The sequence below is a fragment of the Pholis gunnellus genome (assembly GCF_910591455.1).
Source record: "Pholis gunnellus genome assembly, chromosome: 16".
Classification (NCBI taxonomy): domain Eukaryota; kingdom Metazoa; phylum Chordata; class Actinopteri; order Perciformes; family Pholidae; genus Pholis; species Pholis gunnellus.
In genome coordinates this window covers 4,769,314-4,911,472 of record NC_136543.1, presented here as the reverse complement: position 1 = coordinate 4,911,472, position 142,159 = coordinate 4,769,314, and the positions used below count along the sequence as shown (strand labels likewise).

Genomic DNA, 142,159 nt, shown 5'->3' with positions numbered 1-142,159 from the left:
TTGTCTTCCTTCCAGCCTCACTGGGTTATTTTGACTCAAAACGTAACACTTCTTCTTGAGTCATAATTAAGTCTTAATATCTATAATATCTATACACTCCTGCATTGTACTGAACGCGTGACATCATTTCCACGGATCTTAATTCCACAGCAGTGTTTCAGTGCTCTCCAGTAAAAACGGGGACATTCATCCCGTCGCGTGACTGCCACCTGCTGACTCAGAAGTGCAACTCATCCAACAGAGTGCTGTTAAGAGCGAAGCTCGCATTCAGTCGGCCGGCGTCTCCTCCATCCAACTCTAACCAAGGCTACATCACAAGAAGTCCTCAGCTTGGTCCACGCGACCACTAACAAACATCAGTGTTTGGGTACGTGCCGAAGGGACAACACTATAGGAGGAGAGGGAGGAGGGGGAGGGGGGGGCGCTCAAGTATAAAGTCAAAGGGCTGCACATGTGGGGCCACACTGACAGAGAGACTCCAGACTGACGCCTCTGCGCTCCCTGCGGGAATCTCTAGAGGACGGTTCCCGACACATTTTGCGTAGGATTGATACACTGGATGGTTATTTTGTCCACTGCTGGAGGATTATTCATTTTCTTGAGCAACATTCATTGTTTTAGTTTTTTTTAGAAGAGCCTGCAGTCATGGATGTATACATTTGGATTTCCGCGTTGTCAGTGATGCACTCCTGCATTATGTGCGCAGGTAACTTTTGCATGTTTTTTTTTTTTTAACGACTTATTCTAACTATTTAAGCTGTGCATTAGCTTCAATAGCCTACATTTTAGCCACATAATATCTGTATTACTTTAATTATTTTACAGTTAAATTGTGAATCGTGTATCTGCAAAGTAGCAAAACAAACTATTGCTGCATTTATGCGGACACAATAAGCGGTGTTTTGATAACGATGATTCAATTACAGTGCTATCTGCGCCAGCTGGAGAGACACCCACAGCCTCCACCGACACCCAGCTGCGGAGACATGTGCGGACCAAACGCTGCTCCTGCGCCACTTTCATGGACAATGAGTGCGTCTACTTCTGCCACCTGGACATCATATGGGTCAACACTCCCGAGTAAGTCAACATCAACACATTCTTGAGAGTGAGACACTTCAGTTGGGGCCACAACAACAAACAGAGCGAAATATTTACTTATTAGAAATATTGGACAGAAGTTTAATAAGCAAATATTAAGATGGAGATTTTGAGGAATTGGACGGGATCTGTTAACTCAAATTAAAGTAGCGTACAGTTTGCTTTTGAGACGTTTTACTTTATAAATATGAAATAATCAGACTCCAGTCATTCATACGGTGGTTTAACCTGAATTATGTCACCCTTGCATTCCAGGCGCGTGGTCTCGTACGGACTGGGCAACGCTGCCAGAACGAAGCGCGCGGTCTCGGACTCGCGCTGCCAGTGTCTCCGCCAAAACGACATCGCGTGTAGAAACTTCTGCCGGCTGGAAACCCGCCTCAGGTAACGACGAGTCATTTGCATTCCCATCACATCTTCCCAAACATCTCGTGAGCAGACAACAACAATAATAATAGACCGCCCGTTTATCGGATACTGTCAGCGATAGGCTACTAGAATTGGCCCGAATCGGAGCTCTCGTGCTCCTTTCCGTCGCGTGTGGGAACAAGTTCCGCGACGACGCCGCGACTGTGTCGAAACCGTGGAACGCCTAAATGAAATGGGATCCCGCTTCTCACCGTGTATGTGGTTATTTGTTCTGCGCTCGCAGGTATGAAACATCCCCAGACACGGTGATCCGCTCAGCCGAGGGCGCTGGTTGTGCCGGGGCGCAGTGCAAACACAAGCTGGCAGCCGACACGGGCAGGATTAAGAGGTAAGACGACCCGTTTAGACTGAAGGAGACGGAATATCTCAGTGTATTTGAAACAATAAATGGACATGGTCATTATAAACTCACGCAGCACCCAGGCTCTCTCAGGGTATTTATATATATATATATATTGCATAGTGAGCCTGCAGAGATTAAAAACGAGCAGCACGTGGAATTTCTAAATAAACCCTCAAGCAAGGGATTCCCTACATCAGGACTGAGCGCCATAATGGCTTCTATATAACCTCTTAACAATGCCGAATAGAATTCAATGCATCACTTTCCATCACTTAGGAGTGAGAGTAATGTGGGCTCTCTGGAACATGATGGTACACGAGTGCTGCTGTGGCAAACTCAACCTCTCAAAGCTGCGGCGCCATTCGTCTGCACTTTCTGACACATTAATAAGAGGGAAAAACAAACGACAATCTGCTGAAACCACTTAAAAGTGTGTCGTGCATGACACTTGGCATGCTCGGCGGTTTGAATGCGAGCGACTGTACGGCTCAAGTCCAGCCAGCTTTAGAGTCTGGCATTTGACATAACCTGGGGAAATGGATGGTTTGGGTGACCGGTTGTTTTTCCGTCTCTCTGTACAGGATGAGGAACGGCAACAAGAAGCGGGTGTCGCCTCTGGCAATCCGGGCCGTCTTGAGAACCCGTCTGCTGCTCAAGAAGTGGAGGGCGAGGCAGCGGCACAGGGCGAGAGCGTGGGAGGGCGAGAGCACGGCCTCCTAAAGACGACAGATGACCTCCGCACCTTGTCATGCAGAAAGGGGGGAGAGAGAGAGAGAGGGTTTCATTAGCCCTTCTCTAAAAGCCAAGTGGGGAGCCCCGTGGAAAGACGACGGAGAGCCCAGAGGGAGCTCGGCCAACGCACTCCGTGTTGGCTTCTCCGAGGCGGCGGCGGCGTCAGAGCAGAGAGCTTTCACATCTTGGACTTGGTGGCGCTTCATGAGACAGACGAACGAGGTCAGAGACAACAACGGGAGTTCAGGTGGAGGGAGATATAAGCTGATCAGAGGACTCGGCCTCGGCCTGCAGAGTCGAGGACATTCATCTTGTAGGTGTTCGCCGTCGGACCCTTTGGACTCAAAAAAACCAAATAGCATTTCAAAAACGTGACATTACTGGAAGGATTTAAGATGAATCCCTCTGTTATAGAGATTAAAATCACTGCGGTATATGGATGAAGGCAGTCCTGCTTATTATATTTCAAAATGCCATTATACGGATGCAAAAGCAGGCTGAATAACAAGCTGTACTGTGTAATAGAGCGGATCACGTGCCTCACTGCTTTGTGCGAGACATTTCTCCACCGACTGAAACTATTGGCTACGTCTCCTTTATGTCTAGTCATCGTAGCTATGCTGTACAGTAGCTGCTCGGAGTTGTGTCATGCTGATGTTATCAAAGATTTCCCTGCATTTGTCATAATTTAATTATGTGTCACTATGCTATGCACGTGTTCTATGTATTTATTCTTTTTTTTTTTACACATTGTAATTTGATGGCCATATTGGTCCGTCGCATGTTTTGAGTTTGTCATTTCTATGAAATGTTTTGTCACCAAGTTGCCAAATTTTGGCCAAACTGAAATAAAATTTGTACACCCTTATTTAAAAAAAAAGACAACTGATCAACTATCATTATTGTTTCATGTGCAATGCATTGGATCTCTGCAGCTAAAACAGATCCCTGACCCGAGGAAACATGCATTTAACCGTCTGCAATTGAAGATAATCTGGAATAGAGGGAACGGATGCACCCAAATCTACTGTGAACCGTGGATTTTATAAAGCAAGGAGGTGTAACAAAAGCATTCTGGGTTCAGTGCTGAGACCATTTTAAACTGGTGAATAAAACACTAAAAGAGAAAGAAAAAAAGGAGTGAGACGTAGTGTGAGAGACGGGGATAAAGAGTGTTGATGTGGAAGACAACGAGGCAAAGAGCCATAAAGCGCCGCTAACCTCGCTGCCCTTTCATCTCTGTACACACACTGCAATTTCTAAATCAGCTGCAAGTAGATGGAAGGTTTCTCACAGCAGCTTAGATTTCAAAGACACATCCAAGCGCAGTTTGGTTTTCAGCGCTGGAATGATCTCCTTTGCTTTAAAATACGTTTAGATATCTCTCACCCTTCAACCTGAGCTTTTAAAGCTCCGATAAGTGACACGGCATAATTCAACAAAGCCTGAGTCACTCTCGTGTTATGTTCTTTACCTGTCCTGGCCTCTCGGCTCACCTCCGACGATTACTGCAGATAAGGGCCGCTGTTTACAGCTGCTGTCCCTTATTCACGCTTACTCCTCCCCCAGGGGCCTTTGCATCTGTTTTTCTCCTTAAGTCAAACCTCCTGGAGCTTCCGCAGAATATCGTTAATTTGATCTCGGCTCATAAATCAACTTTCATTGCATTTCAGTAAATCCGTCATCCGGTTAATTTAGCTGCTGTCAGAAAGCAAACCTCGCACTGTGAAAATGCCAACTTTGCAGGAACTAGGTAAAGTGCATATTTGAAGAAAAAAGTTTTAAAAAAAAGCCCAAGATGGAGAATTTTCTCCACCAATAGACAGACATGCAGTCCTTCATGTGAACAAGTTCACTTTACCACCAAACATGGAGAGCAAAGCCGTTTCTCTTAAGACTCACCCAGTAAGCATGGATTAGAAATAACCCTTAACTTAAACTCTCTGAGGACCAACGACTGAAGTAAGTATTCTTAAAAGTGTTTACCGTCACAAGCACTTTAAAAACTTTGCAAAAAGAGGAGATTAATGTGGTGTCCCCTCTCAGTTGTAAATATGAATGTTGTACAAGTTGTTCTTGGGTTGCGTTCAAACATTGGGAGCGCCTCTAGCTCGCTCCCATCACTCATCACAGAGCTGCTTGATCTGGCAGCGGTGAACAATCCAATAGTAGTCTTATCTATCCAGCCCATTTAGCAAACAAATCCACGGTGGATTCTGTGCCTCGGCTTACTGAAAGAAATCAGTCGTGTCCTCCTGCGTGCAGAGGCCAATCCTAATAATAATAATAATGATAATGATGATAATGAGGTCATGTTGTCCAGACAAGACCTACTTTTTGCTTGAGAAACAAAAGGACAGTCAGGACTGCAGAGACAGTTTGAGGACAAAAGAGAGAAAAGTCACGATGACACACAAGAACTGCTCTGGATTGAATCCCACCGTGCAGGTACAGTGTTTGCAGCCAAACAAACCGTCTGATCTGCGCTCTCTTGGGATTTGAAAGGACATCGAGTTGAGAAGAGGCCAGCCTAATGCTTAAAGTGACTGGTCCACACAGCATGTTACATCACCAGTGAAACTGAGCCACAAAAGGGATGCTTTCCATTTAAAAGAAGGCTGTATTACAACATCTCTCTACATATATTTCTGTCAGGTTTATGAACAAGATGCATGATGTTTGAGACCAAGTATTCATATTCTTCAGTAAAAGGTGACAATGCCACAGTAAATACTCCTGTGCTTGTAAAGGATCACATGGAAAAAACACTCATTCTGCAGAAGAATGATCCATGTCATCCTATTATATATTATATATTGGATTATTGTTACCAAAGCAGCATTTTAATGTTGTAGTTGATCAAAACGGTGCTAACTGGAAGTAGTCTACATACTGTTGAGTAGTTTAAATAATGAAATGTTCTATAAGCTCATCATATGCTTTTTTATTAATGTAAAATCAGAATGTGAAAAGTAATTGAATCTGTCAAATAACTGTTATTGAGTAAAAAATAAATATCTGTCTGAAATGTAGTGAAGTAGACATATAAAGTGGCATTTAATGGAAATATTAAAGTACAAGGCAGGTCACAAAAATATTGCTGGATGATATGATGGAGGGTACCAAATTGTACTTAATGTACTTGAGTACTTTCCACCACTGACATGATTATTGTACCCCGCTTGTTAAACATCTGTATCACTACAGCCCTTTTATCAGATCACCTTCATCAAAGCGACTGCTGCATGTTTGCCTCTGCGACACGGCTCCTTCACTCTTATCTTCAAACTCATCCCGTGCCCTTTACGTCATGAGCTCTCAGTTCCACAGCAGCATTGCTAAAAACACTGAAGAGTTTAACGGCACGCAGACGGGCCCGGGACCAAACACAATGGCACTTACCCTCTAAACTATGCAGCATCTACGCAAGGAACTCCCCTGAGACATTAGGTTTTGGCACAACTCATTAGTGTATTGAATAGTGCTAGCGCTAACATAATACCCCATACGCAGCGAGGAATCTCCTCGTCTCGACAGGAATTCTCGAGCTCAGGAGCCGAACAATAGGACTCCGAGAGCAACATCTGGGCGGGGCGGACTGGCCTCGACTTCTGACGTTCGATCGACGCCCGACTCTACCTCCACACGCCCTGTTATCCAACCAGCACTCCCAGCTGTGCCAAAGCATGTTACGAAACCCTTTTGCAACTCCACCAGTGAGGGATTAATTCAGGTGGCAGGCAGAGTCGAACTCACAGGAAACTTGACATGGGGGGAGGGTGGGTTTACCTGAGGAGTGGGGGGGGTTGCGTTGGTGTTGCTCTTTTAGTGTCGAGCTTTGCAAGAGAAAATCAAGACTGGCAACTTGAGAGACTCTCCTTTGTGATTGAATTTGACTTGTCATCACATCTGGGTGAGAGGGGATGACACACTTCTCAGAGGGCTGATTATGGGAATCTGCAGGTATCGCTCAGCACTTTGTCTGCCTGTAATCCCGCTCTCAGTCTAACCCAGCCCAGTAACTCCCTGCCTGCCTGCCAGCAGCACAACAAATACTGAAAAGCATTACCCGAATTATCCCCGAGATATTTAAAAAATGCTTTGCTGGCAGACATGAATGTCAGGATGAGTCGTGTTCGCGGTGCTTCAGCTCTTCCCTGGCTTTATTTAACTTCACTGTAGTTTGTTGTGTGGAGTCAAAGAGAGTGTGGGTGGGGGGGGGGGGGGGGGGGGGCGTCACACGTTGCTCATGTGCACATTTTGGAGGGAATGTTCAGAATGCAGGGAATTATACACCACAGGAACAGGTCACAGTTTGAACTCTGTGGTCCAAAATTAGCTCGGTCAAACGTATACAAGTTACACAACAACTATATACATTTGATGCACACGGATAATAAACGCATGGGGAAATATGTATTTATTTGGCACTTGACGTAATTATTTGCATTTTTGTTGAAGTGCCTAACAGGTGTTAGTCTTAGAGCATTCCAGATGGAGTAATTCCGCCTGTCGAACATCCATCAATGTCTGACAAGAGAAAGCCTGCGGGTGTGCTATGTAGGAGTACAGTTTAACCTCAGTGAAAGCTTTAAAACAGCATAATTAACTTCAAAGAGTGACAGTTTTTGTTATTTTTAGTCTTGATAGTAGCGTTTCTCTGGGGATGGCAAATTCAGTCATTCAGTCCACCATTTTGGTCACGAAACTACTACTAGATGATTGCCTCAAAGTTGTGTGCAGATTTTCATGGTCCTCAGAAGATGATTTTGATGATGCCGACTTAAAAGTGTGGCTCAGAGTGAAATACCTTGACAACTATGGACGATGGACTTTCATTAGATTTGCTAAAGATATTCAAAGTCCCCAGAGGATGAATCCTAATGACCTTGTTAACCCTCTTTTGTTTTACTTGTTAAGAAAGATATCTCAACATCTACTCCATGGATTGGCTAAGCATTTATGGTTCCCAGACGATGTATCCTAGTGACTTTGATCCTGACTTTTCCTCTAGCTACAATTTTATGGAAATATCTTGACAACAATTGCATGGATTTTCGTGAAATTTGGTACAGACATTCATGGTCCCTTCAGGAAGAATTGATGCCCTAATATTTCATCTAGCATTATCATCAGATGAAAAAAAAATTGGTTTCTGATCAAATACCTTCCAAACAAACTAGATTCCCCATCAGCCTCACGGCTCTTTGTATCTAGTGCTGATAATAAGAAGATGTTAGCATGCTAACACACCGAACTAAGATAGTGAACATGGTAAACATTACAGCTGCAAAGCATAAACATGTTGGCTATTTATTGTGATCATGCAGCTTTTAGCTCAGAGCTCCACTGTGTCTAAGTACAGCATGGCTGTCGGCTCTTTTCTCTGAAGCTTAATTTTATTTGTTTCAAGGTTATCTTAGTCCAATGATAATGTACCACTGAGAGGAATGTGCCTTTCGGCTTGATGATTTTGACCCATATTTTTCTCACTACTATAATTGTCAACAGTAAGTGCTGATATATGGAGCAAAAATAAACATTACAGTATCTGAGAGCTTATGTGACATTCCACCGAGCCAACAGACCGATATCAATCTGCAAAATACATAAGAAATGGTGTCACTCAATTAGAGCAGCATGCAAGGTAACACATGTTAATACGAATGTTTGTCCGTTTTGCTCTCCTTTATCACTGTGTTTGTTTACATTGCTAGGAGATTAAGCTCTTATTCTGTCTCTCTTTTTTTCTTGCTCGGCCTCTCTCAACACGGGATGAAAATCCTTTCTAAAGGATGCATAAGGTTGATAGACATTGATGGTGTGTATGAAGCTGTGAAGTCCTTTCTTTTGTGTGCAAACCACTTAAAAAAAAAAGGACATTTCATCAGAGATCAATGCCATTATCTCAATGCAGGTAAAATATCAAAGCAACGCACCAGAATGAGTTTGAAACAACAACGTTTTTAGGAGTTTTAAATGTTTGAGTTGTTCAGCTTATCCATCAAACCGTTTCATAAGACATCCTGACGGTCAAAGCCAACGCTCTTTTAAAATTCAATAGGTTTCTGCCCAGTTAATAGCTTCGGTTTCCAACATATTGGTAAGAAAGAAGAAAAGAAAAGCCTCGTTTATTTACTTGATTGTTATCTCATTTTTAAATTATCCAATAGGTTCAACACAGCATTTAACATGTAACTGTTAAACTAAAATCAAAACTTGAAAATGCACCAGAATCTGAGCTCACCAACACAAACAGGCCCTGAAGACCACGGAAGACATCTAAAAAGTGGATGGTTGCACATTTCTTTCCTTAGTGAAGAAAAGCCCTTCATCTACCGAAGTCAAGATACTCTGGAGGAGGTAGGCGTGTCATTGTCAAAGTCTACAATCAAGAGATGCCTTCAAGAATCTAAATACAGAGGGTCTACAACAAGGTGCAAACCACTGGTGACACTGAAGAACAGGAAGGCCCGATTAGACTTTAACAGAAAAAGCCTGACCAGTTGGGAACAAGATTCTTCGGACAGATGAAACCAAGATGAACTTGTACCAGAATGATGGAAAGAGAAAAGTGTGGAGAAGGAAAGGAACGGCTGATCCAAAGCAAACCACATCATCTGTCTAACATGGTGGAGGCAGTGCTATGACATGGGCTTGAATGGCTGCCAATGGAACTGGGTCACTGCTGTTTATTGGTGATGTCACAGCTGAAAGAAGTTGCAGGATGAATTATGAGGTGTTTAGGGCTAAACTCTCTGCTCAGATTTAGCAAAATGCTGCAAAACTGATTGGATGGAGCTTCACAGTGCAGATGGATAATAAAAAAAGAGGCAAAATGAATGTTGTATGTATGATATAACATGTTAATAAGTAAACTTGTGCATTTCTTTTTACCCTTGGACAGAGCCAACAGTTTCCCATTGTTTCTAATCTTTATGCTAAGCTAAGATAACCATCTGCTCCCTCCAGCTTCCTGCTTAAAGTAAAAATATGTGACAAGAAAGGGAATAAGTAAATTTCCCAAAATGTCAAACTACTGCTTTAAGCACAGAGTTGGAGTCAGGACATGCTTAGCTTAGCTTAGCTTAGCATAAAGACTGGGCGCAGGGGGAAACAGCTAGCATGGCTCTGTTTAAAGTGAAAGAATACACCGTTAAAGCTCACTAATTAACCCATTGTTTCTTTGCTCGTTTAATCTGTGATGTAAAACAAATGTATTAATTCGTTAATTTGTTTTTGGTGTATTTTCTTTACGAACCAGGCAAACGGTTTCCCCCTGCTTCCAGTCTTGATGCTAGGCTTGGCTAAACACAACCTGACTTAAGCTCCACACACAGCAAACAGTAAGATGAGAACATATCATTGTCAAGAAAAAAGGCACACTTGTTGTTTGAAGTGTTGTGGGTTTCTGTTTTTGGCATACTGTTTTGTTTACTTTGGACAGAGCGAGGCCGACTGTTTCCACCTGTTTCCAGTTTTAATGCTAAGCTAGGCTAAACACGTCCTGACTTCCACAATGTACCCACAGACATAAATGTTGGGAGTATTCCTTCAACAACAACCTCACACCCTAAACACACCTAACCCAGTCTGTTAAGACCTGAATGATCTGAGTGAGTATCAAGCGCCTCTCTGCCGTCTAGCTGCCAGTCAGCAGCCAACCCAGGCTGGGACACCAGCACCAAGAGTCCGGGTTGCTGTTTTGACAGGACGACTGCCAAGTAATAAACTTCTGGGTTTGACTCATTGTGTCAAGTCTTTTTATATGCTCCATCATCGTCCTCTGTAGCTCAGCCTTTCATTGTATACGGTCGTGCCAAGACAATTGTTCATGTCAAGGACTGGAATTGTACATTCCCCTCTATTGTCAACACCAAAAGAAAAAAGTGTGGCTTGATCTGACAGCAGTCGCAGTCGAAACAATAACATGCTGCTGCCCTCTATGATTCACTCCGCACTCATATCACTAATATCTCTGGAGATATTTTTATATCCCCATGAATACAGTAGCGTCTTTTCTTTGTGTTGATACAGTCTCATGGAAATCAGTTAAAATGGAAACAATCATCATTCAATCATTTTTCAAGGAGTGACTGGGCCGATCACATACTGACATTTTTGCTTGTAATTAATGTTGTTTGAAAGAGTCTGAAGTTTCTCCACGCCTTTGTTGCAACAGGTACTCACTTTGTTATACCATCACAGGTTTGCTGCAGTGTTTGAAGTAGAATTAACTGAACACATCAGCTGGTTGCTGCAGCCTTCAACATGTATCGTATTTCTTGTGTTAAATTAGATTGATGTAGTTCAGTGGAAGTTCAGAGATTTAATCCCATCCCGAGGCGGGAAATAAGGGAGTAACAACCATACGGGGCGAGCTGCAGAATGTGGTCTATAAATACGGGAGCTCACAGGAATGAGAAGACTGTTGACATGTGTGCACTGATACTACATGGATGCAACCCGGGATGTAAACATTGTGATTCTTTGAAGTGCAGAGCAGTGCAGGCCGACAGGTCTGTGCAAAGAGCCATGGCTGACACTCAGATGGGTAGTTAACGAGGTGATCTGGTGTACATGATGGATTTCTGGGCCTATTTGGAGAGTATTCCTTAAAAAAGATAAAAGTCATGTAATCATAAGGTCTCCTACACCAGTCATTCCCAACCCTTTTAGCTTGAATGCAAATAACCCATAGAGAGATTTACATAAGAAGACCCCTCTCATACCTGTCTAAATGAAAGGCAACAGTCCAGCAGCCAGTTAGCTTAGCTTAGCATAAAGACTGGAAAACAGGGAGGAAACCGCTATCCTGGATCTATCCAAGGTTACCAAAAACAGCTTACCTGCACCTCTAAATATCACTAATTAACATGTTCGAACAATGTGGTTTTAAAGGAGTTATGTGCAGGACTATTTCCTGCGAACTGACTTCCTCTGCTAGTCACCTGGCAACCTCATGGCTATCACATGTAGTACATTCACGTAGTCACTGCATCCAGACAAAACACAGTCCTGCATAGAAACACCAGTAAAAAAACAACTTGCCGTTTATTTAAACTTTAGAGGTGCTGGTAGACGCACTTCTTTCGTTTATCTTCCCCTAAGACTAAGACAGGCTTGCTGTTTCCCCATTGTTATTTAAGCTAAGCTTACATAATTCACATAATTCTCTACCACATATGAGGATTTGAAGTAGCACAAACCAGAGAATGACCTGCATTATAGACATGACCCATAACCTTGATCCCAGTTACCTGAAGTAAATTACTAAACTAAATTACCGCACATACTGATGTAAATGATATCCAGAGCTTGGCCAATATCCTTGAAAATTATCTCCAAGGCTGAGGGGTCAAACACTTACATCACTGATAAACCGGGAGATTACTGCGCTGTTACCGTAACCTTCATTTGGTTTGGTTATTAAAGTTGTGGCTCTTTTTTTTTTCTCTCTCCTTGTTGCTGTAACACATTCCAGACATATCTCCTGCAAGACTTTGTCCCATTTCCCAAAGCATCTGTCAGTCTGCACCGAGGCCCCACATGTCCCCACTCAACACTGAACACCACGCTCAGACCGCGGGCCCCCAGTGCAGCTGCACTGTCTGCACCGGTGCTCCGACAGGTCCGGAGGCCCCATCACGTGAGAGATTGTGCATCACAGACTGTGTTTGGTACAGTGTGGAGCAATTATAGCAAAGACTAACACTTATAAGGGCTTACAACTAGCTGGAAATGCATGTGTAAGAAAAACCAAGTAAGACTTAAAAAATAAATCCATTCCACAACAAAAGACAGTTCAGTCTGTTTACTTGCACTATCATGTAAAACTCTGGAGTTGGAGGTCCACTTTACAAGATTTTCACAATCAAACGTTTCAAAGCTGCAACAGTGCAGCAATCCTTTCCTGAATTACAGTAGTAACCCCTAACATTTCACATTTATGTTCGGAATTTGTTCATCAGTCTTTCAATGCATTTGCATGTTGTATTCACCAGTTAAAGCTACGGACGCTGTGGGCCGCCATTCACTTTTATTGTGAAGGAGTCACAGGAAAAACAATGTTTGATCCATTGATCAATGATTCTTTTATTGATCTAGAACTGTAATTTTGGTATCTTTTAACAACTGATTTTTTTATAATCTCACCACCTTTACTTTTCACTGTGATGCATTTAACAGGACATAACAGCTTTTTTTCATTGTAGCTTAATGTGCAAATGCAACATAATTACATTATTTCCTTCTTCAGTGCATACTTCATACTACTTTTGATTGTTTTATGTTTTAAACATTAATTAATCTTCAGAATATATCTCTATGCACTTTCCTGTTGCTAAACTGTACTTTGTTGCTCTGGAATGTCGGCTAAACCACTGGACAAAACAAAAGGACTAGTAGAGGTATTTATGTTGTGCTCTCTGCAGTTTTGTGTTCTTCTCCCTTAATTTGTGTAAACATCCCAGTTCCAGCCAGCTTATGTGACTTTCTGCATGCGTTGGCTGTGACCTGTCATCAGAGAGCATCACTCCATCCTCCTCCTTTATAACCGGGCTGCTGCCGTCCATGTGCAGCTCTGAGCACGTCGCTTTGCCCCGTTGTTGAACGTACCTTCTCCCTCACTTCTTTGGCGCTAGCTCCCTGAGGCTAAACAAAATTGGGTGCACCTGCGGCATGTTGAGGCAGCCGTTCCAAAACAAACCTCAGACTCTATCAACAACGGGTGAGCCAGCTGCCACCCAACACACACGCATCTCTAACCCAAATAACATGGATTATCTCAGCCCAGAGTGAACCTCCGCCTAAACCCATGTATCTAACAAAAGGTTTTGGTTGGTAGCCAGGCTAGCCGATTCCAACCTTTTCTAGTCTTTATGCTAAGCTAAGCTAACCAGCTGCAGCTTCATATTTGCCTTACAGACTTGACAGTGGACGACAAGCAAATAACTATTAAAATACTTGTTTTCTCAATGGAGCTCGGATTGATCAGTGCTAGGCTAGGCTAACATTGTAGCAGCTCCATCAACACTCAAAATAACGTTATCGAAGCGCAATAACGGCAGCGTTGTTTTCATTGTTTGTACCATATGGTTTATACACATACATTTATAATCCGGTCACTCCTAATGAGATATCGTAGAGCTTCTGGTGCCCACCTATGGCTACAATATCTTTTTTCCTGATTCAACAATGGCAGGATGTCAGCGATGACAGGAGGAGCATCTCAACGCTGATAGGCTATCGCGACACAGCCCAACTCAATTTTGCATTTACTCGCATCCATTCGCGTCTTTGCATGTAATCTACTGGCGCGAAAAATTTGCTCCGCGTTTGCTGTGAACACCGTATAAAGCTGAAAGTTAGCCAGGCCTGAAAAGCAGCATTTCTATCCTCAAAATGTATCACAACTTAATGAAAGAAGATAAAGAAAAAGAGATATAGCATAAATTAATCTTACATATATTTAGTCTGAAAAAATAACCCTTGCGGCACCAGTTTCCTGCTGGAGTAAAGAAAGATTTAAACATTATCAAAATTCTTGTGACTCCAGCGATCACAGTGATGTTAAGTTCTCATGTCGTCAATGCAAGAGTGGTAAACCCTTGTTTGTTTAACTGCATGTAGGGATTGCCAAAGAGATTATGATATGTTTCAAACCTATTTATTTTTCAATTTAAAACATGTCCAAGTATTAGCATTATACTTGTATCAGTCTTGTAAATCCCTACGACTGTGCTGATTAAGCAGTTCCATGTGAAGGTTTGACTCCCACATTTAACTAACATAAGGTTTCCTCATTTGCATCGGGGCCGTATTCCTTGACCGTGAACAACAGCAGGCTAGGTTTAGAATATTACATTTACATAGCAATGCCACATTAGTAATGCAACTATAAATGTACATTTCTATTGTTTAAACAAATATATTGTTTTATTCATTACTTGTGTTTAGGTTGGCGATTGTGAGGCCTTTATATTTACCACAACATCACTGCTTGGGGATAATTTGAGCAGGGGAGATTCTCTGTTCGCATAACAAAAATGCAAAATGTTAAGACAAACAGACCAGACGGGCAATTCAAAGATGTCACAATGAGTACTGCGATACTCTGTTTGGGCATGGTACTCAAAAGATAACCACATTTGGCTCGGCTTAACCTCCCGTTTCCTATCGAGTGTGACCATTGGAGGGTCAGATCTCACCCTCCTCTCCTGACAAATGTGCTGAGCCCCGCCTTGTCTGTGGGACCCCCGATGTTCTACCTGATCCCCACAGAGGTCTTGCACCCACTAAGCCTTTATGAGGGCTATTTGGGACGCCATTCAGGCCGTGATGACCCTCCCTGTGGGGATACGGCCTCGGGGGCAGAGAGGGAGTGGCAGGGGAACACTGAATGGCCTCCATTTGAGCAGGCTGCAGAAAAATACAGCGGCCACCCACTGGGAACGGCTTCTTGGTTATATATAAAAGACAAGGATAACTTCTAATGGATTCTAACAGGGCGAACTAGACTCAAGTCTCACTGTATGTTGAATTCAAACTGCTTAGCATCTTGCAGTTGGGACAGCACCTGGCAGCTGCATCATGCAGAAACTATCACTGTACCACCTGCACACCCACAGATGGACTAGTAATGGTTAGCAGGTGTGACCCCGAACGCCACCTCCGAGACTCTGTGACATGAAACTGACTATGGCTGGTTATCACTCTGGAGGTTTGTGTTTGGGTCTGGAATAAAAATCTAATATTGAAAAAGCACACTGCTTTGTAGTAACCGTCTGACATCACACGCCGTACCAAAAACACGGCTCTTTTTGATGAAATAAAGCTCATTGTCAGCTTGTAAACACAAGGCAGCGTGTTCCATAATATTTCACTCAGTACACAGTTATAAAAGTGTAAATAAGAAAAGTGAAAGACCAAGTCAAAGAAGCTCCGATAGCGGCCCCATGAGGCCACAGGGATAATTCTAACCCACAATACAAACCGTTGTCCTAATTTCAAACTACAGAGTACACAGAATATAATAATACTCCTTTTAAAAGGTTAAGGTGAAGAAAACAACAAATTAATTTACTTTTCCAGCTTGTACAATCAGGAAAATACTACATAACGCGTGGAACAAATGTCGAACTGCAACTTTGGAGCAGCTGCTCATTAAACTCCACAAGAATATATATTTTTCTTTTTTCTAAGGATGTATTTTGTTGTTGCGGTTCTTCCTTGGGCTGTCTCAACCTCATCTGCAATGTTTGTTTGTTTTTTGGAATTTCTGCAGCGATATGTAGGCTCGTCACTTCATTTGGTACGTCATGGTAATCTAGCTGCTAGATTCTGAGATGGATCATTTGAATTGAAGGTAAATGATAGAGGAAAGCTCGTAGAAAAGGATGACAAATGGAGAGGGGACGAATGGGTTTTTGAAAGCCGGGGGATTTCTGACCTGATTCTGAACATCGTGAACAACATGATGGTCAGAGGTCAACAAAATCATTTTGGTTCTTGTGGTCTTGTAAAATAGATAAGGAGAAGTAGAAACACGAGTGGCAAATTAAATTCGGTCCATTGTGTGTGGCTCAACACTGTTTTAGTTGGCTCTGTGTCGGACAGAGTTTATTTACTGATAACAGCACAGACAACTGGCACTGCTCTTTGTCTTCCTTTCAGTCTCTGTACTTTGGTGAGTGACACCAAGAGATAAGTTGTTGCTCAGCCACTGATCAACACTGATACTCACCTCTGAGTGAGACATTGAAAAACAGTCACAACAGAGTGCTTCCTCTTTTTTTTACTTCCAGATACCGACACCTGAACTTGCATGTCGGCGGACACCGAGTACCGATCCGATACCAGTGCATTAAAAACAAAAACAGGTCATTACATTCCTCTCTAATATGTATCTTATATTGCTGTGAAAACATTGCCTTCAAACAACTGTATCTATTCAAGTTCCTCGCCAAAAACGTACAAAAAAAGATTACATTTGAACACGTCATGATAATGTTATAATTTACCCAATACTCCTTTTTACTATATTTGACTAGAGCTTGAACGCATCGTAATGTAACTCAATGCAGCCTCTGCACGTTTGCCGTTAGCCCCGTTATTTAGTCAAGCAGGGCTGTGCTGCCAACCGGCTGCTAACAGCGAACCTTAACTAGCTCTCCTCCTTCCGATTTCAACACAGATTTCTTGATCACAATGGAGCATTATCAGGGAAACAATAGGATGCACAAGAGTGTTTGACCACAGGTCTGCAGTATGAGTTTAAACATGAGCAGTATCAATCTGACAGCGTGTACGGATCGGGTCGCGATAAATTACATGAAGTTGTAACAGATCGGTGCATAGACTAACGTACACGCCGATGCCCGATCCAGCATTTTAGGCCGTATCGGAGGCTTTTCCGATACAGTTATCGGAACAACTCGAACATAAGACACATTAGTCAAGGAGGATCCTTTTGCCTCACCCAACATAAAAGGTTATTAAAGTACAATGCCCACACACTTCTTATAAAAAGAGGTTACCAAACTTGTTTAGCTGGTTATAAATGATATTTAATTAGGACCATCGTGTCATATCACTGATACTGTCTACAAATTGCACATTTAACTGTGTTGCTTTGCTCTCAGACAAGTGACTCAGCAGTTTTCTCACAGTGCGACCCGCTGAGTCCCTAGTTCAACCCCTTTTCTCTCCGTTTGCTTGACTTCTCCGAGTTTCTCCCCTTGGATCCTAACTGGCTGTATAAATCCTTAAGACTTTATGGTTTCCCCTGACCCCGACATTTCAGACCGCACAGGTCATCACCAGCATCACCAGACCACCAACAACGAGGGAGTGAGAAATCAATAGAGGCCGAGTAGAGGCAGTAGTTTAAAGATTTCCCACATTTACTGGTATGTTTTTTTTCCAAACGAGGTGAGTCATATACTGTAGAAGGCTAATTAAGATCGATCACAACCTTGTGCTGTTGTATTCTTAAGTTGCCACACCTAACGCTTCAATCGGATTTGAATATAGAGAACCGCACAGGACAGGACAGGTACATGCTGTACTAGAGACATGAATGAAAATGCCTAATCCTAATTTTAGGATTATTGATCAGATGAAAAGAAGCAACCGCACACTTACCTCCATTGTTAACACCCAGTTTATTGTCACGCAAACCTTTGTACACGAAGAGCTTCTCTTCTTTGGGATTCTTTTAAATATGGCTCTGGTCTTCATTAATTGATCTTTGAACCATGCATCTGATCATTTGTCCCTCCTCTGAAGCATGCAACCACTAATGACTACCGGTTGCACCTGATAGAAACTATTGTGTTTAAACTATGTTTACGGCTGACAAAAGACACAATTGCACCAATTAAAGGCTGAATTGTAACTCAGCTCACAAGTTCCAGTCTTCCTTATGCATTACTAAATAGCCTGAAGGTGTGGTCAAAATGATTGCGAAAGCATATTTCGGAGGTGTGGTGACTGCTTACAGAGTCAAGGAAAAGACTATAGTGGACAAGAAAGGACATGTTTTCACGTCCAGATTCTTTACAACAGTGGGGCATACAGCTAAAATGATTAGACTTAAAACTAACAATTTGCACTCGTTTGTGGCACGAAAACATGGAGTCTCATCACAGACATCATCATCATGTGCCTTTTATTGACCGTAACCAGGGATGGACTGGCCATCTGGCAGATTGGGCAGTTTCCAGACAATTGTCTCTCTTTTTTGTTCCATAAAACAGGTAGTTCGGCACATGATTGTTTTCTTCTAAATTGGTGATGATGGTAGAAAATGTGCCTGTCTGTTTAAGGTGCGTTATCAATGCCACAGAACATGCATAAACAGCGGTACGGCCCTTCAATGCCTTTGTTTGGCATTCCGAGATTGTAAAAAGGGAAAAATGTTGCGTTGTCTATTAGAGTGAGCGGAAGTGATAATAGCTTTGTGACACATCTATCAATGCGCAGGTCATATTTGTTCAGCAGAGTGTATCCTGCCCGATGCTGCCCTCCAGTCCTGTTGCGTGGCTGCTGGTCCGGCTCTTTGATCTCCTCAGTAAAAGCCCCTCATATCAACGTTCTGGCCGGTGCAATGCAGACATCCGGAGAAATCTATGTAAATTTCCCTTTCATGCTCACTTGCCAAAAGCCACAGACGGGAGGATGCAAACTGGGCGAGTGTTCGTGTGTAGTGAATAAAGCAGGACAGCTTGCTTTCTACACCCTCTTAGTCTCTTGACCCTTTATCGGCTTAAAGAAAGGCACTGCGAGGATGACAGCAGTATGATGAAATGGCAGCCTTTAGAATGGCGAGTAAGAAAAACATGGCATGATTGATCTTGGCAGCTTGTTTGTTATTCCTAACAAGGCATTTAGGGACCACGGAGTAAAAAAAATAAAGAAATCCAATGTCCCTTTGTAGATGAGAGAGATTTCACTGCCAGAAATCCAAACAGCCACTTTTGAAAAGGGACTGCTGGGAGATCTGCTGCTGCACGTCAGCCTCACCTGAGTGACTTGTGTTGTTTTTGGAGAGGCGGGAAGTAAAACACTGATGTTTGGGGGGCAAAGGAGGACTGGTGGTTAAGTGGAAGAGCTCGAGCCCCTTAATGTCGCTGAAGCTTTCTAGATCTGTCTGCCTCGTGGCTGCTTCCCAGGGAGGAACTGTTTAAAAATATAAGAGGTCTGTATTAGCTTGCTAATCAGACAAACTGCTATTTTGTTACAATGGATTCATTTAGCCAGACATCTCAAGACTTTATTTCGTTACAGGAATTTCTTGTTGCAAGAGGAAGTTCTCCTATACTGTTTAACTTTTAACAATCATTAGCTAGTGACATCTTTGAACTGCAGTTGGGATTTTTACAAGGAAGCGGTGGAAGAAATATGCCAATTTAACAGCTGTTATTTCCGTTAGTTTACCTGTATAGTCACATTGATCTCATCCACATTTCTTGACATTTTTATGTTACTATTTTTGCTAGATGTAAGGAACCTATTCTTAATCTCACTTTTAAAACTGTAATTGTTTTTCCAACCGTTGAAAGTGCTTCAATGAGCACAACACCAGAGCGATATGAATCTCGTCACGAAACAAAGATTTGCCCGGTGCTTTGGACGTTTGGAACCGGGCAGGTCTATAGAGCGCTGCAAGAATGAGTCCTAAAACTGAAGAATAAGTCTGCATTGTTGCACTTCCGGTTACTTCGCTTTGAAGTCAGGTTTTCTTATTGTCTCTTTAGTGAGATGACTGACATAAGGTCTGTGGCTAAGACAAGCTTCAGACATAAAATACTTATTGGATGTAAAGAGTGTAGCAAGCCTGCAAAAGTAGAGCTTTGAATGGGTTGATTGGGTCTGGAGGTGTGGTTGGTGTGGCCTGTGGTGGTGGGGCCCAATATGATACCTTTTCATGGGGCCCAAAGTCTGCAACTCACGTTAAAATTTTTCAATATTGCGTTGAAAATATAACTTGCAATAATTCAACAACATGCACGTGTGCATATTAGCTATACATTTCCTTTTGAATTCAGAACCGGATTAGAATAAATATTGAATTATAGCGAGCCAAAATGTTGTTTCTAGAGCAGCAATAGTAACATTTAAAGCAAAGTCACTGTATAAACTCTAAATACATGTCACTGAAAACAAATCTAAAATGTCAATAAAATAAACAAAGGGTTAGAAATGAAATGAAGTTGATTTAGCCGGGCTGGCCGCGCTTGCTTGCTTTTAGGGCGTGTTAGGTCACGTGAACGTGCCCCATTAGCTAGCTCACGGTCGCTGCTCTCCACAGCTCTCCACGGCTCTGATACAGCAGTTACAGCTGATAATGCCGTCCCGCCCAGGCGACAAACTCCGGATTTGGAAAAGTGAAGCAAAGGCAAATAAACGTGCATTCTCTCTAATGGCCATCGGGGGACGACTCTTCTGGTTGTAAAAATAGGTCAGATTATATGGATTATATGAGAAAATGACTACTTCTCACTTGATTTATTACCTCAGTAAACATTGTAAACGTGAGTTTATGGTCTCAATCGTCAGTTTCAAGTCTTCTTCAACACACATTTAGTAAATGATGGTCCCATTTAGTGAACAATAGACAATAAGGCAGGGCATGCTTTAGGGCGTAGCTACATTGTGTTCACAATTATATATTTTATACTCACTTAGTTCTAAAAGGCTAAGTAATTGTCTAAAACATCTTGGCACTATAGTTTTTAGCAAACTTTAGTCAAACCGGATTCAACAGAGTATTTGTTGGGGACTATTTTCAGACACGGATTAGTGAGTATTTCCAGCAGCAGGGCGGTGTATGTGGGATTGACTCAAAATAAACGACTTTGGTGATTGTTCATTGTATTGAAGGAACATGTCACCCAGTGCAACGGTGTGGCTCATTCATGTGTTTTTGGACAACAATGGAGCCCTATGGCACAGATAAATAAGCTGTACAGGCGATACTTGTTAGGTGGAACAAATCATTGTAGGCTTTGGACTCTTCATGGGATTTATTGACAATAAGAACAACGCAGGATAACACCAGACTTATCCCTTAATAATTGGATTGCCACCCCAATGACATTATACAACGCTGTTAAGAAAACAATGTCTATTTTCTGTTATTTACAAACTGGAAAGAACTGGATTGCTCTGCACAAGAGCCAAGTTGAACCCGATTTCTCAGACTCAAAACTGTTGTGTTAAATGCTTGTTGGTCACTGAACCTGAAAGGAGCACGCTCTCCTGAAAGGCCAGAGGAAGACAAGAGTCAGGGACAAAAGGCTGAAAGGAAGAGATGAATGAAGAGTAGAAGGAAAAAAACAAACTTGTCCAGGAAGGACAGAGCACAAAGTGGCGACATGGGGTAAAGACTCAAGTGGACTCAAAGCAGAACTACAGCGTCTTGGCGTTACACCTACATATTGCTAATTACGAGTGGATTTACAGTGAGCATGCTGTGGTGCGAGTTTAACACCTGACATGCTTCACTTTCTAAATACTTGTGTGTGGTGAGATCACACCAGTGTCCTGTTGTTTTTTCTAGCACATTTCACCGTGTTGATGTTATCGCTATTGCTTACGATAAACCAGAGTGAGGTCCCACCTGATCTTGAGATACTCGAAGGCCTCAGCATTCACTGTAATCGTAGCAAAAGACAAATAGGGGCGATAGAGACGAGAAGATACAGATAGTATCAGATGAGGCAGATACCTTGAATTCTTTCTTTATCCTAACACGCCTACAGAAAACACATTTAAAATAAACATGACTAACAGTCCTTCCATTCACGCCCCACTCATCGCATTAACGGGCATGTCCACCGAATACATGAATATACCGTAAACTAATCCAACTTAATTGAGTCACTGAGCCTCACTTCTTCCAGCTCATTTGATTTGGTGAATAGAAGCTGATGCAGTGTTTGTTCAATACAGTTCACCTGTGGAAGAAGTTCTGTTGCTAACGCCACTGCTGACAAGTTTTGTTTATTAGATACCGGGTAGTTTTTTTACTGAACAGATGTTAAAAAAAAACATTCTTCAAACGTTATTCCTTAACTAATTGAGTACTTCACAATTTTGGGAATTATTTTCATTCACTTTCTTGCTGAGATTGATACCACTTTCATGTCTGTTCACTAAACATGAAGCTACAGCCAGTAGTTGATTAGCTTAGCATAGTACAAAGATTTGAAACAGGAGGAGACCAAAGGGGACATTTGTCCATCAGAGCATCTAAAGCTCACTAGTTAGCAACGTCACATCTAGTTTGTTAAATCTGTAAACAAATGGAAGTGTATAAACAACACATTGCCATTAATTTGGGGTTATGAGCCAGACCAATATTGGCTGGTAACAGCCTGGAGAGTGGTGCTCTGAATATCAGAACTCAAGAGTGACTATTTATGAACAAACCCATAACCATACACACTTAACTGTAGTTGAAATTGTACATCGCCTACAGAGTTATATGCAACTTACCAAGAAGAAACTTAAGCTATGAGCAACTTATGATCATGATCTTTATCCTTGTTAGTATTTTTGGAATTGTGTATATTTTGTATTTTGGATATCTTTTTATTGATATTTTGTATTTGCACTCTTTCCTACTTTGTACTGTAACTGCTGCATAACAATTTCCACAACAACAAGTTCAGTCTTATCTTAAAAGTGAATTCACTATACACTGTATCATTTGATATCAGGGTCATGAAGGAGAAGTGCTCAGAAAAACTGAGCTTTGGACAAACTTCTGCTGATGAAATCTGTGTGTTACGACTGAAAGCACTAGAACAGCTACTAAAGGGAGTTGAGATGGTTGTCAAGTAGAAAATAGCATGTTGATAAAATCAGATTCTTGTCCATATTTCCTCCTAATTTCTGCTATAACAACAATTATAAACCGAAATACATGCGCGTCTATAAAATATTGATGCCTGGAGATGGAATGTTTTCACCCGACAGCATCGTTATGTCAGCGTGTTGTTATTGTTGGCGACAGGAGGACTCAGCAAATCCCTGTTAACACCTGTCGAAAGACTTAATAACTCCTGACGACTCCATTTGGACATTCGTTATTTTAAATTCCATATGCAGGCAGATCCTCACAAACAGCGTTATCCACATTCTCCATCTTGGCCTGATGCTGGTGTCACCGGCAGCAACTCCCCCCCCCCCCCCACACACACACACACACCTCGCCTTACTTAGGTAATGAGCTTCGGGGGAAAGCCTGGCGAAGCGTGAAATATTGTGACACCGCCTGTTTGTAGAAGGATCCTAACTCTCTCCTAATTCCTGACCCGTCCCTCAGAGAGCCCGGGCAACAACACCATGGATCAAAGCTGGACCCCAGGGGTCACAGAGTTCAGGCCCCTGGTGGGCCGATTAGAGCCATCAAAAGACGCAGCGGAAACAATGGCTGCACAAACAAATGCAATAAACCTTACAGTTTCTTGCTCTCTGACCATACCCGTGAGATCATTTCTCGTGCTGCCGCGGCGAACGGGAAGGCTGATGGTATGCAGTGCGTCTTCTGCGGACAATGAGGTCACCCAGTCAACTCAAATACAAGGAAACAGGCCCTTCTCTCTTCTGTCACGCTAATCCCAGAGCCATGGGGCTGCAGCATCCAGCGTCGCCTGACAGATACACGCCTCTTAACTGCTCCATTACCTCGCCGCCACAGGCCGCAGGCGTCGACAGACAGCTTCTCACTGGGCTAATCCTGCAGTGGGTTCAGGGGGATGAGGGGCATGTGGGCCTGTGGGGGGAGGTTTAGGGTGAAAGAAGTTTTAAAGCACCAGCGTTGCCCAGAGGGAGCAGGGATGACTGATGCCTCTGAGCTTCTGACACGTTTCACCCAGTATTGTACATGACCGCTTCAATACCAATTATAAAAGAAGTCTTAATTCATTAAGCACATTTGGGAACAAGTTTTGTTAAACTTGCAAAAGAAAACAACGCCCAATATTAAGCAGAGCCTAAAGTAATGTGACTGATATGACTTGAGGCTCAACTGTCCCGTTTTGTCCATTTCTGTCCAGATAAAATCTTTTGGGGTCCTGGATGTGGTCCGATATATAATCTGACACAAAATGAGCAGGATTTTGGTCAACCCATCTCCCACATGCAATGAACTTGTTTTTATTGCACCATTAGACACCCGACACCGTGAGCTGCTCTGAGACTGGACTAAAAACATTAGCGCCTCACAGTTTTGGCGCAGTGAAATCCTTAAATAATTAAGCAATACATATGACAGCTGCCCGCACCGAGGACACTCACAAATGTAGAAAACACGGTTGATACAGCTTTAGAAGTAAATCGTTATGGTCAGCATTCAGTCTATTTTGATTGAAGCAGACTACAGACTACCTCCCAGTACTGATCCCAAAGAAAAGTTGGCGGAACAAGAGGAAGAGAAGCAGGAGGAGGAGAGAGAGGTGCCATTGAACAACAGGAACTGTGGCGGTAATGCCTCAGTCACATAAACAAGCTGAATGTGAGGACAGAAAAGAGTGGGAAACTTGTGGGGGTCTGTGCAGTGCAGGTGGCACCTGGCATCATTCATTCACCACCACCACACTGTGAGCAGCATCCCCTTCCTCAGCTCTCAGCATCATCTTAATGCTTCCCAGTTTGTTTGTTCGCTGGTCTGACTGCTGACAGACCTCCCTGTAGTTCTGCAAACTTTCCATGAACTGCCGTGAAATCAGCTGAAAACCGTGGACGGCTTTGCTCGCGTGACTCTTTCTAAAGTGTCACAACGGCTTTAGTCCCAAAAACCGGCTCCTCTGGAACATTTTCCACGTGGCAGGTCGATGCGATGGCCGAGCTGTTTTTCCATATTTCAGGACTCCCAGGTGGCGCCTGGAGAGTTGAACATAAGACAGAGTTGTACAAGTCATCCTGAGGTTTAGCGTTTTGCACGAAGGTAGAGCAGACCAAGACTGGTGTGACTAAGCAGTCGCACGGAGACCTGCGTGATGTTGGGGGCGCCACGGTTCCCTCAGGGAAGATCACATGTACAGTAAGTGTGCTTGCAGACACCTGCTAAGGATTTTGGAAAAATAAATTCCTCACATTCATGTTCTGCGTGCTCCTCAGTGACCCCCTCGGTTCAGACAACCAGCATTCCTGAGGTACTGGAGGAAGGAATGATAATTTCTTTCCAGCTTCGCTAATGCAACAAGCGCCTTTGTGCTGCACACATTCCTCTGACACATGGAGCAGATTTGGCTGAGCGACGGCCTGACAGCTGATGTTCGGAGACACGGGCGAGTGTTGCAAGTCAAGAGGCAGGTTGATACACTGTCAATGTTCTGCAGCCACGAGCGGCGCAGTTTGTGATGGAAAAAAAGATGAAATCAACTGAAGCGTCATGCAGAACTCACTTTGATCAGCTCTTTTGTCATGTACGAGACAAATGAGTTGCCGGGCGGTACGGTTACGTCACGGCAAAAAAAAGGTCCCCCGAGTATGAACCTGAGCCGGCCGGCTGCAGCTTCTACCATGAGGAGACTGTAGAGTCTGCAGGGTTTCCTGCAACTGTCCAGGATGGCTGACCAAGACGATCTGAATCGCCCAGAGATGCGAATGTCTGTCTGGGGGTTGCCTATATATGACAGTGAAGACAAATAGGAAGAATACCCTTCCACAGCCAGAAATCAAACTCTGGATGTTGCAGTAAAATGGGATCCTCGATCACAGAGGAAACCCCATGTCTATCTGCTTTTTAACTCCAGGTTGCACCCTGCCTCTCGCCCTGGGATTGGCTTCAGGACAGGATAACCTCACATAGAAAAGTTGAATGGATTGTAGAGTACTGAGGCAGTGACCATAATTTACGGTAATTCGCTGTGCTTAAGAATTTCTACAACAACATACTTGTCCTCACGCAACACATGACAGACACTGCTTTTCAAAACATTCAAGGGAAAGACTACAAATCTTTGGCAGTTCGGAGTATTTTTAAAAGCCTGCTGTGCATATTTGGCAAGATTGATTCAGAAGGGATATTATATGCAGCTCTTTTACACCGACTCAGCAATGCGTCGTAACACATATCCTTCCTGGATGCATGGTCACAGATCCTGGACATTTAAATATTGATATATTCATACGATTCATTACAGGAATGTGAATATCGTTTTTGTTTTTTTGTGACCTCTTAGGTGGAAGCAACGTACGTCAGTAGAGATTTCATGGTGCATTGTTGTAGACTAACCTTTTATCTGTGGTTCGGTGCCAGCCTGTCCAAATGAGCTGTGTGCCACCCCCAAATTCTCGAAATCAGTTATATTATAATAATGAAAACTGCATTGTTTTCCGATGTAACCCATGGGTGCTCAGATCGAAAGGGCTGAGCGGAAGCCTCCGGAGGCTGCGTTAGGCATGGGGTGACAGAGGAAATGTGCTACTTATGATACGAGTAATAGCGCTGGATTAAGGCTATAGATAAACCAATTGCTACATATTCATCTACATTAGAACATTAATGTCTTTGAGTTAAAACAGCCTCGTCCAGAGAGATCCTTTCTTATTTTGCAGGCATGTCAGTCTGTGAGTGACTGAGCTGGCATGTTCACAGAGATCACGCGACATTTCTGAGCAGTCAGATCACTGTTTGTTTAGGGTTGAAATATCTGTGTGTAGCTGCAGGAGGTCTGCGCTCGGTGTCGGGGAGAGACCAGAGAGGGCCCACCTGGAAGTACTTCTCAAAGGTCAAAAGGTCCATGCTATTGAACCTGAGTGACAACATCTGTATGTAAACAAAAAACACTGAGCGTAATGAGAGAAATGTTGGGTTCACAGGAACAAAAGGAAAATGTAGTCTTTCTTTGGCACATTACTCTTTCACTCTAGACGTGACTCAGATCTGGGTTTTGTGGGTCTTAACGGCACGAATAACATGGAATCTGCTCTATTCCATTCTGATTTGGGCCACTTTCACGTGTGAATCTAAATCAGATACAGATTAGATTTAGATCATATCAGAATTCATGTCTTTTCCGTCACAATTCCGTGCCAACAGGAGTCACCCTGTAAAGACATGGAAGACAGCTGCGATGGAGGAAGTCAGTGGAGGGAGATTGAGGTGTTACACCTCATAAGTATTTGAGTAACCCTTCGCTGAAAAATTAACTTTGAAATGAAACCAAAAACAAGACTTCATTGACCTAAATGTTTACTTCCGTGCGACAGCGTGCTGCATGTGACGTCCATAGACTGTATAGAAGAAGTGGACGTAGTCTGTGGACTGCCGTCTTGAAGCCTCCGTCATTTTGTTACTTAAAGCCAACCCTAAAGCAGCAAAATCAGGGGATGTTGGCTTTTCATCAGCAGTAACGTAACAGCACTCAGACAGCAGGTCTCAGCTGGGCTCCAGGCCCGGTTTTCCTCCCGTCTTCCCTTTGCTCTCCTCAGGAGAGGAACTCTCGTGTTGGGGGAAGATGATGGAGACCTACGTTTGATAATTTGTCTTGATTTTGCCCACATGCTGTCCAAACCTCACTGAGATCTGAGTTTAATGTGAGCCAGGCCACCCCGGCATGTGGTCTGACCGATCGGATCCCAATGCGAACCAGATCCGACCTCGTCTTGTAGCCTTGACAGTCAATGTGTCCTGGCATGATCGGATGACAAAAGTTGCATTGAAAAGACAAGTGTAACCACGGCCTTCGTTATTGATCTTCTGAGCATGCGTCTGGACCGGGACCAGTTCACACTGGAATCTGGTCATGGCCACATTTTAAAAATGATGTGAACAGACAAACGAAAAAATCAGATCTGAGCAATAATTCAGAATTGAGCACCAAGGCTTGCAGTGTGAACGTAGCCATAATGTCCACGTTTTCTTTGACATCTAGTGGCTGATTAATGTAGTCCAAAGAAAACTAATCAGGCATGAACCAGATATCAGCGCAATTCTTTCGATTCAGTTTTTTTTGCGGTGGGATTCCACTGAAAGGTTATGATTAAGTCCAACATGTCTCCCAGTAGCCAGGTGTCACGCAATGAAATAAATGATCTGTTCCCTTTACAAACAACATGAGACTTTCCATTAGGAGATTGCATCTTGTGACAGAGAAAATAGGAAGTTTGATTGATGGTTCACTTGAATTGAAACAATCGATGTATCAATCACAGGCGAACCTTTTATCTTTTTGTCTAAGCTTTGACCTTAATGTTGCCAAATTCTTTCACACAATAATAGGAAGCATTAAAGCTCTAATATCAGGAGAGGCATCTCTTCAGAGGTTGTTTATCACGAAAGAAGCTGACAGCCACAGGAAGGCATCTGCAGGAGGGGTTCGCTCGCATGAGCAGAGAAGAATAGATGTCACTTTGTTTGGTCGCTCTGTTGTCAGGGTGTGGAGGATGCCAGCTAACCTCAGCAGTAGAAAGTTCCCGATTAACACACAAAACTGCACGCTGATGCCAACTGTGCCGAAACAATGTGATGCCAGAGGGAGTGCAGGAAAACTTCCTCCGACTAGAAACAACATCAACAGCATTTCTTTCACAACAACAACGGGGCACATTGCCGCAGATCAAAACTTTCTTATTGTCTGTTGGAGGTGATAAGATCACTTCCAAGAATCCATCCTCCAAAACAAAAGGCATATAAAACTCCAGGACCTGTGTTAAGTTTATAGTATGTGAAAAAGGTCATGATGGTTTTTCTTTTAGCCAAAATCATGAAGACGCAAGCAGCACTTTGGACCACAATGAACGCGAGTCCAGATTCGGACCAAGGTCACAGAACCATCTCAGCGGGTATTTAGTCTATTCAGCGACTGCTCTTCATAACATCCATGGGAGGGGGGGGGGGTAAGTGTGTGTGGGGGGTTTCGTAGTCTTTGTGGGTCTTGCTTATTGAGGCATGCCAGACATTCCCCTCCGCTGTGTGCGATCGTGGATGTGTTTGTGTTTGCGTGTGTGCATGCTCTGACCTGAGCACGGACGTGAACACAACATGTGAATTCACCTCCGCCAAATTCCAAACACTTGTAGCGACCACGAGCCAAAACAACGGGATGGTTTCCTGTTTTGTTCTCGGCCCTTTTGAAAGGGGAGACTCCCACCTTTCCACCGCCCACCTACAGCCCCCCCCCCCTCCTCCTCAAACAGACACACAGAGTGTTCAGTTTCATAAGAAAAGGATGGAAAGTCTGTAAGTAGTTTTCCATTTGAGATGGTGTCTCTGCGGAGTGATTAAGTTCACAGCTTTTCAGTGACAAAAGGTAACATCTGTAAGCTACCTGCTCCATAAACATGCAGCTCAGCTTCCTGTTGTTCGCTCCAGACTTTCCTAAGTGGCGCTAACCCCAATGAAAGAGCTACTTTTTAAAAGGCAAAGTACACTGTGAGGTGAAGGTATCAATCTTTTCATACTGTGCACACCTGCAGTTACACTAAACACAGTTCTATATATTTTTGGAGCTTCCATCTAGAAATGAAAAAATGTTTAACCTAGCGACGTCTCTTTTTCACTACGTCTTTTGGCGCCGCAATAATGAATAATTAAGTGTTGTCTTTTTGTCAGTTCCCATAAACATTGGTCATTTCTTAACACAAAGTAAATGGCTGTAAACAGGATTGATGGTGCACTTGAATGTATTTTGAGTCAGAAGAGGCCATCTCCACTGAAGACGTTGGGTAAAGGGTGCCAGAAGTAGGGGCTCCAAGGGGCCATTCCCCCCCCCCCCCCCCCTCTTTAAACCCCTGCTCAGCCTTGAGAATGAGAGTAGATGAAGAAATCAACGTTCTATTATATACATTGAGAGCAGATCAGCTGTTTGGCGATCGATCGAAGCAGAGAGGAAATTCGCTGTAAAGTTGTCTTGCGCTATTGTTACCCTTCTGAAATGTATCCAGCACTTCTGGTCAGGATTGGGCATCTTACCGGAGACGGGTGGTGGAGTGATTATCTCTGACGATGGCTTGGCTGGGCCTCTCAGGGACAGGTTGAACGTGTGCGGCAGCATTTCTCTTGACTAAAAACACGTCAACAGTTCTCTTCATTTTGAATTACTGCAATGTTGAAAAGGTTGCGATGTCGCCCCGAGGAAGAACACAGGGCGCAGTTTCACACGTACACCAATGAAGACGGGTTATAATCTACAGTTCAGGTTGTGATTCAACTGTATGATCATTTTGTAGGCTGCGGTTTGAGACCTCCCTGTAATTTAGCCTACCCTCATTTATATAAATGATAAGAAAAAAGGTAATGTCAGTCAGACAGCTAGCTGGAGCTACATTTGCCAGCAACAGCTGTCATTTAAGACAGCAAATTAACGGCCACCGGCTACAAATTAGAAGTCTGCTTTTGTTCACTTCTTTCTGAAATCAAGGACTGCCACGAATTTGCTCGGATAATCTGCCACAGTTAACATTGGAAGCTGCATACGCGCCGTCCATGCACAACACAAAGCTTGCAAAGTGTGGCAACAGCAACAAACGGGGCGGGGCTTAGACAACTGTCATTGAAGGGAGGTTTAACAAAAAAGCAGGCACCAAATGAGGACAGTCAACTACAATAAAATTACAACAAATGTATGACGTGTTGAGAGTCCCATGACAGCCTTCCAGGACGTTCCTATTCTACACACTTGTGGTTTGATGATGCCTTTCTTCTAGGCTTACACAAGAAGCCTAAAAATCATTATATAATTAATTAATACCTACTGTTGACACCTGTCAACACAAGAGGAAAGTCCTTCTTTGAAAAGCAAGAAGAAAGGTAAAGAATAAGGACGGTGACATTTTTAGAGCAACCCGTGCTGTAAATAAACAGGGAAGGGAAAGGGGGGGTTAGAGGGGAGGGGGTGAGCTGCGCGGGGGAGGGAGGGGGGGGGAGGCTCTTTTATTGCAACAGTTGATTGTTCTCAGAGTCAAAACAACGCACGCTCCAGCCACTGTAGACTGGCATTGTGATAACAAACAATCCTCATTTTCTGCTTTTATACAATCCGAATTGTCGGGCGGTGGAAAAGGCGAGCGCTCCAGCCGCAGCCAGACTCGGGTGCAAGTATCTGCCTGCACACCGCGGGATCGCAATAACAGGAACCTCAGAGTGGCTCCTGCAGCGCTGCAGATAAGAGCCCCGCCGACGGAGGGACTGAGGCTGCTCGAGCTGCCTCGTTAGAAGAAGCACCAGCAATGAATAACGTGGACGATATGCTGCCTGGAATCTGAGAGGACGACGCCAATATGGTGACACATCAATACACCGGCCTCCACCGCCCGTCCCGAGTGCATCATGGAATCCCTGCTTGTTCTTTATAAAGACAAGGCCTTTGTCTCGCTAAGTGACAGCAATTCTCTCCCCTTTATGCCCTTCAGACTGCTCTGATGTAATGGAAAATGTAAAGCCACTTCTGGAATGCTGCTCACTTTAAATCCCACGCCCTCGCACGCTCAACAGGAAGTCGTTATGCATGTAAAAAGGTGAAAGGATGGAACGCGCTGATTTGGCAGCGAGTCCAGGACACTTTCGAAGTAATGTCAAATGTCTTGGTCTCTCCGGTTAAAAATATTATGAAAATACTAACCAGTATCTCAGAAACAAACTCTTATCGTCTTTTATCATCAGCGAACAGAAGAGGCCCGAGGAAAGAGCCTCCCACTGTGTTATGCAATTAAAATGTTTTTTAAGGTGAAACGAGGTCATTGAAGGCGTTGCATTTATTGAATATCGTGTTTACCAAATGATATGCTCTGGGCGTGCTCCTGCTCACAAACTGCAGCGCTGCATGTAGACACAACACACTGTGATTACGAGAAGCAAAATGAACCTGTTCCTTTGAAGGATATACTTCTCATAAACAAGCCTGCGGTTTGCGCCGACTTGCGCTGCAAGGCCCCGCAATCATCTGCCGCTTAAGATTAATCATTTTAAATACAGATACCGGCTCTTGCATAAAAAAAGCCTCTTCTCGCTGCATAAAAATAACATGACAGAAATAAAAAGGAGGATACAGCAGGTAGGCCTATATCTGGAAATTGCTGGAACGTAAACGTAAACATCAATTAACGCATCATCACAGCCGAATTTGAGATTTGCGGTGTAAATGCTAAAATTGTGGAGATATGGACTAAAAAGCCCCTCTCCTAGACGTTTTAATTATATGATGATTTTGTGATAAACATTTTGAAGGAAATGTAATTGCTCCCTGGATTATGCTCACCGACAACATTCCTACCAGTCTTTTGCAATGTCAGGTTGTCCCGTTCGTGGTTAAATACACTTTTATTGAGTGATTTAAATCACTCTCAACCGAGTGTCAGTCTACACTGTTTAATGCAACATAAGCCTTTTTCCAAAAATAATCCAGTCATTTCGTGCATTAGACCAAAACATAATGTGTGAAATGACCTGTTAATCCACACCTCAAACTGTGCGAGGAAACTACTGTGAGTAAATGTCCTTTTGCCTCTTTATTCCAAAAAGTAATACTTTTACATTTTTGGAAACATTCTTTTACACTTTTATATTTGCCAAGAGTGAGATGAGAGGATTGACACCACTCCCAGTGAGTGTGCATTAAAGCAGTTAGCTTAGATTTGGAAAACTTGAATGTCCCCAAAAGGGGTCATTTGTGGTACAACAGCACATAACGATGAACATAATGTAGACGCAATCAAAACACAGAACAACAAATTATCTCAATCTCCTCTGATCTTGGATAGAGTGGGTGGGAGGGGCATCACGTCTAAAATCAAAGATCTGTTCTTTGGTCTTGGATATGTTCAGATTGAGATGCGGCACCAACTCCAGAGTGTCTACTCGTCATCAGGCTTCTTCAGATCCCAGACCTGTCGCTCGGCTGATATCCACACCTCTCTCCTTGAGACAATCCACAACTTTACTGTAAATGTTAATGCACAGTGCTGTCCCCTAGTGAACGCCATAGCTGCCCAGGAAACATGTATCGGTCCTCCCCGCTTTCTCCGATTGTATTTATGAGCTTTTTGTCGAGTGTAATGTGCACAGTTTCATCAATTATTAGACCGAGACAGTCACTCCTCTTGAGTTTGTCATCTAGCTCCTCAAGTGCAGTTTTCTTCAGGGAGATTTACATGTTGTTCAGTGAAACTTTTGTCGCTTTCGAAATCAGTTTTTTTTTCGAGAAATCAATAAATCCATCACTCCAGCAAACTGACGGCATGGGATGTAGTTTTTTTCCAGCAAAGAGACAAGCTTGGTTGCGTTATCACTGTGTGGTTTCATGGGACTCAGCTCACGTGTGGTCGGAGCATTGACTGTTTTCTGTGAGTGCAGAGGATTTCAAATTTGATGGACCCTTTGGTGAAGACATTTGTCCCACCGGCCCCTCTCAGAACTGCTGCAGAACATTTTGTCTGTTCCATCCACCTTTTTTGTTTTGTTTTACATCTGAACCATTTAGAGTTTTTTTGTGGCTACTGCCCCATCCCTACTTCCTATCCCCCTACTAGCGAGGCCTTTCCTCAGACCACATCCATCTCTGAACTCAACCTCCAGAGACGGACACACACACTCCTCAGGGGAAACAACGGTGCTGCCCCCTCTTAGTCGACTCATCGGTTGTGTTGGTTGTCGAAGATATTTCATGCTGTTATTTCATGCTGAATGACTTATTTCCAAGAAACTTATGGTTGGTAAACACAAGATTTAAAGTGGTGCTTTTGTTTGAATCTTTGTAGAGAAACGCAGTTTTACAGATGTGTTGATTACATCAACTAGTCGTTTAGATGAGAAAATCGTAGGATTTTTACTCGACTAAGCATTTCTTTGGCCAAAGATGGTGCTAAAAGTGTCGCTGTCACGGTTGTTAATAGACATCTGGCAACGTACTTTTCCCATGATGACTTGCACATGGACAGTTACAATGTAAAAGCGATACCAGCGTTGCTGTTGCAGCTGGTAATTACTCCAAACAATAAAACTAATCCCCATGCACTCTGTGAAAAACAATAGGGTTAAACAGAAAGACGACAACACTTGCAAACAAACAGAGTTGCTGGGTGCCACAGAAAGAACTGGTGCTCCATTTGCTCTGGTCACAGTCGAGCATGGTGCGCTCTGTGAAGGTCACATTGCCTGTTAGCTTAGCATAAAGACAGGAAGTAAGGAGAATCGGCAAGCCTGGTTCTGTCTTAACGCCCAAAACTCGTCGCTAGCGCACAAATCTGAGAGTAGTATCAATTTCCTCATCGAATTCTTGGCAAGAAAGTTAATAAGTGTGATTTCCGAAATGTCGAATAATTGTATCAACATAACCCTAAAAACTTAAATCATGCGATTACTCCGAGCAGCATGCATGGGAATGAATGACAATAAGACAAGTGTCTGATTAAGTTAGTTGTTCCAAATGTTTTTAAGGTTCTTCCTCCACGGCATATTTTGGACATGCTGGCATTACATGCTGGTGTGTGTGTGTGTGTGTGTGTGTGTGTGTGTGTGTGTGTGTGTGTGTGTGTGTGTGTGTGTGTGTGTGTGTGTGTGTGTCGTTGAGTACCAACGTAAAACTATCACGAGACACACAGGTGTAAATGTGACCCGGGGAAAAACTGAAATATGAGACTGATCCGCTGAAAATGATTGCTTGCAGATTGATCGGTGCATCCTTCCTTAATCCAGGCAGCGTTACGTTTCCCTCAAAACATGTTTGCTGCAAATGATCTGAATACATTACAAATGTTTCTAGGAAACAGGGTTGGGACTTAACAGCAATTTTAATGTCATTTCTTCTTGAGGAGATTATTTTCTCCTGAACAATGCCAGCATGTTGCAACATGTTCATTTAATACCTCTTAATATGAGTGTTGTGGCCTATATATTATTAAGGGTTATGGAGATGTGGAATAACAGGACAATGTGACTGACAGCTGTAATTTTTTTTTCCACAGAAGCATCTATTTTAAACCTGAACAAAGCCAGTCAATCATTAAGCTGGTGAGAATCTCTCTGAACTATGGATGCCCTGAGGAGTTTGGCATTGGAGCCAGAGCCACATTCTCACGGAGGAGTTCCCAACCACGCAAAACAAGCTAATGTGCTCAGAGGGAAGAGGGCTTCAAATGAAGGGGCCTTCGAAGAATTTAGGTTTAAAAAAAAAAAAATAGTAGTAGGAACCCAATCATTGTGTGACTCAGACACACAAAAGGTCTTTCTAACACTCAAAAACAATGAGCATTTCCACCACTTTCCTGCTGCCTCGCTCTCACTCTCTGGCTTTGCTGCTGTTTTTCCGTTCGCTGGTTATTCAGGTCCGACTGGAACACTCGCACGAGTTCCTCATCGCCGATTCTGCAATAAGGAGGCCGGGTTATTGTGATCGGCAGACAGGTTCTGTTGTGTTTGCGGTTTATACGGCCTTTGATCTGACTGCTACTGTATTTCTCATTTGGATTGCGTGAAAATGTGTTGCTATGGGCGAAAAGGTTTTCACAACAAAACACTCCCTCTTAGCGCTGTCGCTGAGCAGCTATGCTCTTAGTTCAAGTTGCGTTCCAGTGTAAGTACAGGTGAGATTCAACGGTTAGATCGTCGCTGAAGATAAACCTCAAAGCGAGAATGTAGACTTAGTGGTGCATCGGTTGTCTGAATGCTTTGAACTTAAGGACTTTTTCCACAAAGGTTCAACTTTGACACAAACCAATAATTGCTAAATTTCACTGAAATACTGCTTGCATGTCATCTTGTCAGTTAGTTTTACACATACAGATACATAAGCTCCGAGTGCAATACAGGTGTGCAAATCATGCAGGTAATCATTTAGCTATATAGCAAATAAATATTTTCATGTTTCATGTTTCAAATGTTAACTGATGAAGCTTTTGGACCTTGATGATTTGTCTCTTACACGTCTTCTTATCGAATCGTCTTTTTGCATATTTTGTTGCATCTTCGACCTGAAGAATCATACAGCTCATGTAAAATCCATGAAGACGAAGCCCACAATATGTGGTGGAGCCATCTTCATCAGATAGCCTCTCGTTACTCCACGTCCACATGTAGGCCTATACAGCGATGGTGGCCAGGTGTAAACCATTACCTGAATCCAATATAAAGTATGCAGTGTGTGAGAATCTAAATACTGTATATAATAATAATAATACATCATTGTTAACCGTTAACAGTGCCTCATCAAGTGCTCCGTCCACGACAGCTACAACAACTTTATAACATGTAACAGTGTTTTGTTTACAGCTTTTTACTCTTAAGATTTGAAGAATTTTAAAAAAGACCAACGATAATAACGTATCAAGGTCATCCTTCACGAAAGCATCGCACAGATATTGTGGTGTTTGTACTCAGTTTCAGGTCAAATATATCTAGATATCACTGAAACTTGCCTTGTCATTTAGCATTTAATAAAGGCTCGTCTTATTGACCATGACTTTCTAGAAAGAATTGGAGAGCTTGTCGTCATGATTGGGAATGACGCTGGCGATGTGATGATGCAGTAATTGTTGACAATTCAACTTAACATTAGTCGACAAAAATCAAGGTCCATTTAGTCGCTGTTATTGATCTTTCAATCATATTACATGATCTTCATGAGCAGATTGAGTTTGCTTATGGAATTGCAGATGTTCAAAATTTGCACTTTAAGGACTTTTTGTCCACATTGGCTTAAAAGTAGAGATTCAAACTTCATTCTTGATTTTGGAAACAGCAGCTGACAAAATATGCTGAAAATTAAGATGAAGATTGTGTGATACGATTGAAAGCTCCAGACCAAGATACTAAAGGGACCTTGTGAGGTGCTTATTTCGTTAACTGCTGGATCCAAAGTCAAGAATTGACTCTGAATCACGGGTCGATTTTAGGTTTCGGACAATTTAAAAGCAAACTGCCCACAAACCAAAGCACAGCGGTTACATTTAAAAACTCAGTACCGACTTACAGCAACAAGAGAAGATTCCTTCATGAGTTCCTACATACGCTTCTTAATCTGCATCGATCTCGACACATCTGCACCTCTAATATAATACCTTTGGGAGCTCTCAGGCGAATCTGTTCCATGTCTGCTCCCGCACTCACACACACACACACACACAGTACACATGCACACTCACGCCGCTTCATTAACAACATCGCGTGCCGGCAGTTTTTCTTTCCCCGACTCTCACGCCATGACATCACAGGGTTTAACATATTCGCAGTGTTACAGAGCGGCTGGCTTTAAGTCCGACTGACAGCCGGTGACATTAAGCAGCATTCCTTACATGCTGCCCTGTTGGTGGAAAGCAGTTAGAAGATCATAACATATTTGCGTGAAGTTTGATGAGGGCTGAGGGGGGAAGAGGCTTAGAGGGGATTTCGGTGATCATGTTAGAGCCAATAAACAGCGTGGAGCACATTAAATAATATGCAACATCGAAAACATGCATAAATTTCATCTGTTTCAACACGTCAGCCTGGTGTTGAGTTCTTTGCCCTCCTCTGGCGTGATTCCATCTAATTTTACAGCAGCTTGACTCATGTCTAATTGCTGAAACTAAAAGGTATGTAAAGGTAATAACACTTCTGACTATAATGGATGCGTGCCAGAGATGTTTTTCATTGTGAGAACGGTCCCACACTCGCTAGTGCAATTTATATTCAGGCACTTTAATAACTTTAAACTCCATTGAAAATGTTCATATTTGTATTTTGTATTATTGTTTATTGTTCGGCACAAATGACTAAGTCATATTCCTTGTATGTGCAAACATACTTAGCATTAAACTGATCCCTTTTCTGACTCATAACTGGACTATGTCTGCTATGTCTGCTCAAAAAAACATCAAACACCGAATCAGACAACAGCGCGCCAAGATCCTGTCCCGATTCCTTTAAATCAACAGTATATATAATAATCTTCATTACACTGAAGCATGCATGAAGAAAGCTTATGAGAACATTTGTAAGTGATGCTCATCTGTTTGAGTATTTAACTATATGCTTAAATTGTGTCATTTTTTCCAAAATAGAGAGCTCGCAACCTAAAAATTAAACATTTATATCAAAAGGTTTCGTAAATCATCATTTCTATGTTTTTGTTATTTGGGACTCGAGACCCTACATCGATACATTCCTGTAGCTGCATTAAAACGTTGTTTGTGACTGTTTGGGATCGGTCGTGTAGGGGCATTTCAGATAACAACCCGATCTCAAGAATATCCGAGCGTAACTTCGCCCTCGTCGAGACGCGTGCATCCGGTATGCCCATCTGATACGGCGAATCCAAAAAGGCGTGAAAACTCGTCGGCATGACGAGATACGGGGATGAATCGAGAGGAAAAGTGTGCAGTCACGAATACCCTCATCGTCGCCTCAACGTTACGGCTTTCTCCGCCCAAACGTTCAAAATCTGCTCCACTCAAATGTCAGCAGTGTGGTGACATAAGTGAAGAATCAACTGGGTGAAATGAGGGAGCAAAGAATTCACTGCAAGAAGTAAAAGGTTCATTCCTCAATCACAGCTGCCTGCTTGATACAACAGATTCTGCACATTCCTGTGCTAATGCACTGAGAGCCGGTGTCAGCCACCATGTTTACAGGCAGCAGGCGGAGGCGTGGCCTTTGGCCTGCTGGCATACGGGCGGGTGGAGGCCTTCCTGACGCATGATGTCATGGACCGCCACCTCAGTCCGCTATCTCTGTCGTCTCTTATTCGGCGGCTCATCCTCATCCCATCAGGGTATGAGGGCTTGTAACATCCCCTCCTCTGCTTTCAAAGCGAACGTAAGGTGTCAAGATATTTGCAGGTATAGGGTTTATGTGGAGAGACGATCAAAAAAAAGAAAACAAGGCAAAGAAATCATCTAAATATGATGCAAAAGAAATCTCCGACAAGTCCTTTGACCTGCTAAACTTCCCTTCAAAAGGGCCGTAGCCAGTCTGATTTGGAGGCAGTGCAGGAAGCAGAATTGAATGCATCCCTCCAGGGTCAGTCTATACCCTGGAGAGCCTGCTCGCTTTCCTTCTTTCTCTCTCTTTCTAACAAAGCAGGATGAAAGTCTGGCCAGGACCGTCGAGCTGGAAGCTGACAAATGAACGCTGTTCTGGCAGCGAGAACGTGATTATGAAACACACCAAGCTCTCCTCCAAAAAATAAATACACAGTATGCATCTTTTACCGGCTTCATAATAGTGAGCATACGGTCAACATGCCTCTGTGTTACTGCAGGCAGGCAGTATTTCAGTCAGATTGTCCAGGTAAAGGTCTGCTATTGTATTCTTTTCCTCCTGTGAGTTCCGTGTTTCCAGCTAAGCAACATGAGAAGTTCTCATCACAACCAAACTGCAGATGTACTACGATGATTCAGACGATGACTAAGATGATTTTAACAACAGTAAACTTGTAAAGGGAATCGAACAAGAAAACTGATGTTAGGGGGTTAAAAAACAACAACTAGAACCACTATTAGTGGTCTGACTTACATTCACAAAGACTGCAATCATAATGCAAATATGTACCGTACTTTTAATTAGCCACATTACAACGAATGTGCAAACTGATGGCAACATGATCCAACTGATGCCACATCTCTTAACCCCACAATTATCCAACCATCACCTGCTAGCGTGCCAGCTCAGCATGAGCACGGTGTTTTCGAGTGGCCATGGCAACGCGGAATGACTGATTGAGCCGCATGAGCAGGAAGTGCCGCGAGGACAACAGGATGTGCCCTGGCTCCGCCGTCGACGGTCGAAGAATTCAAGGAAGTTATTGTACTTTGTGGAATGGGTTTAGGAATGCAAGATGTCTGCCGCTTTTTTTTTTCTTTTTGAGGTCTGAGCCGTATCACATGTTGGAGGCGACAGGCTTTGAAGATAACGCAAGTCTGTGTGATACATGTGTAGCACTGTGTGTAGCACTGAGCTGGCACACGGATGTTTGTGGTCACCCACCTCGACTTTCTCCTCCGGCAGCCTGAAGGTCTCATAGGCGGGAATGAAAAGACGCCGTTCAGCAGTTACTCAGGCGGAGGACTCGAGACGTTTGGTCACATCAGCAAAGGTAGACGGGAAGCTTGTCACCTGGAAAAAAAAAAAAAGAATCAGATGACAAATGTGGACCTTATAACCTCACTGGAAGGTGGTTATCAGCAAAAACAGTAATACATTCAGTGAGCCATCAAAGGCTGGTGGATGCAGAGTTCCAGATAAAATAAACAGCGATGTAAAAGCAGGAACCTTGACCACTTGAACCCCAACGTTCCCCTGAAGCAGCTTGAGCTTTGGCCTCAACGTTCTTTCCATATTATGCTCTATATGCGCAAACGAAACAATTAACATGCAATGTTTCCCCAGAACAAATCCAGGAAAAAGGCGGCACTTCAGTGAAAGGCAAAATAATCACCTCACGTCTTGAACTTGAACTAAATCTACTGCAAGCTTGAACCGAGTCAAATATTCCATCCTAGACACCATTTCTTATGACTGCACTGTTGCATTAAATGGCATGATGGTAAATGGTTTTGTGTGTGTGATTCCATGAATGTTTTCCAGTAAGCGCAGAATATTTGGCCTCTCTAGAAAGTCTGCAATATGAATAGCTTTGGGGATTTTAGTGCGCCGTTAAGCTTTAGGTAGAGAGAGTTTATGACCCACCGGCCGGAGCCATAAATGACGGATTTAACTGTTTGTGCATCGCTGCAGCTGGTTTATGAAACTTGAGTAATAAATGTGAGACACAGCTTTTCCGAAGATTGAAGAACTATATTTGTTTTATTGTATTACATTATGTATTATTGCCTTTTACGCACCTATCATTTCTTTAATTACCTGTTTTGAGGCAGATCCTAACCCATCAGCCTCGAGTGGAAAGCCCTGTGGGTCAACCCCTCTTGTTTTTAAATGTGCTACAATAATAAACTTAAGACAATTAATGCCACCGTTTACTGTTAAACATATTGCAGGTGGCATACTACAAAAATTGCAAGCTGTATTTTTTTCTACCCAGCACTTGACCCAGTGATCCTTTGTGGATGTGTACATAACTACCTTTGCTCTGCACTGCAAACTTAATCAGTCATTCAATCTGCTCACTGCACACATCACTTGCTGGGAGAAACCTTTAACAAAGCTGAGCTCTTAATCCCGACTCTGCTCTCCAGCCTGTGGCATCTTTTTACACTTTTCCTGCAGACAGATTATGTATCCGGTAGCCTGACACTCCCGGTGGTTTTGATCCTGTGTTAGCCACACCAACCCCCTAATTGTCCCTCCCTCCCCATCAGCCCTGCCCGTGCTCTGGATGTTTCCGTTATGTGACAGCCCCTCTCACAGACGCGTGGATGGAGCTGTCGTCCCATAGGTCAGAGGTCAGCGGGGTCATGGGTTAACACCACAGGCTGCGCTCCAACAACAAACAAGTAGTCCCAAAATCCCAAAACAGGGGCTGAAAGGCTTCACTTTCTGGTCCTATAAATCCCGTCGCACCCTAAACACACAGCTAATATCTCAATTTCAACACCGAAGTCACCGCCATGAATGTTTCTTCGGAAGCGGCGTTGTTGTGGCTGTGTGTGTGTGTGTGTGTGTGTGTCATCTTTCGGGAGATAAATCTCACCTCCATGTTGCCATCTACTGAATCCGCACACCGTAAAAAACAAGCAATGGAGTGAAACACGCCGAGCCAAGGGGGGTGGTGGAGGTGTGTGTGCGTGTGTGTGGGTGGGGGGGGTTTGTGTGCTGATCCGCTGTCGGATCAAATGTTTGCTCAGTGCTGAAAGCTACGTTCTGCCTGTGGGATCAGGGTGTCTGTTTGTGTGCCTGAAGGTGTAGTAGTTGTACATCGTCCCCCGCTGATGATGTGTTCTTCAATGGAGAGGTTAACAGGTTTGACCCTGCACCCCCCCCCCCCCTCCCCCTCCCAAGGCAGGATGGTCAAAGACAGACAGGTTGGCCAACACATAAACATACAAGACGCCAGGAGGGAAAACATGCAGCAACTTTAGCTGTGATACAAACAGAAAAATTCAGCTCGAGTTTAATAAAACCGTTAATTTATAGCGAAATGATAAAAAAAAAAAACGATGCAGTCAAACATTCCATCACATTAGCATGTCAGTCATTTTATCGGTTATTTCCTCCATTATTGTATTAAATGGTTGGTTGTTAAAATGTCAGAATAAGTGACAATGTTTACAAAAATAAAAATGTTTCCAGAACCAAAGGTGACATATTCAGGCAGTTTTGTCTCACTAACAGTCCAAAACCAAAAAGTATTGAGATTAATGACAAAGCTACTTGGTTTGGGCATAATTGCCAAAAAATAACTTCAATTAGTTATGAATTATCAAAAAAGTTGCAAAGTCTTTTTCATCAACCGATTAATCAACTAACTGTTTGAGCTCTAGGAAGGACCGCGCTTTGATAAAACTGTTTATCTGACTTATAGAACACGTCTCAGTATAGACGCAGTGCAGGCAAACATGACTCAAACAGGGATACATTCTTGTTATTTGTCATGTCGCTGGGGGACCTCCTGACTTCCCCCAAAGGCCCCTGAGGGCCCGGGACCCTGGTTTAGTTCCACTTGATTAACATATCAGTCACACTGGTCAATCACTTCCCGGGATTTGTGAGAATATATTTGGCGTCTATACTCCTGTTCATTTCTGATCCCAACTGTAATATGTATGAACAACCAGCTCATCCGGTGTTGACCTTTTGGTAATGACAGCCTGTGCTTAATGCGGGACATTCAGTTGAGTTTTACTGCTGCTGCCGGGTCCAGTGCTACTTTAAAAAAGCATTTAGCACCCTGCCAACACAGGTTAGGTCCCAACTACACTGTCACTCAAGGCTTTAACATCAGAGAAGCAAAGGATTGCAGCAAAGGGGAGAACAACAAAACCACGTGGATCAACTGCCCTCTGCTGGAGAGTGCTGACAAAGACACCAGGTGTTGAGCAGAGCAGCCAAATTCTCCATATTTCAGTTTTATAAAGCCTTTGAAGACAATTCTACATCTTATTTAATAATAATAACAACAATATGCTGCATTAAAGCCCTTTCCACACTGCAATTCTTCAAAGCCTCCTTTGTTTAAAAAGAAGTCAAATTGAAATAGAATGAGTCTAAAATTGAATGCATATTCATTCAAGGTGCAAACTGCACCATCAGGATCTGATCTAATGCTCATTGACACACACACACTCACATATCTGTGGCACTGCCTTCTGGAGCAATATGGAGGTTCAGCATCTTGCCCAAAGACACTTTGACAAGCCGACAGGAGGAGCTGCGGGGATCAAACTGACGATTTTCCAATTCCAGGAAGACACTGTACCTCCTGAGCCACAGCAGTCACATTATATATTAACCATCAAGTGGTGTTAGTTTACAATTGCATGATGTTGCAGAAACCACCATAGTACAGGAAAAACAGAAGGGCCAGTACTTTCATAATTCGTTAATCCGTCAAATATTATCTGGATTAATCAAGTAATTGTTTGGTCTATAAATCATCAGAAAAAAAATGTGGGAAAAGCACATCACAACTTCAAATGTGTTGTTTTGACTGACCAACGGTCCAGCAACCACAGACATCCAGTTTAATTTAATGTTATGGTGAAAGAAAGAGGCAATTGTCAAATTTGAGAAACTGGAACCATCAAATGTTTGAAACATAAATGATGTCTTTCGATTAATCGACTAATAGATGCAGCTCAACCTCAATGCTACTCTGTCTCTGATCTATCTACAGCACATTCCTGTTAGGATCGTGAGCAACAATATAACATAAATGTAGTTTCTGGTCATAGTTATACAACGTGAGGTATGATACAATACCGTAAAGATCCAATAGAGGTAGTACAACGGCTGCAGTTCACAGTTGGACTTTAAAGGGTGCAGGAGTTGCACTTAAAATGCCTCCAGCACACCAAAACCACCCATCAACAGTGTGACTTAGATTTAGTGTTTTGAGGTATATTTTACTTAAGCACATATTAAAGGTGACTACACTTTGGTTTAATAAACAAAAAGCCACAAAACTACAACCATCAATTGTCCCCAGCAGTCACTTTCAAATGGCTTCTGACGGTCAAGTGAAATACCTGGATGAGCTCTCCTCCTGCTGTGAGCGACAGGTGGCCACGAAGAGTTAATGAATTACATCTCACGAGCTCTTCCGTGTAGCTGTGGGTTGCTTTGGTTAATTGCTCTCGCAACGAAGTGGTTATAATTTTAGTCCTCCGTGTTTGTTTGAATGTCAGTGAGCACGTTGTTTTACAAAGAACGCTACCCCCACCATGCTAAACACACGGGTCTCGTGCTTACATAGTTAGCTGATAGTGCACCCCTGGCCGCGGGAGCGCGCGTGCGTTCAGTGAAGCTGGAACTACTTTACTCCGCTTCGTTTTAGTTTTGTTTCATCAACGAGGTTCTGCAACGTACAGTAGGCTATTTTTCAGTAGCCTTCGTGTTGTCAAACTTCGTATTGTTTAGTGCAATATTATACATGACCCCCCCCCTCTCCTTAAAAGGTAAATAATAATCATAATTTAATAAAGTTATGGTCATTCTTTCAGACTGCATTTTAAACCTGCCACAAAAAAATGAACGCAGTCTCTGCCAGCACAGACAACGTAGACTTTAATTGTCCACTAGAGGGCAGTATTGCCACATGTATGCAGAACAATATTAGGCCACAAAGTAGAGTAAAATGTAGTTCTAATTTATTCAAACAGATGCAACGAGTCTTAAATCATTCATAAATGTGTGCACTTGTATACTTCTTTGTTTGAACCTTGTGAACTCTGTATCGTCCATCAAATGTAATTGTCTGGACAAACAACTGATTGTCAAATGAGTCAGCATCCCTGCAACAGTGCTGATCAGTGCATCAGGGACGTCCTTCAAGTCAGCAGTGGACAATAAATCAGGTCATTATTTGATACCTGATAAAAGCCTGAATCCTCATCATGTAATCCCTCGGTGGCGTGCGTTGTCTCTCCCCTCTGTGTCGTCCCTGCAGGTCTTTAAGAGGGAGATTATGAGTCTGGGTGAGTCAGACAGACAGATGTGTCATCAGGTGAACCTGTCTGACTCCAGCGGCAGCCACAGCTGAGCTTATTGTCCCTCCCCGCCCCGTCCCGTGGCCTCGATATTGTCTCGTCCGTCTCACTCGTTCCCCTTTTCCCCACCATTTCTCTCCCCCCTGCATCTCTATTCCCCTCTCTGTCTGACTCCTCCTTTCACCAAGGCCTCTTTCTTTCCCTCTGTGAAGTCACTGCCCTGGTTTTCTCTCATCTCTGATGTCTGACATCCTGTTTCTTGCTCTTTGTTTTCTTGTCTTCTTCTTGATGCTGATCATCATTTTCGTTTTGATGCTTCAATTAACCACCCCACTGTCACTGTACCTGCTCATTTTGTTTTAAATTGCTCTTGTCTGGTTCATATTTTGTCTTTTATTGTACTGGGTACTTGTTATTTTGTTTATTTGTATTATTTGTATTTGTCTATCTTTACTTATGTCTGTCTTTGGGCTGCAGCACCTGACTCTCTCTGAGGATCAATAAAGGCTCGTCTTAGCTTATATTTAATGTGTATATAAAGCAACAATGTCCATATGCTTGTCAAGTGTTTCTGTCAATTCTAAACAAATAGTGCAAAGAAACAAATATAGAATTGATATATATACTGTATATATGAAGTAGCTCATGTACAAGTACATATACATGTCTGAACTGGATGATACGTATGTATCAAAAATGTCAAAATCACTCTGAATTATTCTAAACTGTAAATAAACAATCTATAATTTGTGGCTGTTTCAGTGTTACAGGGATAACGACACTATATGACTTCATAAACTGTCCAATTTAAGGCAAACAAAACAAGTTAAAGCTCCATTACAGCAGCTACTGCATATTCATAAAGGCATTAAAAATAGAAGCCATAATTACACCAAAGATAAACAAACATAAATCAGCTGAGGAATCAGGAGCTCCTTCTTTCATTTCAGTGCATTCATGCTGATCTGTTCAAAAAAAAAAGAAAGAAAGAAATGAAATAAGATCCGTGGGTGTGTGACAGAAAGGCAAGACGGATCCACTCTGTGTTTTGGATGTGGATGAAAGTGCCAGTGATGAGAGCAGAAAAAAAAAGAAAATGCAGCTGCCGGGCCTCATTTGTAAGCCCTGGATTAAAAAAACAACAACAAAAAACAAAGCAGGAAACAATTTGTTTTATCGACTGCACCCGTCATCTTCTCCTGCTGCTGAATGTGGGACATGACGGTACAAATCACAATTACATAATGCAACTAGGTCAAACAACAGCAAACAATACCAAAAGAAGATTTATGAGCCAACATGATGAGCTAAAAACCAGAGGTTGTGGCCAAAGAATTCAGATCCTTTACAGAAGTAAAGTGGTTATTATATGTTATACAGGATCATTAGATCATTATTATTATTATCTCCGCCGGGAGATAAGAGATTGCTCATGTGTGCGTGAGTGAGTGAGTGTGGCTCTCTGTGTCTATGCATCTGTGCAGTCATTTTGGGACACGTATGAGCAGCTTTAAATATCAGTTGACTCAGTTTATTAACAAACGCTTAGAAGTAGTTTCATTCATCCACTTTTAATCTCAGATATACAAAATAAAATGTCAAAATGGGGATTATGAAGACACCAACAGCCATCAGTGCTCCTGTTTCCTGCTTCAGGTCTGTTGCTGTAAAGTGGTGGTGTGCATGTGCATTTGTGTGTGTGTATATGTGTGTGTGTGTGTGTGTGTGTGTGGGGGGGGGGGGGGGGGGGGGGGAATACAACAGCTCTTTTGATAGGCGTCAGTGTATCCGGGTCAGCTGTGCAGGAGATGCTGGGAGTCCTGCAGCTGTTGGTAGGAAGACCAGCAGAGAGTGTGTGTGTGTTTGTGTGTGTTTGTGTGTGTGTGTGTGTGTGATGAATGAGGAGATCGCCCCTATACAGCTGGGCCGGCCAATCAGCCAGCTCACGCTGACGTAAAAAACATCTAAACAGAGGAGAGAAACAAAGATGGTTTATGCCAGAAGAAGAGTGCCTCGACTTGTTATGTCTGCATCTTCTCTGCTCAGGCTGGAACGAGTCATTCAGTGTTCTAGTCGGGTTCAAACGAGAGAGTTTAAACATGTCACTCGAGTTATCCATATAATCCATCAGTCTTTTGCTTCTTTTCTTCTTTGTTTTTTCTTCATTGATGAATTTTGATTTTAGATTTTTTTTTTTGGTGAGATTACTTTATATGGCCTTTGAGCACGTTTAATCCTTTCTACTCACGAAACGCATTACGTTAGTCGTGCAAATAAAAAAACTAAACTTAAAGAGAGTCTCTTAACTCCCTGAATTCATTTTTTTTAGCTCATACGTTCATCGGTTGAAGAATAATGTGGACACAGTGTCACACACGGTCAAACTATTATTATTGTTGGTAAATATCGTTGTAATCTTTCAGAGTTGTACTGCATAGAGAGATGGAGACAGGCATGATGAGCACATCTTCCTCCTCTTCTGTCTCAGGGGTTTTTCTGTCCTTCACATTTCTGTGGGAGGCGTATGACACAGAGACTCTGTGACAGGTGTCAATGTCTGAGTTCTTTGCTCAGCTTTCTTTCAGACGCTGCTTGTTGATCTTTCACAAACAAGGGAAACCGTTTCTGGTGTGTTTGCACAAGTTTACAATCTGTCTGCCTTTAGATGGATGACACCACGGTCTCTGCGGCTGGATTTACTGGAGTTAAGTTTATTTTTTGGACCTTCTTGGAAGAAGAACCAGATCAAGAGTCAAAGGTATTGATTGGACCTCTTGCAGCCAGAAGACTGGAATTGTATTATTCTGAATTTACTAACAATTGGCGCTGTTGAGCAAGTAATGTGCTCTGTTCCTGTTTCATTCCTTGAATAATACATACTTTGTCATGTATTTACACATTTCTTTCTGTATGTTTATGTCTTCTATTTGCCATTCTCTGCACACCACCACCCTTCTTATCTCATCCGTCTGTTCTCCTGTGTTTATTCTCTGGTTTCCCACAATTTATCGTCTTAGGGGAATTCTTGAGACGCAATCAAACAGTTTGTCCTCTTTTCCTCCAACAGTCCAAGTGAAGACCACGGAGTCTTTGTAATGATCAGTTATAAGGTTGGCTCTTTCTACTTGACAATAATTCAGTTATAAATGTTTGTATGAGGTAAATGTGTCGCAAAGTTGCTAATACTTGGTTTTTTTGTATGTCATATATGGATTTTTCATCTGGCAACCCAAAAGTTCTTCTTATAAATAGATGATCTATGAATGATGGATGAAGCATTAGTAGATCATTCATTGAGCGTTAAATAAGCCATTAGTTTAACTTATGAACTTATGAACCACAGCACAGAGACAACTTTGGTTTAACAACACTTACGCTCAATGACAGATGGAGCACATGGCTGGCAGGACACATGTATTTATGATAATATACTGTCCACATCAGTACACTGAATACCAGAATAAGTCCCACAGACAGATCTGAAGCTGTAATGAACAGATGACGGGATGGTTTCATTCATCTTCTATCGCCGCTCCAGCACAGGATGGACTTATGAAGACTGCTGTGTGATAAGACCCACGTGACGGAGGCTCACTCACTCCGACCTGCAGTGAAACCCTCCCAGGTGTGGGCCGCTCACCATCACTTCCTCATCATTACATATTTCCCTTTTCAATTGGATTTGATTCATCAAGTTTTATCAGTCCCCAAGTGGTGTTACAGACACAAAAGCTTGCTGCTTACTTGGCCATACAACAGCACAGGGGCGGCACGGCAACAGCGAGTATAATAAAGATATCAGGGAGGCGTATGGGCCGCCCACGAGTCTTACAGGACATTTAATGTGACATTTGCGTGTTAGTGTTCTTATAAATCAACCTGAAGCTTGGTTCTACCTCCCCGTGTGCTTCTGAGACAATATTGCACAGCATCTCTCAAGCCGTCATCGCCGTCATCGTGCCACATGCATTCTGCACCATGTGCAGTTTATGTTGCTGAGAGCGTTCATCAGACAAGTTTGTGCAGAGCACGGCGTAAAGATACATTTTTGCTCTCCAAACAACAGATACTGTGCTGCTGCTGCCACAGCACTTAACGTGGCTTCTCGCCGGTTTCAACTGATGACATCACGAAACCCCAATCCTGACTTCTCTCCACTGGCTCCCTGTTCGTTTTATAATAGGTTTTAAGATTGTACTGATCACTTTAAAGCACATATGGGTCTGGCCAAAATATGTAGAAGAAATGTTGACCCTTATGAGCCAGCTGGGAGCCTTAGATCCTCAGGCGGGGCCCTCCTGGCTGGTCCAAAGTCGAGGCTGAAAACTAAAGGTGACCGTGCTTTCTCCATCAGGGCCCCTCGGCTCTGGAACCACCTGCCTGAGGAGATGAAGCTCTTCTATTTTATTTTATTTATTTATTAATTTTTTATGTTTTATCCGGGTCTAACCTTAGTTGTCTTGCCTTATAGGCCTCACTGTTGAGCTTTCTGTTATTGTTATTATTGCCTCGCTTTTGCGTTTCACTTTGTAAACTCTGTTTTTAAAGGTGCTATATGAATAAAGTTATTCTGATTATTATTATTACTATTATTTTACCAGCTCTGAGATAACATAAGGTGAACGTTATCGTCCCAGTGGGAAGTTTGTCTTGATAGTCACCGTGTCTGCAGTATAAAAATCACTGCAAAACGACAACAAATGCGTTCATCCATCAACTAAACGAGCCCATGTTCATCAGGAAAAAGTGCACACATAGTACAATATATAACAGTCATTTGTGACAAGAAGACAGATAGGGCATTCACATATTTCAGCCTAGGTGTTGTTGTACCGTTCTGTTCACTCTTGGCAACACTTAATGATGGATGAGTTGACGTTGAGCTGATTCAGTGTGTTCAGTGATATGTGGGGCTGCAAGGCCTTAAATGCGGGACAGAAATGAACAAACTACAGTCTTAGTTCAGTACACTGTTGGTTGCATCGTCACTCTGTGGTGTCTGTATGCAAATTGGTGCGGGTCAAACTGTGGGCCTTCCTCAGCCCGCTCACCATAATTCTTTCCATACATTTCATCACCACAAGGGTCAAAGCAACCGCTCTGAAATCATTACATTCTGTAGAGCAGGGTTTTCTTGTGAGGTGGGGGGGGGGGGGGGGGGGGGGAGCAGGAGTGATGTCTGCATTTGAGAGAGTGAGAGTGTGCAGACCTCTGGAAGGGGCAGGTGTTCATTCTTCTTCATATCCTTGATACAAATGTTGTTAACGGGGACATGTCTGTACCTCTTTGGAGTCGATTAAGAGCCTTTCGACCCCCAACAGTGGAAGTGTTTTCTCAAACGCTGCTTTATACAAGCCATTCGGTTAGCAGTGTGCTACTGGTGCCGTCCACTGTTTTGTTAAAAGAAATGTTATTTGTTTTCTCTTATTTTCATTTTCAGCTGTTCAGCTGTTTTTTGCTCATATCGCATCATATCTTCATCGGCAGGTGAAAAGACGTTTCACATTGGAGTTCTTGAGGTGCTGAGAAATGAAAATATCAGTTCAATGACAACCGGGCTGTTGAAGATGATGTGAAGTGATCGAAAGCTCTGGAGGAGCTGGATTACCTTTGTGAGTTGTGAGATGTTTTTTCTCAACATCTCTTATGTTCTTTAAAGTCTCATTTTTATTTATCTATCAACAACTTGATTTTAATTCAATAATTAGTTATGAATTGTATTTCCATTGCTTACTATTATTACTACTATTTACTTGTTAAATTGTATTCAGTTTATTAGATTTAATTTAATTTAATTTAATAAGCTGAATTAAATGTATCAAAATATGTGTGCATGTGCGTGCGTGCGTGTGCGCGCGTGCGTGCGTGCGTGCGTGTGTGTGTGTGTGTGTGTGTGTGTGTGTGTGTGTGTGTGTGTGTGTGTGTGTGTCAGGAGGCAGCTGAGCCCCCGTTAGGAGGAGTCAGTGTCGCGGGGAGGCGGTGTGTGAGGAGCCGCTCTGTGCGCTCACTGGCTGCTCAGCCTCTAACGTGAGGAGAGCCCGTTCAGAGGTCGGACCGCCGGGACCGATCACCGGTCAGTGGGCGACTGGAGAGCTCAGCGTGCGGATACAGAGCTGAACCTAAAACCTAGACCTGGAAACAGCAGCGGGAGAGAAGTCGGAAGGAGCAGACTGAACGCTCGGATCTGAGACGATGGAATGCATTGAAAGAACTCCGACGCAGTGAAAGTTTGCACCTCGGACATGGAGACACAAACGAAAAAGCAACTAATCACAGTAATCGCCATCATTCTCGCCTGAGGGTTCGAGGTGCAGCGGAGGATGACACCTGCACCCCGCCTGGCGAGGACCGACGCGTTGTTCCTCACTTCCACATCTCTTTGAAGAAGAGTAGGTCCAAATCTTCTGCAAGAGAGGACTGTTTTTTTTTTTTTTGCCTCTGATTCTGCAAAACAGATCGCCATCCTGCTCGCAGCCACCTCTGGGTATATCGGCTGTGGTGCGTTTCTTTTGCGCTCCTTTATATCTTTGCACCACAGTGGACTGCATGCGGCAAAAAGAAAAAAAGAACCATCTCGTACCCGGGCATCTCGTACGCACAGGTGAGAATCAGAGCAGCTCCGAGGACGACAGTGATGGAGATTAAGTGTTAATATTAATGTTTATTGAGTTTTTTTTGTTTTTTTTAAATAGGGAATAATGTGCGTAAATCGCCTAAAATGTGTTGTTTACGCACTATTCACCAGCTTGGCTTCTGCATTTAGTCATTAGGCGAAATAAGATAAGAGTCCTAATAGTTTGAAATCCAGGACTCTTTACAGGTTTCAGAGAATAAGAGCTCGTAAAAACCTCTTAAAACCCGGCTTTACCTGTTTATTTCCCCTTAAATTGTCTTACACCACACTGTCTGACAGTATCACACATGTATGTATTCTGTCTCAAACACCAGACTGCATTCAAGTAAAAAATGCTTTTATACAATTTTATTTCTGCACATTTGCCCAAATATTCACTCTGATGTGTTTGGTATGTTTGGAAACTTTGTGATCTCCTCTAGAATTTAAAATGTAAAAAGTGGTTTAATAATAACGTTTGGCTGCACAGCTTGAGCCTGTAATGGCCTTTGGGCAGCAGTGAAGAGGTTAATGTGTGGCTGTATGGAATTAAAGTGAGATTAGATGTTATTATTTCACCGTGCATTTAAATGATCTCCCCCTGTGTGTTTTAACGTTGCAGGCCTCGTTGACATGTCTGCACTCATCTCTTCTTCGTGCCGTTTCCCCGTCGAGAGTTCACATCTGCTGGATATTAAGAAATAAAAAGAGAGCTTTGCTTCAACGGCGTCCCCTCTCCACACAGCAGCAGTAAGGCAGCATAATCTGCGGAGCTCCGTCTCACCATGGGCACTGTCCTATCGCTGTCCCCCGCCTCTCGGAAGTCGGGCTACTATGACAACCGGCCGGGCTCTCTCAGCCACTACCCGAGCATCAGCAGCCGCTCCCTCAACAGCCAGAAGGACCGCGGGCTGAAGAGGGGCCAGTCCATCTTCCTCCCGGGGCTCACATGGAAGCGGCTGGTGGCCTCCACGAAGAAGAAGGGCAACTCCAAGAAAGGCGGTCCTGTGGGCCTCGGGGACCCTCTCAACAACAACAACAACATCAACATCTACCAGAAGGACCCGCTGTTGCACCTCAACCACGAGAATGTGAAGAAGTCGCTGTCGTGCGCCAACCTGTCCAGCTACGAGGGCCCAGCGGGACTGGGACTGGGACTGGGCATGGGGCTGGGCTATGGCCTGGGCATGGGCATGGGCCAGGGCCACGGATGCGGCTACGGCAAGCCCCAACAGCTCTCCTCTGTGAAAAAGGTCCCCCAGGGGACGTTGACCTCGTCGTCCCCGAAGCGCGTAATCGTCCAGGCCTCCACCAGCGAGCTCCTGCGCTGCCTGGGGGAGTTCCTGTGCTGCCGCTGCTACCGCCTGAAGCACCTGTCCCCCGCCGACCCGGTGCTGTGGCTGCGGGCCGTGGACCGCTCGCTGCTGCTGCAGGGCTGGCAGGACCAGGCCTTCGTCACGCCGGCCAACGTGGTCTTCGTCTACATGCTGTGCCGCGATGTCGTGGACGGCGACCTGGTGGCGTCGGAGCACGAGCTGCAGGCCATCCTGCTCACCTGCCTCTACCTGTCCTACTCCTACATGGGCAACGAGATCTCGTACCCGCTCAAGCCCTTCCTGGTCGAGGCGGGCAAGGAGGCCTTCTGGGACCGCTGCCTCGCCATCATCGACGCCACCAGCGCCAAGATGCTGCGCATCAACGCGGACCCGCACTTTTTCACGCAAATATTTGCCGAACTGAAGAGCGAGGGCGGCTGCGGCCCTCAGGACTACAGTCGGGTGCTGGATCGGTGAGAGGAAGTTTGGCTGACCGCATGCCTTTTCGTACCCTCATGCACACGAATACTTGCGCACACATTTGTCTCATACAGATTCCTGTCCCTGTTGTCCTCCTTCTGCTGCCCTGCAGGAGCAATGAAGGCATATTTTGATGGAGTTATGTAGACATATTGAATCATTCCATCTGTGTTCATTGCCATAGTCCCGTCCATCCAGATAGAAATAAGGAGTCTACCGCCCCCCCCCCCCCCCAAGATAATTGACAAACAGAAGCTCACAGCTGTGCTTAAAAAATAATATCCACCTGAGTTTACTTGAATTGAGGAACCATTTGGTCCACCTGTCCCTTCTGTGTCTGGTCCCAGTCGTCCCAGCTGCCAGGCCTCCCAGCATCTTCACCAACCTCTCGGAATTGCGATCGATCCGTGTGCACGGGACAAGAGGGTCTTTTTTTATTATAAAATGTCCGAGCAGATTTACAGGAGAATAAAGCAGACAATATAAAAGTTACATTTTCCAGGACGACGCGAGGAGACATGTTGACATCCGCTGCTGGCTAAGCCCCCCCCCCCCCCCCCCCAACCCGATGTGCCAGCAGTGAAAAGTGACTCAGACTGACGGGGACAGCTGAGAGGTCCATGTTAGGTCCTGCTGGTCCTGCTGTGCACGGTGTAATCAGTAAAGCAAAGCGAACAGGCAGTGCTTTTTGGAGCCATTCTCAGGGTCGTCTGGCCTGAGGGGACAGTTGCTGTTTTTTTCTTTACTCACTCAAATCTGCCTCTGTGTTTCTCCATTTGATCTCAGGAGTGCTTTCTGGTGGAAGCAGAATTTCTGATTGACGTGGTTTGTGAACGCGTGTGTGTGTAGGCATTGTGCAGTGGACGGCAGCCAGGGTCATCAGCTGTTTACTCCATCCTTTGTTCCCCGCGTCTTGTTGACAGGGCACCCACAGGCTGTGGTATTAATGAGATTAGCAGATTACCGCAGCCCCTCCCCTCTCTCAACCTCTGCCCTCCCTACTTGTCCACTCGGCAGCCCTGCCGAGCTAATCCAGGTCAGGCTGGACCGTGCTGGACCGTTAAAACACACACACACACTCACACATTTAAATACCTTGTCGCGTGCGCTTTATTCTCCTTGGTGCATGAATGAAACGCAGAGCGACACACGTGTTGCAGCTCAGGGGTCCAAGTTGTTCTGGTTGAATGGGGTTTCTGTCGTTGTCGCTTCTGAGTCTCTCCCACTTTCATGCGAGGCAGCTGCGCTTCCTCATCTGCCATCAAGAGGTATGTTTTCTCTCTCATCCCTCCCTCAACTCCCACCTCTTGCTCAATTATTCCCTTGAATGAACCATTGGCATTTGTGCTCGAATGCCTTTAATGATCCATTTCCCGTGTGCTTTCAATGTGCGTTGTCAGAGGTGGTCACAGATGAGCCCGTGGTTCATCTTTATGGATTTTCCTTTTTGGAGCAAATCAGATTAAATATATTTTCAGCTGGATTATATGTGCCCAGCCGTCCAAAAATCCAGAGGTCATGGAAGTTTACAGTTCATGTTTCGAGGTTGATAGCTCAGAGAGAGTAGATAGAAAAATGCGAGGGAAACACAAATTAGTAGCTAATTATGCACCAGAGTGGCTTAAAAACAGTTAAACTGCAAAGGATATGTGGTCTTCTTTCATTGTCATTTAAATTAAATACGAATAAATGTATAGATTGTATACAAAGAAAAAGAGCCATACCTGTGTTATAGGGCAGTGTGTGCCAACCATTTTGGCTTGTGACCCCTTAGAATGATACTATGACTACCTACTACCCCTCGTTGTTGGTTGCATACGTTTACTAGAAGTTACTAGTTTAACCAAAGAGGGATTGCTTCCAATGGACAAGTTAAAATGAACCAGTAAATTAAATAGATTTTTTTTAGTTTAAGCTTTTCTCCTCGTCTAATCATTGTGAAACCCCTCAGATTATCTCCTGTGACCCCTGTTGCGTGTCCCTATGGCCAGTTTGGGAACCCCTGATTTACAGAAGGAAGCTGTTGGTTGAGGAAGCGTCTTCATGCCCACAATAGCATGTGGTCAAGCCTTAATCTCATTGTGTTGGGGCATCTAGAGGTCCCCCCCCCCTCCACGTGGCCTTCCCTCTCTCACACATTGCTACAGTATATTCTCCCCCACAAGGTCATATGATAGACAAGCGTCCCCATAACTTCGACCGTTACACACATGTGCAAACAAACGCACTCTGCTCCACATCCCCTTCCTTGGGTAATCCAGTCCTAATCCTCCCACCCAATCAAACAGAGAGAGGAAGCAAGGGATGATAACATGAGGGAATAAGTAAACGTTTCTGGATCTGATGAGATTTAAGTGTCACACTTCCACGGCAGCCCTTCAAATCCTGCTCTGACATACCGGAGGCCTTCAGAGACCCCAAAGCTCAACCCTGCGGCCCCACTGCAGCTCCCCCCGGGGCTTATTGGAGTCAGGCCTGCCTCACTGCCTGCCTGAGGGATCTGGCATGGGCTCCAGTCAGTCAAGCAGAGAGGAGTGATGGTGGTGAGTCACGCTCAGAGAGTCTCCTTTCCTGGAGCTTTGACTGGCAGCCATTTTGGGTTTGTTGTTGTGGTCAGTGCAGCGCTCTCTCTCTCTCTCTCTCTCTCTCTCTCTCTCTCTCTCTCTCTCTCTCTCTCTCTCTCCCTCTCTCTCCCTGGCCTCGGCTTTGACAAGGACACTTGTGTCTTGACTCAACCCCCCCCCCCGTCCTCCGTCCCCTTCCCACCCCTCCAACCCCGTCTCCACACACACTCAGCTGTTGTTCCCGGCCTGTTTCATTAGATTTGACACCCCAAACCCGCCAGTCATTGTCATGACGAGGAAGGGCAGAATGGGACCGTTTGTTGGCCCTGGGTTGGTTGTGTTTGTGTGAGAATGTGGGTCAAAGTTAAGGGCATCTGCCTCCACCATGCGCCTCCTGTAGACCTGGACATTAATTGAATCATAAGATACAGTACAGCGTGTTCAAGTGACCAAAACATCTGCTGCAGGTTTTCTTTCAGTAGCATGTTGTGACCCTTCTAATGACAAACAACTCTTGTGGCTCGTTCTTCATGCTAACAATGGCACAGACACCGAGGAACCATGTTAATTTAGGCCTAATTGAGCTTTAACACCATTTGTCAAATGAGATGTAATCGGCTCTTTACCAAGAAGGCGACAGTATCTCTGTCCAATCACGAAGCTGTTCCTCCAATCGTTTCACACAGATAGCGGAGCGGCTCCCAAACCAATTAACTTGTATCCCAACGTCGGACCTCTAATTCTGTTCATCCAATCAAACCCCTCGGGGTGAATCCCAAGCTCTATGTACCTGACTGACAGACACATGATGCCTGTGACATCGCTGTGGATGATATATGCCTCTTGTTGGCGGACTGACTCCAGCTATTTGAACAACATTAAACAGGAGTTTTAGTGCAAACTTCTCTGTAGATGGGACATTCATTTAGGACTTCAGCTCTGCTTTGCAGAATATTTCAGATGGGCCTTGGACCGGCTCTGTATTAAGATTTTTGGGTTTGTGTGAACAATGTGATAAAAGATTTAATGGATAAGTCTGGTGTTACTCTATTTTTCTTATTGTCAACAAGCATTAGACATTATTTTAGTATTGTCAGACTTGAATGTATAATTGTGCTTTTTTAAAGAAAAAGGTCAAGTGCTTTCCTAAAAAGCTGAGCACTGCAGATTTTAGCAAACGTTACTCAAACAGGAGTAAAAAATGCATTTGTCGGGGACTATTTTCAGCTGCGGATGAATACACATTTTGTTCCCTGAGTATTTACAGCAGTACGCTGCATGCGGGATTGTTTGAAAAAACTAAAGTGGCCAAGGAACATGTCACCCAGCGCAACAGTGTAGCTCATTGATGTGTTTTGAATACTTTTTGGACAAAAGAAATGAGCTATATAGCACAGAGAATTAAGATATATCCGGCTTTGAACACACTGATCGTGTTAAGTTCTTCTGATTTGCTCTGCTGACAATAAGAAATATAAAATATCGCAAGACTTTTCCTTTCAGTCGCCACAGCTCTATGAGTTGTGTTAAGTTATTTCAGTATGCTGCCGCTGCTGCTGGAGGTTGGTGTGAAATTGATTTCAATGGCACACCGTCAACTGATGATGTAAATACGGGGGCGTGTAACAAAAAGAGCTGTGAAGAAAGAAACATCAACAAAAAGAAATAGTCTTTCTGTGTCGTAGCATGCATGCAAACCAGGTAGTTTAGAAATGTTTTCTTTCTTTCTTTCTTTTGTACGTCTGCTTTTGTTTGATTTTTACAATGTGATGTTTTAAATGAACGATTCTTTCTTCAGTAACTTAAAACTGGATCTCCTTTGAGTGCTCCTTTATAGGAAACATTTCAACAGTATTAAAGTCTCTCTTATGACAGCAGGTGTAACTATATCAACATTATGGTGGTCTGTTCATGTTTAGAAACAATAGAGACAGAAAACTAAATAAATGGTCGACTCTTTAATTTCTCCGGCCTGGTCCTGAAATAGCAAAGCATGCGAATCCATACGAGCTACGACATGAAGTTATAACTTAACATCCTTGTATTTTAGACTCAACTGTCTCACACCAGACTTCATTCGCTGATTTGCTAATTTACATGCGGCCATGGTGTGTCATCCACCGCAACGAGAACATCACCGACCAGAGTACAGTATAGAACCGATCAAGCTAGCGGCTATCAATAGCCTTCCTCATCAATGCACCAGCTGGTGACACAGAGGCAGCCATTGTTTCTGTAGCATTTTGCCGCAGGCAGCTCCAGCTCAGCCTGCGTCCTCGCTGATTGTAGCTTCGCCTCTCGATGTGAAAAGCGTTTCAAATTTCACAACTTTGCATTCATCACAACACCTCGTCCGTGTTTGCGTCAACACCGGACAGATGTTAAGACGGAGATAAATATATAACTGTCTGGTGTCCATCACCTCCTCCTCCTCCTCCCCCCGCCCACGTTTCCATAGTTACCTTTCTCAGCCATCATTGTGACTGTCACACCAAAATGAAGCGGCACATCACCTCGAGTGACTTTTGTAAAGCCACTGAAATGTGTGTGTGCGTGTGTGAGTAGCTGCAAGTGAAATACTGTGGATGGTGAAAACTTGAAGAAAAACAAATGTGACTGTTTCATTTATTTTGTTTTTGTTTGTTTTCCTTCGTCATCATGATGATGTTTACTATGTTGATTATTTAATAAAGTATTGAGTTGAAATTGAGTTGTTTCTCTCTTTTCCTGCATGCGCAGCTTTTACATCTGCGAGGCTCGCACGCTTAACTGAAAACTGCCTTTGTTCTCCACACAGTGCACATGAAATACTCTCCGCCTGCTATCCCGCTAACTTAAGACTGGCAGTAAATCCATGTGGGACATAAAATAGCTTAATGCACAGCCACACAATAGACCGGGCGCTGCAGATGGCCTTTTGGCTTCCTGTCAGAGGGGGGGGGGGGGGGGGAGGGGGGGTTGCGCTCCATCTGAGCATGTCTCTGCAGTCAATCACCACCCTCTCTGCCCCGACCACAGGTGGAAACACTGTGATGCTGCCTTCTGCTCAGCAACAGTCCCCTCTGAGAGGAAAGCAGGCTTTATGTGCACATTTAGTGCCGTCTGCCTCAGGCTGCCCGCCACTGTCACCGAGTGTTATCTTATTGATACACATAACCGGTTGTGTATCTCAACTGTGCTCTTGGTTTTTCTCACAGCCCTTTTCCTCACAACGGTTTGTTCACTGCCAGTGGTGGAATGCAACAAAATACATTTGCTCAAGTACTGTACTTGTAGTACTGTACAAATTCAAGGTACTTGTAGTGTTGCTCCTTCATACTACTACTACTTCACTACATTTTGGATCCCAATATTGTGCTTTTTATACATTCTATTGATTTGACAACATTAGTTGCTTTGCAGATTCAGAATATGAATACAAAATATGAATCAACTAATAAATCACAATGTAATATTATGTATTAAGCTACCCAGTTGTATATCAAGTAATTCAAATGACACCCACCTTAACCAGCTGCAACATTAAAGTGATGAACACATTGATGCATCACTAATTCTAATCCAGTAATGTTATACGTAGTCATTCTGAAAGGGGCCATTCCGCATAGTGAGTACTTTTACTTACTTAAGTATATTTTACTTTAAGTACCAATACTTATGTACTTTCAGCAACAACTATGTCTTTAAGCACAGATTGATGCATTTATTTACTTTTCATACCATCTAAATATTTTAAGTATTTTGCAGAACAAATGTTGTGCTGCTCTGAATGAAATGGTGTTTGGGAAAATGTGCTAAAGCAAATGAAAAAAGCTGTAGGCAACTATCTGGGTTCACACAAACAGCTGCACATAGTCTAATATACATGTCACAAGCCTATAAAATACCGCAAACGCCCCAAAATGAAATCACACGGGGGTTTTCAGTTTCAACAGACACATTTGGCTTTTATCATATAACAGATGCCTGCCATAAAACTAAGACTCAAAAAGGACTTTTCAGTCAAAGCAGCTTATTTGGCGAGTCTGTCTGGTCTCTCTGTCGGATGGCATTGGAAAATGATTATTTAAATGCCATTTATAATCTGTTCACAATGCCGGAGTGAGAGGACAGCCGGGTAAAAACCATATGCTGCTGGTCGGAGCCGGGGTCAGTGGCGGAGGCTGGGGACTCCTCAGAGGGCCGAGAGGTGAGGGAGGTGAGGCCTCGGGACGCTTTGATTAAATGCGATGAAGAGGCATCGCTGCAGATGGCTGCCACAGCCTGACTGAGTCCTCTCCAGCTTTCTCCTGTCCTCTGAGGACACAAATCACCCAGCTCGCCGCCTCCCAGTGTCACACTTTTATACTGGTTCAGTGTGTTCCCAGTGGCTTTCTGAAAGCCTCGGCTGCTGTTCGCTGCCTTTTATCAGCCCTCTGGGAGCATCAAAAAAAAAAAACTCTGTCAATGCTTCCTGGCATCCAGAGACATTATCAATTCAAGCTAGTACCTTTCTAGTTCAATCTCACCACTGCATATGTCAGCTTTAAATTTCCAATACAGCAATATCTGGCAGCACAATCTCTAAATTTACATAGTAAAAGTGAAATTCTGAGTATATCTAAGGCTCTCAACATGGCGGCGGCTCGCAGCTAACAGTGCTAACAGTGCAAACAATGGCAACAGTGCTGTCAGAACTAACAGTGCATACCTGAGGGGGCACCAGACAAGCGAGCAGGCTATGTCAACAAGGCACAAAGAAGCTCGGATAACAACATACACACAGTGCGAGAATGACTTCCTTCTCTGCTCACGTAGACATTACTTTGCAAATAGTTGTTTGATGCTATATTAATGCTCGGAGAGTCGAGAACTTTTATATAAAAATGCAAGTGTAAGAGTATAAGTCTTAGAAAATGGCTTAAACACTGTGTTTATCTGCTCCAACTTACACAGCAATCGTTAGCATATACAGTTAACTAGCCTACTACCCACATTCATCGGCGAGCAACCAAGGTCAACGAGCCTTTTCTTGTATACCTACATTGGTTTACGGGGTTACAAGTGTATGTTTAGAGAGTTTTGTTTCTTTGAAACAAATAAAATCATTTGATATCGGGGTCAGTCTGCACTGTGTTATATGGTACAGTTTTAGGACCTTGGAGAGCAGTAGCCTGCTGTCACATCCTGGCTGAGTGGACAGATGGTTCACTCAGCCATGCACCCATAAGCACTGGGCGAAGGACACCGCCAGAGGGGACTCCAGAAGACTCTACGGGGATGACGAGTTCTGTGAAGAGCAATCAGAGGTCCCATTAAAGCCTCATAAAGTGCTAAAACTAATAGTCAATCTTATTACCGCAGTAAAAGTACTGCAGTAAGTAGTTAACTAAAATGTTGAGCCCATCGTACTTTAGTCCTTTACTCCTTTTCCACTCTAAAACTTATTCTACTACTTTCCAGAGTAGAGTAGAAGACAGCAACAACATCAAAGTACAGATAACTAAAAATGAGTACATTTTGTTGCCAGTGCTTTACTGTAAGGCATTTACTATAAAACGCGGTAGACACCTACAACACTGATACAGAGAAACCTTTGCAGGCAACTTTTTGTTGCGACTGATTTTTAGTCTGGAAATATACAGACAAATGTCAGTGAACTATGTGATGATGGTTCCTTGGCTTAGAGGAATAGGTATACATTTTGGGTTATGTTTCATTTCTTTCTAGCGTAGAGTTAGATAAGAAGTTCGACACCTGTCTAATGTCTGTGCTGAAAATAAAGCTACAGCCAGGAGACGTTAGCTTAGCACAAACGGTGGAAACAGTGGGAAACCGCTAGCCATAAAACCACAACATGTCCTTCTTACACTTCAGTTCTTGCATAAATTAAAAACGAATGTTAATCAGTGAGCTTTAGAGGTGTTACAATTGTTATGCTAAGCTAAGCTAACCAGCTGCTAGCTGTTAGCATATGACATGAGAGTGGTATCAATCTTCTCATCTAACTCAGCAAGAAGGTGAAGAAATGTACTTCCCAAAATGTTGAACTGTTGATGTTAAGTTACATTTTGAGTGCAGGACTTTTACTTGTGATAGAGTACTTTTAGAGTGTGGTATTGCTACTTTTACTCAAGTAAATGCCTGCTAACAACCCATCATTTAAAATGCCTAAAAGTGGTTTTACATGCTAAAAAGAATCAAGTGAGAGCGCTCTGGTTTCTCAGATATTTCCTGATTATAAGCATTCAGGGCTGAAGGCATGTTGATTCAGAGCGAGCCAAAGTAAAAACCAATCTCCCCCCTCATGTTACTGTAATCTCCAGCATGTGACCTCCCCACGGCCTGATGACGGAGGGATGTTGGGAAAACCTGCGGCGCTCACCAAACCAGTGGCCGGTCTGCCCTGAGAGGATTTAGAGGGGGAAAAACAACACAGCAGCTCTGGGACACATATTATATTCCCACTGGTAAATCCTCTCCAACTCATTACCAAATCCTCGCTGCAGGGCTGCTAATCTCTAAAGAGAGGCCGACCAGGTGCCAGTCCTTTTTGTAATGGAATTGCATGCCGCTTTAAGTGATTGCATCAACAGTTGCCGGTCCTGACGAATTAGATTAGATCGTACAGGAACCCTGCTTGTACAGCGCCGCGAGAAGAAACCGAGAAAAACTTCATCGCCATCCAAAACAGACGTCAGATGAAAAGAATTGATTCACATGCGTCAACGTTTTGACTACTCGACTGATTGCAATATTTACGTCTGCAAGTCAGTCGTCTTTTTCACTCGCAGGCCTCTCGCAGCGAGGAGGGGATGTGATGGGAGCTGTCAGAGGAGAAAATGATTGGGAAACATTATGTGGGAGAAAAGGCCTGGCAGCGGGGAAGCGGATGAGGATGTGACGAGGAAACAATTGGGGGAATAATTGTTGCACAAGCTGCCATCAAACTAAACCCATCAAAGAATATTAAAAAAAAAACACAGAATGATGAATACATCTCGCGGGTCTTTGAAAAAGTGTCTGCTTTGGCGAATCCAGATGTCCTCGTTTGATCCGATGATGAGCGCGCGTGTGTGTGTGTGTGTGTATCAAATGATCAGTGGTGGGAAGGATATGCTTGAATTTGCATCGATGAATTTATAAAGCACATCTTTTTACGTCAGTGATTAAAGGATTACAGACAACCTCTCCATTTCTGATTGATGTATGTTGGGCCAACACACCATAACTGGTGGAGCTGTAAGTGGGAGAAGAGCCGTGGCGTTCGGTTTATTACAGAGCAGCTGAAGGTCTCTGCAGAGCCTCCGCAGAGGACGGAGGAGAGGCCGAGGATGAGACGCTGTCCGTGGCATTTAAATAAACATGCTTGAACGCGAGTTCCCTCTGCAGCCGTGGCGAGCACTCAAGACTTCTGACTCGATCAGGGCCACAAAGCAATGGCAGCCCACCCCCTGACTTTAAATTAGATCCGCAATTCACTTTGTTTTGCCACTAAACACGACTTGTTGTCAAATTGGGGCACGAGAGCGAAAGGGGCTGAGGGCGGTTATTTCTGCCGGATGTTTACTCGCACTTCACTCTCTGACTAATGAGAGCTCAGAATAAGTGGGAAAACCAAAAAAAAAGAGTGGCTGCAGAATGAATGTGTTGCTGCACAGCTCCGAACTTCGGTCACCTAGTTACTAGAACATGAAGACAAAGGGCATTGTGGGTAATACAGAGACATTTTCATAGATCAAAAACACACTAGTATCCTGGTTATGATCAGGTTTTTGAAGTCTCCAGTGCTGAATGGAGTACTCTGATACATAAGAGGATATTTTGGCATGGAAACACTGTATGTATTTGGATTTCAGATCCTTCTTTGCCAGTTGCACAGGTGTGTCTTTAGCTCCAACCGTGCAGTTAACCAAAATCAGACCTGCATTAAAACAACACCATGGGGCTGCAACGGTGTTCCAGTGAGACATAAAATACAATCCAGGACATCCAGCTCTGGGAATTCAAAGGCTTCTCAGGCGCACATCAATTTCACACCAGAAAGCCGCACTTCCTCTTCTCGACTACAGTATGTTATTTCTATGAACTTTTGTTTCTAGTTTCCCCTGTATTGTAACTCATTGATGAAAATGCAATCAGGGTTTTAAGGGGTTGGGATTAGATTTTGCTTCCAAATGGGACAGCTGCCTCAAAGTATCTACAAGTACTATGTCTAACATCAACTGGATTAGAAGACAGGATCTGTTCACTGTTCACACAACCTGGCCCTTTGACTTCCTCCAGGTTGTTCACACGTCCATGTCACCTGTTTGGCGATCACGGTCACATTGCAGCAATGTGAGAATTGCTAAGAGTTAGAGGAATAAAAAGGTGTGAATTGGTGTCAAACCTCGTTCGGTGCCCCCAATCTGGGTGACGCTCGCACGCTAAATGGAATGCATCATTGGGCTTCGACAGTCCCACCGCCACTTCAAAGGGGAAAAGGGAAGCTGTGTTCACATTTGCATATGAATGGCTTTAGCTGGTTTTAAACGGTTCTCAATGTCGTATTCTTCAATTCTTTGCAAAATCAAATGTTTTGAGTTCCTACATTGAGCACAGATTTAAAACAGATAAACCTGAGCCAGTGTCCATTGTCCCGAAACATGATTTTAACACATGGAAGCACATGACAAAGACATAATATTTGCACATACTATACAAACAGAGAACCGGACCACAGCAAATATAGAGACGAATTTCGACATTTTCACAGATCCATATTTGCCATCCATTGAAAACATGTTTCTTTTTTTCTTTTGCAGTTACAGTTATTTTGAGTTGCAGAGTGTTGATTGAAGAGGTGCAGGGCTGTTACGAAGTGTTAAATTGACGCCTATAGGTGTGAATGCACTGTGCTTAAACACAGCACAGTGTCTCAGAGTTACACTAACAACGTTATGGTCTGTTTCCCTGTTATGGTCTGTTTCCCTATTATGCAAGTTGCACAGATCAAAAATGTCACTAAGTTGCACTAACAGGTCACTGCGGAGAGAGATGGGAGGAAAACTGGCAGCTGACGACAGAATTAAGCTCTCAGGCTGATCGAAGATACCAAGAGTTTCAGTCCTAACTGGAATATCAAGCATTTGAAAAAGATGTGTTGCTGGTGTCCAGTAACTATATAAAGTTGAATCGATACATGATAGTGGATATCGTCTGTATTTAATAAAATCAAGCGTTTGCCATGAAACAGGGGAACTCCACTGACTGTACACATCAAAGTGTGTTTACTGGTGTTGGGGAGAACTAGTCCTACTGCATATGACGTACGGAGGGATCTGTGTGAAGTCTGATGAATTGCCTCAACTGATGTCACTTGAGTCAGCAACAATTAAAGACTACAAGTTTGAAAGTTAAATTACAAATCTGGGGTTGTGGAGTTGGAAAAAATCAATTTTACCAGACCTCTGTAGCCCGCTAGCGGCTGGAGGCTACATTAGGTGCTACTAGCATTGCACACCTATCTCGAAAGTGACCCTTAATTTACGAAATGTTTCGCAGTAAGGCTGAGGTTAGGGATTGACCTTAATGGCATAAGGTTACGATAGATCATCGGGCAGCGAGTCTCGCAAATCAAAGAAAGGGAACGTTTTTCGCAAACCTAGGGTTGCCATCTTGTTTTTTGTTATTATTCCCAATCAAAGTTTAAGCACTTTGTGCGAACCATGTGAACAGTGGGCAAATATGGGATAGTGTAATTGCTAGGCTGTTTAGCATTTTTGCTAATGTAAAAAGAGCAACAAGTGGAAAAAAGTAATTAAGTCGGGGACTGACAAAACCATTACACGACAGTATTCACCTTTTAGTTTGCTAACATTAGCCTCCATACGCTGTTGAAATAGCTCTCCAAGCTAACAGTCAGTGAGCATGCTAGCTAACGCTAGCTCAGTTTCTGACAAAAACAAATTCACACATCTTATTCAGGGAAGCATTTCTATTTGTGTTTACACCACAGCAGAGGAGGGTTGTATGAAACTATATTGGAGTCAGGTCTTAACATAATGAACGCAACCAATATTGTATTCCACCTCCACACTGTGTTGAGGCTGAAATCTCACCGGCAGATAGCAACACTTCAACATTTCTTTGACTGTCTGTTCGACCGAAACCACATTGGACATCACCCACTCCTAATCGCAGCGACTTAAGCCCCGTAAATCCTGTGAAATTATGTCTGCTGCGTGTGTGTGTTTATCAACCCAGCTGATCTGATCCAGAGGACACCAAAGGGACAAGAGAGGAAACAGCTTTTACGTCACAGAGTCCAGTTGCTGCTGCTCAGAGGACGGTTAGGATTGGACGTCACCTCCTGCAGGCTGGAGAAGCGTAACATACAGAACACAAGAGCTTTAGCTGATGGAAAATTGACCGTATTCGCAGAGGAAATCCTCTCGCTCACAGAACACCACAAGGCTCCTGACCTGTTCCATTTATATTTTCATGTCTTTCGTCTTCCTTCAAAGGCCGAAAGCACATTTGAGAAATACATTTCAATCACTGTATAATGTAGACTTGTCTACAGCGTTTTGTATCTTCGCGAGGCAAAGCATTAGGCAGAAATCAACACACAGAGAGCTCGCTTAAGTAAATCTTGAATAATTTATTTTCTTCTCGTTTCCCTTTTTACTACTTCTGACATGGAATAATTGTCGCAGTCTGTCTTTTTTTATTTTAAGGGAACAGCATGAGACAAGGCAGACAAAAAACTAGTTCTCATTTCATAAGAAATCAACTCAATGTACAAAAATATATCTGGAAGGTTTTCTCTTGATTGCTTTTATGCATTTCGACGTACAATTTGTCTGTTTTTGTTCCATCTTGTCTTGGAAAAATACCTTCAAATATCTTATGCAACATTAAAAGCAAAGACGGCTTTGTGTCTCCCTCTACAGCAACATAATTTCTCTCTTCAACACTTTTGTAATTGTCCGGTGAACATTGTCCTCCTGCAGCTCAGGATTAAGAAAACGGACTCTGCTCTCTGGGTCGACATTTCAAATATTCAAACAATCTTTGCTGGATAACAGTTGCTTTTCAAGGCAAGGTCCCCAAACGCAGAACTGCAGCGGCCTAGTCGAGGTCCTGAGGTCAAGCTGTTAGTTAGCGGGGACGAGCAGGACGAAACCCTCTCGGCTCTTCTTGAAGTCCGTGCTGGTCTGGCCCGGTTTGGTTTCTACGGTGACACTCTTTGGTTTCCCCCGCATGTGAAGCTGCAGGGCTGAGCAGCAAACCTTCACAGGAAATTGGACTTTTCTTATACTGAAAGAGAGAAAGACAAAACATACAATTTTGTATTACTATACTTGATTAAAAAAAAAAAAGAAGTTTATTCCCACAGCCTCTGAACTACATGCCTTTCCTTTCCTATTAACTTAATCCTCACCTTGTTTCCTTATCCCAAACCATCACTAAAGGCCTCATTCACGGGAGAATTTCACACTAAAATATTTAAAGTATGTCAATGAGGTCAGTGCGCTGACGGATGACGAGTGAAAATAGTGACCTTGTTTCAAATTTTGCTGCAATTTTAGACATTTAAAAGTAAGTTTATGTAAGAGCGTTTTATTGGGAAATTCACCCACTTAGAAATAAGAGATAAAACCGTGTCAAAAAAACATATACTCCAATAATCCAATAATGCAGCTCAACATCTGTAGGTCTAATAAAAATAAAATACGTGTTTTATTTCGCCAATGCCGTTGTTTACAGAGAAGTTTAACAATGAACCAAAGCACTGCCAACCTGGAGCAGTTGTGTTCCCCAAAATTCCAAATTCCCCAACATTGATATCACAACAAGAAACTGATTCACTGCGTCAATCATCCGTCACGTATCCACAGCATCCAGGTTCAAAGCATATAATCAGGTGTGTGTTTGAAAGCCTTATCCCATCGTTAACCCTGAAACTTCCCCACATGGAGCATGTTATTGATCACTTCACACTTCCCACGTGCCTAGCGGTGATTTTGACGGATCACGGTTACGTCCAGAGTGCAGGTGCTTGTGGCATCACACACACACACACACACACACACCTTCCACCACCACCCCAATCCCTCTGCTGACAGCTGGGATAAGGAAGCGTGGCTCTGCTTGCTCGACAGGCCGGTCGCTGCACAGTCAGCTGAAGATGATCCACAGTGAAGTCGCTGCTTCCTCTCGGCCCCTCGGGGATCCTGCAGCCTCGGCGACCCCGCAAACACAAGCCGGCTCTGCAGTGTGCATACAAAGAGCCTTACACCGGATCCACCTACGTCACGGCCCGAGGCCCAGGAGACCATGAGTGCATGGTTTGATATTCCCGGGTCTCTTGTGGGTGCATTGAGATTGCCGTTTGTCTCTCCGCGGACGCACTTTGTATTAACTCAATTCGGCGGCGTTACAAAAGCAGACGCAGAACAATATTTGCCAAGTGGCTATTTGTGGAGGCCTCTGAATGTCGATGATGTGACTGATAAGCAGAGCTGGCTCATGCATACGGGGCCACCTTTGGCAATAGTCGTCGCCCCCCCCCTTCCTTTGGCAAGAACGGACCAAGTGCACTGCCTCAAACTGCTAGTGTCCTATTCTCCCCAGACAGACTGGTACCCTTCGAAAAACAATGGCTGGAAATCAGACGATGTCCCGCTTTTGAAAAGGTGAACTTCATTCAAGTAGATTACATAATGTTTTCGCCGTTATGCAACAATGCTGGCAATATGATTATGAAGTAGAGAGCTACACCAGGTGAGAGCATCATACGGACAAAACTTCAAATGTCTTGAATATACTCTGAATGATGAAACTGTTGCTTAAGAAACGGTAAATACACTTTTATGTTCTAGCTATTAAGGTAACGTAAACAAGCAAATCCAACAACACGGTGCAGGTGCACTTATTCCCCCCCGTCTCTCTTGTTTGCCATGCCGGTAAATCTGAACGAATTACACATTGCAGGAAAGTTTGTCAGGACCCGGCTTGTTTAGAACAAGGTACAGTAGTCTAAGAGACAAAACATAACAATTTTCTTGTCAAATTACCAAAACATCAGTCTGTGTACAGGAAGCTGATGCCTTCCAGCTTGAACTTCAAAACAACAGTCTCTTTAAGGTGTCACATTATTTGCTTTCCTGGTGCAAAAAGAACTTGAACTCGAGTCACCGACCGTTTCCAAATCCGTGTCGCTGTTCATCATCAACCGACAGGTTTGGCCTCGCTCTCCATTTTCCGCTTGGCCCCTCGTCAGCCTTGCTGAACCCCCCTAAACCAGCTGTCCTGCCCTCCTGCAGCAGGGACAAGCCCCGACACAGAAACCCAGTGACCTCCGCTGCGTTTGGATCTTGTGTGCGATCCTGATCTCGTCACACTGGCTACCACAAGAGGAACCCGACACCGGCAGAGTGTGTCGAGGAAGGCCTCCGGCTGCGCCCCGAGGACAGTGGACGATCAGCTGTGAAGGCCTGTGGTTCAGCAATGTGCAGGCGGATGACTGTGGAGGCCGAGATCATCCAAGGCTATGATTTACAGCTGACCGCCACTCTTTTTCCCGAGACTGTCTTCCCCCCAAAAGACACAATAGCGTCCGTCATTTCTCCAAATCTTTCTGACGTACTGATGGTACGAATCTCAAACACAAGGGTGGAAGTTTGGCGTTGAATTGCTGCCAGACCTCTCTGGGAGGAGGTTGGGGTGGATGTTACTGGACACGGCGGTTTGCATCCTGTCACCATCCACCAACCGACATGGTTTCTTTCAACCATGACCACCATTGTTCCCTGACGTAAACCAAGTCCTTTTAGTAGCCTAGACTTACAGTAACCCAGCCTCCACCTTTGAGGTGGATCACATGAAAACGGCACTCACAAATGTCCTGTATTTCTCATGTAGATATGAGGACTCCCTGTCATTTCTTCACAGCTTCACACCATTTTTGAGGTTGAGGGTTAGACTTGCTCCGGTCGAACCGCAAACGATTATGAAGCGCGATTCTTTTATTTCCATTGGAGATCTTGAAATTGTCACTTTAAAAGAAAAGGGGGTTACAGGTGTTAACAGAGGTTATTCTGTTATGCAAACAGAAAACTGTTCTTTACGGTGCTCCCCCCACACACCCACACACTTGGCTCTGCAGGAACACACACAGCGTGTAATACAATACTCAACATACGTCTCAACACGACTCAGGAAAGGATTTCAAACCAAGGAAAGTGCTGTACTGTTGTGTGCTACGTAAAATGTATTGATTCCCCACAAAAAAAACCCTGTCTGGTTAGTAGCTTGATAGCAAGTAAGAAATCTGAGACGAACTCCAAAGCTAGTCAGTTTTACACTTCAGCTTTTGTACGGATAAAACGAGATATAACATGTTAATTAGTGAGCTTTAAAGGTGCTGAAAGGTGGATTTTGTTACAGTTTGACTGAACCAGGCTAGCTAATTACCTGTTTCCAGTCTTTATGCTAAGCTAAGCAAATCGGCTGCTGACTGCAGCTTTACATCGAAAAGACAGAAATGAAAAGGGTATCCATCTTCTCATCTAATAAGCATATTTCATAAAATGTAAATAAATTATTACATTTAGCAAAAAGAAAAAAAAAATGGTCGCCGTCTCACACTTACCTGTGGCTTTCCATCCCACCCGACTCGACACGCACTCCTCAACACAAGCCTGCAATTTCCCCATCTCAATCCTAATTAGCACTTCCCCCGGCTGCCTGGCAACCGTCTCTGGGGCAACAGCAGCAACTGCAGCGCGCCGGCAGCGGGGCGGGGGGGGGGGGGGGGGGGGGGGGGGTAACGTGGGCCGAGGCCGCTCAAGTTTTCAGGGTGCGAGGTGGCGGCAGGCCGACCAAATCACGGGGTCCGCTTTTGCGTCACAGCGTTTATCATCCATTACAATTACCATCACCGTCATCAGAGACCGTGCGCCTATCTCAACCAGCTGCCCCCTGCGTCTTGAGTCTCCTCAGGGGGGGGGGGGGCATTCTGGGAAAGAAAAAATGAGTCATACTGTAACAACAGCAGAGTTAACGCATGAAGAGTGGCTTCTGTAAACGGTGCAAATATGCTTTAAGATGCAACACTGTGGTCCTGTGCACGCACATGACTTGAATCATAGATGTGTGTCATCAAGTGTGATGTACTTTAATAGCACTGACTTCAATCATTTCCTCGGGCGCTGATTAATTCTGAGGACCGCCGACACGTTTCTGAACAGCAAAAATCAGTTTACCAGTGAGGGAGCTCACACAAGGAGAGAAACGGGCGTCTCAACAAATTGATTATCAATGAGGGGGGGGGGAGACGATCGATCGCTGTTAAGGGGGTTGTGCAGCAGGAGCACTGGACATGTTGTTAGTGACGGCTGTTGAACTCATCACCTCGTTCCAAACATCAGCTGAATGACAACTCAAGAAAGATAAGAGATACAATCCCTTTCACCGAAAAATTGCTGTGTGGCGCTCGACACAGCGGTGAGACTGTTGTGACGAATGGAAACGTTGCTGAAGAATCCATTTGTTGCACTATTGAGGTGGATTTTTAAAAAAGGCAGCATGTGTGTGTGTGTGTGTGTGTTTGAATCCACAAAGAGGCCTTTTTGATGCCGGTGCAGTTTCGAGGTCAGTCGCCGTCTCCGTGAGTGTGCCCAGGAGGCTTTGAGGCGCTCGAACAAGAAAGTCCCCGAGATTTAACAAGCGAGGTACCAGTCAGGACGTCTTTATGAAATCTGCTCCAACGGAGTGTCTTTGATGTAAACGTGTGGGAATGAGCTCATCGGGAAAATAGGATGTGAAGCGTTCACTGTCTGTGTAGTCGTGCGCCACCCATCCCATCACGTTTTTCTTTTTTTGCTTGACTACAAAGGGTTGGTTAAACAGGAAAAAGCAGAAAATCATGTTCACTGGCATATTTAATATGTTTTTTTTAACGGATTAACATCATCCTTCCTGTTAGAATTGCATTTTGTGTGTAGATTTAGGTAGTGTGCTGACTGATTTGCTCAAATGCAGGTTCAAATCGCAGCAGAGCATTTTGAAGCTTTACATTAATCCCTCAACAGGATGGTGGGAGCAGGCGAATTTGACTTGACTCTTATTGATATATCTTTGAAACAAACTCACTTGTCCTCCTGTAACTTAAATCCAGTCCACAGAGACACTTTACATTTAAACGTGTCATCATTGCATCACGAAACAAAGAGCTGCATTCACCGTTTCTGAGTTTCATCAACTTAAAATACCCGACAGATCTCTTGTTAAAGCTGGTGTAGGCAATTTATTGTTGGTGTCACTGGGCAGAAATGCCATAACAACCTTTCAGCATATTACAATGCAAGTGTAGGGAGTGAAAACCAGACTTCTGCGCCTCTTATTGGCCCTGTTTTCAGGATTCAGATTTGCCAATCGCAGGTCCTTTCAGAGAGAGAGAGAGAGAGAGAGAGAGAGAGAGGGCGTTCCTGGCTGTACAAATGCAGATGTGTGCGTACGTCCCTTCAGATAAACGGCCTGCAAAGAAACATCAATGAGGAAGACGTAGAGAAAAGAAAGTGTGACAATATCAGCGCAGTGTTTCAGAGGTGGAGTGAAAATGTTGCTAATAGTTTAGCCTTCCGGTCACGGCTGGGGTTTAGCAGAATGCTAAACTATCAGCAACATTTTCCCTCCACCTCTCTGAAAGTTTAGCCGTCTGCAGAAGCCGATAAGGACGATGTTTGTATGAATGTAAGACTCGTATTCATTGACCATATGAACATTTAATCCACACTCACAAAGAGTCGTTTTTAGCTGTTTGTGTTGCAGATGGAATTACAGCTAAATAGATTACCTAACTATAATACTAATAATATATATATAATACTTACTAATTATTAAAAACAATGCTAGGTATTGTACTATTATGAAGGTCACAGGGTTTTCCCGCACAGCAACCGGTAATTTGCCAGCGGATAAAATGACATCTTGAAGGACGTCTTTTATTATTTTATTACCCACTTCCTTCTCGGATATTAATCCTGTATGAATGAGGCTTTTGTAAGTCATAAGGGATAAACTTCTATTTGTGTGTACTAGATATGATGACATATTTGACTTGACATTATATTGGTCATATGACTATAAAACGTCTTTTGTATCCACTTGATAGAAAAACTTCAGAAACAGGCTGTGGTGGGTCAGAAAATCTGCATTTCAGTAATTATCACGGCATTATGTTGATCTTATATATGACAATATTTACTAAATTATTATTTATAAAAAATGTAAAGCTTCTTAATATGTCAGAACTTACTGTGTGACTGAAACATTCATGTAGACATGAAAGACTGCGCATCATCTTAAATGAATAAGAGCATTTGGTCACGACATGAAAGACGAACACATTAAAACACTGAAACTAAATTTGGTGCCAGCTCTACTTATAGATACTGAACTCTAATATACTCATATGTCACGGAAATTCCTGCTAAAGACCGGCTGTAATCAACTGATTCCGGCTACTCTGTGAAGCTAAAAGCACTGAGCCACATGATCTGCCGGCTGTATGACACCTGAGAAGGAAATGGGTCGGTGTTAATATACACCATCTACGTTCCACCTGGGTTACTCTCAGTGGTGGAGGAAGTATTCAGATCCTCGACGTGAGTCAAAGTACTAATACCACACTGTAAAAACACCATGAGAAGCAAAAGTCCTGCGTTTAAAATGTTACTTCAGGAAAAGTATGAAGAACGATCAGGAAAATCAAACTTGAAGTATCAAAAGTTATTGTTTCAGAAGTGGAATTTCCTGTGTTTTATGTGAAAAATCCTCAGTTTTGTAAAGTTGCTCATAACTAAAGCTGTCAGATAACTGCAGTGAAGTAAAGAAAAGTACAGTGTGTCCCTCTGAATTGTAGTGGGGTTGAAGTATAAAGTGGCATCCTGAGAAGCAAATACTCAAGCAACATACCCCAAAGTTGTACTGAAGTAGCCTACAGTACCTGAATGTTACATTCCACCACTTGTTACTCTCCATAAGATCAACACTGCACGAGCGCCGACCCTGAGCCGTGTATGACACCAATGCTAGAACTAATAATAAGCTGTGGAGAGGGGGGGAAAAAACTTTGAAAGAAGACAAAACGGGGGACAGGAAGTGAGCGGGCGAGAGGACGAGCTGACCGAGGAGAGCCCGGAGCACAAGCTGCCTCTCCTGTTGCTTCGGCCGAGAGAGGAACACATTGAGGACAGCCACTGAGGGAGGGAAAGGAAGAGGGGAGGCAGAGGAACAGAAGAGGCTATTTCGGGCTTCGGATGACGCTTTTCACGACCTAAAAAGTGAATTTAGCACAGAGACGGCCTTCCCTAACCGGCAAACTGTTGACGTCCGACGAGGTCAAACGAGAAAGTCAACAAGTCCTTTCGACATCAGTAACGGGCCATTAAAGCCACATCACAAGACCACTCGCGTACGCTTTGAGGTTAATGAAATCATCTTGTTTTCTCGCTACTTCCCTGGGAAAGGGAGGGGGTGACCCAGAAGATCGCTATTGATGCAACACCGTCTCAGGTCTTTCCATATTCATAACAGGAAAGTGCTGATTTAGACGATGCTGGAGACGGAGAGAGAGAGAGAGAGGAGCTGGGAGAGGACGAGATGAGAGAAAAACGAGCAAGAGGCAAGGAGGAGGGGATAATTTGCCCACGAGCTAATCAAGCGTCATTTCATAAAATGTGAGGCGTGAGCCGGTCACCTCGAATCACATTTGTTTGGATGAGTTCATGTGTGCGCCCTCGAGGGCCGGATGATTCAACCAAAACACTTCAATGTTTTACAGGAAGAGAAAAGAGGAGTTTAGAGATATATAATTGGGGCGTCACTTTTAATCTGTTATATGTGCGAACATGGAGCAAACACGGGCGTTTGTGAAATACACCACCTGACCCGCTGCATGCCGTGCAGCCCTGTTAGCAAACTAGGCTGTTGTTGCTGCCTTCACTAGTGTAAAGTGGAGCAAATGTAGCGACCACGCCGAACAAACAATCATAAAACACAAACTATCTGAAAAGTGACGTCAGAAAGCTTTTAAAAACTTTATTCAAGCACAATGTTGTGAAATTTGACCTCTTTTTTCGGGGGTTCAGTGTCTCAACGGAAGAACGCTACGACATGCGGACAGTCACAGCCGGGGAGCGAACCGCCAACCTTGTGATTAAAGATGGATTCCAGAGACGGCAGAATTGTAAATAAAGATGAGGCTGTTTGTTGACTTTGTTTGCTTCTCTGATGCAGCGGAGCCAACACAAACAAAACACATCAACATACATCCTACAGTAGAAGTCAGGATCGGGCTGTGTGCTGCATTCAGGTGAATTACTATTTGACGAAACTAAGAAATACTCAAATATGCCTTTTTTTCTTTTTACATATATCTGACTTGGCAAAGAACCTTTTAAACACTGAATGTAGTGACTGCAGAAAAGAGATGTGTTTGTATTATTGCATTATTAATTTCAGTGCGTCTTTAAAAATGGCACAAACTAGCTGCTACTGTTTTTGGTTCTGCATCACAGCTGATACAGAAACTTCTGTCCAGACAACAGTCTCTGGCCGCGGTCAATAAAGATAATAAAATCCCCAAATTGCCTTTTAAGTAAAGAATCCTTCTCAATCTTTTAAGGCCGGGGCGGATCATACCCTAAATCCTGCCTTTAGCCCACTCATACTCACCCCCCAGCTGTCCCAGCAGATGGTCCACGAGTCCAACCCCCTCCAAAACACACACACACACACACACACACACACACACACACACACACACACACAGTAAACAGACACATACCAACACACGCCGCGTTCATGTCGACATCTCAGACCCAGGTGACAGGAAGGGATAGCGGGAGAGAGACGGGGGAATACGTACAGGAAAGAGGAGAGAGACGGGGAGGAACGAGCCGCGGGATCGACGTGACGTGACAGAAAACCAGACTTTGTTTGTCTCGGCTCGTCCTCGCCGACGACCCAGCGCGGCTTTGAAGTCTGATTTTCTACCTTGTGCCTCTAACGCTGCCTTCGCTGACCCACTTTTGTACAACTCACTGTGCCACCAAACACTCACAGACTCACTCTCTCCCGTTTGATTTCCAGGGATGAGACCAAAAAATAAACAAACCACACAATCGCTCCATTGACTGTCTGCTCCCCTGACCACTCTCCAAACCTCACAAACTAAAAAATGACATGCGCGTGACTCCCAGAAGTCTGGAATCTCATTTCCTGACAGAAGGAAGCACAAGAGGAGTGTGTTTATGTGTTGTCACCCCCCCCCCCCCCCTCTCACACATGCTCACACACTTACACAGCTCACCCCTGACTTTGTCTCATGAGTAGAGGTCGCGACCCCCTCCATTCACCGCAGATGGTGGCACAAAGGCAGGCGGAGAGCTGAAACTGACTCCCGATGGTCGACTTTCCTCCGCGACGCCCGGCGTACCCCGAACAGAGACACCCAGCTGCTGCCCCCCCCCCCCCTCCCCAAACCCAGACCAAATGTCTAAGTCTGCACCAACAAGGGTTAATCTATAAACCAGATTGAATCATGGTTTAACTTGAAATCATGTTGCAAACTTCAAAACTAGCTTAAAATTAAAGAAAGAAAGAATGTTTTCTCTTTCACTCTAAACCTAGATTAAATGTAATTGTTGTGTCAAAACTGTAAAACTCCAAATTAAACTGTGACCCAGTATTAAACTTTCACTTGAGGAGGTAGAACTGTAAACAAAAATGGCTGCCTTTCTAAGATGGATTGAGTGAAATAATCAAGTTCCTCGAAGGAAGTGAAGGGACAGACTCCACCCAGTTGAGTCTAATGATGCTGCTGCAGAATGTCTCTTAAGATCGGGTTAAGCTAACAAATGGTTCTGGAGTTGAACGGTCTCTTTTCTCCTCACTGCGCTGTTGTCCGTTTCATTTTTTAGCTTCTTTTATTTGGCCAGATTGCTCCATTAATTCGTCGAATCATCATGAGTAACGTTAAGCTAGCTAACTAACGAACTGACTTTGAGCGAGCTAGCAAGCAAACAATGTGGCCAACTTACAAGGTTTCAACAGCGCGCTACTTTATTTATTTTACTTTGGCTAAGCAGGGCTCTCCATACTGATTCAACTCCATTTCATTTTGGTGTAAATTTACTAAAGTGAAGAATTGTTTTTAATTGTGCAACAGAGCTCTGCTTCATTTGAAACCCGGGTTTACTCAAGCTAGTTCTGCTAAACTCTGATTAGAACTAATGGTAGATTAGAGGAAATCCTTTGCTTTATGTTTTGATGGTTTTAATGGTTTTATGTGAAACACTTTGAAATGCCTTGTTGTTGAAATGTGCTATACAAATAAACTTGCCTTGCCTTGTAATAAACAAATGAAGCTATTTGTTATCATGTGACATTACTATGTCATTCTATGTCACAATACTACTGATAATACTATGTAGTGGCAGCAGAAATCATAGTAAACACCAAGTAATTGGACCTTGTTTTCTAGGATGAACCTTCAAACTACTTTTTGACCACTACTATCAGTCTGAACTATAAAGAGGTCAAAGTCTTTGGTGGATTTTGGCATCATCTTCATCCCCAGAAGAGCTCAACTGTGTGTTTGTTAGTATACGTAAGTCACTCACTGCGGTCCTGGCAGGATTAATACTTTGGGAGACCAATCACCGCAGACTGGGTGCTGTCTCAGCAGGCCGTACTAATAACAACAGACACACACACACTACGACAAAAACAGTCTGCTCTGTGTGAAAACTTGTGCCATTAAAATGAAGTCTGGCAGAGATGAATGTGGGTGGATGTGAATCAGGTTTAGAAACAGCGATGACAAATCAGGGTCCGAGTGATAAACGTGATAAATGTCAGCGTGACTGATTCATTTCGCAGCAGTCATTCAGAGCAGGGCGCCGGCACCGACAACTATGACAGTGATAAATGCCAAGAGTATGATTTGCGTAATTGTTGTGCTGCATTAATAGACTTCGTTTCAGCCGGGGGTCTTTGACCAGCAACTCCGTCGGTCTGATGCTGTGCCGTTTATTCGTGCGACACCGAGACCCGAAAAGGCTCCATGTTTTCTCCAATTCATTCCTCCTCTCTGTTCAAGGTTTTCAACAGTGGGCAGGCATTTGTTTGGTTCTTTATATTACAAGTGGTAATGAAAAAGAAAAATATATTAGAGGGATTCATTTAGTACTGGTCTTGTAGGTTTATATCCTTTGCTAGAATTTGGAAGAATTGTTGTTTGTGGTTGAGCTTGAGTGGGAAATGGAATGAATGAAACTGGATTATTATTATATATATACTTTATTACCTTAAAGGGTAACTATTTTTCATGCTTGTGTCTAAGGGACTAATGGGGACATGAAATTGGTCCAGCACTGAGGGACAACGCTGCAGACTGCAGCCGCTAAACAAGCTATAAGTCACCTCACCGTCACCGTACGTCCAATACAAATGCTTGTTTATCAAGCGGACAGGCTCAGACTGTTATCATAAGTGTGACATTATGGAAAGGACCCAGCAGAGAAATAACACTTCATCCGCACTGTTTGTAATTGTGTGTCTGTCTCACTCGAGGAGAACTCTTGGGACAGCGTTAGCAAAACGGTATCCGGCCTTGTGAACTGACCGTGTGAAGTGGTCCACCAACGTGCCCACCAGCTCGCCCACTCGATCCTGGTTGGCGCACAGCTCCCCGCGCTGCAGACACAGCAGGACGTCGTCCTGGGAGGACGTGTGGAGCGCCACCATCTGGTCGACCCCGTCGGTCACGCTCAGCCCCGTCAACTGTAGAGGGACAAAAACGAAGTCAGACTCAGACACGACACCAACCCGCACTACGTCTAGGGCCACAGCGAAGCATGTGCTCAGGGAGTCACTGTTTAACATCCTCCAGTACAGTTGCAGGTAATACTACATTAAGATTAAGGGCTTCTTATATCTCTACCACCTTTATCTACAGCAGTAAAATGCTGCTTACACATTAGAGCATCAGTAACAATATAACATATTTACTTTTGATACATTATGTACATTCTGCTAATGATACCTCTATATTTTTACTTAATGCAGTGAAGGAGAAAGTGTTGTTTAAATGTTGCATTGCTAATTTAAGTTTAGCAGGAACCTGGATGCTTCTTCTACTACTGCTGAGGTGACTGACTGTGACGTTCAAGGTCACACACTTCGAGCACAGGAACTCATTTGTATAAGATGTCAGGATTATACCGTCATTGTACAATACCTGTAAATTGAATACAGCGCGGCACAGTACATCCAGGATCAGAAATTACGCCGTGAACGAAGCCAGCGGATTATTTCTGCTCAGTATGTAGGGTGAGAGAAAATCTGCCCGCGGTGCACGCGTGGTTGAGGTGCAGTGAAGGGAAAGCCATGAGGTGTGACCCAGATGGAATATTGTACAGTCTTACTACGCAAGTATTCAGATACTGGAGGAAAAGTAGCAGTACTACTGAAAAATAAAAGTCCTACATTCAACATGTAACTTGTAATAGTACTCATTATTCAGAATCACATATATTAGATTCCTCCATTATAATAATCGATACATTAAGTGTTCATCACATTAATGTTGCAGCTGGTAAAGGTGGAGCTAGTTTACTCTATTTACCGCTGGGTAGCATTATCTATAGTAACACATTATAATTTATTCGTTAATTCATATTTTTTGTTTTAATATTCTGAATCTGCAAAGTAACTAAAGCGGTCAAATAAATGCAGTGGAGTAAAGAGTACAATATTTGCCTTCAAAATGTTGTGGAATAGACATATAAAGTAGCATCAAATGGAGATAGTCAGGTAAAGCATCTCAAAATGTTACACAGGTTAATCTAGCGGGGACCCGACACCGTCAAGGCCTGATTCTGGTACAACCTGTCCCCTCAGTGTTCAGCCATTTATTGCGATGAAAAAAACCAACAAACAAGAATAGAACAAGTGTGGTTTTTCTGAGCTTTGGCACCGTGAGTAAAGGTTACAACCAATCAAGTTGTGCGGAACAGACATATTCAAAATGTACACAACAGTGTACAACAACAGGGAGGCTGCGAAGTCCGAACCAACACAGCAGACTTAATTACTCCTTTCAACCTTGACAAAGTCAGCGCAGACCAGATCTACTTCTTCAGTTATCACCTTTCACAATAAAAGCCTGCGACATATAATTTTGGGGAGGGACAGGTGACAGTAGCGAGGGACAGGTGACATAGTTGTATTTGGTGCTTTTTACAAAGACGTCATGTAAAAAGGACCGAGTTCAGTTGTTTTGCGTGACTTTGTTCGTGACGAGTCCAATCGATTAAGGATAAACACTGAAAACCCATCACAGTTATGCATGATGTTGTTACATTGTTCCATCAGTGTGTGACCTGAGTGACATTTCAGCCTTTCAGCGCTAAAGGTCAAACTCGAGGAATCTGTTCCAAAGGGTCTGGTGACACAATGCGCAGAATTCTTCTCTTTTCTCTGTTCCTGACCTGGATAAGATTCATATCCTTCACTCTGAGCAGCAGAGCTTAATGGCATCGGCTATCTTTAGCCGCTCCACTGCTGCATAATGATGGTTTTTAACCCTCTGGCATGTTTTGATCTCTCTCTCTCTCTCTCTCTCTCTCTCTCTCTCTCTCTAGCCACTTCTGGACGTCCAGCTGTGCTCTCTCTCTCTCTCTCTCTCTCTCTCTCTCTCAAACCACTTCTGGACGTCCAGCTGTGCTGACTCACTCTGTGCTAAGTAGGTGCTGTTGGTCTTTACACTGTCAGTGAAATTACATTGTACATACAGTAGAGAACGGACAGTCATTGATGGATTTTGATCATGATAAAGATATCTAAATATGACAAAAATTGTCATGGAAATGTCATATGCCCAAAACACAACCCCCACAATAACAAATAACATTTGAATGACACTTTTATCTATAGTTAATATAATAATCGGAAAAGGCCTGTTCTACCCTGCAAACAATGCTAATTGCATGTTTGCTATCACCAGTCAGCTGGTGAGGATGCCGATTTTTTTGTGTGGAATATGTAGCTTTAGCCTCAGTCTTTTAGCACGATATCTTGTATGTAGCCATCCCGCTACAGCAACTCACTATCGCCTCTCGAAGTACAAGTGGTATTGCAAGACGTTCCAGATCTTACACGCTTAAATCAAATCCCAGCTGTCCATAAGGTCCCTGCCCAACATCTCAATTCATTCAGAAATACATCAAACCATAGGAAAAAAATCCTGCTCTCAAAGCTATTTCAAGGAACCCCAAGCATCAGATTAAATAAAGCTGTCATCTCCTCTCTCTTCACTTTTAGAGCTAACGGCCCCTGAGAGATCCCTGATCCACTTTCTCAGATTGGGCGGTGAAATGAGCCAGGTTCACCCCAGACGGGAGGAATCTCTAAAGCTAAGAATATATGTCAAAGCACCACCACGCCGGCCTCACATATCAAACACAACCTCTAACAGACACACCAATGGCCAACCAACACACTCTTCTCTTCAATCTTGACAAAACAGGTCAAAAGCTCATTTGAGTCAAAACACACTTCAAATGAAATTAAGAAATGTCCGAACTTTGTCTTTATATCAGTCCAAGAGTCTTTCTATGTTTTGTGAATAAAGCGGTATACAAGTTGCTGTTGCCGAAGGTCAGAATTTTCCCAAACAGCGACTATCAACCATGCAAACTCTGCCCTGGAAGATCCTGAACATTTCCCAGAGCAGCCTACACAATACAAATTCTGTCACCGGTTCCTCCGATCAAAACGCAGGTTGTTGTTCCGAAGTTCCTCAGAAAGGTTCTTGGTCCCCTGGGAAGGTTGATGAGGTGGAAAATGATAAGAGTTTGAAAGATGTGGTTGTTTATCAGGCAGGACCACAAACATAAACACAATGAGATGCTAAGAGGGAAATGTAAGAACCAGTGCTTTGGGGGCTGACCTACATTCGGGATAAAAAGTAAGGATATACCTCTGATGTTTAGATTATGACCGTTTCTTCTGTTTTTTTATCTGCCACTTGCAGTATATGAAATAGTCCTTTAATATTAAGGATTAATCAAGGATAAGGATTAAGTAAGGAGTAAGGATTATGCTGGCATTATTTTATCTATATTGAACGTTTTCCCTTTTAAAGCCGTTACACACCGGGGCCTTTTTGTCCGTGCGATGAACTCGCACGTCAATACGTTTTTTTTCTGACTGTTGTTTTTGTCTCGAATACTTTCACGCAGAACGCAAACCTTACGTGGCGCTACATTTTCCCTGAGCTTCAACCAGTCACGTTGTGCCTAATACAACAGCACGGGTTCAATACCGTATGTGTTTTCATACCCGGGATGACTGAGGAGCGCTTCGGCTTCAGATGAACGTCGTGTCAACGTGTGAAAGCGTGCGTATACCTCCCGTGTGAGTACTTACGGCATCCAAGGGAAACCTCTTCAGAACCTTGTACTGCTTCTTAGGCTCCAATTTGTAGATGCACTTGTCTGTGATGAGCAGGCCTCGGTCGGTGCTTTTGTTGAATCTATTCACCTGAGAGAGCAGAGGAGGGAAAAGAGACAAGGATTAAGCTCCACTTTTGCATTTTTTTTTTTTTTTTTTTGCAACTTGAAGGATCTTTTGGGTTATCACGACTCTCAATTCAAAAACAAGTTTCCCCTGTGGAGCTGCAAGACTCACGAAACAAAACACAACAAAACAAAAGGATAAATAGAAGGATCAGATACAAAGATAAAGGCTCTGGTGGGTTTATCAGTGTTGGAGGTTGTTTTATTTCTCTTCATCAAAGCCTGCACATCTTCAAATGTACTTTGGCTAAAGCTGCAGAATTTAGCGGAAGCCCTCTCTCTGCAATCCCTGATAAGGAAAACATGGCCATTATTATCCACAGGGAGATGATAAGAGTTAATCATAAGGTGAAATAATAAGCAGGGCCCCAGCAGCATTTGGTGGAGATCCCAACAGACTTTAAAAAATGAAAAGGATATCTTAAAGGTTGAGGAAATCTTCCGCGATTAATCCTCTGATTATTTTTTTATCTAACTTCTTTATATTACTTTCTGAAATCTTGAAAGACGAGCCGACACAAAAGCCGACTGGAGAACACAGCAGGTGAGAAAAAGAAAAAACAATCCCAAGGCTAAAAGGAAGCAGCAAAAGACAGAAACTCCTTGTACAAAACAGACATTTTTCATGTCAGCATGTAGTTTCTTTTTCTTCTCCTACTTCACATACTGTACCTTCCTACAGAAGCCAGAGAAGAGGACCTGAGTGTACTCGTCTTTGTTCCTCAGCTCCTTGGAAACTCGGACGAAGCCGGAGCTGGTCTGAGGGCAGTCTCTCACCTGCAGAAATAAAAAGACAGCGTGTTATTACACAGAAGCCGGCAGCTACAGTACGGCGGTGTGGGAGTGTATCTCGTCGTTAGTCGTAATACTCTGGGCGACCTCTTCTCAGCCTCCTTTTTATCACTTTAATTCCATAAGCAGCAGATCAAAGCTCGCGGCCTCGGGCTGCCGTTACCAGCCACGGTGTTTGACGTGCCGTTGGAGGTGGAGCAGGGCGGCTGATTCTGGAGCTAAACTGCCTGATGAGAAATGCGGTCTGGGGGGGGGGGGGGGGGGGGGGGCGCTAATCTCAAGCCGTGTCGCAGTCTCCCTCCTATAGAGTGGAGCCGTCCCTATAATGTCTTCCCTTTACGGAGCCGTTTCTAATATATTCCAGTCCCTCAATGTTTTTTTCCTGCAAGATTCCATCGGAAATGTTCCCTTGAAAAATATTTTCTTAAGATGTATTCGTACTGAAACAACCAAAGCATGTGACCAAATGTATGAGAACATCCCTTTGTTGTGTTGACATGTTCCTCAGTGCCAGTGAGGCCAAATCCAAACGCTAGAGCATTCGATGATATTTTTGGTATGCTTCCAAATTCAGGAGACAAAAGCCAGCTCCATAAAGAAGTGTTTTTTTTTCCGGTTTGAAGTGGAAGAACTCGATTGACCCTCGCTGAGCCCCATCCCACACCAACGGGATGAACCAGAACAAGCCAGGCCTCATCGCCCAACACCAGTGGCCGACCTGAGTTATTATCAATGAATGCTCTTTTGGCTTAACGGGATCAAATCTCTGCAGCCAGTTCTCCAAATTCTTGTGGGGAGTCTTCAGAGGAGAGTGGAAGTTGTTAAAGACAAATGTTAATGTTTTTGGAACTAGATGTTTAACAATTAAACCCAATATCATGGATGTATTTAAGGGCCAGTGTTGCATTTCTGGTAATCTATGAGCAGAAATGAAATAGATTATTCAGAACTACGTTTTTATTAGTTGACAATAACGTGAAACGAAGAATAGTTGTCTTTTCACTGGCTCTATAGCGAGCGCCTCTGGTGCTGTTACGTTGCCTAAAGTTCACCGAAACAGTTGTAAAACTGCTGTAACGCGAAACGCCATCTGACTACCGTTGCTGCTAAAGTAGTGTTGTTGTGTAACAGATGTCTTCTGAGCGAGGTGAACAACCACACCACGGTTCACTTTACAGCATTCTTGAACAAAGGTAGGAGTGAGCGGAGGGGGTCTTGCATCACCCCCATACTCCGATCTCTTCACTGGCTCCCTGTAGCATTTAGGATCCACTTTAAAATTCTCACTTACAGAGCACTGAGTCCTTCTCTTCTTCTCCGAGTTTGTTGAGATCCTGATCGTTTGAGACTTCCTCTGGAGCCATGTGACTCTCTGTTAGCTCCCCGCTAACATTAAGGGGATCAAATAATGGTAGATGGGTGTAAATGGCTACAGGAAATAAGATTTCTTTTTTTTCTGTTCCTCTTGTCCTGACGAGCGAACTTTTGATTTCTAAGCAAAACTGTAATTCACAATAATGGGGCAAACTTGCCGATCCTTGTGATCTCGTTGAAGGTTTCTGAGAACACACAACACAAACTAACTGGTCTAACTTTGATCCCAGACAGTCGTTCCAAAGCGACTTCAGCTGCACACAAGCCACGTTTCAGGCCGCCCGCATACCCCGTTACATGCACTCCTCTGTAGGTCTTTGTGGAATTAACAACGAGCTTGTGGAGCCGGAGCCCTGAAGGAGGATGGCGAGTCACGGGCCGCCTGACAAACTAACGAGGGGGAGTGACTCAGTCATGCTGTCGGCTCCCTGAAGGCGTCTCTCAAGCCTCCGGCCACCAAACGAGCTCAGATTAGCCGTTAAATGAGCCGACTGTGGGATTCATTAAAGGAGGGCTGTGTTCACAAGCACCGTCCTCCTTTGGTCATTCCGCGAGGCTTGTCGTCACATGCGCCATATGCATTCACAACCACGGTTGGCGTCTGTCCTCCAACAACACTGCTGGTCATTCAAGTCTTGTTTTCTGTGATGAATTCAAGTGAAAAAAAAAAATCCAATGGATTTTCCCAGTTATTTTTCATGCAGGGAATAAGCATTGAGTTGTGTGGAGAGTCACACTAAACCGTCAAGGTCCTCTCGTGGCGAGGAGTGCTTGGCAAATGTTTTCGGTGACAGAGAGTGAAGAGAAAATGAGGAGAAAACACTACACTTAAGTAAAAGCTATTGAAACTCGAAGTGTCCGCACGGCACAGTGCATTATTTTTCTTATCTATTTTATCTTTTATCTTTTCATCTTTTATCTTCAACTGCAAACGAAACCCTTGACATAATTAAAAAGCTGCTTTTCGTCATTATATTACAAAGGCACAGCTTTGATCGCGTGCCGTTTCTTCTGAGGTTTTTCCGGCGGTGTGTCTGCCACTTTCGTAGCTTCCTCTTGGATGCATGCTCACAATCTGGCAACTGGTCGCTACGGTTTTGTGGGGGTTGACCCCCAGAAACGTCCCGGACACCAAAAACAGAAATACAGGCAGAAGACGGGGTCTCTGCAGATACAGACACCGCCTCACATTATTTGGGGTCAGAAGTGACGATTGAGAGGGATTACTTTTGTACGAGTCGATACATTATTTTATTTTAGGATATTTTATTTTAGGATCATTCTACCTTGAAGGGTAGGTACCTTGTTTGTGTTTTGCTCTGTAAGGAGGTACAAGACTCCTTCTGTTGTTCTGTTTATGTATTATCTTTTGTCTTGCAATAAAAAAAACGTCACATTGTGATGGGGATAAAAATACTATTTATGGCTCAGCACTTAATCATAGTTGCTGCCCTAGAATAAATAAATAAATCAAAAAAGCTAAAGCTAAAGTTTGTTTTCCCAAGGTCAAGAATGAATCTCCAAGCTCAACTGGAATTAGTTTGATGTAAATCTTCTTACATTGGCGAGGTAGTCCCTCTCCCAGGCTCTGCTGAACCCCCAGTCCTTCCTCTCTCCGCTCAGAGCAGTCAGAGCCGCCACTTTGGCCCGAACCTCCAGCATGTCAGACGGAGGGATGTTCTTTACGATCTGCCTCGCCCACCACCTGACAACAAGGGATGGGAACAAGGCAGCATCTCACGTGGGCGGAATAATACATCAAAGGTGCAACCAAAAAAAAAAAGGAAAACAATACAGTAGGAGGAACGGCTTCAAGATTACGTCTGCGAGGGATCAAAATAAACTCTATCCGCAGTGCCAAAACATATCTGTGCTGATCCAAAACACACACACCCAGAGAAACATTCAAGTTATTCTGCAGTTGCTGAGAATGCGGCATGGAGAAAAAATAATTAGTTTTCAATGCAAATGAAATGTTTTAGAGCGAAATGAGAGTATCGATGCCACCTTAACGTCTGTGTGTTCAATAAGAAGCTACAGCCAGGAGAGGAAGGAACACTGGTAACCAAATGTTTGTATTCTATTGTTTGTTTGGCTTGTGCACCATTTTACATTGAAACATATACAGTAATACTGAAGGAAATTAAAGTAAGGATGCATTTAAACACAATGAAAGTACTGCCATAGCGGGACACAGTGCAAACGTACTTCCAACACTGAGTCAGTGTTTGTGTGACTGAGGTGATATTTTCACATAACACTCTTGCTTTATCACCTGCACAAGCTTTTTTATCATTATGTTTTCATCACTGCTGTGTTCAACACTGTGCGAGTAAATAAACTATACTAGACTAGCTCTGTCTAAATGTAACAAAGTCTGCCCAGCAGCACCTCTCAAGTTCACCAATTGACGTGCTGTATCTTGTTTATGGAATCTGTACTTAAACCAAATGGTACAAACAGCTTGTTGTACTGTTTGAGGGCCATTATGTGCCGGATGATTTCCTGGCCGACCGCAGTAACTGCCTGGAGTCTCAGGTATTAGCTTTGAACACAGCCAGGCTAGCTGTTTCCGACTATCAGTCTTTATGCTAAGCTAAACTAACTGGCTGCTGTCTGTAGTTTCATCAGTCACCATCTTGGTTTTTTGCAACCACTGAAATTTATGGCACTTCTGCGTTGACTTGACTTTTCAGAACCCGGAGGTTGTCGCCTGGATTTCACTCACTTTGCTGACAGTTTGTTCAAAGTCAAATATGGTTAAAGACTCAATATTGAACAGAAATATTTCACATTGTTTTGTTTTTTTATGGTGCATGAGTTTAATTCTTTGGGATCTGACCTGCGATGCAGATTGACTGTGTTGTTGTGAAACTGGGACAGAGCTACAGGCGGGGTCGGCCACTCCACGCTCCTCCCGTAGTCGGCCATGGTTCTCACATTAGCGAACCTCCTCTCCACCTCCCAGAAGTGGGCCTTCACCTTGTAGCGCTTATAGCAGCCCATGATGGCGTAGATGGCCCTCATTCGCCGGCACCTCCTACGAGCCAAAGCCCCACGCCACACCTTTGGGGGAAAAGAGGGGACGTTTTTGAAGACAGAAAGCGAGAGAGGAGCGATGAGAGAGAGTCCCACTGAGCTGCAGACGAACTCGTGCTCCAGTTTAAAGAACCAGACTTCTCTGCAGTCGTCAAAGTAGGTCAGGGGAGAGAGAAAGGGGAAGGGTGTTTTTCGTTGAGCGAGTGAAGTAATTGACTGTAATGTAACTGTAGCTTTGGATCTCATTAATTATCCCCATTATTGTTACAGGAAATTAGGATTCAAGCTGGCAGATGAATTTCAGTCAAACATAACCAGGAGCCACGTATTCATGAGGCTGAGGCAAACTGCGATCTCCACTCTGAAACCCAGAGGCCCGCGTTGGGAACTGGAGAAGATAACGTTGCAGAGGGATTAAACTGAGATCACAGCTGCTCGTGACATTAAATTAGGTCTCCGTGTCAATTAGTTGTACTGTCGGATCGATACATCCTCATCAAAGTGCATGCACGGTCTTTGAAAACATCCGCGGGGATCTGACATTTCAGACGATGAAGACATATAAAGCAGTGATAGTGATACTGATATGGCCGACCTTCTGCAGGAAGAGCACCAGGATGGGGATGAGGGCGGCTCTCTCCTGCTCCAGAGTGAAGAGAGACCGCGGCGTTCGGACAAACAGCTTGGTGTGTCCGTACGCCACATCGTCCTGGAAACCGTGCTGGGTGACGATGGCCTCCACGGCCTCTCTGTCCGAGGCCATCAGGTGGTTCGGCCAGGTGTACTCGCACGTCATTTTATACCTGCGGACATTCATGTGCGACAACAAGAGTGCCGTTCAGCATCTACAAAAATGGAGCAGGTGCTCTTTTTAATTGACCTGGAAACGTGTTTTTAGACCGTGCTCGTCTTTAAAGGGGCACTTCACCAATTTCACTTCTTAAGGTAAATGTACTAGCCAGGGGAAGTACTACTCCGCTTGTATTATTGTACTATTGTATAATATCTTCCGTGGGTTTGGAGATTTGTCAGGTCTAAGAAAATGTGATGATTATTAAAGATGAACAAAAGGAGAAAGAAGCTATCAAGTTGCATTATGGGAAGTGTAGGATCTAGTGGATCGTGATCAATGTAAGGGTAACTTGGCCTCTACTGCATCACATCATCTAAAATCGCTGGAGTACTTTGAAAATTGAGCATTTTCCCTCAGCAATCTACAAAGATTGCATGCGTCATGCTTCTTTACTGTTAAATGTAATTTGGAGACTTCCATTCATATTAAGTAAGATAACTCGTATGATATTGGTTTTAATTATAATTGTATCATAGGAGTAAGGACTACTGCATAGTTTGGTACATTTTACACAACCCTGGTGGTAAAATGAGCTGCTGTAAGACAACAAAAGACAACTTCCTTACAGAGGAGTTGACCGTAGGGCGACTCTGCAGAACTTGTGCATCACAGAACACCACCTTCTCTTACCGCTGCAGGACGCGAGCGTAATGCTGCCTGTAGGCAAAGCCCGCTCGGCGCACCATCACGTTCTCCATCAGGCCGAGGTAGGCCACCTGATGCTCGCAGCGAGCGTCGTCGAACAGCACCGGGGACTTCATCTCGTTGGGCTTTATGCACCGCACGTAGTAAGGCTCCTGAAAGACAAGGACAAAAGGGATGCGGGCAATCCTCCAAGAAAACGAGTAGAGAGATAAGAAGGTACCAAATGCCCTTTTTTTCTTTGTTATTTCCCAGCTGGGATCTATGAAATATCACATCGCCACATCGCTGCGACTAACTTCTGTATTCATTTACAGAAATATGTACTACAATACTGAAGGAAATTAAAGTAAGGACGCAATGAACCACAATTAAAGTACTGCCATAGCAGGACACAGTGTACACATACTTCCAACGCCTTTCACTGTTTGTATGATTGAGGCAATATGTTGTCATAACACTTGTTTTATCACCTGCACAAACTTGTGCTCATCTTTGATTTTTCTTTTTTTTTGCATGTATTTCCATCACTGCTGTGTTCATCACTGTGCGTGTCAATAAACTACACTTTCTGAACTGTGACAGCCAAGCCGCCACACCGGCAAAACCGAGTCCACTGACCTTAATCACACTTTCAACGGCTGCTAGAGCGAGCAGCCGAGCCTCGCGACACATGTACTTATTAACAGTGCGTTTAACTGCGCATCACATCTGCGAAGGTGATAAAAGCCTCCAGTGCGGAGCTGACGGCTGGGCGCCTGCACCTTGACAGGGACCTCTGAGGGGACGCGCTGTCCTGTCACAGAACAGAGACGTCTCTCACTCGAAACAAAGTGAACACTTTCTGCTCCCCAACACTGTCATCCATCATATCGGTGATCCGTGTGCACCATGTGCCCCCAGTTGAGTTAATGGGGGGCAGGGGGGGGTTGGGAGCAGACTAGATGGGCAGAATGGGCACAGGTGCGTCTGTTCGGCGGTGGAAGAAAACATCCGCTCATTTGACGTGACCTGAAGGTTGCCAGGGGAGCTGCCTTTCATTTTACCTCAGCCACACCGAGACGAGATGCTGCGAGCAGCCTGACAGCAGGCCGTCCCAAAATAACAGCAGGAAATGTCAGACTTCAGTCGGCGAGATGAGGCCAGGAGAGGTGAGCTTCACATCTTGTGGTCCAGCACCACCTCCCCCTTTACCGCCACACGCAGCCAGACGAGGACGAGGACGAGCGACCTACAAAAAATGTTTACTATCTGACACCGAAAACAGCACATTGCCGTGTATGTACGTTCCCTGCTGGACGGCTGTGCGTTGCATCTCGTTCCATATTTGTGTCATGCATGTTGACGAGCCGTCCTCCCAAAAGAGACATCGCACACAGACACACTGGCAGCCTCAGAATAGCCTGTGACTCATTGAGGCTTTACAGGAACCAGAAGCAGAGCATCTTCCTGATGATGGCAGCAACGTAAACTGGGGGAGAAGATCTCTGTCTGGGCTAAATACTCCAACTCCAACGTGAACATATGATCACAAAATCAAACCTGGCTTTGATTTAACGCAAATTCTGCCCTTCAGACCCAAACACAACTACATATTTGATCAAAATAGACTGACATTTTGGCATCTGTATTGCCATATGAAAATGATGAAGCCATAGAAAGATATAAAGTCAAACCACGGTAACTGGCTGAGTAGCTAACTCAAAGCAAGACAAACAACATTTTGATTTTTCTGTAATTGAAAACACGACCATTTTGATGAATCTTCACTTTCTTATTCCACAAATAAAAAAGACAAATCCATTATTGATAGAGACAAAACAACTGTAATTTGAGGAATTAAAGCAATTAATTTACAGTAGTTATTTCACATAACTAAATGAGATGACGACAAAAACTCCTGCCAGGCTAACTAGCTTAGCAGAACTCTTAGGAGCAGTGCCATCTCAGCTAGCGTGGTCAAGCTGCCTTGAATCACATATCTTATTGTTCATTTTTAAACTCATTTAATATATTGATTTTAATATTTAATAATAGGCAGAAAGACAATCACCGATCAAAACAGAGATACAATTAATTCCTATGTATTCCTAAATATGTTCTTAAATTAAGTAGTTTAAATGGACACAAAAGCAGAAAGAACACAAATGTTAGTAGATTATTGATCTATTAAGTGCGTTCTATGGAAGTGATTTTTAGGTAAAATAATCTGCCTGAAAAGTTAGAAGATGAACGCATTACAATCTTTCCATCTGTCGCGCAGTTTGAAAACGTAAGAACTTCAGAGTGTCCATAGTTACTGCACTCTGCCTTTGTTCCTTGTCTTTACTTTATATTTGTCAGAATCATGTATCTTTGATCAGTCTAAAAACTGCCAATGCCAACCTCAGCTTCCCCAAATAGTTAAAGGGAAAGGAACAGGAAGTCAATCCTAACCCGAAACCACTGACCTTGCAGCCCAGTTTATCCACCAAGGCCACAATGGAGTTTTTGAAGAGGGTGGCCGCAGTCAGAGGTCGCTTGGTGACCTCCGTGATGCTCAGATGACCATCTGGCCACATCTCCTTCAGGACTGGGTTGGCACTACGAGAGAGAGAGGGAAAGAGAGAGGGGGGGGGGGGGGGGAATAAAGGGCGTCATTAACTGGGTTAGCAGAGGAGTGATGGGCAAAGAACTCATTATACACTTAACCCAGATTCTGAACTGTCAAGAGATGATATTTGGCACCTGTTGTACATGAGACGCTTGAAATCTTGGAAAAGCAGGTCCTTGTTTTTGTCCAAAAAGCCCTCGACGGAATATCTGTGATGGATGCAGAGGGAGAAAGGGAGAGTAACTGAAGTAGCTCCAAAGAAGGTGGGATGTCCCACTTAAGAGCACTTGGAGTGAAGAGGTGTGTCAAAAACAAAGTTACAAGGTAGTCACAGTTCTAACAGCAGGCGTCTGTCACTAAAAGGGTCACAAAGGGTCACTATCACTATGTTAAGGGACTCCACTCTGTGTCAAATGATTCACAGTCATCAGGCTAGACGATTTATAAATTAGGAACGTGCTCAAATTCCCCCTGCGGCTAACGTTTAGGAGAAGAAAAAAAAAACTGTCTACAAACTAATCCGTCTGCCTTTTCTTTAAAACTGCTCAGTTGGGTTTTTTTGAAGCGTCAGCGGGAGGTCGCGGTCTTACAGTTACATAAGCCGCCCAGCCCGGGGCTAAGAGAGTAGTGTAAGCGTTGCCTCAAATAAACCTCGCCCTCTCCTCTCTTGTTCACAATGTAACAATAAATTACACGGCGTGGATGCTTTCTGAAAGAAATCTTAATTTGTACTGAAGTATTATGAGCTAAATGTGCTTAAAAAAAGTACTTCTTCCACAGAAAAATAGACAGTTTAAGTGATGCATTATTTTATATTTTTACTTTTAACTGTATACAGTTAGGTAGTTGCATCCAGCCCCCACCAGAGTGAAGACACATTTGGGTGAGGCGATTGAATGTGAGGGGAAAGAAGAAAAAACTAAGTTCTGCAACGCAATTCTTTGTACTCTTCTCTAGTCTTTTACATTTTTAGTAAAATCTAAGCTCTTTAGGGCTCAAACTGTTGTTTAAATGAAATCAGCTCACAAGTTAAAAAGCTTGGAAGACACTGGTTAACAACAAATCAGTGGTGGATGAAGTATTCAGATCCTTTGCTCATGTAAAAGTACAGCATTGTAAAAATACTCCATCACATGTAAAAGTCCTGCATGACAAACAACAATTTTAGCTCTTCAGGCATTGGTTATTGAAATAAGACCATGTGAGAAGAAGGTTAGAGTGTAAATGGCTTACAATACAGTGTATTTCATATTTAACATATATTTTTATGTAAAAATCAATCTGTCAACTGCAAAGTGACTACAGATAAATGTATAAAGTAACACAAAATGGAAATACTCGAGTAAAGTAAAGTACCTCAACACCGGACTGAAGTACAACACTGCAGTAAAAGTACTTCCACCACTGCAGTGGTTCACACTCTCTTCCACACAAACACATTTCTTCTACACATTCTCTCTGCAGCCTTCCCTCTCTAACAAACACAAACACACACAAACAAAACCACGGACACACTCAGCATGTCACATGTCGCCTGCGTGGCCCTGTGTCCTACAATGTCACATCTGGAGGCAAAGAAGCGGAGGCTATGGCTATGACCGATGTGTCCCCTTGGCTCACGGGCGGCGAAAACCACCTGACCAAATCCCGGTAAAGCTCACCGGAGAGAGGAGAGAGAGAGAAAGAGCAGTCAGCACAACAAAATTACAAGGACAGGACAGTGCTGGGAGAGGACAGGACAGCAGGGGACATGCGGAGGAAAAAGGCAGCGGTCCCTCCAGAGACGTGAGGATGATTTAGAGGGAAGTATATCAAAGTGTGAAGGTCAAGGCTGGTAGGAGGAGAGGGCCGTGCTGCAGAAGGTTAAAGGGAGCTCACGCCGAGAGCGCCATGGAGACAAAGACGTGAGATTTCCGGCACTGTGAAGTTGTGCAGTGGGGGAATACGATATATCTTACGGCTGCTCAAAGTGCTGCATGTGCAGGCGGAAATACTGCAGGGAATTAATAAGACGTGGATGGCAAAGAGAGTCAGGTGAGTGTTGCAGTACAGAGGGAGGAGAAGAAGAAAAGAGGAAACAGGAAAGAGGAGGAGGAGGAAGCGAAGTAGGTCAAAGCTTGTGATAGTGGTGGTGCACTGAGAGTGGTGGTGCACTGAGAGTGGTGGTGCCGGTGGTGGGGGGGGGGGTCGGCGGGCAGTGGGTGTCGAGGATCAGGGTATATTTAGCCATCGTAGACTCAGATGTGGTGGGGTGGGACAGGGGATAGTGGGGGGCCAGTGCCACCATGGAGCAATACACCAGGGGTGACAGCTCAGAGAGAGGTGACGGGGACACGCAGTGACAGGGACGCCCATCTGTCATCAGCGCTGCAGGTCGGTCACGCATGCTGTTTAGTCGCCCGCCTCGTTAACGCCAGCAGGAAAGTACGTTTACTCCAGCACTGTACTTAAATATATACGTGTTTATACATAAAATGTTCATCACTAAATCAGGATTAAAGGGTTTTTACACACGGAAAATGTATCTGCAACTTTACTTAAAGTTACTGTGAGGAACTTTTAACTGGTTACGAAACAGCTTCAGTTTAATCCCGATGCCTCTTCATGACCTACATAAGTAAACGAGACCATCAGAGAAAAGATATTTCCATATAGCGATTGTTAATGCTTGTCATCGGTGTCGGATTCCACAGAAAATCAGATGAAATCACGCAGGTTCACCAGAAACTCCTTCAGCTCAGACTCCAGCGGGGCCTCCAGCAGCGGACAGACCCTGACCCGGCTTTGCTGCCGCCTTTGACCTGCAGTCGGAGGAGAGCTCAGCCGCCGACAGCAGCGTCTCCGCCTCCGGCCAGGAGCAGAGCCTCGTTGCTACACTGGGAGCAAAGGCCGCACTGCTGTAGACCGGGTAGACTGTGACCCCGATGCAGTAATATGAGAGGTTTTCCAAAGGGACTCTGGTGCTCGGAAACGCTACCGCTTTAGTCCTCAGGGACCGCCAAAATCACCACAAAATGAAAGTTCCTTCTAGTACAGGGGTGGCCAACCAGTCAGAGACCAAGAGCCACATTTTTTACTGCGTTACCGCAAAGAGCCACATCATACACATGGGCACACATGAACATCACCCTATCCCTTCCTCACACACACACATACCTTTGCTCAGCCAGATTTATTGTAAATGTCACACACCAATATGATAATGACAGAAATTGACTCCTAAGACCACAGGCCAGTCATTTTCAACAATGAACATTGTGTGCACTGTCTCACACAGACAAACTCTCAGTTCAACCAAGTCCACAAACAAAAATATAATAATTTACAATAGTGTTTTTCTTTTACTATGCATGTTACTTAGTGGGACTTCTGGCATTCCTTGCCTTGAACAATCCTCTTCAAATCTGGCTTGTATTCCGTTGTTGCCACTCGGAGCAATTCTTTCACATGGGTGTCAGTCAGAACAGATCGATGCTTTGATTTCACGTGTTTCAGGGTAGAAAACACAGACTCGCAGACGTATGTTGACCCAAACATTGACAGTATCTTAAGCGCAGCCCGTTTGACATTGGGGTATTTTTTCATTGGCACACTTTTCCAGAACTCAATGGTCCCGTCCCTTAAAGCAGGTTTGAGTTGGTCCTCCTCACAAAGATCGATCATCTCCAACTCAGCCGCATCCTCATCTGTGACTAGCGGGGCTTTCAAACAGTCCGTCTCGGCGTTAAATGGGTCGACGAGGAACGTAATCTGTGGCCGCACATGCGCGTTTGACGAAAATACCGTATTTAACTCAAGCGAAGCGAACACGCACATTAAAAAAACACAAATTCAAACTTCGATATGAACGTAAGAGCCGCATGAAACCGGGCAAAGAGCCGCATGCGGCTCGGGAGCCGCGGGTTGGCCACCCCTGTTCTAGTAGCTTTAACGTGACTCATAACTGATTAATCCTTTTATTTATTTTTCATACAAAAAATACATTTTTAAATGTTGTGATTTGCTGATTCTCTCTGTCTTGAGTTACAGTGATCTGGATGGTTTGGGGTTTGGGTAATTGTGATGAACGGACTGATCAAGAAAACATTTGCGTGAAGTGAACTCAGAAGAGTGCAGATCTCTGCCAGGTGTGTCAGCACTTTAATAAGATGGCCAGTAATGTGTTCCATTATCGCATCACTTTATAGTTCTTCTTTATAGTACTATAATATAGTGTTTTATTTTATTTTTATTGTCATTACATATTTAAATTTGTGCTTGTTTTACCATTTTTATTTGCTCCGATTTTTGCATCTTATTTGTTTATATATATTATAGTGGTCATATATTATATATTATATATATATGTGGTTATTTCTCCTTCTTAATCTTCACCTGTTTTATATGAGCTTTTTATCTTATCCACATCTTACTCACATGCACTTGCACCTCCATCTGGTTAGCTTTGGGCTCAGTGCTGCTTGATGTGCTCTCTGTTTAGTATGACACACGGGGGGGGGGGGGGGGGGGGGGGGGCTTTTTAATTTTCATTCTTTAAATCTTATAATCTGGAAAGCACTTTGTGCTTAAGCCTGAAAAGTGCAATATAAATATAAATAAAAGTATTATTATTATTATTATGATGCCCTGGCGGAAATAATTAACTCTGAAATGCTGCTTACACATCAAGGCATCAGTAATAATAATAATAATAGTATAACCCTCACGCTGGTCATTTTTCCACTTAAAGTACTGATGCTGGTACCTTTACTGAAGTGAAGGATCTGAATGCTGCTGAGCGTTGACAGAGCAGCAAGTGTCTGTGAGAGCTGTCTTGAGCTCCAGAGACGGATGAAATTGCTCTGTGTTTCGGTGTGTGTTCGACATCGTGCTAGCCCGGATTTCCCCGTGTCAAGGACCTTCAATAAACCCGAATCCTCTTCTCCTTGATTACTGCTGCTGCTACATCCAAAATTGTCTCATCAGCTTGCTCCACCTCCTCCCCCTTCGTGCTCCCTTGACATATTAATGTCCTTCCCCTCTCTAGATTGAGGGCAGTACACGTGAGCGGCGGGGATCTTTCTGAAACCAAAGCCCCGTCGGGTGACCACTGTGACGTTTGAAATCTGGTGGGCACATTAAAGAAGTGGAGCAGTGATGGAGAAGGAAACCCAACAAACCCTCTCTAGTCTGTGAAAGATAAACTAAATGACCGCTAACTTAAACAAAAATGTATTGCCCTGCAACCCTGGAAAATACTTCAAGGTGTCACCAGCCTTTACAAATCAAAGCTGCACGTTTTGAACATTTAGCGACCACTGATTCTGTGCAGTCAACAGTCACCTCCTCTCCTGTACACGGTTGTGTTGTCTGAATGCCTGAATGTGCAGCTTAGTGAATGCACTTTACTGTGTGTGTGTGTGTGTGTGTGTGTGTGTATGTGTGTGTGTGTGTGTGTGTGTGTGTGTGTGTGTGTGTGCGGCTGAGGAGTGTTCTTCATGTGTTTCCACACGAACAGATTTGTACAGTAGGTCACAACTCATCAACTCATGTACGCATCAATGTTCGGTGACTACATTTCCCGTTTGTATACTTCAAAATGTGGACACACTCGGTCAATATTGCAGTTTAAACTTACTGTATGTAATCGACGCGTAAATATATTAGATAATTGGATATTTGGAACCTCTCGGTATACATTTTGAGATGTGAGATCAGAAGTGGGGCAAAAGTCACACCATAATCATTTTTAAGCTTTTTAATAAAAATGAGAATAATGATCATTCCCTCTAATATCGCAAATCGTATCGCAATCGTAATATCAGTCAGAAATACTTGCAATTAGATATTTTTTCAAAATGGTGCAGCCCTAATCAGAAGGACCGTAGTTGTGGTATTAAGTCCAGACACAAATCAATTGTTTTCCATAATTGCTGATATGGGAATTTACACTAACTTCTCCACTTTGAGCACAACACCACTCACTGGAATGCCTCTACGACTTCACCCACTGCTGACCTCTCTTTATAGGATTTATTTTTGCCTCACGCTCCTGAACTCTGCACAGTCACTTAGTCAGGCACGGGCTGGACAACCAGGGGGTGTGGGTGTGTGTGTGTGTGTGTGTGTGTGTGTGTGTGGGGGGGGGGGGGGGGGGGATAATGTGTGAGCAACTCACGTGACGTCTCCGGCGTAGTGGCGGATACGGAAGTGTTTCTGAAAGTCCATGGTTTTGTCGGTGGGGATGAGCTGGAAATGAAGAGGAGACGCTGTGAGTGCAAATATTACATACAACACATTATATAAACGCTTGCTGTGCACAGATGAATGACGGCTGCATTTCAGAGCCCCGGCTGTTTGAAAAAAAAAAGAAAAGCATCTCATGATGTCTCTTAAGGCAAAGTTCCCTACTGACTCCAATGCAGAACCGCACCTGCGTTACAGTAAATATTAAAGTCACACTGCAGTGTGGACCCCCTTTGTTCTTGCTTGTTCATTCCAAGTCAAAGGTCGAAACAAAAAACACACAAGAAATACTAAAATACTTTATTTCTATCCTGCAACTTAACGGAAATTAAGATCTCGTCATTTGTTATGTTTCAGAATAAAGTCTGAGGAGAACATGTCAACAACACGTCCTACTAACTAAGTGAAGTTACTAGAGCCCTTTTCAAACAGCGTTTCGGTTTCAAGTTGTTTCACGCTTCTGATCTGTTCTCACCTTGCGGGAGGTGTAGTGGGGGTGCTGGGCCAGTTTGGTGTCCATGCTCTCCAGGCAGACCGTGTCGGTGACTTTGCCCACAGTGAGGCACGCTTCGTCCAGGATGGAGATGATGCCCTTGTGGGGCTGCTCCACCAGGTCCACGATGATCTGGTTGTTGAAGTAATCGATCTGCGCGTAAACGGGGTGGTTGTTAAGTGAGAGGGGGGGAAATACGGTGATGTTTATGAGTCATGTTAGTGTGTGTGTGTGTGTGTGTGTGTGTCAAACTACGTCCACTAGAAATGCTTGTTTTTGCCGCTGACAGGCTCAGATAGTTATTATAAGTGTCTGACAACATTATGGAGGGAACCCTACAGAGAAACAGCGCTTGTTCCGCTCTGTTCGTTATTGTGTCATGTGACTTGTTGCTGGAAGATAAGGGAACACCCCTGTGAGCCTAGCAGGGTCAGGAAGTCTCCATGGATGCTTTAATGAAAGTGGTGCCTTTGGACTAATGTTTATGTGGCGAAGGCTTCTATTCTCCTTCTGTTTAGTTAAACAGCGGTTTGCATCCATAAATACTGCATTAGCGTCACCTACTGGAGAGCGCTGGGTCTTCCCTTTAACTTGTGAATGGTATGACAGACACAAGAGCTCGGTGAGAGGTCTCAAAAGGATCCACACGAATCGGCGAATCGGATTTCCATTTTAAAATGTTAAGTTGAGAATTCGCAAATAGATATAAGGATTGTCAATGTTATTCAGTCATGCAAATATCGACGTTTAGGTAAAAATATGACAACTTGTTTATGCAAATAACATATAACTGTTTGTATTTATTCCCAAATGAAGATACACGAGTTGTTTAGATTAGAGGCACAGATACGGATTTACAGATGCAAATCCGGTTCACGAGTTACGTAACTTGGCATTTGTTTGTGAATACTTATAAGACTGTTTTGAGCACCGTGGCTGTCTGTTCTACTGTTCTACTTCCATACTGGACCAGTTTCAAAGATAGTGACTTAGACACAAACACATGAGGCAAAAGGGTCCAGGTTGAAAAACACCAAATTTGACAGTAAGTGTCATAAATATAATTGGAATCAACAGTGAGGTGCCAAAAAGAAAACCGTCATCAGCGATTACAGGTTTTTTTTTGTATTTATTGGCAGACCAAGTGACTAAAAACACTTGAATAACGTTCTGGAGAACTTTCATTAATTCACTACCTTAACCCCCACACACGTATGTACACCGTGTGAACAGAAGACTACGTCCTGCACAGCAACTGATCTGCAGATGTGTGTTTTTCCCGTGCGCGCATATTGCGTGCGAGTGTTGCCGCTCGTGCGCGCATGCTTCTCACGTGTTGCCAGGTGATGCCCTCTCTCTGGTATTCTCCTTGCTCCTGTCTGAGGATCAGCTCGATGAAGAGCTGCTGCAGCTTCTCGTTGCAGTAGTTGATGCAGAACTGTTCGAAACTGTCCGACAAGCAGAGGAACAAAACACCTGAGCAACGGCATCAGCAGGGTCTTTGCACAAAGTGACACAGAGATACGGCAGCAGCACCGACCTGTTGTTGTCAAAGATCTCGAAGCCGTAGATATCCAATACGCCAATGACTGTGTTCTTCCCATGAAGCACCGGGTCGTAGTCTTTGACTTCAATGACGCTGTTGATGCGGCTCACAATCCAGCCGAAAAGTCTCTCGTATAGAGCCTAGAGCGGGGAAATAAGAGTGTGTTTGACAGAGTTAGAAATAAAGTGGCAACTGTGAAATGTGCTATAAGGAGAGTGTGTCACAGTGATGATGTCGACATCATCACTGTGACACACTGTGACAATTTCATTCTGACGAGCTGCTTTTGCCAAAGTAAAATTGAGCTGCATGATTTGCATTACAGCACCTTGGCGAAAGCGTCCCGTCCGAAGCAGGCGTCCTGCGCCGTGTGTCCCTTCTCGATGACCTCGCCGCCCCCGGTGGCCACGGTGCGGAACAGCAGGCTCTTGCAGACGTCTTCCGCCTCCGTGGTCGTCAGCTCGGAGATGTGGCCGACGGCTTCGAGCCCCAGGATCTGAACGGTCTCGCCGTCGCTCTCGAACTGCACGTTGCCCTGAAAGACAGACCGACCCGTGGTTCATTACAGAGCCGTGACCCCTGATCACTACTGGATGCTTTCAAATGTTGGTGATCTCAAGAACCAGGGGTGCAAAATCTATCATTTTAATCCTAGATTATAGGCATGAACTTTTCCTATTTTGAGCAATCCATGCTGTAATTTACCAACAGAAGAATGGAGGCCAGGATCTGATAAATTGAGGTAATCTCCTCTGCTGAGAAGCCGATCACTTCCAGGGCGCTCATCACCGCTTTGTGGCTCGAGCGATCGTTGTTGGAGGTCTTAAGAAAGAAAAAAAGGATTTGGGATTATCATCATCAGTCAAAAGAATATGAGCTGCAGTTCAGAGGGGGGCAATCTGGATGGGTTTTTGCAGTTTTTGCCAATGACTTATTTCAAATGTGTTTATTGAGAAGTTGGTTTCATTTCATACCAACAGCCGTTTCTCAAATAGCTCATTTTGTTTGCAGGTAAAAGTGTAAAGGTGACAAACTCACGGAAGTTGCAGCTCCCTCTTTGGTATGAATATAAGCAGCAGGATCATTCTGTAGATGCAACGACTCCAGCATCTCATCTGAGCCTCCACACAGTAACTGTGATAAAGATCCACCAAATTAGATCCAATTTATCATTAAGTCAAGTACATATCGGGCAGGAACTGCTAGAGCGGCAATACACAATATCTTTGATTACATTTGTTTTGTATCGCTCTGTGTATGTTTTGCAGCGTTAGGTTAGAGTTTACCTGGTAGAACGAGTGGAAGTTCCTCTCCCCGTCTTGCTGCTGGACCACCCTGGACTTAAACAGGAGAACAGATTATTGCAGTAAAACCAGCGTCCATCCTCCAAACACACTCCTACGCTGTCATGAGTGTTGTTTGTTGGGCCAGGTCCTGCGTTGGCTGTTCTTACTTTAGTTTTCTCTCTAAATGGTTTTCAACCACCCCAAGAGGAACTCTCGGGGTTTCAACTAAAACTGAATTTATATTAAGCTAAACAATATCAGTTAGCAGCACAGGTCAGCAATCAGATGTTTCTGAGGTAACAAACGACAAATAACGAGAGCTCAAAGGGGTCAACGCAGGTTTTCTAGTCTAAAAGAAAAAGAAACACTCTGAACTCAAAGTGCAACATGTCATGTGGCCAAATGTCAAACGTTTGCTGTACTTTGGTAGCAAATGGCACATCTTAAAAGAAGTTCTTTGCTCTTTGATTTTTTAAGGGATTGAAACCAAAACCTTATATATAGCACTGGTGCTTTAGACAGCTGGAAATGCATCCGATCTTCACAACAGCAGCACTCAAAATGTCTGCAATCAACATCACGCAGTCAAGGATGGATCACCCAGATTCACGACAAATCCAACACCAAGCGACTAAATCACCACCACTCGGTTTTCCATTAGTGTTTCAAGGACAATAGTTTTGTGTTGAGACAAACACTCCAAACCAAACTGATAGCCAGTTGTGTGACCCCCAGCAGACCCGACTCTGACTTCCTGAAACAGTGTGGTTATTCCTGCCCTCTGTAAATGAAGCACGGCACCACCATTCACACCATCATTCACACCAGCTCTGAGTGCCAGACGGTTCTTTAACACAGTGGATAAATACAGCAGCATCACGTAACCCCAGGCGAGCCGTTTATTAACGCGCAACAGCAGCGGCACATTGGCTTCACAGATACATCTATTCGTGGATGTTCTCTCTCACCTCTTTGTCATCACCTCATGAAACATTCATGTTCGGGAGAGAAGACATAATTTGGAAACTAAATGAGCAGAACTTTCCTGTACTTTACTTCAGCAGTGGGATCATTAGGTCCCCGACGACATACAACTAGTTTGTTTTTCTGTTTCTTGGACCCGTGAAGGGTCCCCCGTCTGTGGTCAAAGCCCCTCCATCACCCTGCCCGCCCACCTTCTCCAGCAGGTAGTTGTTGATGTGCCCTCCAGTGGGTTCCCCGTTGAAGTTGAAGTTGATGTCCATGTACTTGCCGAAGCGGCTTGAATTGTCGTTGCGATTCGTCTTGGCGTTCCCGAAGGCCTCCAACACACAGTTGGATTTGAGCAGCACGTTCTTCACACTGATTTGTCCACCATTGATGGGGAGCGTGTGAGACAGCCATCAGGGAGGCGAATATGGAGTCAGAGGAAAAGGAAAACGGGAGATGATTAATGTTAACATCACGTTCTCATGATCTAATTATTTACTTGAGTTTGATTTAAGGATAAAAGCCTTCTGAATCTACGTTTCAGATTACAGCACTGACTTAAGGAGTTTTTAGTTCTATTAACCTGTGAACAACACTCACCTCTCAACCTCTTCCCTCTGGCTCGGGTTCGTGATGGCTGCAATGTACTGCATGATGTATTTACTAGCTTCTGTTTTTCCTGCCCCACTTTCACCTAAAATACAAAACACACAGGTTTCACAGCAATCAGATCAGTACAGCTGCAAAATGTAATAATACTTTGCACAATGCGTCTTTACTCAGAAACCGCTGTATTTCTTAATTAAACATAAAAAAGCAAACCTCCCCTGCCAAGTTCTTGTTAACTTTTACAGAGGCGCAATAGAAAGCATGCTGACTAGAAACGTTACAAACTGGTATGGCTTGTGCACGGCCCAGGACAGGAGGGCTCTACAGCGGGTGTTTAAAACCGCCCAGAACATCGTTGGTACCCATCTACCGAGCATCACGTGATATTGGTGACAAGAGGTGCGTGCGAAGAGCTCAAAGGATACCAAAGGCTCACCTCAGCCACGGCCTGTTCACCCTGCTGCTGCCTGGCAGGAGATACAGAAGTATCTGCTGCTGTACCACCAGACTACAGAACAGCTTGATCCTCCACACTCAACCATAGATAAATGACATGGAACTTTCTGTTGTGCTGCTTTTGCACATTACCATACCACTATCTCTTAAACAATGCTCATTACTACTAAACCAACGTCTCTCTAGGTATACTGCTTATGTACATACGGATTTGTATAGAAGTAACTGTATATATTTTTTTTCATTGTATTCTATTCTAATTTACATATTTGTATATATGCTCTATGTGTGCATAGCGGGAAGGGACTACTACAACTAACATGTCATGGTGTAACCCTGTGTTGTAAAATGACAAAGAAATGCACCTTGTACTGGTTTTATTTATTGTGCCAAGAATGTGAACACGGTGTCTGAACTGTGAGTACCTGACTCTAATAAGCCTTTTTACCAGCAGCCATTTTGACATGTCATAGCAAGGTAAACGCAGGTACCTGATATGACGATGCAGGTATCTTTGGCCCGTCGCTTCATGGCCTTGTAGGCAGCATCAGACACTGCGTACAGGTGAGGAGGGTTTTCATACAGCTCCCGGCCCCGGTACGAATCAATGGTGTCTTTGCCATAAATGTCCATCTGTCTGTACGGGTTAACGGAGACGACTACTTCTCCGATGTAGGTGTAGATACGGCCCTTCTCAAACCTGTCCGAGCAAAAGAGAATACACACTGATGGCATACTTCACATGTACAGGGATGCCTAAACAATAAAGATACTGTGAGTGCATCTCTATATATGTAGTGTGTATTTAACTATTTCATTTATTCAATCTTTAATTGAAGTGGGAAACGAGGCGTGTAGCCTCATGACATTTTCACACCACCCATGAAAAAAAAAAAACTTGAGCTATAAGCTCCATAAAAGATCATGCACCTTTATGTGGCACGTAACTTCCTGACAGGAAGTGACACAAGTGTGTGTACACACCGAGAGCAGGAAATGAAACTTGCGGTTCAAAGGGCGCCACAGCGTTGTGTCACCTCATGTAGCTCTGTTGAGCTGGGAGAGGTAAAACTGATGTGTCACGAGGGCTAGTGGAGCAAAATGGAATACTGTTTTTATGACCTTGAGTTCTGTCCCAGTACAGGGCCGATCCTCTGAAGGCTCACATTTGAATACCAAATTCTTCATAACGGGGCTGAACAAGGCTGAAACCTTCAGAGGACACAGCCAGTATAGTACACTGGTCAGCTGTTTACTGGATCACTTATGTGGTTCTTGTTAGCCAGCAGAGTTTGAAAATATCCTGAGATCACGGAGTTGTAATCCAGAGAGGATTACAGTCGCAGTTTGAAACAGTTTGAAACAGTTTGAAACAGTTTGAAACAGTTTGAAACACAGGGTTAACTTTGTAAAACATAATTGAAACGTAATTTCTAGGAGACAGGGCTGAAAATAGGATGCATGGTGTTGCTCAAACTACACATACAATGTAAAGTAGTTGGTGTTGTCATGTTACTTAAACGTCACTTTGTTTATCACCTCTATACTTTGGAATACTGTGGACAGCAGTGGAGATGTCACAACTCTAATTGTAAACTAATCCCAATTTCCCGCCGGTATTTACCATAGACTGTGTTTGGTATACACATAGTTGACCACTGTCCCCGTTTATGAACTTGAATTTTTTTTTCTTGTTTGAGCAGACAAGAAGAAACAGAAAGTACCGCTAGTTTTGGTCCGTAGGAATCTAGACTTTGTCATTGGGAAAGCAAAAGTTGCTTCAGTCTGGAGTTCAGGTTCACCGCCTGTGTGGGCAGAGTCCTAGAGGGTCCCGCCCCTCAACTGAGACACAGCTATGGATTATTATAGCTGCACTGAGTCACAGAGAAGGCTGTTCATATGTTATAGATATCTTTTCTGAAAGCAGAAATTGCTCTACCACTGCCACAGCTGATATTGTTTTCCTCTTTGTAACAGTTGGGTTTGGTGCCAAACAAATAAAGAGAAGTCCCTCCAGTCTTCTTCCTGCTAATCTATTGACCAATCAAGTAACAAGTGGCTGAGTCCATGTGAGAATACATCTGATATGAGTCAGAGGGAAATCTAAGAGCACAAATCCTCTGTTGCCTTTTTTTTTTTTACAATTTACTGTTACATTGAAGATGTCAGTTTTATCACTTTACAACATTTTAAACTTTCCAATCAAGTCTTGATCTCTGGTAGTTAAGGCAACAAATCACCACCGAGGCTTCATGTTTTGGGGATATCCTGCTGACAGAGAGCCCGACATGGGACAAAAACAGCAGTAGAAAAGGAAAAGTCAGCGTAAATCATTAAAGTCGACACACATCAGCACAAACTTAAGTGCCGGCAGACAAGTCTGATCAAGCTGCGTGATGAAACTGAGCTTAATACATTATTGGCCAAGTCACAGACTTCGAGTCAGGGCAACTGTTTTCTCTAAATCTACAGCTTATTTGATATTGTTTGACGTATTCGTCCTCAGGTGACTGTGTGATTTCTGATAGTCTGAACTGAGGACACGATGCCCCATGATGAAGACACAGAGGAAGTGAGACTGGACATGGACTCTGAGACAAGTGTAAAGTCCCCAAAGCATTACACCGAAAGAGAGAGAGAGAGAGAGAGAGAGAGTGGAAAGGTCACAAAACAAGACAGAAGAAAAGCGACATACTCTCATTAACTGAACCTGGGGTTCGGTGGGAGCAGCTGTGTGAGGTTTGCCATGTGCTCCATGACAGCCGGCGTGTAGTGCGCTGCTGATCGCATCAACCACAAGTTTACAGCCGAACCTCCAAAAGGGCTGAGCGGGAAAGCTAGAGGCGGCTGTTGCTCGTCTCTTTTTCCCCTTCATGTTTCATCCTCATGTCCTCTCTTACTTCAGCCAAGTCGCCAAGATAATGTCAACTCGGTAGTTCAGTGCTATTATAGAATAGAAATATTCATCTTACTTATGTTTAATCTCATTTTAAGATATGTTAAGGACTGTTATTCCTTCATATATGAGGTATGTCTGAAGCGTTACCCTGTGACAGCCGGCTGCTTCCCCCTCCCTTCCTCCTCTCTAACAGTATCTCAGGCCTCTTACCTCAGCTTCAGATTCTCCATGAACTGCTCCATCGTCACCTCATCCAGCAGCACAAAGTCTGACTTCCCAAACTCCAGGTCCTCCAGCTCCGCCATCCCTGTCTGTCTTCACCAAACACACCAAAAACAGAAAATAGAAGACGGACAAGACGCAGAGGAACAGAAAGCCGCTAAAGGAGGAAGAAAGAGAAGTACGGTCGACTTCTGGGGCCCCGGTAGAGTAGACAGTATGTGTGTGTGTGTGTGTACTGTGGGCGTGGCGAGCTCTATGGTGGATTTGAGGGTGTGCTCGAGCGCTGCGGTGTACAAGCTACAGCACGTCACCCTGTCAGTCAGCCCGTGCCCTCACGCAGATCTATATAAATAGTAGGAGGCTATCTTTAAGAGCTCATACCACTTCTGCATCCTCCTCCGTCTCTCTCTTCCTGCCGCAAAAAGGCCTTCCCATTTCTAAACAGAGCGTCGACTCTCACTGCGATTGCAAAAGTTGGGGGTAGAAAATGGCCTTTATCTCCTGGGAGGGATCGTGGCATTTCCTTTCTTGACTCCACATTGGCAGTACAACGTGTCCCTTAGGGTACCCGACTCCCAGAGTCAAGCTGCAGCGTGAGAAACCTTTTTTTTGGGGGGGGGGGGGGGGGGGGGCAAATGGTTTAGCTGTATTGTTTGTCATGTAAGACGAATGTGTGTGCGTGTGTGTGTGAATTCAGAGAGTGTACGGGAATGCTGACTAATGCGTGACCTTTTTCTTGAACTTTTAAAGAAAAGTCAACGGGATTTTCCGTTTGGACTATTGCAGAAAATAAGCTCTGCAGCAAACAGAATTGAGCAACATAATCTTCACAAATGAACAGCACTTTTATGTTTTTTGAAGTGTGAATGCAATCGGCAGAAGTAAAAAGCTGACGCTACGCTATAAACAAACTACACCGCGGTCACATGACTTCACCTCACCACCACTAAGCAAAGGCGGACTAGTGTTTGCCGTGATGACGGTTAGTCGTCTCAATTAGCCACTATTTTAAGACACGTAAAAAGTTCAGCTTCATATTTTATATCGCAGAACAAAAGGTTAAAATATCTTCAACCTTATTTCAGGCATCTAACCAAAACCCATTCAGTTTGGGGAACCAGAAGTCAGCAGTTTAACTGACATTGTTACATCCACCAATTTGTTAATGTTGACAGTAATCCTTAATCCTCTCAAATGCCATTGTTCCTCTTAACTCTTAGCTTTGTGATCGTTGATTTGTTTCCTGGTAACCAAGCTTAGCTGGCTAATATTTTGCTAATGCAACATAGCGACTGTTCATTCTGTTGGGCTAACTATTATGTGTTTCCTCTTTTTTAACTTTTTACTCTTGGGGACTATGTGTACGTTAAAGCGATTATTTTGGAGTATTGGGAAAAAATGAGAAGTACTAACTGAACTTGCGTGTGATTCATCTCCGTGACAACTAAACAAACTCAATCCGGTGATAAAGACCATGTGATGGGGGGGGGGGGGGGTAATGCTTTGCTTTAAGTAATTTGGGTTAGCAGACCCTTAATTGGTCTGTAAATCCTCCAAATAAACCATCATCTTTATGTTCCCTGGTTTTGACTGAAAGACAATGCTGCAAAGATGAAAATCTTCGGTCCAAATCATTTATTGTTGGACAGGTTTGGTTTTTGAGATACCATGGTGACGGGAAAACACTAACAGGGGAAACCCACAGCACTGAGCTCTGTGGGGGTGGAGAGATTTCAGATCAGACTTAGTGTTTTAGTTATTACGGTTAAAAGAAAGGCCTCTGAGTCATAGTTACAGTCACCAGTGCAGCCCTGTTAGAATGGTCTCTTTAATGCATGCCTGATGCAAGCAATGGTTGGAAACTCATGAGTAATGGGACTTTACTATCAAGCTGAAAACATTTGCCAGGAAATACACAACACCTACCTACTGTAGAGCATCTGTGCCTTGACAGTCTGTTGTTATTCTAAAGTTCAGTTTATATTGTATCAGGGCAACAATATCCAGTCCAACATGCAGCTACTCTTCCTGTAAATACACTTGCCTGTTAGATCCTCCTCTGCCGTAAGTACTTCCCCTCCCTGGATGAGTTCAGTCGACCGTCAGGGACCGTTTCACTTCCTGGTCCCGCTTCCCTCTCACGTCTGATTCTGTCTCCATCTAGATGATGCGTTCAGGTGTTACAGCGACAAACTCAAAAGTTTAACTTAGTAGAGGGCAGTCCTCTGCCAGGTGTGTCTGCAACGACCTGTAGCAGCCGCTGAGTTGCGGCGAGGAACAGCAGTGTGTGTACCGGTAGCCGTTAGCCAAACACACAACGCAAAACAATTAAAGTGAGCCGCAGATCAGCGTCAGTGAGGTACTCAGCAGTGCGTACCGGTAGCCGTTAGCCAAACACACAACGCAAAACAATTAAAGTGAGCCGAAGGATCAGCGTCAGTGAGGTACTCAGCAGTGTGTACCGGTAGCCGTTAGCCAAACACACAACACAAAACAATTAAAGTGAGCCGCAGATCAGCGTCAGTGAGGTACTCAGCAGTGTGTACCGGTAGCCGTTAGCCAAACACACAACACAAAACAATTAAAGTGAGTGGCAGAGCAGCGGCAGTGAGAGCGGAGATGCACTCAGCTTTGTTAGCATTAGCGGCCTCTACCGGCCGGGGGTCGATTCAGAGTAGTGAGTGAGGAGTCGGCAGGAAGGCAATGGCTGTATAAAACAGCAATAAAAGATTCTTTAAGAAAATGTGAGTAACCGCAACCACAAGGGGGTCCTTGAGCATGCAGCCATAACTGGCCAGCTAACATGTTATACAGTTTGCTGAAGAGGTATGCAAGATTAGCCGTGGACAGACACAGAGGTGGACCCTTACACATTCACAGCCTCACTCACGCACCCACTCACAGAGGGTTGCACACACGCGACCGATGTCATGATCATCCTGGCAGAAATAATAACGACATTAACACGCACACTGTGACGACAGCCCCAGATGCTCGATGTAACTACAGTAGAGCCGAACACATAGATCTCATTATCAGATTAACACCCAAAGATCCTTGAAATCACCCACGCTACTTTATTGTTAACGTTAACGTTTTTAATGCCCATTTGTTTGATTAATTACCATATATATTCTTTTTCCAATCGTTTTTCCAGTTTACATAAATATTTTAGCCATTCAGTTCATCAGCAACATTTACAGTCAGAGCAACCGGCAATAACAAAACACAATTGTGCAAGAAATGTCAGTCAAAGACTTCAAATAACTGACTGTTATCAGAACAAAATAAGTTGAATAAAGTTGTGCACGGGTTATTGTTGCTTGATTAGAATAAAATGTTTGACATCACAAGAATACAATGTGTCAGAGTCCATACATCAACATTTTGCACCGCATAACGACAACAATCTGAGTGAGCAAATCAAATTTTACACTTTTACACACAGAGGAGTCAACACTAAACAACACAGCCCAATCGATATATGTGCATGGCTGATAGTATTTGCTTATTTTGGTTTATTACAGATACAGTATATTGGTGCTGTAACTGTGTACCATACACAGATACAGTGGGCTACCACTGAAAACTGCTAACCTCGCTCTCAAGATACTACATGTGGAAGCTTTAGATGGTGCTGGTGGGCGGGGTTTGGACCGAGCCAGACCAGCTGTTACCCCCTGATCCAGGCTTTGTGCTAAGCTAAGCTAACCAGCTGCTGACGATAGCTACACATTTACTGTACAGACGTAGTAGTGTCAATTTTGTCTTCTAACTCAAGAAAGAAATAAACCGCAATTCCCCAAAAAAGTCCTTTAACGCTCAATGTCAGTGTTGTTATTGTCCTCAAGAGTCCTGTGTCAATCAGGCTCTACTGTACAACGCCATGTGACTGCATACTCAGACCTGTTACTCAATAAAGCTAATAACAGGTCTAGTTCTGTCTCTACCTTCATGAACAGAACTTCACTGTTCATTTTCGAATAGATTTGAACCTTTTCTTTATATTATTTATAGTCATTAATTGCTTGAGGACTTTCATGCCTGTTTTAGGAGACAGATGTTTGTTTTCCGTCTCTTGCACATTAATGCTTTCTCCCCGGGTGTTTTCACGGTACGCGGAGTGGCTCCTTCCCCTCCAAGTTCCGCCTTGACTGACACAAGCAGCAGCTGCTTGATAATCATCCTGGTACTTCGACGGAGAGTAACCCGCAGCGCCGACAGGAGACGGCGTAGCGATGGCGCCGCTATCTCTCTCTGTGTTCTTGCGACTGCTTGGCGGCAGAGAGCTGCTCCTCCCCCTGGAGCTTTTCTCCGACGTCCTCCCCGTACGTTTGACCGGCCTACCCAGCAGCCTCTGCTTTAACTCGTAGCTCGCAGCGGACGGGCCTATCAGGTGAAGCTTGTCGTTCATCGGCCACACGACGACTGAAAGGTGAATGTTTCTCTCTTTCTCAATCCTCTTCAAAAGAGCCTTGCCTTCCCAATCCATGTCCTTCAGAGGAACCTCTTGTGTGCGCAGTGATTTGCTGAGATCATCCATGAGGCTCTGCAGTTTACCGGCAGCTGTTCTCGCATTCTTCCCCAGCAAAGTGACGTTGCAGCTTTCGCCGACTTCAGACACTTCCATTTCCACATTATGGCTGACCCGAATGTCTTCAATGTCGTTTTTCCGGAGCTGCCATGCGTACCTCCACACATCTACATCAACGACAAAGGACTCTCTTCCAGGCCTAAAGGAGCCCCGCTGGTCTGGTGGTGGAGAAAACGAAGCTCGGGGCTCTGGAGAGGATCGATGTGTGTGAGGTGGAGACGCCCAAGGTGAGGAGACGTTGGCTGAAGACAGAGAAGCCCGCGGAGACTTGTTTCGGCCTCTGTTACCACCTGACACCGAGCTGTTGCCGGCGGGGCGTTTGGAAATGGCCCCAGAGGAAGTCTTTGGGACCGCCGGGATGGTTTTTGAGCTAAGAAGCGGCTCCAAAGAGGCCTTCGCGGCCTTGAGATTCAAAAAGGACCCCTTTACGCGCACCTGATCGCCGCTCAGATCCGTCAGCACGAAGCCATGCGACCTGAGGATGTCTCGCACCTTTGCTTTATCGGGGAAAACGTCCAAGCGCACCATTGCCTCCACCGGTAAATCCATCTGAGAATGACAGGTGGAGGAAAAACACGTCAACGGGGTGGTGCATGAAGAGCCTGCAGACAAACAATTCAGAACAGGCAAAGGATTAATCTGACCGAACACGATGTGTGAGCTCAGCTACCTCAACACTCTCAGGTGCTTCCAATGTTAAATGCTGTTGTTGATGGTTCACCTCCAACACATGGGAGCTCTTTGGTGAGACTCTCATTCAACTGTGGAAAGAAAAACATGAGTGGACTTAGTGACTCATAGAAGGGACTAACTTCCTGTCCTCCATTTTCAATTTAGGACTATGATTATGCCTTTGTGTTTTGTTTTCTCCTTGAGGTTTGTTTTGGAGTACAGGATAGTATAGTACTACATTTGTAACCAAATATTAGCCTGAATTCTTCTTGTATTCTATTAAATTCTCATTTTGATTCTATAATGATTAAAGGCTTTACAGCCAACACGGCTTTTCTTACTTTATTCAAGGTAACCATGTTTCATGCTGAAATTAATTTAAAAAGATTAGTTTAAAAAAAAAAAAAAACACCTTGGTTTTAATTAGTAGAAGAAAGAAGTTGCAGGTCCCAGAGGACATGAAGAAGAGGAAGAAGCCCGTCCTCGTCTCTACAGTGGAGATATTTTAGAACTATAGGTCTGTGTGGTGAAAGTGAACTGCTACTGAAACATAAGAGCCTATATATATATACAGTCTACGGTGCCACGATTAATATTATTTTTAAACAGAAATGTATTTAGTGTGTAGACTGGAACTTTGAGGAACACTCTTGTTGTTTAAATGGCTGTTGGGCTTTTAACGACTTTAATGTGCCTCACTACTGTCGCCTCCTCAAATGTGACGCTTCCCCCTCAGCACCTCCTCCTCCTCCTCCTCCGTGTTCGGCTGTGAGGAAACAAGGAGACACTGTGACAGCAGATAAAGCACTTTGTATTCTTCACATTGTCCGGTTTGTTCATGCTAGGTAAAGGCATTGCCAGGCTGCATTAAACTTTAATGTTGGGGCGTTTCATCGAAAGAGAAAGTGATTCTTTTCTCAGCTGCGCTTCTAATTAAACGTCTGTACATTTAAAACTGTAAAAACAGTGACTTCGCTTTGAAAAGTGATGAGAAGATACACTCTTTGCAAAGCAAAAGTACTAGGTAGCTTAGCGCGTGAACTAATGTTCACCTTACAGGCGAACATACCGCAGTAAATACTACACGAGTAAATACTACATGAGTAAATACTACATGAGTAAATACTACATGAATAAATACATGAGTAAATACTACATGAATAAATACTAAATGACTCGACACGCGGAAGGTCTGTTACATTCATAACTTACTTTACACTTCATTCCTGTCAACTTCCATGACTTCACTATATTTAGTATCAGTACGGATGAAACCGAAAGTAATTTTGTCATTTCCGCTACATATTTAAAGTTTCCTGCATTTCAAAATAAAACTAAATAAAAAGCCTTGACATATTAATTTTTTTAGAAAGTGAAATAAATCTACATACATTCTCCCACGATCCATCAATACGAGTAACCACCAATAAGCCCAAAGAATGAAAACAAACCAAGTGAAAAATACCGAGAAGGATTCTTCTGTTTACCTCAAGTGATCCTGTTCTACAGTTCACACATGGCGTAATATCACCCTCACGTGGGTCTGTAACTGAATTACAACTTTCAGAATAATCTAAACTCAGTATTTCAAACCAAGATGTCCTCAAATGTTTTGCTTTTTTTAAGCGAGGAACTTACTGGATATTATCTTCAAGGCTCATTGCATTATCAGATTTGATGCGATAACATTTGGATTTCTGCAAATTAAATTACAAATGCAGCTGTTTACCCGTCAACCATCTTTTTCCATATATATATATATATATATATATATATATATATAAATAACAGGCATGGTCATACATGTTTAATTTGAGACACTATCCAAGAATTATTGAAACATAATTTGCCCCATATAGAACACGAACATGCTAAGAACCAAGTCTTTTGAAAGCAAAATGACATTTGCCCCTAAAGTTCTTTAATAACTTGTGTGCCCCCCTCCCTCCCGCTGTACGGTGTTCTGCGACAGTAATAGGTCCTGTGACCCGCTTGTCTTCTCCCGGTCTCATCGTCACGGTTAGTCTGTTAATCTGGTTGGATAAGTGAGCCTTGGTGGAACTCAGCCTCGACCTTGATGTGTTGCTCTGGTCCAAAATACCGCCCGACACCGCCAGCGTCCAGTCAGGAGACAACCATCAATCAATAAATACAGAAATCATCCTGGCCAGAGACTGGATACTCTAACGAAAGACCAATTCCATTTAGCATAGAGGTATGATCACACAGCGGCACCTATAGGCACTCTTCAGACCACTCAAACATGAACTCTTCAGTAGCTAAACTAACCCACTCATTACACAAGATCCAACTTTTATAGAAGACCAGGTGAGACATTCTGAGAATATGTTCCTTTATTGTTTATGGACCAATACATTTTATTTATAAAGCACTTTTCAGGATACTCAAGACACTTTACAAACATTAAAATCATCATAAAAAGCTATACACTACAAACATAGAACACACATTAAAAGCAGTTGTGAAAAGGTGAGTGTGGTGGCGTGGGCGTGGTTGGGCTCACCTGCAGAGGGGACTGACTGTGGGGAGGGAGTGGTTCAGGGAACGGGGCGGGGAGAGGACTAATCAGCCTCAGCTGGGGACAATTAGTAATGGTATCTGTCCCCTTTTAAACGATCAGTAGGTACAGCGGCGAGAGACTGACACAGGCGGGCCGAGCGACGCTGAGAGCGAGAAGTCTGACAAGGAGGATCGCTCAGAGCTGGGCGCTGGAACCCACGGCCGAGACCAGCGTGAGCGGTGAAATAAATAAAAGAGATTACGATCCGCTTCCTGACTGTGTGGCGTCATTGTGCCTTAAGAACCCCATGGTAGCAGGGACATGTTACAGTGAGTTTTGATTTGAACATGGAAAGATCGGTGCATTCTGGGATGCGTTTGGGGAGAGAGTTCCAGAGGGAGGGGGCAGCTATGAGAAGGCTCCATCTCCATCGGTGCTTGAACCGGAGTAGAACAGAAATTAACTTTACTGCAAATGTACAAGCGTGACCTCAGCAGATGAACTGGTTCTCCAACTCTGAAATCTGCAAATAAAGAAAACAGTCTATCAAATTCTTTGTTTTAAAACAAATATTCATCAGCCTGTTTGGAGGAATACCGTTTCCTCACCTGCTTCAAAGTCCTGTCATGTTTGTGACCACGCTTTAGTTTGCAGGTTCAATGAGGAGCCAGAACATGGATCCACATGGTCACTGGTAAACTCTTCTCAGTGAGGCCGGCTGGAAGCGCCTGTAAAAGCAAAGAAATAGATTTGAGTCAATAGACGACACTGGAGCAGCACGCCAAACAGTCCAACGTCCAGCTCGAAAACCCAAGACGACAAATGTTGGAGGTTTACCTATAACCCCACCGTGAAGAATCACAGCAGGGCCTCAAACAACCTCGCGTCTCTCTAGCAGACACTACAGGAAAGAACAGAGCCACTGAGAGGCTGAGCCTCGCTGGATAAGGTCTGCACGCGTCCAAGGCAATGTAGCGGTAACATGACTAACGGCTCATTTCAGGCCAGGTGTTGTCTTTACATTACATAAACTAAACTTACTTTCTTAGCTCAAAGTCATCCTTGAGCAGCAGATGTCCAGTCAGGAGGTTTGAACTTCATCTCTGCAGTGGGCATTCTCCCATCAAGGTGTTCACAACTAAGAAAACAGCAAACAGAACACACTGGCTCAGACGTGTGATAGTTCACATTACACAATAACCGGACGCTTCCTGTGAACAGGTTGTCTGAGGTTTACCTATAACCCTGCCGCGAGGAGCCACGGCAGGGCCTCAAACGGCCTCAGGTCTCTCTAGCAGAACCTACAGGAAAGGACATAGCCACTGCAGGCTGGGCCTCGCTGGATAAGGTCTGCACGCATTCACGGCAATGAAGCGGTATTGCAAGTACGCAACATGACTAACAGCTATTTCAGGCCAGGATGATGTTTGAATCTGAATTTTACATATTTGATGTGGTGAAGATCCATCTATAAACTGAGCTCTGAAAATACACATTTGTTCTTTAAATTAAAAAAAACAAACTAAACTTACCTTTTCAGCTCAAAGTCACACTTGAGCAGCAGATGTCAAGTCAGGAGGTCTGAGCAGGTCTTCATCTCTGAAGTCCTGTTAAAAAACCTGCAGACTAGTCTCCTCATGGCACATGGTGTCCTCACATGGTCTCCTCGCTGCTTCATGGAATTCTCCCATGAAGGTGTTCACAACTAAGAAAACAGCAAACAGAATTAACACACTGGCTCAAACGTGTGATAGTTCACTTTACACAATAACCGGATGCTTCCTGTGAACAGGTTGTCTGAGGTTTACCTATAACCCTGCAGCGAGGAGCCACGGCAGGGCCTCAAACGGCCTCAGGTCTCTCTAGCAGGACCTACAGGAAAGGACATAGCCACTGCAGGCTGGGCCTCGCTGGATAAGGTCTGCATCGTTCACATTACACAGAAAACTCTGAAGTTTAGAACTGTAAGTGTTCGTATGTTTCCTGTGAGAGCACACGTGCCATGCTAATCACAACGTAATGCATTCCTACGGGCTGGGAGATGCATTAGTACTAAGTGGTCAACATATCTCTACATTTTTAAATATATACTACCTCGACATCTTGATGTTTGACGTTAAAAACACGTCTTCGGTCTATTAAACAGAAAATAAGTAACGGCTGTTTAAAAACTGGCGTTTGTGATACAGTGAGCAGAAGTAGCACCGCCCGCCTTTAAACGTTTAGAAATACAATTTAATCAACAATAACGCCATTTCATCACAACTTTACGCTTCAAATAACGCTTCAAGAGGTCAAAAACGTTATACATTTTTAAATGTAGTTCGGATGGAGACGGATAATGTTCACGTACGTTACCTTTCTATACGTCCGCTGTTTTCTCAACTGAACGAACTGCCCGGATGTGACGTGTTTTAAGTCAACGCAAGCGGTTTCCTTCTTCTTCTTCTTTTGCTGTTAATAAAGGTTGGCAAACAGCTTTCGGGTGCATTACCGCCACCCTCTGGAGCGTGGAGTAAGGACCCTAAAATAATGAACCAAACAAAAGGAAACTAATTATATTCATTAGTCTTGTTGACCCTAAATACTCTCACATAAGTTTCCCACACGTGCCACTTTTCTTTAATACCTGTACCAGTATCTGTTACAAGCATCTCATGACATTTAAAACGAGGTTTTCCTTCTTCGTTTCCTCCTTCTTGTATACCGTCTATGGTTTTCTCTGAGGTTTTACGGCAGTTCACGGGGTCTCCCAGCAGGGGGCAATACAATAACAAAGATGTTTGAATCTGAATTTTACATCTTTGATGTTGTGGTGAAGATCCGTCTATAAACTGAGCTCTGACAATACATATTTGTACAGTTTTTTTTCCAATACCGGGGGGGCAGATTTGTTACAGAATCTGGTAAGAAAAGTTGAACTAAAAAAATAAATTGATGCCACATCTACTAAATAATTCTAAAACAGTCTCACTCACTTCCTCATACTGGACGTTTCACAATGAGAACAAATGGGAAAAAATAAATCTTCACTTTTAACATGAAGTACAAAACAAAGGGCGGAATGGATATTTCATAAATTATGATCACATGGTTCAAAATGACTTTCCATTTCCCCATGTGGACTGATAACATGAAGGTTTGGCACACTGCAGCTCATATAAAGGACATTTTATGATAAAATATAGATTTTGTGTTTGTTGTGTTTATCAAATATTGTTGACAGGTTTAATGGAGCAACAATTTCCCAAATTGGTTATACAGGATAGTGTGTGTATAAAGTGGTTAGAAGCCCCCACAGAGCATCTCTACTGCACGTGGGAGGGCTTTCATAACACAGAGGACAGCCGATGCTGGTGGGAGTCGGGAGCATCCACGAGGAGGGCGCTCGTGGTGGATGACTCAGACCGCAGTTACCGTCCAACAATACGAGCCATAGAGGAGCAGACTCCTGCCTGGGCCGCACCATCGGCAGACGTCCGTGATGAATTTCAGCTTTGTTTGCCCGCAGAGATGCCCGGCTGACGTGTGTGTCGCATGCAGATGAAGAGAACGCACAATCCCAATCTGTGTTCGGACCCAAACATGAGCCGGTTCAGCTGCTCCTCGGACGCTTATACAGGGAAAAGTCTGTGTCTCTTATAAAAGCAAAAGTGGCGCCATCGCAGATCTGGGCTCTGTTGAAGCATTCAAATAAGAAAAGGCCCGGGTGTGCCGTCCAGATTTGACCTCTTTCAATAACTCTATTTCCACCATGTGCCTGGATTCATCCCATCAGAAAAACAGAAACAGAGGCCTACAAAACAAAACAAGCATGAACAAATGAGATCTCAGCCTCTGGGCAGATTGTTAAAATAGCTCAATGACCAAAAAGCTTCTCCAAAAATGAGATTACTTTCATATCAGTGGTTATGTCACAATAAGGCAGGGGCTGCTGAGAACACCGAGGTCAGGCCCTCTGTAGCATGGGGGTGGAACCCTGATCTAATTCAGTATTTTAATTCATCCTAAATCTCGAGGCCGACGAAGTTAAAGCTGCACCTACCAATGTGTTTCACATGAATAATCTATGAATAACAGCCACACAATGTGAAAGTGAGTCCGATTTGGAATAAAAGCGGCGCCACAGCTAGAGGCATTGCTGAAGGGCGACAGAGAGGTTAATCAAACTAGTGTCAGAGAGAGAGAGAGAGAGGGAGAGAGAGAGAGTTTTCTCTCACGTAACGCACCTTTTATTCCAGCTACAAGTAACAAGAGGGTTGGTTTTAACACTTAAAGACTTTAAGTTATGTAAGCGGCATTAGATTGCACTGAGTCGGAATGTGAATAATGCCTTTGTCTGTGTGTGTGTGTGTGTGTGTGTGTGTGTGTGTGTGTGTGTGTGTGTGTCTGTGTGTGTGTGTGTGTGTGTCTGTGTGTGTGTGTGTGTGTCTGTGTGTGTATCAGAGTGTGTATCAGACTGGCATCGCCACACTCTAGGTCCTAGAGATGCCACCTCGTCTGAGGGATGCTGTAGTTAGTTAAATTTTTTATAAACTTATGCAGTTTTTTTGTCCAATTTACAGTCTAAAACACAAAAATATTGCATTTACAATAAAGAAACCAGACAAGAGCAAGAAATCCTCACATTTGAGAAGCGGGAACTTGCAAATATTTGATACTTCTGCTTGATAAATGAATTAAACTATTAAGCAATCATCAAACATGCACACAATTTGTGTTAATATTTCATTAATATGTGTATTTTGATCCATCCAGGAGGCAGAGATGTTTCAGATTCTGGTAAGAAAAGTTGAACTATTAAAAAAACAAATGATGCCACGTCTAATCTAACAACGTGCAGGCTCTGTCTCTGTTCTGACTTTGATGTTTTCTGGCGGGGGCCCCTTCTGTTTGAGTCTCCGTGTGCCGGGGCGGTCTGACGAGGACCCTTCAGTTCAGTCCGGTTCTGGGATGGCGGGAACACGAGCTGAGGCTCCAGCTGCTTCGGGAGCAGGACGGCCTCTCTTACGAAACCCCGCGGCGGCCCGAGAGGCTTTGTTTGAGGATAATTGAGGGTTTGATTCGGACTTCGGGGGTTTTAATGAGCCCGTAATCCTTTTCACCTGATCCCTGAAACAAGGTGAAATACCTCATACACGTGGTGGAGAAAAAGGAGGATCATAATGTCAGTGAGCAAAGCTCTAGTGACCTCTAGCTAGCACTAATACTGTGGCATTTTGCAGTACGCAAGCCAGCACGCTTTCCTGGCTACTCGCAGCAGATATATGAGCATGAGGGGTCAAAGTTCAAGGAAGTAGTTTGTCCCATTTAAATGCATACCACATGCAACAGTACATACTTTGTAGTGTGTACTAAAAGTAAATAGAAAAAGGATGAGATTTGGAACACAGCTAGAGTTCAGGAGGTTAAAATCTGTAAATAAGTACATTTACTAAAGCACTGCACGTAACTACACATTTGAGGTACTTGTACCATACTTTTTTATTTACATGAAACAAACATGTGGTATATGATAAGAAGCAGTACTATACCACTAATCTACCAAATAGTATACACGAATATCTTAAAGTGGCTCCACATTGAGAAGCTACAATATCACTCTTCATACTTTTGTTTGCTCACGATGAGAGCAGAATAATTTAACGTTATATCTATCTAACACAACACCACCATACTGCATAATGAGGACTTTTTACTTCTGATACTTAAAGATAAAAGCTTTATTTATCCGGAGGGAAGCTGCTGTGCAGCGGCACAACGTGGGCAGAGAGTGGAGGATAACGGTAGTACATTCTGCTGACAACACTTCTCGATTCTAAATGAAGGACTTTTACTGGCAGCAGAGTATTTTCAGAGCGGTTTTGCATCTTTTACATCAGTAAAAATATATCCGAGCACTTCCTCCTCCACTGGAAACAACAACCTGGAATGAAAAAAAATGGACACGAAGAACGGAGCGGCCTTGTGTGTGTGTGTGTGTGTGTGCGCGCGTGTGTGTGTGTGTGTGTGTGTGTGTGTGTGTGCGCGTGTAGTCATACTCCAGCGGATGCATTACATTATACTGTTAAGAAGTTTTCCAGTACACAATTTTCCCACCGGCCTGAGTCAGCCTCTTAATGCCTCACTGCGCTCGTCGCACGCAGGATGTTCTCCCCGTGACTCAGCTTCTCTCTGCCCCCCCCCCCCCCCTCCTCCTCCTCCTCCTCATGTGTGCCGCCATATGACCTCATGCCCCCCCCCCCCCCCTCCCCAGCGGCCTCTGTGTCTCTTTCACACTCAATGGCACCAGGGATTACGTCCAGATTATTTAGGGACTTTCGGCTCTCTAACAGCCTTATCACATGACACAGTGTCCCGGCTTCATGACTCTGCAAACACTCTCATCGCATCTCCACGTTAGCTCTGTTTTTTTTGTTTTTTTTGGGGGGGGGGGGCCACGAGATAAATCCACTCTTATCTCAGAGTCTTGTTGTTCCCAGCAGCATTACTCAGGAGCGTTTCTCAGCACAAGTGGATCAAAATGTTTTGTTCTCGAGATAACGAAGTGAGAAAAGGGTATTTCAGCAACAGCATTAGCGATAAGAGCATTTTTATGATCGGCAACAGGAGTTATATTGTGGTTCACTCAATCATGTTTGGCAACAGGCGTCGATTGTTTGGTGGTTCCAACTCATAAAAATACCAGGGACACGTGAAGAGTTTACGAGGAGAGTTAGTTATCACCTTTGGGTTTTTTCCACTTTGAGGGCCAAACGGTTTATTCTGCCAGACAAATAAGATTCCATGGGTTTTTTCTTCACAGTAGTAATAAGATTGCATCTCAACTGATGGAAAATTACCTATAAACACGCTGGAAAAAGAGCCTTTTTGTGGTTTGTATTACCATGGACAGATTTTGTCACCACGATGGCGTCTGAATCGGTCAAGACGCAGTCGTGAAACTTAACAGGTGTGTAGTTGAGATAAAGATGAAGGGTGGGTTTGAGGAGGGGTGTGGCTCAAACAAGGGCGCCAGAAGTATGGGGGTCTGACGAAGGAAGGGACCATTGGTCTTTGTACTACATTCATATGGCAACTATTGTTTGAACACTTTTCAGGATTTCACAAACAAAACAACGTTTTTACTGCGGTACATATTAATGCATCAATAATGACGGTGGTGTCGTGATACAATGCTGATGTCACGTTTGTACTTTTAAGTGACATTTTGAATGCAGGACTTTTAAAAGGCACTGGAGCATTCCTGCTCTGTGGATCTGACCGCAGTGGGGACCGGCCTTCAAACTTTCCCGGTGGTGTGTATCTGCCGTATGCTGGGTGACGGAGCAGCAGAGGGAGGAGGAGATAGATGAGGCCCTTGAAACAGACTTTAACATCCCGTTCTGATCTCGTGCCCCTCATCAGAGCAGCAGCAGCAGCAGCAGCCGGGCAGATACTGGAGCAGAGACACGGGAGCGGATCTGGAGCCTGATTTGATTGCTGCAGTGATTATCGCTCCACCAGACAGCCAGTAATTGTGAAGTAGATGCGAGGAGGCAGACAGAGGGGGGTGGGGGGGGGCTGAGCACGAGCAGCTTGACAGCAGGCCAGGCTAGAGGGAGGAGGTCCGGGGACAGAACATGCTGATCTGCCGCTCATAATTGCCGGTTTGTTTCCCGGCCTACCTGTGGGTGGTGTCGTTCCTACTGAAGCCACGGAGTCCAGCTGCTAATGGCGCCCGTGCAGGGACATTTTTCTGATCTACACGGGGGCTCCACTCGGGGGGGGGAATCAATTAACAACGCCTAATGGCAACAGAGACGGATTTAATCCTTTTACATGTTTTAGGGAGACTTGAGAGGGAGGAGGGACGTTACCAGCAGCTCTCCACATGACTCAATGCATCAGTGACTTTATCAGATTATCTTAACACGTTTGTCCCCTCTCTGATTAAAAAGAAAGAAATGTCCTGACTGAGTACTTCTTACTGTAAATGAGCTGCTGAAGATGCTGACTCATTCGCATGTCATCAGGAAATAGGTTAGAAAGACAGAAACTACAGCAGAATTACAAAACAAAGCTAATACGATAGTTACCTCAATGTAGCGCTCTCTAGATGTGTATAAATGCAAGATCTGACCTAAGGCCTGCTCTGCCGTGCTCCGTCAGCCAGACAATGATGGACTTATTTGCATCGTTGTCTCGGGTAAAGTAGCAGTAGCTAAACTAACATCACTCTGACTCGAGAGACTGTGTGTGTGTGTGTGTGTGTGTGTGTGTGTGTGTGTGTGTGTGTGTGTGTGTATCTGGTAAGACGTAGAAGTTAAAAGCTGTCTTGTGCTGTAACATGTATGTAATTAAGTCAATAAACAAGGGTGAGAATAAATCGTGCTCCGTCTATGAAGCTATGGAAATCACTGTTGTTGTCAGGTGTTTGACCCCGGGAGGGCAAAGGGTTTGGACCGCTTTACACTTCACGGTAACAGTTTCACGAGATTATACAACTGGTGTGTTTAATGTCGGTGGAAAGAACGGGCCTCCCTTTATGTTGTTCCACGCTGAAGGAAATAAACAAACTTGTCTGTGATGATGTACCTAATGCAACGCACATCAAAGGTAATCTAGACGTACAACGAGCGCGTCAACCGGGTCACTCCAGAGGGAACGACACCTCGGTAGCTTACAGTACAAGACTGGGCTTCTTTATACTGTTCTTCCTACATTATTTTCTCTTTATTAAAACATTGGCAACAGTCCCAGATGTTTTTGAGTCCCAGATGTTTTTGAGCCCGTGCCTTCCTCAGCATGTTCTGCATATATACAGTGTTATATATTCCTATTAATGATGCTTTCACCTCGCAAATCATGACACGTGGCTTTCCCCCCACACATGATGTCGGTACTGTTATCAGTGATTCTGGCCACAGAGAAATTTGGTATCGTACCGAAACCAAAAATTTGTGTGGCCCACCCCCAATAAAAGATGTCCGAGAACTTACCAGGTTCACGGTCCGACACTCTGTGAATGCGCTGCTTTAATATGCTTTGCCTTATTCAAATGAATTGATTTTGGTCTAAAATGTGTGACTGAGCCTTCAGACAGCGTGCCAAAATAGCAGCAGCCCTTTTTTCAGATATTCTACATGATCATCTTCTCCGTGGTTGGCGGGCTGAAATGTAGTTTGCCCACATGTGACCCTTTGAGGGATTTCATTTCACTACAACCTGAGAAGTGTTGTAACGGATCACCTCTAACTGACTCGCCCCCATCCCTCTGTTTTCTTCCCCGAGTCAGTCCTGTTATTCTTGACTTCTAACCAAAAGGGCAACAACAGCAGTGTGAGACCAAGGGCCGGGTGAACAGCTCGTAACCACGGTAACGTGTCATTTTGTGGCCTCCTCATCGTCGGTCACCACGAGCAAAATCAAATAAACTATTCCATTACATAAGGTGTTTCACGTCGGACCCCATGCCGCTGATTGTGCGGGTTGTATTTCGAAGCGCTGTGTGGAAACGCCGGGTGGAAACTTCCATCACCGACTAATCAGCTGACAGCAGCGGATCAATGAGGAGCATCACAGTCGGGCGCCGCTCACAAACTCTGATCTCCTGGCAGGTTTCCACGTCAGCGGGCTCGATGATTACAGCGCTCATTGAGAAAAGAGGGGCCAGGCTTGCAGGGATCTGTCCTTAAGTCTATTATCTGTCGCCCGAATCCAACAGCATCCATCTGCTGGTCCCAGCTGAACTGCGGCCCCCCCCCCCCTTTCGTCTCCCAACACCACCCAGCTGCTCTGCTACAAGCTCCATGTGCACAGTTGTGGTGTTTTTGCAAACACACTTCACACTCTCTTTGCAAAACTTTCATGACTTTTAAACTCCAAAACACCGGATCTCCCATAATGTAGCTGAACAGCTGAGCTTCATTTGTAAAATCAGCGGAATGGTCCTTTCAACAATGGATCAATCATCCAAACAACGAAAGGCTGTCCGAGCACTAAAACACACAGACGACTCCTACACATGTCGACAGCTCAGAGATACCGTGGCTTTTTTCATTACTCAGCAGTAAATTGAGAGTAAGCTACGTGACCTTCTGCCACATTCCATGGCAAAAACAGCGGAGAGGCCGGACTGAATAACAAAAAACAAGGTGTTGTCTCTTAGTGAACTTTGCTCAGCGGGATCCCGTCAGAAACGGAGGAGTGACAAAAGCACATAACACCAGATGTGTGAAGTCGTCCTGGGCGGCCAGCAGCTATAATTAGCCAGACCCACTTGAGTCAGAGTTAGGGAAAGAGCGTATATCTGCAGGAGACATCCACGGTGCTGCTGGGAAGCGCTCGGCTCACTTTTGATGTTTATGTCGGAAACACTTGTGACATAAAAACACTCGCTGGGCCCCGAGGGGCCGTCACCCACTGTTAAACACACACCCAGGCCCTGAAGTCTGTCCCTCAGACAGCCTCGTTTATAAAGACAACCTCCATTGTGGCTCTTTTTTTCTGCAGTAGGCCTTTATGTGCTGCAAAGAGCTTAAATTCTACACCATCAGTACAGACTGTGTCAGTACACTCAGTGCATTCGCTACAAATCAGTGTTTAATCTCTTTAAGTTTTATATCTCTGGGTTTTATTTTCCCTGGTTTTAGTTTGTTTGTGCTTCCAGCTGTTGCTGAGATCTGGTGATGGTGTAGAGTTCACTCAGTTGTCCATAGAGACAAACAGCTGGTATGGATGTGTGGGAGTCTTTTTAGAGAAAGTGATGCAAAAGTCCTTTATAGTATCCGAGGTTGAGGTCATGAGTGAGATAAAAGTAGATGGACATTTTTCCAGGAAGACGCCACATGTGAACACGAATACAGATGTTTCATTAAATTAAGACTTTAGCAAATTAGAATTATTGGGGTAAAACTTTATAGACGCAACAGGAGCAGAGCAGCAGTACAGGTAAGTTAGTTTAACCCTCCTTCACAAACATGCTCATTGGTTGGCAGTTCGACTTTATAGAAAATACCCTCATGCGCTTTCTTTAAGTTCGATAAGAAGATCAATATCACTCACGTTTGTGTGATAAAGACGAAGCTACAGAAATAATGACGGGTAGATGTATTTGTATGTATGTCACTGATGCCCCTTAGTTTACTGAATAATGGTTCCCGTCATTCAAGTGTGCTAACCTAATAAACTATTTTCCTGTACCTGTCAGGAACGTTATTATAATGACACACTCTCTCTCTCACACACACACACACACACACACACACACACACACACACACACACACACACACTGGCTACAGGTACATAATGTGCAGTGAAATGTATTTTTCCATTTCATTTACCTCAAGTTTTAGTATCCTGTGATCATCTAAATTTTGCTACAAGGGCTTTTTCACACGTACAAGGATACTGAAGTTCTGTTATTTTTTTTATATGCAAATAGTCTACTAAAAGATAATAAGACAAAATATCGGCTACTAGTGACCTTGGTTTGAAAATATCAGCCTTAAAAAAACCTACCTAACTTATACTCACTAACTAATTAATACTAATCAAAGTACAACGGAGGCTGATGTGAATATCACCAGTTTTTAAAGTATTTAGCAAATATTATATTATAAGTAGATATTTTGATCTGATGATGGGGTGAGATAAATCAATAATAGATAGATCAATAAAGTAATTGGGATTTATCCTCTGAGAGCCATGAATATCTGGACAAAATGTTGTGCCGATTTATCACATAGATGTTCAGAAATTTCAAAGGATAAGCGAAAAGAATAAGATCTGCTGGTGGCGCCTGAAGAAAAGTCAGAGGGTCACCAAAGTCAGTAGGGTTCATCCTCTGAGGACCATGAATATCAGTAACAAATGGCAAATGATCCAAAAGTTGCAGAGATATTTCAGTCTGTTAGACCGACTGATATTGCCATCGTCACACCAGCATTCCCTCCCTGTGTCTTTGATGTCAGCATTGTGGCCATCTCTGTAAATGTCACGTCATCTCTGAATTAAACCAAAACAAACATTTGTCTCAGACACCTCCATCACTACAGCCAGCAATGTTACAGATTCTCTAGTCTAGTCTAGTCTAAAAGGGACTTTACAGACTAACACCATACCGTTTGTTTTCACTCATTTAACCAAGAATTTGCATTTTGAAATTCTTACATAAAAGCTTAAGTACTCCAACATCCTCTAGTGTCCAAAGGTCCACGACCAGAGCTTTGAATAACGTCATGTAATGTGGTGCTTTTTTTTTTATGTCTGTGAAACTATGTGAAAACAACACACTTTGACATTTATAAACATAAGGAGATTCACTTTTGTCTTATCCAACATTGATCTAAGGACAACAGACAGCGTTCATTTCCGTCCTCTTCATGGTCCCATGTGTCTGCATGAGAGTAAATAAAGCAAATAAAGGTTACGGGCTGGGCGACTGCAGAAAACCATTATATAACTCTCTCATCGGTTATTACCCTAAATCCACTCATGTGGTTCTGTGCAGGAATGCACTCGCCAAACGGTTCTCATGAGAAGAAACTCCAGTAGAAAAATGTGTTTGTGTGTGTGTGTGTGTGTGTGTGTGTACAAACTAGGTCAGGAATGCTGCAAAAGTGTAAACCTCTCGTGTCTCTGCTTCTGTCATATGATTTTGTGATATAAGGAGCCGTGGCGGTTGACGAGTGATCAGCCTCTGGTTCCCATGATTCAGCTCAGCGACCCTCCGCTCTCACGATCAGACCGTTGACCGGCCTGCTTAAAGGCACGTGGGCCTCCGTGATCGTTCACTCCTGTTTAACGCTGAATATTTAAGGAAAGACTTTGTTCTTAAGACATCACAGGTTTTGACGTTTATCTAAGAATACACCCGCCTCACCAAAGCGAATCACTAAGCGAGAGTTATCAGTTAAACCCTGATTTACCCACAAGAAAGGCTGCTGTGATGTTGCATTAATGTTCACACCATAAGGACCGTAAATACGAGCAGCGAAGTGGTAAAAAAGAACACACGTCATCCTCCTAGTTTAAATTGTTGGAAAGTTATGACCAACCGCGACAATATCTCCCACTTGTCAATAAGAACTACAAACTGGAACCATAACGACTCAAAACAAGCAATTGCTGCTGGTTACATCAAAATAAAATCCTATATTTGAGCCGGCTCAACCGTCGCCATGTTGAGAGCTGTGTGGAGGCAATTGTGTGCTGCAGGAATGAGTCCTAAAGCCCAGAAAAGAGCATTTTTGAACGTTCGGCTCCCCCGTCTCGAGGTCAAAGGTATGTTTTCTGAATGGGTTTTTGGTTAGATGCCTGAAATAAGTTCTGTGGTTAATACAAGCTTAAGAGATTTTAACGTTTTGTTCTACGCTAAAATACGTCGGTAAATATTCGTGAATTTTGGAGCTTTTAAGTGTCTTTAAAAAGCAGTTGCTAACAAGTGGCTTAATGAGACTTCAAAACGCCATCACAACCCCGATGTGCAAAACTGGCATTCATGAGACCTTTGTGTTGTTGTTTGTCGCATATTGTTAGCTATATTTTTATATAAATCATAAATAATTGTTTATTTGTGAAGATTATCAAAACATGCAAGTATCTAACTTTTGTTTGCCACAGAGCTTACTTTCAGCAATAACCCCAAATCCAATGGAAAAATCCCATTGGCGTTTTGCAGAGGGAACCCATAGCGATGCTAACTTCCAGGCTTGGCCCACAAAAACATGTCGATCGTGCACCACTTTATAGAAACGCTCCCAATCTCATAAAGCACCTTTAAAACGTATTTGTTCAGCTTGTCTAAATATTCATGACTGCGTGATTCACAGCAGACATGCATCTGCTCTAATTATTCCAGCTATTCCAGTGTCCTGGTAAACATGTCCCATGCACTCAGTGACTCTGCGATGATGTTCACACTTTGAAGTTCGGCATGTGGCACAGGTGCCTGCAGCGCTGTGGTATTTCACACTGTTCACATTGCTGGGTAATGTGCTGCCTGTGGAAGCTGAGCTATGTTTGGAGTCTCCTTGGGTATAGGACAGTTAACATGAGCGTCTCATCTTGCTCTTTTGCATACGACAGACTCCCATCCTGTTGTATCCTGGCCGACACCGGGACGCGCAGCAGCGATTATGGAAGTACTTGTATAAGATGCAGGATGCTCTGTTATCCCGAACTGAGGCTGCACACAGCAAACTTCAAAGGCTGTGGAGAAAGCGGAGGGCCGCGCTGCTCCCTTTGATCTCTGATCTGGTTAAGTGAACCAGCTGCTTTCCACCTACAAGGAGAAGTCACTTGCATTTGAATTTCTTTCCCAGGTTGAAGGAGAAAAGCTGCTGTTATCGTGGAGGCAGGATGGCTCGCTTTGAAAAGTACATTTGAAAAAAGGAAAGAGTGTGTTAATCGGCTGCGATGAGGTAGTTTGGCATTTTGTCATTGCGCAGTGTTATATTAATGAGACATTTGCTCAGAACTTGGATATACTACTTTACATACTTTACTCCAAAAATAAAACCTATTAGAATTTTGCATGACTAAAAATACTAAGAAAAACTAGCTGTCAGTTTAAAAATTCTCAACCATTAAGATTGAGCAGCTACTTAAGTCAAAAATACGACGCGAGAGCAACCGGTGTGTCTGTTTACAGCACAGCCAAACAAACGCCCTGTTTTAATAAAGATGTCACTCATTAATAATTGCACCATAAAAATAAAGATAAAATGCTGCTGACTTGTTTGCGTAGAAGCATTTTTGATGAGCAATCACTGTCAGGAGCAAACCTCAGTGAGAAATGCGTGGCATTTCCTGTGACCACGTCACAATAAAAGCCACCCTGTGTTTTTGCCATGTTGCTTTTAATAGTTAGCAGTAGCAGTAGGAAGTGTTTGGTTTGCATACTTAGGATGGCAATTTGAATCCACCACAAGAATGGCAGACTCCTACAGAGAGATAATTACAAAATGCAGGCCATGAACACGAGGTCCGAAAAACTTCTGCTCGTGCACGAACACTTTGACTCGCGTGTCTACAAACACGACATTTGATATTACCACTGTGTTCTTTGTACGCGCGGGAGTTGAGTTCCAGCTGGAGACAGATTACCGTGGTGTCATTCGCTCAGCTCGGGTCCGGCCTGCAGATAAACTCAAAAAGCGTGTAATACGTTATTTTGAATCCACGCAGAAAGTGTGACGTTTTACATAAGTGAGAACATGCGCCATACGTTCTCCCACATGCTTTTCCTTTGTTCTGAGCGGCAGCAATCAAAGCCAGCTGGGCGAGGCGTGACGACCGACTTGTTGCGTCAAACCGATGACACGGTGCTATTTTTAAAAAGAGCATTGACAGGCCGTCAATGAGAGGGCGGAGGAATGCATGGAAACTCTTGACAGCAGCGGTGTCTCCGTTTATGCAAAACTATGTCAGAACTCGGAGGCAGCGACCTAAAATAAGATGCACTCAGCTAAATCAGAGCACCATCTTGGCCCAAATAAATCCACTCGCTTTGACGTGCCGCGTGCGGATTAACATCCCCTCGCAGATGCATCAATATTGTCTCGATAATAAAAACACCGTCACAGGCACTGCGGTGACCCACTTCCACCTGTGTCTATAAAACAAGAGCAGGAGAAAGCTGCTCTCTCCGGAGGGAACGCACGGAGTGGAAAAATTCCTCCCTCGGTGGCCAAACGGACAGCGTGGGGCCCAGAGGACACTGACAAACTTGGCATTGTTCGGGAAGAATAACGAATCGTCTTATCTGAGGAATCCCTGGGTTTTGGGGAAAGCAGGAGGAGTTGCAGAAGCTCTGCATAGAAAACAAGGGCATTCCTCTGAGCGAGAGAATGTGGAGGTTTGAGAACATTAGTGGGGACACGCAGCAAGGTGTCTGAATAATCAATAACGAGGCGGCTTTAAACTTCCCCACGATTGTCTCTCCTGCAGGCTCCTATGACCCACTGCCCTCTGTGTCTGATACAAAAATGGAGGACAAAAACGTGACGCGGTTGCGTAATGCTGTTTGCATGACGCCGCTGTGATTGACCCCTCGACCTCATCTTCACACAAAGCCGGGTTTTTTTTTATTCCCCTTCCTCCATGACCCGGTAAGTGAATCTCCAAACGATCCACAGGAAATATTTAATTTAGCGACTTTTTTGAAACCGTCGTCTCCAGTAGCAACCATGAGAGCGACTGCATCCTCTTCATTGGCTTTGTTTAAACCAGCTCTCATGCTTTAAACCAATCACACTGAGTCTTTGAATTCACCTTATTACTGCGACCTTGTACGGGAATATCCACCACTCTACTGGTAGCAATTCACCACATATTGTAAAATGAATGATTGTGTGTGTGTGTGTGTGTGTGTGTGTGTGGAGGGGGGGGGGGTTCAAGCACCACACACAGAGTAATCAGTCGTACGACAATAAGTGACAGAAGTTACGGAAGGACGACCCAACACTTAACACTGCAAATCCTGTTGGAGCTTCAGTACACAGATGATTCAATTACTCTGCTGGGACGGTTACATAAGAAGGAACATGAGCGGCAGAGCTCGGGGGGGGGAGAGATGCCACGCAGTCCCTCCGGAGCGTCTCTCTGCAGCGTTCACTTCTGACGAAGTAATCCCAAATTGACCAAAGAGGATTTGATCGAGTCATTCGAGTCATTCGAGTCTCTGCATCTTGAGTGTGTCAGAGGGTCCGGCTGTGGGACAAGATTACACAGTTTTACACAAGAGAGGATTCTTTAATCTGGCTTCATTTGTCTTGAGGATAAGTCGTGCATCATTTGAGGAAAGTAGAGGAAAGTATCTAAGTACATTTACTTAAGTACAAGTAGCCTAAGAGGTAGGCTACTTGTACTTCACTTTGGTATCTTAATTTTCCCCACAACATTTCAGAGGCAGATATTGTACTTTTTACTTTATTTGATAACTTTAGTCACTTTGTCGATCGTAACTAATAATACACCTCTTGGACCCGAACGAGCCCAAATGGGGACCGTTCGGTTCCGAATGTCGTAGAATGGACTTTTCCATTCTATACATGCTATATACCAAATTAACGAAGAAATTCTGAGCAACTTAATCATGTAAACCATTTTACACACTGCAAACACAATTATACACCATTATACTAACTAACTAAGAAGATTGTACACAATATCACGTATTTTTCGCCATGAGTCGCCATGCACCGGAGAAGGCTACACACAAAGCGCTAACAACTAGCATGGCCGACCAATGCGTCTAACAGCAAGAGAATTCGACCACGAATCCAGAGATATCTTCATAATTTCTCTCCGTTAAACCTTTCCAGAGATACAAGCCAACAAGCACCACAACAACAAGCCACTCAGCAGCAGAACAACCGTGAAAGTTCCTTAGTTTGAGATGAATCATGACGAAAAACTTTCGATATTCCGTTCGAAGCTAACCTGCTATGTTGCTCTGCATGTCCTGTGTGTCTCTCCTCTGTTCCCTGAGGAAAGGGGGGGTCAACCTAACGTTTGGGACCCGGGGGAAAGGGGGCAAGCTTTGGGCGAATGGAATTTTACGCATGGGGTTGGAAGGCGTTTCTTCGATTTTTAGGGGCTAAAGACTCTGTCAATCAAAACCAGGCTTCTATCCCCGCACTACTGAGACGCTGACGCGTCTAAAATGGTGGGATTCTTTAAAATGGATCAATCATAGACTGTCTGAGCTCCCAACACACACATGAAGACTGGAGCTCAGATGAGAATCATCCATGGTTTACAGCCTTAGAGAGGATTCTGGCTCTCAAAATGATGCCAAACTGCTGGATTTGGATGTATTGATACTATTAGTGATAAAACAAGTGAAATATATAGTTATATAGTATATAAAAGTACAATGGAACAGCTGGAACACCTGGTTCCAAAATGATGATCTCGCCTAAATTCTCTGTACTGAAACCTCTCTAACTATTTTATTCTTTACTCTATCAAAGCCACATTTTTTTAGAGACTCCTGACCTTTGTTGCTCTGATTTGGGAGAGTTTTTAGGCTAGCCAGGGCCTCATAAAAAAAAATATTAACAATAAAATTGCTTTTTTTTCAGGCAAACCTGACAATTTTCAATTTGAGCTGTGTGCCATCTTCATTTACTATTAACCAGTAACATCCATCCATCCATCCATTTTCCTCCGCTTATCCGGGGTCGGGTCGCGGTGGCAGCAGGCCAAGCAGGCTGACCCAGACTCCCCTCTCGCCCGCAACATTTTCCAGCTCATACTGGGGGATCCCGAGGCGTTACCAGGCCAGCTGGGAGATATAATCCCTCCAGCTTGTTCTGGGTCTTCCCCGGGGTCTCCTCCCAGTTGGACGTGCCCGGAAAACCTCCAGTGGGAGGCGTCCAGGAGGCATCCTAATCAGATGCCCGAACCACCTCAGCTGACTCCTATCGTTGCGAAGGAGTAGCGGCTCGACTCCAAGTTCCCTCCTGATGTCCGAGCTCCTTACCCTATCTCTAAGGCTGAGCCCGACCACCCTACGGAGGAAACTCATTTCGGCCGCTTGTACCCGCGACCTTGTCCTTTCGGTCACGACCCAGAGTTCGTGACCATAGGTGAGGGTAGGAACGTAGACCAACCAGTAAATTGAGAGCTTTGCCTTCCGGCTCAGCTCTCTCTTCACCAAGACGGTCCGGTGCAGCGCCTGCTTTACTGCTGCAGCCGCACCGATCCGCCTGTCGATCTCCCGCTCCATCTTACCCTCACTCGTGAACAAGACCCCGAGATACTTAAACTCCTTCACTTGAGGTAGGCACTCCATCCCCACCTGGAGGGAGCAATCCACCGGTTTCCGGCAGAGCACCATGGCCTCGGATTTGGAGGTGCTAACTCTCATCCCCGCCGCTTCACACTCGGCTGCAAACCGCCCCAGTGAATGCTGGAGGTCACGATCCGAGGAGGCCAACAGGACCACATCATCTGCAAATAGCAGAGAGGTGATCCCGAGACCCCCAAACCTGACGTTCTCCACCCCCCGGCTGCGCCTGGAAATCCTGTCTATGAAAGTCACGAACAGGACCGGTGACAAAGAGCAGCCCTGGCGGAGGCCAACACCCACCGGGAACGTGTCTGACTTATTGCCGAGAATGCGAACACAGCTCCTACTGCGTTCGTACAGAGACCGGATAGCCCGTTGTAACGGGTCCGGCACCCCATACTCCCGCAGAACCCCCCACAAGAACCCCCGAGGGACCCGGTCGAAAGCCTTCTCCAAGTCCACAAAACACATGTAGACTGGTTGGGCAAACTCCCAGAACCCCTCCAGTAGTCTTGCGAGGGTAAAGAGCTGGTCCACTGTTCCACGGCCGGGACGGAATCCGCACTGCTCCTCTTGAATCCGAGGTTCGACATACGGTCAGAGCCTCCTTTCCAGCACCCTGGCATAAGCTTTCCCCGGGAACCAGTAACATATACACAATATTTACCCATCTGAACAAATCTCACAAGTGTTTCTGTTGTCAAAAAAGAAATTATTCCAATAGACCTTGTAGTTAGTGATTTACACTCTCTTGAGTATGGGTATGCAATTTTCGAGCAGAGGCCTAAAAATAGGCTTAGGGTTCAAGAGGCCAACAGATAAATAAAGTATTATTATAGATAAAACGTGTCCACCAATGAGCTCCACCTTTACCAGCTGCAACATTAAAGTGGTATTCACTATAATATAATTATAATCCAATGAAACATATTTTTGTCCTTCTGCATAATTGGTACTTTTGATACTTTAAATAAGTTGTAGCTATCTATTCTATGTGTTGACGCTAATACTCATCACTACTTTTACTGAACGATCAGAGTACTTCCTCCACCACGGATCTTCTGACACCTTCTTTTGCTCACAGTGTGGCTTCAGATCTTCAGGACGTTTTCTCGAGGTGGGCTCTCAGTAGCAGGACGGGGGCTCGGTTGTGTAACCGGGACGATGGATTGGTTCTGCGACACAGAATGGCATCGCTGTAGTTGCCTTAGAATGACGGGTTCTTAATCTTGCATCAGACTAAAGCACCGTTTGTTCTCTGTAAAACCTTTTTCTGGCATGTCGCTCTCATTCTGTATGAAAATCTTTAGCCTTAAATAATATCTACTACAAGCTCATTGTCATACTGTTTTTGACAATTAGTATACATACAAATATTTGATTTAAACAGCAAATACAAGTTAATAACAAAATAACTTTTCATAAGGTATCGTGAGAACCGTTGCATCAGAATATGTTTTGTTTTTCAAAGATTTTTTTCCAGCTGTGAGTAGCTCCCCCATTTCCTTTGTGCATTGCATGGTGGGAGAATAGTGCGCACTCACAAAAACAAACGTATTCAGTTTGCATAGTGGTTTCCTGAAGGTTGTGTTACATCACACTGGATCTTAATGCCTCTGTGTCTACCTTGTGTCGAAATAAACATTCCTACCAAACATCATGAAACGTATTATTCGTATTAGGGTGAAAAAAACAGATTAGGTCTCGTAATTTCATCAGTAATCTAACAGCTTTCGTCACCTGACCACTCATATAACATTCCAATTACATCCTAATTCATCATTGTGGTATATTTCATGCGGCAGTGATGTTGAAGTGATGATCGAAGGAAGCTCCGCGGACACTGTTCTTGATATTATAATGAAGTTTATTACAAACAAGCAACACATGTCATACAGCCGGCTAGCGCGACCGGAGAGTCTCAGCCAATTCAAAATGACTCTAAAGTGCGGAGAATCCTCAGTCTCCTTATATCCAGCTGATGCCCATCCCCTGAGGTTAGAGAAGATAACTCACAAGGAGCGTAGCATGTTGGCCGCTCTAGGACCCCTAATAAACATGTCTCGGACATGGGCCCCTGGTCTTCCTCGCACCCTGCTCCGATAATAAGGAACATCTGGACATGTTATCAGGGTGCATAAATTAAGGACCTGGCTCCTACACTCCCTATATCTGCTCCATGCAAAGGACAGAGTTCATGCCTTCTACACTCCATATATCTGCTCCATGCAAAGGACAGAGTTCATGCCTTCTACACTCCATATATCTGCTCCATGCAAAGGACATGAGTTCAAACACTTATGCTGTTTAATGTGTAGGCGGAAAATACACCACATCATCAAACACCTATAAGACATATCTGTAAAAAGAAATATGTATACTAGACAGCAGGGCAACGATTTCAGAGATACTGAGGTGACCCGGGACTCTGAACACAGCTGTTAAATTTGTGGGAAGTTTTTATAGCCTTCAAAAAACTATAAATCTGACCCATAACATGCTGTGTATCACTGTCAGTGTTTAAACGAGGGTTGAAAAGCTGAATAAAATGATTTTGGGCGAGTTTATCTTTGACTTCATGGTTGGATCGGGGCCGTCACTGAAAACCAGCTTCAACTGGGCCTTCGCCCGACACTCACTGGTCTCGTCTTAGAGCATCGCCGTCACAGAATATTTGGAAGTGTTAAGCTCTCCTCCGTCAGCTGTCCGGATGAAGTGAATCACGTTTCTCAGAGCTCAGAGCGACCGAGGCCGACACCTCCTACTAGTGTGTGACTGAGACTCATTCGCACCGTTGATGCATTTCGGGTGCAAAATAAACTGAGCGTCTGACTGGAGCTTTGTTTTCAGAGCATGACAGCAAAAGCTGTGATTTATACTCGCATACATAATGTCGTTAAAGGTCACCACCCCATCTGCAACTACTAGTCAAAAGGTCAACCTCTCCAAACAGCATCCTCATAATCATTCACGAAACACATGTTTAAGCTCATGCATTCGTCAGTAAAAACCAATAAGACCAATGATACGACGGATAAAACCTGTAGAATAACATTACTCTTAAATAAAAAGAATCAATCATTGAATTAAAGGATAAAACTTGCACAACTTGGGATACGAGCTAGGATTACACAATCTAAATAACTTTGTATCTTTCATCGTCCAATCAGAGCGGACCTCAGACTATTACAGTAGATCAGTGTGTAGATTCTTTTATATGGTTTAATCTTCGCTACCTGCATGAAGTGAAGTCTGCAGGCGGAGAGTCTGAGCGACACATTATCTGTCCCTGACCTTGTCTGCTGTGGTATTCGGTTTTATCATTTCGGTTTTCCATCTGGCGTTTCATGACGTCTGTAAAAGAAAAAAAAAGAATACAGAAAAATGAAATAAATCAAAATCCAGCATCATGTAGCAGAGTGTTTGGCTATAATCTGCTGTTAAAATCCTCCATTAGACGACTCCCTGTGGGATTAAGACCGAGGCCTGGATTTTATGGGAAAGTAATCACAGTATTGAAGACTTCATCTATAACCGTGTCACACTTTAAACAAGATGCCGAATACAGATCGCTCTGTTTGTTCTCTGTACGCTGATGTTTTATGTCTCTTCATCGCTCCATTTTCTGACTGACCTTCATATCGCACAGAGAAAGAAAACCCACATTCACTGTGGGCCAATTATCTGCTGACAATATGTGCATCAGCCCACACCAGCGCTTTGAGCTAACGTCCAATTAGACTCAGACCTCCATGAGTACCAGGAGCGCTTTCAAATGATTAGCTCCGTGGTGCACTTTAGCATCAAAATAATACGATAAAAGAAAATACTTTAAAACAAATACTCAAACTTAAATTATTAAAGATGCCAACATCCTTTTGATGAAAGATATTCTAATTAAAATATAAAACATAGGAAAACATGCATCAAATCCTTACGTTTGAGAAGCTGGAAATGGAAAATTTCTCTGATGAATTGTTAACGATTAATTATCAAGGTTGATATCCGTTAGCGGATTAATCGGCTACTCTCAGAGAACATGTGTGTTTTAACGTTTCTAGAAGCGTCAGCTTTAATGCCAGGCCACAGCTGTGGAGGACAACTCGCTGCTCTGAGATCAGATCGCATCCTCCCGCTGCATGACTTTGATCAGTCCGGCTGCAGCAGCAGTAACCCAGTTACAGACCGGCGGAGTTTGGTTTAGAGAAGATAAATAAATAAATAGAAACACTGGATTCTTATGCAACCCCATCGTCAGAGCGGGGCATCACGATCCTCCTTGTGTGCGTGGAGTCTGAAAAGGAATGAAAAGACACAGAGCTGTAGAGAAAACACTGGAGGTTATGCAGACAGTGAAAGCCATCACTGACTGCGTCGCCAGGGGCCAACCGACGGCAGAGACTGAGGCCGAGTGCTCCGGCAGATAAAGAGCTTTCGTCTTTCGCAAGGATTTGTGTTTCTCTGCCGCTGGCCTTGTGCTTTATGTAAGAGAAAGACGAGTGACGTCTGCGGCAGATGAAGAGTGACTCAAACAGAAGACAGAGGGGGAAATTAAAGAACAAAAAGTAATCAGGAGACTCAAACAAAGTCCGGATTAATGGGTCCAGATGATGTGACTGCGTCATCACTCTGTTTGGTCATGTAACTACTTACATTTGAAGTACTTTCTTATTATTTCCTAGATGGATTGTTGCATTTTTCCCCTCCACTTCACTAAGAAAGAGTAATTATTGTTCCTCTATTTTAGAGATAAAAATATAATGACTCAAATCTGCTTTTTCACAAGCAGCTGTTCTAGTATTTACAAGAAAAATGATTTTAGTTTTCTTTGCACGTGTATAAAGTTCTTCAACCCAAACAATTTTTCAGGGTTATGTAAGCTCCCCCGTGGCTGTAGCTGAAACTTTCCTGAGCTCAGCAGCAGCAGCATCTCTTCCACTGAGACGGCAGATTCTCGTTTCCGACTCCAATCAGCAGAGTTAATCGTAAACGCAGAGCGGAATGTGCAGCAGTCACCAAACTGAACTGAAGTTATTTATTAATGTGAGAACCGGAAACATAACTCAAAGGGTGTCGGAAAAAGGAAAAAAGTGCTAATGTAGATTTTCCAGCTAAAGCCACAGCTGGTATATCTGTTTATAAGGAGGTAGTGCACTTACAGTCACTTTTTAGATCAAGCTTTCACATAAAAACATATTAGTTTATAGAACACATCACGTTGTTAAGGATTTCCCCAGTGGTTGCCGTTTTGTCTTGCGATCCATTTGAAGCAGCTGGGGTCACGTTTCAGATGTCTCTGTTGTACACCTGCTTTACCCCGTGGAAGTACAGCTGTACATGTACCCAAAACGCATGGAGGACGGATTGTGAGGTGGTCAGAGACGCGTTGTGACCCCATTGAAGTGTAAATGTGTTTTCAATCCAAATACAACAGCATTGGTACGTTTACCTGAAGTTACTACGAGGAACTTTCTTTTTGTGATGATGTTGGCGGTCCCTGTGGATGAAAGCAGTAGCGTTTCCTTCAGAAAAAACTCTAATTTTACTGCAGCAGGGGTCTGACAGTCTGCTACCTGCAGTCCTGGTTCTGGTTTTTCCCTCCAGCAGACCCAGCAACACGGCCTGGTAGGCCTCCAGCAGATTCTGAGAACAGGTCTGTCCTCATTTTCTCACAAAGTGTCTTTGTTCTGTTCTGTTACCTGCTCGCTGAATGTCAGTTTAAGATAAGTACACTAGAGCTACACAACGTGATGGGAATACATTGTGTGAGAGGATGTAAAGCCTCTGGTGGGTCAGAGCAGGTTGAATGCTGATCAGACGGCCTTTGTCAGCAACAAAGCAGGTCGGCCAGTCAGGACTTTGGTAATCAGGTTTTCAAAGAAACACGAGACAACTAAGCACAACAAAAGAGCTCAAACCACCTGCCTGCGCACAAAACAGCAGGTACACTGGTGGAAAAAAGCACGATGATTAACCGAATATGATCGGTCTTTGTAGCAGTTAAAGCAACCCATACTGTATGTCATCAACAATAACACCGCTTGAACCTTCTGATTCAAATCCCCAAACACACAATCAATCAGATTCTATTAAACAGTCATTTTTGTCTGACAACTACGGCTTTAAAAGGCTTCATTATCTCACCAAGTATAATGTTATTTCCTTTAAGACACTGTCGTAAAATGGATGATCCCTCTTGGTTTCATCCAAATCGGTTCAATGTTTGTCAGAACTGTGTCAAATGATTATTAAACTTTCAAAAAAATGTAGTTATTTTTGTTATTGTATTTTAGCGTTTTGATAATGATATTTATTAGAGTTACTTTCATGTTAAATATTTTATTGTTTAATAAAATAAAAACAAATGTTTTCAAAATGTTATCCATCGAATTCAATGCATTTTGAACATCCATCACTAAATTAATATAAACAAGTAAAAAGCTGAATCAGAAAGCCTGAAACTTTGACCTTTACTTATGGGAACACTAGCATTTACAGGAGTTATATAAGAGTTATGGCCTTCAAAAGATTGCCATTTTACATTTACATAAAGCAAATAAGCCATTAGCTTGGTTATTTTCTCATCTTTATGCAACGTGTTTTCTGTGAACTTCTGTTAAAGTTTGATATATGTTATTTGCACCTCTGTGTTTTATGTCTTTTATTATGATTTCTGTGTTTTCTTGGTTTTCCCTCTCTGTGAGACACCTTTCCCTTCAGCAAAGGGGTTGAGAGTTTGAGACAAATAGCATTCGTCAGGGAGACGAAAGCAGCCGCTCAATTTAATTAACGTGCACGAGGCAGAAATGTAAAGCAGGTCGAGACTAACGCGGCCTTTCCTGTTCGGCAGAAACCTGAAACGAGACCACGCTGCAGGTTTTTCATACATTCAAATGAATCATGTCAGTGAGAATCCAGAGTGAGTCACGCTCCATTTGTACCTGTGGCTCTTTTGCATCGCGCGGCTGGTTTACCTGGTTTTGTTTGTTGATACTACAGCGAGCGACTGCACACGCTTACATCACTGACTCCAACCTCATTTCCCTGAAAAGCAACAGGAACCCCCTGAATATTTCCTAAAAAGTCCCCCCCCCCCCCTTTGGGTGTCTTCTGAACCTGTGATGGGCACACTCAAACGAGCAGTGCGTATTTTATTTGTGACGTAACCAGGATGACTTCACCCAGGGGGAATTAAATCCCATCATGGGATACACATGCCGTTGGCAAAACAAGAGGCCCATTCTGCGGCGAGAATGTGCAACTCCTCCGTCATCTCGAGCCGTGCATCAGTAATGTGACTGCACATGCTCTCCTTTGGTAGCGCCACATGAGACCAGCCGTGTGGTTTCACGTGAGCTCAGGAGACAGAGAGTTTGTGTTTAGGTCATTGATCCGGGTCAGTGTCCGATCCGGGACGCTGAGCAGTTTTCCCCTCGTGGATAATGAAGGAGCGCTTCAGCAGGTTTATCTGAAGGGATTGTTGTCACACGGTGTCACTTTTTACTTAAACACACACACACACACAGACACTTTCTGTAGCCCGAGACTTATTGATTACATGATGCTATTACAAGTGTTTAAGCAGCAGTATGCAACACAGTATGTGGATGATTGCTGTTTTGACATCACGGGGGTTTGAAGCTTGGAGTTTGTCATTTTGGTCTACGCCATCTTGTTTTTTTGCGAGATATTTTTAAGACCGAAATGTTACAATTCAACTCTCATGAACTCAAAACAAAGTGTGAAAGGGTTCAAGTTCAAAGAACACACGGACAACTCCCAGACAAAGCTGTGGTAGCGACCTGTCAATCACTCAAGGTAGCCCCGCCCTACACCATACACCCTGCTTTATGGTCTGTTTGACTCTAAATGGATCATCATTTGCTAAATGAACATCATGCTGTATTGAAGAAGACTTGAAACTAGAGATTGAGACATAAACTCATGTTTACAATGTTTTCTGAGGTAATAAATCAAGAGAGAAGTAGAGTCATTTTCTCATAGACTTCTATACAATCAGAGGAGTCGCCCCCTGATGGCCAGCAGAGAGAATGCAGGTTTAAGGCACGATCACGTGATTATCCTGGCGGATATAACTATCAAAGCGCTGACAAACCATGGTTGTATTAATGACGAGCCCTCGGAGCAGCTCTGCTTTTTCGTCCTCTCATGTTGGACGTAGGACGGACTGGACGCTGCAGTGACTCACTATCGCCTCTCGAGGTACAAGTGGTATTACAAGACGGGACGGGGCTAACTGGTTAGCAAGCTCATTTCAGTAGATCTCTCTGCAACGCAATACAAAGACGTCTTTGACATGGCATCAACATTGTAACCTCTTCACATTGTGTTGATAAAGTTTATTTTCAAGAAGAATTCTGGCCAGATCTGACAAATTGCACCCGCGTTTAGCATCACATAAAGTTTTATATTACGTTTTACTAACATATAACTTAAAGTATTATTTGTTGATGCATTCAGTTGGACAGTATTTTTGAGCTGTCTGATAGCCCGTTTGTGGGGCTCCACATATTCATTCACGTGTTTGACTAAAAAGCCAGAGGCTCCACTTCTCCACCATGCACTCATGAGAAACATGAGTGAGGGGACTAATTCATAAGCCCATTGTTGCTGCTCTCGAGCATCCTTTCAAAAGCAAATTGTGCCCTTGTTTATGTAAGCCTTTTAAAATGTCAGGTACTCTCAAATCTTTGATTAGTTCATGCAGGTTGGAGTGCTTTTTATCAGAGCACAGACAAGGTTTAGTTACAGATTATTTTATAAATGTAGCACTACTCTGAGGGCAGAAACGATCTCTTAGTTGAGCTAAAGTTTAGGAATATTATAGAACTTTTGGTAAATCTTCA

The 142,159-nt window shown here is 43.8% G+C and overlaps 4 protein-coding genes and 1 long non-coding RNA gene across 9 annotated transcripts; 2 read left to right on the top strand and 3 right to left on the bottom strand.

Annotated features, from left to right (window-relative positions):
• The first annotated feature begins 486 nt into the window (after window positions 1–486).
• On the top strand, window positions 487–3,464 carry edn1 (endothelin 1). The gene is made up of 5 exons (XM_079176752.1): window positions 487–706; window positions 927–1,080; window positions 1,357–1,485; window positions 1,754–1,858; window positions 2,455–3,464. The coding sequence occupies exons 1-5, from the start codon at window positions 646–648 to the stop codon at window positions 2,591–2,593; spliced, it is 588 nt and encodes a 195-aa protein (XP_079032878.1). The 5' UTR covers window positions 487–645; the 3' UTR covers window positions 2,594–3,464.
• A 49,070-nt stretch (window positions 3,465–52,534) lies between these two features.
• LOC306708641 (cyclin-dependent kinase 5 activator 1) lies at window positions 52,535–53,542 on the top strand (the record flags this gene model as incomplete). The annotated part of the gene is made up of 1 exon (XM_079176515.1): window positions 52,535–53,542. The coding sequence occupies one exon, from the start codon at window positions 52,535–52,537 to the stop codon at window positions 53,540–53,542; it is 1,008 nt and encodes a 335-aa protein (XP_079032641.1).
• A 13,201-nt stretch (window positions 53,543–66,743) lies between these two features.
• On the bottom strand, window positions 66,744–106,837 carry myo1g (myosin IG). Its single transcript, XM_079175712.1, has 22 exons — window positions 106,711–106,837; window positions 104,093–104,301; window positions 103,137–103,230; window positions 102,743–102,908; window positions 101,568–101,621; window positions 101,320–101,415; window positions 100,987–101,103; window positions 100,610–100,816; window positions 100,276–100,421; window positions 100,069–100,183; window positions 98,718–98,888; window positions 98,175–98,245; window positions 92,152–92,226; window positions 91,875–92,007; window positions 89,413–89,579; window positions 88,525–88,732; window positions 87,733–87,956; window positions 86,451–86,595; window positions 83,397–83,501; window positions 82,576–82,689; window positions 78,770–78,927; window positions 66,744–67,392 (listed from the first exon to the last, which is right to left on the bottom strand). The coding sequence occupies exons 1-22, from the start codon at window positions 106,803–106,805 to the stop codon at window positions 67,230–67,232; spliced, it is 3,033 nt and encodes a 1,010-aa protein (XP_079031838.1). The 5' UTR covers window positions 106,806–106,837; the 3' UTR covers window positions 66,744–67,229.
• A 2,993-nt stretch (window positions 106,838–109,830) lies between these two features.
• On the bottom strand, window positions 109,831–113,249 carry rbm43 (RNA binding motif protein 43). Of its 4 annotated transcripts, none has more exons than XM_079175550.1 (4): window positions 112,688–113,245; window positions 112,401–112,477; window positions 111,987–112,077; window positions 109,831–111,865 (listed from the first exon to the last, which is right to left on the bottom strand). In XM_079175550.1, exons 3-4 carry the CDS (start codon window positions 112,071–112,073, stop codon window positions 110,696–110,698), a joined length of 1,257 nt encoding a protein of 418 aa, XP_079031676.1. In that variant the 5' UTR covers window positions 112,074–112,077; window positions 112,401–112,477; window positions 112,688–113,245; the 3' UTR covers window positions 109,831–110,695. The 4 variants fall into 4 exon arrangements, with proteins under 4 accessions (XP_079031676.1, XP_079031678.1, XP_079031677.1 ...); XM_079175552.1 differs by lacking the exon at window positions 112,401–112,477 and having other exon boundaries at window positions 112,688–112,754; window positions 113,201–113,245; XM_079175551.1 differs by lacking the exon at window positions 112,401–112,477 and having other exon boundaries at window positions 113,201–113,249.
• A 1,081-nt stretch (window positions 113,250–114,330) lies between these two features.
• LOC306707910 lies at window positions 114,331–116,904 on the bottom strand. Of its 2 annotated transcripts, XR_013767437.1 has the most exons (5): window positions 116,868–116,904; window positions 116,042–116,214; window positions 115,551–115,647; window positions 115,118–115,237; window positions 114,331–115,032 (listed from the first exon to the last, which is right to left on the bottom strand). It is a non-coding gene; the product is annotated as an uncharacterized lncRNA (long non-coding RNA). The 2 variants fall into 2 exon arrangements; XR_013767438.1 differs by having other exon boundaries at window positions 116,042–116,898.
• Window positions 116,905–142,159: the final 25,255 nt, after the last annotated feature.

Coding starts and splice junctions, on each gene's coding strand:
- edn1 (XM_079176752.1), top strand. CDS start 646: ATGGATGTATACATTTGGATTTCCGCGTTGTCAGTGATGCACTCCTGC. Junction 707..926: donor CTCCTGCATTATGTGCGCAG/GTAACTTTTGCA, acceptor ATTCAATTACAG/TGCTATCTGCGCCAGCTGGA. Junction 1,081..1,356: donor ATATGGGTCAACACTCCCGA/GTAAGTCAACAT, acceptor CTTGCATTCCAG/GCGCGTGGTCTCGTACGGAC.
- myo1g (XM_079175712.1), bottom strand. CDS start 106,805: ATGGCGGAGCTGGAGGACCTGGAGTTTGGGAAGTCAGACTTTGTGCTG. Junction 100,817..100,986: donor TGGCCTCCATTCTTCTGTTG/GTAAATTACAGC, acceptor TCTGTCTTTCAG/GGCAACGTGCAGTTCGAGAG. Junction 100,422..100,609: donor GACGGGACGCTTTCGCCAAG/GTGCTGTAATGC, acceptor TCCCCGCTCTAG/GCTCTATACGAGAGACTTTT.
- rbm43 (XM_079175551.1), bottom strand. CDS start 112,073: ATGAGAGTCTCACCAAAGAGCTCCCATGTGTTGGAGGTGAACCATCAA. Junction 111,866..111,986: donor AAGCACCTGAGAGTGTTGAG/GTAGCTGAGCTC, acceptor TGTCATTCTCAG/ATGGATTTACCGGTGGAGGC.